The sequence below is a fragment of the Cheilinus undulatus genome, linkage group 13 (genome assembly GCF_018320785.1).
Source record: "Cheilinus undulatus linkage group 13, ASM1832078v1, whole genome shotgun sequence".
Classification (NCBI taxonomy): Eukaryota; Metazoa; Chordata; class Actinopteri; order Labriformes; family Labridae; genus Cheilinus; species Cheilinus undulatus.
In genome coordinates this window covers 50,100,702-50,226,486 of record NC_054877.1, presented here as the reverse complement: position 1 = coordinate 50,226,486, position 125,785 = coordinate 50,100,702, and the positions used below count along the sequence as shown (strand labels likewise).

At 46.0% G+C, this 125,785-nt stretch overlaps 4 protein-coding genes across 4 annotated transcripts in view; 1 reads left to right on the top strand and 3 right to left on the bottom strand.

Annotated features, from left to right (window-relative positions):
• Positions 1–20,458: 20,458 nt before the first annotated feature.
• On the bottom strand, positions 20,459–78,587 carry slc4a2a (solute carrier family 4 member 2a). The gene is given in 21 exon segments (XM_041803659.1): positions 20,459–20,696; positions 21,116–21,289; positions 31,049–31,218; positions 31,298–31,551; positions 31,636–31,802; positions 33,648–33,719; positions 35,002–35,100; positions 35,329–35,523; positions 36,533–36,681; positions 37,057–37,260; positions 37,543–37,615; positions 40,506–40,687; positions 40,773–40,869; positions 48,821–48,968; positions 55,587–55,722; positions 62,174–62,354; positions 68,483–68,619; positions 76,491–76,615; positions 76,691–76,853; positions 77,859–78,073; positions 78,571–78,587. Coding segments are annotated over 21 exon segments (3,039 nt in total). The 3' UTR covers positions 20,459–20,615.
• Positions 78,588–87,476: 8,889 nt separating this feature from the next.
• Positions 87,477–89,429, bottom strand: LOC121520286 (tetratricopeptide repeat protein 19, mitochondrial-like). Its single transcript, XM_041803658.1, has 4 exons — positions 89,255–89,429; positions 88,979–89,142; positions 87,725–87,887; positions 87,477–87,641 (listed from the first exon to the last, which is right to left on the bottom strand). Exons 1-4 carry the CDS (start codon positions 89,427–89,429, stop codon positions 87,496–87,498), a joined length of 648 nt encoding a protein of 215 aa, XP_041659592.1. The 3' UTR covers positions 87,477–87,495.
• Positions 89,430–123,209: 33,780 nt separating this feature from the next.
• LOC121520285 (gastrula zinc finger protein XlCGF7.1-like) lies at positions 123,210–124,254 on the bottom strand. Its single transcript, XM_041803656.1, has 2 exons — positions 124,207–124,254; positions 123,210–124,004 (listed from the first exon to the last, which is right to left on the bottom strand). Exons 1-2 carry the CDS (start codon positions 124,252–124,254, stop codon positions 123,210–123,212), a joined length of 843 nt encoding a protein of 280 aa, XP_041659590.1.
• Positions 124,255–124,300: 46 nt separating this feature from the next.
• The window catches only part of LOC121520284 (dynein heavy chain 17, axonemal-like), a 19,680-nt gene continuing 18,195 nt past the window's right edge, over positions 124,301–125,785 (top strand). Inside the window, exons 1-2 of the mRNA XM_041803655.1 lie at positions 124,301–124,336; positions 124,449–124,504. Coding sequence (XP_041659589.1) covers positions 124,301–124,336; positions 124,449–124,504 — 92 coding nt within the window. The remainder of the gene's footprint in view (positions 124,337–124,448; positions 124,505–125,785) is intronic.

The window sequence follows — 125,785 nt, the reverse complement described above, 5'->3', positions numbered from 1 at the left end:
AGCTTGATCCTGTGTTGTTGCTAGCGTCTTTGCTAACATTAGCGACATTAGCTACCACAGCTTGATCCTGTGTTGTTGTTAGCGTCTTTGCTAACATTAGCGACATTAGCTACCACAGCTTGATCCTGTGTTGTTGTTAGCGTCTTTGCTAACATTAGCGACATTAGCTACCACAGCTTGATCCTGTGTTGTTGTTAGTGTCTTTGCTAACATTAGCGACATTAGCTACCACAGCTTGATCCTGTGTTGTTGTGAGCGTCTTTGCTAACATTAGCGAAATTAGCTACCACAGCTTGATCCTGTGTTGTTGCTAGCGTCTTTGCTAACATTAGCGACATTAGCTACCACAGCTTGATCCTGTGTTGTTGTGAGCGTCTTTGCTAACATTAGCGACATTAGCTACCACAGCTTGATCCTGTGTTGTCAAACTTTGCTAACATTAGCGAAATTAGCTACCACAGCTTGATCCTGTGTTGTTGCTAGCGTCTTTGCTAACATTAGCGACATTAGCTACCACAGCTTGATCCTGTGTTGTTGTGAGCGTCTTTGCTAACATTAGCGACATTAGCTACCACAGCTTGATCCTGTGTTGTTGTTAGCGTCTTTGCTAACATTAGCGACATTAGCTACCACAGCTTGATCCTGTGTTGTTGTTAGCGTCTTTGCTAACATTAGCGACATTAGCTACCACAGCTTGATCCTGTGTTGTTGTTAGCGTCTTTGCTAACATTAGCGACATTAGCTACCACAGCTTGATCCTGTGTTGTTGTTAGCGTCTTTGCTAACATTAGCGACATTAGCTACCACAGCTTGATCCTGTGTTGTTGCTAGCGTCCTTTGCTAACATTAGCGACATTAGCTACCACAGCTTGATCCTGTGTTGTTGTGGCCTTTGCTAACATTAGCGACATTAGCTACCACAGCTTGATCCTGTGTTGTTGTGAGCGTCTTTGCTAACATTAGCGACATTAGCTACCACAGCTTGATCCTGTGTTGTTGTGAGCGTCTTTGCTAACATCAGCGACATTAGCTACCACAGCTTGATCCTGTGTTGTTGTGAGCGTCTTTGCTAACATTAGCGACATTAGCTACCACAGCTTGATCCTGTGTTGTTGCTAGCGTCTTTGCTAACATTAGCGACATTAGCTACCACAGCTTGATCCTGTGTTGTTGTGAGCGTCTTTGCTAACATTAGCGACATTAGCTACCACAGCTTGATCCTGTGTTGTTGTTAGCGTCTTTGCTAACATTAGCGACATTAGCTACCACAGCTTGATCCTGTGTTGTTGTTAGTGTCTTTGCTAACATTAGCGACATTAGCTACCACAGCTTGATCCTGTGTTGTTGTTAGCGTCTTTGCTAACATTAGCAACATTAGCTACCACAGCTTGATCCTGTGTTGTTGCTAGCGTCTTTGCTAACATTAGCGACATTAGCTACCACAGCTTGATCCTGTGTTGTTGTTAGCGTCTTTGCTAACATTAGCGACATTAGCTACCACAGCTTGATCCTGTGTTGTTGTGAGCGTCTTTGCTAACATCAGCGACATTAGCTACCACAGCTTGATCCTGTGTTGTTGGACCTGTCCTTTGCTAACATTAGCGACATTAGCTACCACAGCTTGATCCTGTGTTGTTGTGGACCTGTCTTTGCTAACATTAGCTGACATTAGCTACCACAGCTTGATCCTGTGTTGTTGTGAGCGTCTTTGCTAACATTAGCGACATTAGCTACCACAGCTTGATCCTGTGTTGTTGTGAGCGTCTTTGCTAACATTAGCGACATTAGCTACCACAGCTTGATCCTGTGTTGTTGTGAGCGTCTTTGCTAACATTAGCGACATTAGCTACCACAGCTTGATCCTGTGTTGTTGTGAGCGTCTTTGCTAACATTAGCGACATTAGCTACCACAGCTTGATCCTGTGTTGTTGTGAGGCGTCTTTGCTCACATTAGCGACATTAGCTACCACAGCTTGATCCTGTGTTGTTGTGAGCGTCTTTGCTAACATTAGCGACATTAGCTACCACAGCTTGATCCTGTGTTGTTGTTAGCGTCTTTGCTAACATTAGCGACATTAGCTACCACAGCTTGATCCTGTGTTGTTGTTAGCGTCTTTGCTAACATTAGCGACATTAGCTACCACAGCTTGATCCTGTGTTGTTGTTAGCGTCTTTGCTAACATTAGCGACATTAGCTACCACAGCTTGATCCTGTGTTGTTGTTAGTGTCTTTGCTAACATTAGCGACATTAGCTACCACAGCTTGATCCTGTGTTGTTGTTAGCGTCTTTGCTAACATTAGCAACATTAGCTACCACAGCTTGATCCTGTGTTGTTGCTAGCGTCTTTGCTAACATTAGCGACATTAGCTACCACAGCTTGATCCTGTGTTGTTGTTAGCGTCTTTGCTAACATTAGCGACATTAGCTACCACAGCTTGATCCTGTGTTGTTGTGAGCGTCTTTGCTAACATCAGCGACATTAGCTACCACAGCTTGATCCTGTGTTGTTGTAGCGTCTTTGCTAACATTAGCGACATTAGCTACCACAGCTTGATCCTGTGTTGTTGTGAGCGTCTTTGCTAACATTAGCGACATTAGCTACCACAGCTTGATCCTGTGTTGTTGTTAGCGTCTTTGCTAACATTAGCGACATTAGCTACCACAGCTTGATCCTGTGTTGTTGTTAGCGTCTTTGCTAACATTAGCGACATTAGCTACCACAGCTTGATCCTGTGTTGTTGTGAGCGTCTTTGCTAACATTAGCGACATTAGCTACCACAGCTTGATCCTGTGTTGTTGTGAGCGTCTTTGCTAACATTAGCGACATTAGCTACCACAGCTTGATCCTGTGTTGTTGTGAGCGTCTTTGCTAACATTAGCGACATTAGCTACCACAGCTTGATCCTGTGTTGTTGTGAGCGTCTTTGCTAACATTAGCGACATTAGCTACCACAGCTTGATCCTGTGTTGTTGTGAGCGTCTTTGCTAACATTAGCGACATTAGCTACCACAGCTTGATCCTGTGTTGTTGTGAGCGTCTTTGCTAACATCAGCGACATTAGCTACCACAGCTTGATCCTGTGTTGTTGTGAGCGTCTTTGCTAACATTAGCGACATTAGCTACCACAGCTTGATCCTGTGTTGTTGTGAGCGTCTTTGCTAACATTAGCGACATTAGCTACCACAGCTTGATCCTGTGTTGTTGTTAGCGTCTTTGCTAACATTAGCGACATTAGCTACCACAGCTTGATCCTGTGTTGTTGTGAGCGTCTTTGCTAACATTAGCGACATTAGCTACCACAGCTTGATCCTGTGTTGTTGTGAGCGTCTTTGCTAACATTAGCGACATTAGCTACCACAGCTTGATCCTGTGTTGTTGTGAGCGTCTTTGCTAACATTAGCGACATTAGCTACCACAGCTTGATCCTGTGTTGTTAGTGTATAAACATGATAAACATGATTTATAGTTTTTATACTGTATTATTGTGTCCAAGAAAAGCAGGTTTATGGCCACACGAGGGAGAAATGCTGTTAAAGAGACCCAGCAAGCTTCTCAGTCCTGGACTCCTCTTGACTCTGGTCTCAGTCCTAGTATCCTCTAAGTCTCTGGTCTCAGTCCTAGTATCCTCTAGTCTCTGGTCTAAGTCCTTGAGTCCTCTAGTTTCTGGTCTCAGTCCTTGAGTCCTCTAGTCTCTGGTCTCAGTCCTAGTATCCTCTAGTCTCTGGTCTCAGTCCTTGAGTCCTCTAGTTTCTGGTCTCAGTCCTTGAGTCCTCTAGTCTCTGGTCTCAATCCTTGAGTCCTCTAGTTTCTGGTCTCAGTCCTTGAGGCCTCTAGTCTCTGGTCTCAGTCCTAGTATCCTCTAGTCTCTGGTCTCAGTCCTTGAGTCCTCTAAGTCTCTGGTCTCAGTCCTTGAGTCCTCTAGTTTCTGGTCTCAGTCCTTGAGTCCTCTAGTCTCTGGTCTCAGTCCTAGTATCCTCTAGTTTCTGGTCTCAGTCCTTGAGTCCTCTAGTCTCTGGTCTCAGTCCTTGAGTCCTCTAGTCTCTGGTCTCAGTCCTAGTATCCTCTAGTCTCTGGTCTCAGTCCTTGAGTCCTCTAGTCTCTGGTCTCAGTCCTAGTATCCTCTAGTCTCTGGTCTCAGTCCTTGAGTCCTCTAGTCTCTGGTCTCAGTCCTAGACTACTCATCAGACTCACCTCCACCACATTTCCACAGATGGCCTTCCTTCGCTCCACCAGGTACCACATCTCCCCCTGGTGGTCCACCTGCTGGTGGCAGTGTGGGTCAATCAGGTGAGCAGAAGAGGCATTCAGGCCTCGTTCCTCCAGCTGCCTCTCCTGGATGATCAGCTTCAGGTGGTCCTGACCACAGACCAGCTCCGGCTCCAGAACACCACCTGAGAGGTCACAAAGCACAGGACAGGAGCTGATCTAAGAGGTCAAAACATGCACTCACAACTGATCCATCCATCATCCATACATCCAACCATCCATCCATCCATCATCCATCCATCCAGCTATCCATCCAATCATCCATCCATCATCCATCATCCATCCATCCATCCATCCATCATCCATCCATCCATCCATCCATCATCCATCCAATCATCCATCCATCATCCATCATCCATCCATCCATCCATCCATCATCCATCCATCCATCCATCCATCATCCATCCATCCAGCTATCCATCCAATCATCCATCCATCATCCATCATCCATCCATCCATCATCCATCCATCCAGCTATCCATCCAATCATCCATCCATCATCCATCATCCATCCATCCAGCTATCCATCCAATCATCCATCCATCATCCATCATCCATCCATCCATCCATCCATCATCCATCCAATCATCCATCCATCATCCATCATCTATCCAGCTATCCATCCAATCATCCATCCATCCAGCTATCCATCCAATCATCCATCCATCCAGCTATCAATTCAATCATCCATCCATCATCCATCCATCCAATCATCCATCCATCCAGCTATCAATCCAATCATCCATCCATCCAGCTATCAATCCAATCATCCATCCATCCATCATCCATCCATCCATCCAATCATCCATCCATCCAGCTATCCATCCAATCATCCATCCATCCAGCTATCAATTCAATCATCCATCCAATCATCCATCCATCATCCATCCATCCATCCATCCATCCATCCAATCATCCATCCATCCAGCTATCCATCCAATCATCCATCCATCCAGCTATCAATTCAATCATCCATCCACCCATCCATCCATCCATCCATCCAATCATCCATCCATCCAGCTATCAATCCAATCATCCATCCATCCAGCTATCAATCCATCCATCCATCCAATCATCCATCCATCCAGCTATCCATCCAATCATCCATCCATCCAGCTATCAATTCAATCATCCATCCAATCATCCATCCATCATCCATCCATCCATCCATCCAATCATCCATCCATCCAGCTATCCATCCAATCATCCATCCATCCAGCTATCAATCCATCCATCCATCCAATCATCCATCCATCCAGCTATCCATCCAATCATCCATCCATCCAGCTATCAATTCAATCATCCATCCAATCATCCATCCATCATCCATCCATCCATCCATCCAATCATCCATCCATCCAGCTATCAATCCAATCATCCATCCATCCAGCTATCAATCCAATCATCCATCCATCCATCATCCATCCATCCATCCATCATCCATCCATCCAGCTATCCATCCAATCATCCATCCATCATCCATCATCCATCCATATATCCGTTCTTCTTCATCATATTTGTAGTGGGTCATGGTGGCTGCAGGTGATCAGGATTCATCCTGATCAGATGTCTGAACCTCCTCAACAGTGCTTAGATGTGAAGCAGCAGCAGCTCTTTCTTGAGCTTCATCCAGATGTCTGAACTCCTCATCCCGTCTCTAAGGCTGATCTCAGACACCCTCCTGAGGAATCTCATTCAAACTGTTTGAACCCATATCTCATTCTTTTGGTCATTTCCCAGAGTTCATGACCATAGCTGAGGGTTGGAGCAAAAAATCGACTATTAAATTGAGAGCTTTGCCTTCCAGTTTAGCTCCCACTTCACCACAATGGTACAGTACAGTTCTGCAGTTCGGCCAATGTGGCACCAATCAAACCGTCATTCTCCTACTCTATTCTACCCTCACTTGTGAACCCAGAGATACTTGAGGCAAAGACTCACTCCCCAACCAGAGAGCGCAATCCACCAGCACAGGACCATGGCCTCAGATTTAGAGATGCTGACCCTCATCCCAGTGCCTGCTGGAGGTCCCAGCTGAAGGAGACAACAGAACCTCATCATCTGAAAACAGCAGAGATGAAATTCTGAGGTTACGAAGCCAAAAACCCTCCACCCCTCAAGTGTGCCTCAACATCCTGTCCATGACAGTCACATACAGCATCATGGTAAGAGGCAACCCTGAAAGGAACATGTCTGACTTAGTGCCAAGGATGTGGACTCAACTCTCACTTTGGTTGTATCAGGTCCCGATGGCTTACTGTGGTGGCCCCGGGACCCCTTATTCCCAAAGTACCCCCACATTACCCCCATGGGACACAATGACAAGCCAACTCCAAGTCCACAAAACACATGTGGACTGGATAGGCAAATTCCCACGCTCCCTCAAGAAGTCCTGCAAGGGTAAAGAGCTGGTCCACTGTCCCATGACCAGGACAGAATCCGCATTGTTCCTCCTGAATCTGAGGTTCAACACTCGCCCCGGGCCTCCTTTCCAGCACCTTAGAGTAAACTTTGCCAGGAAGGCTGAGTAGTGTGATACTGGGGCACACCCTCTGGCCCCACTTTTTAAAAATGGGAACCACCACCCTAGTCTGCCACTCGATCCCTGTTCCAGCCCTCACTGGGTCATGAGTTTTGGTGGTGACTGAAAGAATGAGAGTGTGGATACAAGAAATGAGGCCCTGTTCACACGGAAACGAAGACGCTATACTGCCGTTTTGTTTTGGAAAAGTTTTCCGTAAAGACGGAATCGTTTCAGGAAATATCCGCGTAAAAACGAAACCCCTGAAAACGAATGAAAACGATGTAGTGCTTATGCCAAGCCAGTAAGTAGCGCTGTAAACCTGCCCGGAAATGCACCAAAAGACAGAAGAAGAGCACGGGGCATGCGTATAAAGGTTTTGTGCCGTACACATTTCAACAATCTGTGAAGAAGACACCACAACAGGAAGATGGTGCGAAATTTCACTGCCTGTGAGAGAGAGCCATGACAAGCTCAGTAGCTTCTGCAGCACCAACACAACCATGTAATCAGCCGTTATTGTTTTGGCCAGACCCGCGCAGGCGCGTTAAGAGAGCTACAGGGCGTAGCGTAGCGTGTGACGTAATCGTTTCAAGAAATATGCGGATACGCATCCACGCGGAGATGAAACGGCAGTCGTATACGGATTTATGCATTCTGGGACCCGGTTTCAAAAAGTATCGTTTACAGTCACCCGAACGCTGTTTCCGTGTGGATGAAACGCCGATCCGACAAAAAACTTTTGCGTATACACCTGAATTCGTTTCCGTGTGAACGGGGCCTCAGATTCTTCAGAGGGGCGTCTGGGATCAGCCTTAGAGATAAGGAGAGGAGCTAGGAAGCATCACCAGGCAGAGGGAAGTCTGTGTGGACCCTCTGAAGCAGCTACAGCTCAGTGCTGATGAAGCAGAAGACGATGGATGCAGGGCCTTCACTCTGACAATCACGACATCCAAAAATCTCAGACGGACCAGTTCTTAGAAGACTGTGACTCCTGTCACTCCTGAGCTTTACAACCAGAACCAAGAAAACTAGGAAAAAGGAGGGGTTTAAAATGATGGGAAATTGTAGAGAAGAGTGGCAAACAGTAGCCAAAAATGGGTTAAATGTGGCAAAAAGTGTCAAAAATGGGTCACAAGTAGTAATAAGAAGTGGCAAAAATCCCCCCACAAAAGCAGCAAAATGGTTTAAGTTGTCAAAAGAAGTGACAAAAATGGGTAGAAGAATTGGTGAACTTGGTTAAAATAGCATGAATAGTAGTTTCAACCCAATAATGGCTGCCATGTTTTTCAGCTCTTAGTGAGGTAACTGTTAGCCAGGATGCTAGCACCAATGCTACTGATCCAACACACACACACACACTGATATCATCAATAAATCCCAACTGGGGAGGTCCCAGTCTCTGGGTTTTTCAGGGGTCCAGATCTGTGGGCAGACCTGGTTACAGTACTATAAAGTTGTAGTAATAACGTATGGTATGAATTCCCACGGCACATTTTGGGTGTATTCACACCTGGCTCATCTGGGGCAGTTGTCCCGAAACAGTGAGCGCCCAAAAAAAGTCTGGTTCGTTTGGACATATGTGAACTCGCAGCACTCGCACTCAGATACGGAACAAAACAACACATTTCTGGGCCGGCTGTCATCATTTAACCAGAAAGTATGTTATAAATCATTTCTATCGACTGCGACGGCCCATTGGTGGATTTTCTTGAAGGATATTGGGCTAATCCAATGAAATCTCAGCCCTCCTCGGCCCGCCCCTCCCCTCCCCTCCCCCTTGACCAAGGTTATCAAATTTTGTTGTTTGAGCTGAACAGAGTTGGAGAGGGCGCACACACACTCCAGCCTCAGTCACAAACATCCACCAACAACCCTGCAGCTTTAAAGCAGCAAAAGGCTCCGTTCACGTCAGTAACATGAACCAGCATTAAGAGACCAGAACAGGCATCCATGACAGGGGCCTTCATCCAAATGCATTAAATGAACCCTGCAGCTGAAAAAACACACTCTTTAGATGTCTTCATAATAAACAGTCTCATTGTTGTTATGGTTGAGGGTGAAGGCATCAATGAGTTCTGCTTGGTCCAGGTCTGGGTTCTGTCTGAGTTTAGTACCAGCAGTACCAGGGTGCTGGTAGTCTCCATGCTGTTCCAACTTACTCCTTAAACGAAGCAGACATGAGGCCCTGCGATCACAGCTCAGTGATGGGACAGGAAGGGTCAGAGGTATGGTAGGAGTTTAAATAAGTCTGCAGAGGCATCCAGAGGTTTCTGCCTTGTACAGCCAAACTTCTCCTGAGTGGGACTAAAACAGCTGAGCTCAGCATGACAGAAGTTTTCCCTACGCAATACTCCGTCAGCCGCAAATGCAGACATCGTATCTCGCTTTAGTGAGCGACTCAGTTCAATATCCGACTGATTTAATCCCTCATTATCACAGTCTGTAATGTCAAACTAATATCAACTACTTTTATTTAATTTTATGTCAATGTGGTCTGGGTCACTGAAGTTAAACGGGACATGGTCTACAAATCCTGTGTCGTATTTCACTCCAGGGCTGGTCAAATGGTAAAAATTCCCCTCATAACGATAAAAACTGTTATTTATAATTGAACATTTAATCCTAATCCAGACACAGGCATGAGACATAAGGCGTGAGAGGTCGCAGGTCGGCATGTTTAGTTTTGGTGCAGTGCAAAATGCATCCAAATTACGCACGGAGACGCCCCAGTTCACGACGCCGGCAGGGGGCGTCAGGGGGATTCAGAGAGAGCGGACATCCAGGAGAACGACTGCAGGGCTCAGACCTGTGTTTAAAGTCATGGTTTCACTCCACAGGGGAGAGTCAGCATCTCTGGAAACAACGCAGTGGGATGAACCCCCCCCCTCTCTCTGGACTCTGATCCCAGGTGAACTAGGGCTCAGATCAGGTTTTGTGAACAGGTTTTTAAATCCATCAACAGTCGTGTTGAATGAATATTTCATGAATGTTCCAATTTTGTAAATTCATCATCGGTGGATTCTTAAAAATGTTAAAACTGTCACATGTTACAAGGTCAGCATATTTTTGCCTGACCGGTTTATTCTCCTTCTAAAGTAGCTAATTAACCCTTTAGTGTGCAAACACTCATTAACAGTATCTGCATCTAATATTGGACCACGTCTTCTTATGAACATTGCAGCAGCGTGTACATCAGTTGGTGGTTGTATTGATGTTGATAAAAAAATGTGCGGCCCACAGGACGTCCCATTGGAGCAAATCTGGCCCCTACCCTAAATGAGTTTGAGACCCCTGGAGTTTTGTGCACAACTTCATCCTTGCTGGTTTGGAGGTGGTCACCCTAGAGTGTGTGTGTGTGTGTGTGTGTGTGTGTGTGTGTGTGTGTGTGTGTAAGAGAGAGAGAGAGAGAGAGAGAAATGTGCAGTTTGATGAATGTGTAGAACATTTACAGAGGGGGACCCTTTATACTCCTGTGTGGATTAATATAACAAGTTTATTTTTTCTTGCATGTGTGTGTGTGTGTGTGTGTGTGTGTGTGTGTGTCTATGTAGAATATAAATTTATTTACATGTATTCGATTTGTCTTTCTCCACACATATCAGCAAAAGTAGAGATGACCCACCGATGCAGCCAAACCTTAAATTGTTCCCAAGGACCTTGATGGGGGACAGAAGGAGGAGCTTGGAGGCGGCCTGGTACCACATCTACCCCTGGCTTGAGTATTCAAAAAACTCACACTCTGCGTATTGTTTCCACATGCAGATACTTCAGGCCTCCTAATAGCCCAGATACCGTCTTTGACTCACCATCAGGTTTCAAAAACTGGAAGAAAGCAACCTGTAAAGTGGGAGGTTGCAATGCATGCAAGATCTGAGAGGCACAAACAAGCTCTGGTTGCCTGGAGGGACCATCAGAAAGCTGCAGCAGCTACTGCAACACTGCTGAACGTCTTAAACGAGGAACACGACAGATCAGAGAAAACAGGGAATACATAAAAAAAATATTGTAGAAAAATGTAACTAACATTCAATAAAGCTTAACTGCAACTGGAATACTTTTACTAGTACTGTGTATTATTTTATTATTATTTAGACCTAATTTTTGGACTGTTTGAACACTTCTCAGTCTCCTTTGTCAGGGTTGAATGTGTCCCTCTGACAACACCCTTGGCCCCAGCCCCCCCCCCCCAGTAAAACTGGTCTAGAACCACCACTGATATAGAGTAAACCCAATAGTGGTTCTATTAATTCAAAGTTTATCTACTCCTGCATGCACCACCACGCCACTGTCCATGAACGCCAGCTTCAGAAGACTTCTGAGCCACCCAGGCCTTGAAGGCTTCCCTTGCATTCACACAGCGTCCTAATGAGAGGCCGAAGTCCACCACTGATCTGTAGTGTGGCTGTTTTGATACCAGGTTTACTCAGCAACCCCAGACCCTCAGAAATGGTCTTTATTAGTACTGTCAGTGACTGGTGCACAGGTCAAATAAAACATCCCAACATGCCGACATGCTCTGACATTATCAAAGTCCCCAGGGCCAAACCCAGTCAAGACTCCATCTAGAGTCTCATAAACAGAAGTGTACCTCTGACTGCTTTTTGGTGCATAAGCACAGTAATCATTTCATGCTAACCCTAACCCTAACCCTAACCCATGCTAACCCTAACCCTAACCCTGACCCACTAACCCACTAACCCTAACCCTGACCCACTAACCCTAACCCTCTGCTGACAAACTCTGGACAAGGGGCAGATGACCTCTGCAGGTTTGTGTCCTCAGATAAATTCAGGTGGGTTAGGGTCAGGGTTAGAGTTAGTGGGTCAGGGTTAGGGTTAGTGGGTCAGGGTTAGGGTTAGGGTTAGTGGGTCATGGTCAGGGTTAGTGGGTCAGGGTTAGGGTTAGTGGGTAAGGATTAGGGTTAGCGGGTCAGGGTTAGTGGATCAGGGTTAGGGTTAGTGGGTCAGGATCAGGATTAGGGTCAGGGTTGGGCACTCCTCCACTGGCTCTGTTTCCCCAACCAGAAATGTCTCATTTGATGTTTGATGGCTTTAAAGCATTAATCAGGACCACCATCACTGGTCTAACCAGACTCCCTAGATTCTACCAGTCTGATAGTCTGTGGTTCTCTGATCATGTTTTCACTGATGTGCTCTTTGTTTCCCACGCTGACGAAATCGGCAGGGGTTCTGTATCTTTTTTTGTTTCTTTGTTTGTAAGATAACCCAAGAACAGAAAGTCGGATCGTCACCAAACTTTCAGGGACTATTGGGACAGTGACAGGGAAGAATCGATTAGATTTCGGTGATGATCCGCACACCCGTTCGGTTTTTCTTGGACTTCGTAATTTTGAATACCATAGTAATCAGTGGGAGCGTGAGTTCCTCTTGCGTGGGTCCTCTTACCTGAACAAATGACACCAGCATCTTCATGGTGGCCGCAGTTATGAGTACCAAACCCGTTATGTCCACACTGGGATAATGCAGACTCACTGCCGGTGCAGGCGACATCATCCATCCAGATCTGACCGGTACCCTGTCCAAAGTAGGCTGACATGGGTGCTAGTTGGGCGGGTCCACAGCCTGCCTGTCTGCAGACCACCTGGGCGTCGTTCAAGTCCCAGCCATCATCGCACACGGTTCCCCACTGGCGGTTATGGAAGATCTCCACTCTGCCAGAGCATGAGGTGTTTCCATTCACCAGCCTCACAGTCACCTTCACAGCTGAGGATGAAGACAGCATGAGAACAAACACTCCAATCAACATTTCACTGTCCCTGTTCAAAAATGTTAAATCTGTTAAAAATGGTCTGTAAAAATACCGTCCAGTCCAACATGAACTCTGTAAATATGTCAGACTGAGAAGAATATGAGGAGCAGGTGATGAAGATATTGAACAAAGGCTATCAGAGAGAGAGATTGAGAAAGGTCCGCTTCCTGTCACCGTCGCTCTAATGTCTCTTACCTGAGCATACAACACCAGCATCTTCACCGTGGCCGCAGTTATGAGTACCAAACCCGTTATGTCCACACTGGGATATTGCAGACTCACTGCCGGTGCAGGCAACATCATCCATCCAGATCTGACCGGTACCCTGTCCAAAGTAGGCTGATGAGGGGGCGAGTTGGGCGGATCCACAGCCCGCCTGTCTGCAGACCACCTGGGCGTCGTTCAAGTCCCAGCCATCATCACACACGGTTCCCCACTGGTTGTTATGGAAGATCTCCACTCTGCCAGAGCATGGGGCATCACCATTCACCAGCCTCACAGTAGACCTGGGACCTAACCAGAGACCAAGAACCAGATCAGTGAAAGAGCCTTCTAGGGTTTTATTGAAGAGAACTCTGACACACATGTGAACAGGTGGAGTCCTACGTCACGGTCACTCACCTGGTTCACATCTCCAGGTGATCTGGTCTTCACTCACACAGCTCTCACCTTCAGCACAGGTACCACAGACCACAGTGTTGGAATCTGAGGAGGATCACAAAACAGTCCAGAGTCTGGTTTTACCAAAAAGACCATACAGGAACACCAAAGCATCAGAGACCTAGTGAACTGAGCACAACAGACTGGTCCTCCTGGATCTGGATCTGATCCAGGTTCATTTTGAGTGTGTTTCTGATCCAGGTTCCTGGTCATCCTACATCCCTTCTGTCCCCCTTTAAACCTCCCTATGAGGACCAGGTCTTACCTGAGCTGTAAACCTCCCTATGAGGACCAGGTCTTACCTGAGCTGTAAACCTCCCTATGAGGACCAGGTCTTACCTGAGCTGTAAACCTCCCTATGAGGACCAGGTCTTACCTGAGCTGTAACCCTCCCTATGAGGACCAGGTCTTACCTGAGCTGTAAACCTCCCTATGAGGACCAGGTCTTACCTGAGCTGTAACCCTCCCTATGAGGACCAGGTCTTACCTGAGCAGTACGCCATCTGACACATGTTGGGGCTGACCAGTTTGTAGACATAGTAGTTTCCTGGGCAGGCCTTCACATGGATGGGGTTGGACTGAAACCGGCAGCAGCCTCCGTCCCAGCTCCCACAGACCTGGGCTGGGACGATGCCCTCGGTAATGATGGGGTGGGGGGTCCGCAGCCACAGGGGGGCATCGGTCCCACACATGTTCTTCTCAATGCACCTCTCTGGCATCTGGACACTGGAGTTCCCGATGAACAGGCGGTACCAGCCCTGCCAGGCTGCTCGACTGTCGCAGAAGGTAGACCCTGGGCTCGCCCTGAAGTCTGTGGCACGCCAGGTGTCCCGTAAAGGTGTGTAGTGCTGACACGGGTCGGCGCACCGAGACGTGCCGTTAACCTGCAGGCAGTCTTGGCCGATCGGGCACCGTGTGCCGCCACAGCCAAAGGCCACGGAGCGGGGTCTGGGTTTCGGAGAGGTGCCACTTTTGGGATGGGCAGTCAGCAGGCAGTTAAAGGATCCTGGGGTGTTTACACACACCTGTCCAGGAGCACACGGAGGGCGGGGCAAAGAGCACTCATTGATGTCCACACAGCCCTGCAGCGGCGCCCAGCGGTACCCTCGGTCACAGCACTCTTGGCTGCAGGTGGTTCTGTTGTAGCAGGTGAGACCGTCTCCCACCACACCGTCCTCGCAGTGGCAGGACACGCCCACACTCTCAACACTGTTGTCATGGAGGGAGTCGTGGCATCGAGCCAGCCTATCACAGGCCTCGCAGCTGGTGGCCACAGACCCTAAAGAGAAGAGATCTGATCACTGATCTGGTCACCAGGTATTAAAGAAACTCTTAAAAGCACAACAACGAAGGGTTAAAACAGATGATAACCTCAGATAGCTGCCAAGGCGGAGCTAAGGCGTTAAGGCGTCTGACTCTAAAACCAGTACTCACCTGAGGACTCACCTGAGCTCTGAACTGATCCAGATGCCAGGAGGAGCAGCAGAGGCAGACAGAGGAACTGCTCAAACATTTTCAGTCACCAAACTGTGAAATAATGAGAGAAGAAAAACAGGTCAACTCACCTGAGTCACACAATACAACATTTATACTCTGCTGTAAATTTAGAACTCACAGACCTATAGACCATCACTGACATGACGAGCAGTAGAACAACCTGAATCAATGTGGGCCTAAATACTTAGAGCGCCCCCTGTTGACTGGCTGTCCTACACCCCACTTCCTCCAGGTTAACAGACAGAATAACGGTCAAAGTGAAAACAGAGTGTTTGTGTGTTTAACACTGTATCACAGTGTCCATTATGAGTCTGTTTAAAGTTTAAATGTGGCTCATGGACCTGCTGTCCACCGTCTGACCACAGCAGAGATCTGGTTTGTCAGAAACTGATCGGATCAATCCTGATGAGGAGGTGAACACTGATGCCGACACTGATGTTGAACTTTCACTGATACACCGATCGCCCCCAGCTAATGGCACGGCTAACGCCACTGAAGCTAAGACCATGGGGTAGTGATGTGAAAAATGACCTCTCTGACTGGACTCTTCCTCTGAGCCTGGTGTGGGTGCTGTCTGCAGGAACCTAAATCTGTCATCCTGAGCTGTGATCAGTTCCTAACGCCCTGTTTTGGTCGCTTAATGTGAAAAATGAAACTGCTACACACAGGCTGGGTGGGCCAGAAGGGCCAGGAGGGTCAGGAGGGCCAGGAGGGTCAGGAGGGCCAGGAGGGCCAGGAGGGTCAGGAGGGTCAGGAGGGCCGGGTGGGCCAGGAGGGCCAGGAGGGCCAGGAGGGCCAGGAGGGCCAGGAGGGCCAGGAGGGCCAGGAGGGCCGGGTGGGCCAGGAGGGCCAGGAGGGTCAGGAGGGCCAGGAGGGCCGGGTGGGCCAGGAGGGCAAGGAGGGCTGGGTGGGCCAGGAGGGTGGGTGGGCCAGGAGGGCCAGTAGGGCCAGTAGGGCCAGGAGGGTCAGGAGGGTCAGGAGGGCTGGGTGGGCCAGGAGGGCCAGGAGGGTTAGGAGGGCTGGGTGGGCCAGGAGGGCCAGGAGGGTCAGGAGGGCTGGGTGGGCCAGGAGGGCCAGGAGGGTCAGGAGGGCTGGGTGGGCCAGGAGGGTCAGGAGGGCTGGGTGGGCCAGGAGGGCCAGGAGGGTCAGGAGGGCCAGGAGGGCCAGGAGGGCCAGGAGGGCCAGTGTACAGTGGTATTAAACAGGCTGCACTTGTGAGAGATGGACACAGCGAGCGCTCTCTCTCTCTCTCTCTCTCTCCTTCTCTGCTCTTGGTTGGGAGGGGGAATGGCCGGACGCTCCGTCTGACTGGAAACACAGCTGCTGGCTGTACCAGATCTCCGGTTAATCCCTCCACAGTCAGGGTGATACCTAGAGCTGGTCTAATCATCAGAAAGCTTTAGAAGCTGTTGTGGTCAAATGTTACTAAAAGCTCACAGCCCGGTGTAAATGCTCCAGGTGGAGATGGCACAGGTAAGCTAGTAGAGCTCGATGTGTGCCATACAAACTGTGAAAACTACAGTCCAGGTTTAGGAATCTGGTTTTATAGCCTGTAGACAGACTGCTACAGCTCTTTGCTTAGAGCAGCTGTGTTACAAGAATTAAGAGTGAATGATCGCCAAAGTAAGAACCAAAGTATTGCTCTGTAGTGAGTTCTACTGGTTCTCCTCTGACCGTAGAAATGTTCTTCCAACATGGAGGCCAAGCAGACTGAAGAACCACCATGACTCTTCAAACCAGCTCTCTGTGAGCGCTCTGTAACAGAAGCTGCCCCTGTTTCAGCGTCACACCTGTTTCCTGCTTCTGTGGAACTGCTGGTTGTAAAACAAATGATGATAATAGACAACAGCGGACTTTGGTCCGCACAGATTTGGAGCTTTAAAGATATAAATAAATAAAGACTGATTACCTCCGCCAAGGAGGTCATGTGATCGGGTCCGTTTGTTTGTTTGTTCGTTAATTTGTTAGCAACGTAACTCAAAAAGTTATTGACGGATTTTGATGAAATTTTCAGGAAATGTCAGAAATGGCATAAGGAAGAACTGATTAGATTTTGGGACTGATCCAGATCACCGTCTGGATCCAGGAATGTTTTAAAGGATTCTGTACTATTGGGAGATAGGGCTAATGGTCGAGGTCTGCGCTGTTACCACTTTACACCAGGAGATGGCGGACATGAGTAACTTCAATCCCAGCAGCATTGTGGGTGTGTTTCTGTTCAAAGTTTTGGAGTTCAAAGAGTTTGAAAGACGCACGCCCGGTCGAGGAGACGAGTCGGAGCGTAACAGAAAGAAAGACAGCGAACTGTAGTGAGAATACTCACAATGCTGGGAGGAATAGAGAAATATTCACCCTCTGACATGACTTCCAGTCGTCCGGTGAGACCATGGGAGAGACTGTCAGTGCATCTGTTGGCACCGGCAGGCAATGCTTCCACCATGACAGTCCTCCCGTAGCGAAGCCGATACTATACCTCACCATGTTTCCACCCCACTGGGGAGGGAGTATTCGGCGAATTCCGTGGTGGGGGCACATGGGGATGGATCCAGGAACTTTTCTAAAGGATTCTTCACTATTGGGAATTAGGGCTAATGGTGGAGATCCGCGCTCTCCGAGTGCTTTTCTAGTTTCTTGATTGGATGATTCAGTATAAAACAAGCATGGTGAGCCGTTGTTTAAATGTCAATTAGTTGCCTAATGTTACAGAGACCAATAGATATCAGGACTGTGGTGTCTGACCTTGGTGTTACCTTCAGTTTAATTTTCCCTTCTGATAAAACAGGATGACTGAACATTAGAAACAACTTTCAGATATTCAGCTAAAGCAGAAACATGTTCCTGAATCCTGGACCAGCTCGTCTCCACCGACTACTCTGACACAAAGATGAACTTTGTTCAAACACTGATCTCATGGATTAAGTGGAACCCTGAGGCGATTCTGAATAGTGAGGTTATAAATAAAAACCTACCTCAGTGCTGTAGCTCTGTACTGGTCTCCAGTCTTCAGTGAGTCTCAGCTCCTCAGGACCGATGCTTTATCCGCCAGTTATCTTCATCAGTTTCAACTGTTGTCATAAACCAATAAATTAATCATTACTGCATCACACAGCTAAAACCAAGGACAGAGAGGGGTTTGACTTTTCTTGTTCCATGTCTGACTGTGGGAAGGTTCGACTGCTTTTATGAATGTTTTAGTGACCTAACGTTTATAGAAGCAATGTCACTGCTTGAAAAGCCGAAAATGTACAATTTCTCCTCCATGAAAGGCACAGATTTCGTTATCAAATTAGGCTTGGGTGTGGAGATCCATGACCCAGAAAGCTGCTTTTATGGGGAACAAAGGTTTCACTGGTCTGAGTGTTACAGAATAACTGAATATAAGAGTGTATATGGGCCAGGTCATGTTAGACAGTCTAGACCCTCAGGGAGAACGTCTTCAAATCCAGAAGCTCAGTCAGAGGCGGTCCTTCTGGAACCAGGCCCCGTCAGGTTAGACACAATGGGGGTCATGATCCCTGTAGGTTAGACATGATGGGGGGTCATGATCCCTGCAGACTAGACATGATGGGGGTCATGTTCCCTGCAGGTTAGACCTGATGGGGGGGTCATGATCCCTGCAGGTTAGACATGATGGGGGGGTCATGATCCCTGCAGGTTAGACCTGATGGGGGGTCATGATCCCTGCAGGGTAGACCTGATGGGGGGTCAAGATCCCTGCAGGGTAGACCTGATGGGGGGTCATGATCCCTGCAGGTTAGACATGTTTGGGGGGGTCATGGTCCCTGCAGGTTAAACCTGATGGGGGGTCATGATCCCTTTAGGTCAGACATGATGGGGGCTCATGATCCGTGCAGGTCAGACATGATGGGGAGTCAGCATCCCTGCAGGTTAGACCTGAACGGGGGTCATGATCCCTGCAGGTTAGACATGATGGGGGTCATGATCCTTGCAGGTTAGACATGATGGGGGTCATGATCCTTGCAGGTTAGACATGATGGTGGGTCATGATCCCTGCAGGTTAGACATTAAGGGGGGTCATGATCCCTGCAGGGTAGACCTGATGGGGGGTCATGATCCCTGCAGGGTAGACCTGATGGGGGGTCACGATCCCTGTGGGTACAACATGATGGGGGTTCATGATCCCTGCAGGTTAGACATGATGGGGGGTCATGATCCCTGCAGGTTAGACATGTTTGGGGGGGTCATGGTCCCTGCAGGTTAAACTTGATGGGGGGTCGTGATCCCTTTAGGTCAGACATGATGGGGGGTCATGATCCCTGCAGGTTAGATATGATGGGGAGTCAGCATCCCTGCAGGTTAGACCTGAACGGGGGTCATGATCCCTGCAGACTAGACATGATGGGGGTCATGATCCTTGCAGGTAAGACATGATGGGGGTCATGATCCTTGCAGGTTAGACATGATGGGGGTCATGATCCTTGCAGGTTAGACATGATGGGGGTCATGATCCCTGCAGGTTAGACATGATGGGGGTCATGATCCTTGCAGGTTAGACATGATGGGGGTCATGATCCTGGCAGGTGAGACATGATGGGGGTCATGATCCTTGCAGGTTAGACATGATGGGGGTCATGATCCTTGCAGGTTAGACATGATGGGGGGTCATGATCCTTGCAGGTTAGACATGATGGGGGTCATGATCCTTGCAGGTTAGACATGATGGGGGTCATGATCCCTGCAGGTTAGACATGATGGGGGTCATGATCCTTGCAGGTTAGACATGATGGGGGGTCATGATCCCTGCAGGTTAGACATGATGGGGGTCATGATCCCTGCAGGTTAGACATGATGGGGGTCATGATCCTGGCAGGTGAGACATGATGGGGGTCATGATCCTTGCAGGTTAGACATGATGGGGGTCATGATCCTTGCAGGTTAGACATGATGGGGGTCATGATCCTGGCAGGTTAGACATGATGGTGGGTCATGATCCTTGCAGGTTAGATCTGATGGGGGTCATGATCCTTGCAGACTAGACATGATGGGGGGTCATGATCCCTGCAGGTTAGACATGATGGGGGGTCATGATCGCTGCAGGTTAGACATGATGGGGGGTCATGATCCCTGCAGGTCAGACATGATGGGGGTCATGTTCCCTGCAGGTTAAACCTGATGGGGGGTCATGATCCCTGCAGGTTAGACATGATGGGGGGTCATGATCGCTGCAGGTGAGACATGATGGGGGGTCATGATCGCTGCAGGTTAGACATGATGGGGGGTCATGATCCCTGTGTCAGGTCAGGAATAGCAAATGTTCCTGCTTTCCTGTAACTACATGGAAGACCTGCGGCAGGGAGAGAGGCAGCAGAAATCCAGAGCCGAGCAGCGCAGGCATCAGGATGACTGTGCTGAAGTCAGGATAAAGGAGGAGCTGGGGTGGAGGAGGGAGCAGAGGGAGCAGCACAGAGTGTCCAGGCTAGAACAGTTGAATGTGGCAGCATGAGTGTGATTGGCCCATAGATTAGAGAGAATCAGCTGATGACACTTACATGGCAACACTTGACCCTGTGGCCTGACTGAACTTACACTGAGTATTTCATTGATATTGTAGTCTACCCTCAGTTTAACCACACTGAGAACTGGACTCACCATTCTAACCCAGTAAACACAGGAGAGCCAACATCTCAAAGATAATCTTTATTGATAGAAATGTTCAGAGAGGATCAGCAGCAGGACGATATTCTCAGTTAGATTTTTAAACCTATTAGAGACAAGCAGGAAAAATCAGAGTATAGACTTTAATCAGCAGCTTCATCAGGGTCAGAAATAAACATTCAGATTTATAAAAATATGATTTCAGAGGTCATGCTACAGGAAACACATCTGATATGCTAATGATGGAGCTGGATCAGCCAATTACAGGGATGGAGACAGGTCACACGGGCATCTGCAGCTGTGAGTACTCGTCCTGCCCCTCCTTCTCATCCAGGTGAGGCTCTGCATCGTCAGCATCTAGCTGTGGGGTCAGAGGTCAGAGGTCAGCCCTCAGCTCCATGTCATAACAACACATTCCTACTCAACGATGAGCTTCCTGTCAACCACGGTCCCTGCAGACACTGACAGCCATTTTATTTATGAAAACAGTCTCAGACCGGTCTAGAGCCGGTCTGGGATCTTCATCTGGACTGGCCTGGTTGTGCAGTTACATGTCAAGACCTGACAAGACCTGATAGTGAACTAAATCATCATTATCATCTTTAAAGGATGACAGTCCCCTCTGATAGTCTCTCCTGTTTTCTCTACCAGCGTTTGAACATCCCTGTCTGCTTCACGTGTCTGTCTTGAAGGAAACGTCACAGAGCAATCACAAAGAGCGTCTAAAGGAATCTTCTTGATTCTGATTGGTCAGTGGGGTTAAAGTGGGTCTGGACTCACACTCTGCATCTCTCTCCAGCTGAATATCCGGGGCAGAACCAGCATCCTCACAGGGATGGTCAGCAGCAGCATGAAGGGGAACGCCAGCGCCGCTGCTGTCGCCATGACAACCCAGAGGAGGGACAGACAGACCAGCTGGACGACAGTGAACAGGTGCATCCTCAGCGTCCTCACCTGGAACAGAGCAGGTAGAGGCTGTTAGGGTGATGATGATGCTGAGAGTAACAGAAATAAACACTAAACAACCTCAGCTCATTTAGAACCTGACGGCAGCAACACTCTTCAAAAGCACAGGGCAGGTCAACCAGGCTGGAAAAGTAAGAGACACTAAGGAACCACAGCTGGAGGAACATTTTACTAATAATTACATTTGACTACGAAGAAATCATCCAGAAATCATCGTCTGTCAACACAGTTGGCCGTGCCATCGACCAATGACAGTTAAAGCTGGATCATGAGAGAAAAAGCCATATGTGAACAGGATCCAGAAACACCGTGGTGGTCTTCTCTGGACCAAAGTTCATTAAACTGTTCTGTGTTCAGAGGAAACATGGAAAACTGTTCTGTGGTCAGAGGAAACATGGAAAACTGTTCTGTGGTCAGAGGAAACATGGAAAACTGTTCTGTGGTCAGAGGAAACATGGAAAACTGTTCTGTGGTCAGAGGAAACATGGAAAACTGTTCTGTGGTCAGAGGAAACATGGAAAACTGTTCTGTGGTCAGAAGAACATGGAAAACTGTTCTGTGGTCAGAGGAGACATGGAAAACTGTTCTGCAATCAGAGGAAGGGAAAACTGTTCTGTGGCCAGAGGAGACATGGAAAACTGTTCTGTGGTCAGAAGAACATGGAAAACTGTTCTGTGGTCAGAGGAAACATGGAAAACTGTTCTGTGGTCAGAGGAGACATGGAAAACTGTTCTGTGGTCAGAGGAAACATGGAAAACTGTTCTGTGGTCAGAGGAGACATGCAAAACTGTTCTGTGGTCAGAGGAGACATGGAAAACTGTTCTGTGGTCAGAGGAGACATGGAAAACTGTTCTGTGGACAGAGGAAAGATGGAAAACTGTTCTGTGGTCAGAGGAGACAAGGAAAGCTGTTCTGTGGTCAGAGGAGACATGGAAAACTGTTCTGTGGTCAGAGGAGACATGGAAAACTGTTCTGTGGACAGAGGAAAGATGGAAAACTGTTCTGTGGTCAGAGGAGACATGGAAAACTGTTCTGTGGTCAGAGGAGACATGGAAAACTGTTCTGCAATCAGAGGAAGGGAAAACTGTTCTGTGGCCAGAGGAGACATGGAAAACTGTTCTGTGGTCAGAAGAACATGGAAAACTGTTCTGTGGTCAGAGGAGACATGGAAAACTGTTCTGTGGTCAGAAGAACATGGAAAACTGTTCTGTGGTCAGAGGAGACATGCAAAACTGTTCTGTGGTCAGAGGAGACATGGAAAACTGTTCTGTGGTCAGAGGAGACATGGAAAACTGTTCTGTGGACAGAGGAGACATGGAAAACTGTTCTGTGGTCAGAGGAGACAAGGAAAGCTGTTCTGTGGTCAGAGGAGACATGGAAAACTGTTCTGTGGTCAGAAGAACATGGAAAACTGTTCTGTGGTCAGAGGAGACATGGAAAACTGTTCTGCAATCAGAGGAAGGGAAAACTGTTCTGTGGCCAGAGGAGACATGGAAAACTGTTCTGTGGTCAGAGGAGACATGGAAAACTGTTCTGTGGTCAGAAGAACATGGAAAACTGTTCTGTGGTCAGAGGAGACATGCAAAACTGTTCTGTGGTCAGAGGAGACATGGAAAACTGTTCTGTGGTCAGAAGAACATGGAAAACTGTTCTGTGGTCAGAGGAGACATGGAAAACTGTTCTGTGGTCAGAAGAACATGGAAAACTGTTCTGTGGTCAGAGGAGACATGGAAGACTGTTCTGTGGTCAGAGGAGACATGGAAAACTGTTTTGTAGTCAGAGGAAACATGGAAAACTGTTCTGTGGTCAGAGGAGACATGGAAGACTGTTCTGTGGTCAGAGGAGACATGGAAAACTGTTTTGTAGTCAGAGGAAACATGGAAAACTGTTCTGTGGTCAGAGGAGACATGGAAGACTGTTCTGTGGTCAGAGGAGACATGGAAAACTGTTTTGTAGTCAGAGGAAACATGGAAAACTGTTCTGTGGACAGAGGAAACATGGAAAACTGTTCTGTGGTCAGAGGAGACATGGAAAACTGTTCTGCAATCAGAGGAAGGGAAAACTGTTCTGTGGTCAGAGGAGACATGGAAGACTGTTCTGTGGTCAGAGGAAACATGGAAAACTGTTCTGTGGTCAGAGGAGACATGGAAAACTGTTCTGCAATCAGAGGAAGGGAAAACTGTTCTGTGGTCAGAGGAGACATGGAAAACTGTTCTGTGGTCAGAGGAGACATGGAAAACTGTTCTGTAGTCAGAGGAAAGATGGAAAACTGTTCTGTGGACAGAGGAAAGATGGAAAACTGTTCTGTGGTCAGAGGAAACATGGAAAACTGTTCTGTGGTTAGAGGAGACATGGCAAACTGTTCTGCGGCCAGAGGAAACATGGAAAACTGTTCTGTGGTCAGAGGAGACATGGAAAACTGTTCTGTGGTCAGAGGAAGGGAAAACTGTTCTGTGGCCAGAGGAGACATGGAAAACTGTTCTGTGGTCAGAGGAAGGGAAAACTGTTCTGTGGTCAGAGGAGACATGGAAAACTGTTCTGTGGTCAGAGGAGACATGGAAAAGTGTTTTGTATTCAGAGGAAACATGGAAAACTGTTCTGTGGACAGAGGAAAGATGGAAAACTGTTCTGTGGTCAGAGGAAACATGGAAAACTGTTCTGTGGACAGAGGAAAGATGGAAAACTGTTCTGTGGTCAGAGGAGACATGGAAAACTGATCTGTGGTCAGAGGAAGGGAAAACTGTTCTGTGGTCAGAGGAGACATGGCAAACTGATCTGTGGTCAGAGGAAGGGAAAACTGTTCTGTGGCCAGAGGAGACATGGAAAACTGTTCTGTGGTCAGAGGAGACATGGAAAACTGTTCTGTGAACAGAGGAAAGATGGAAAACTGTTCTGTGGTCAGAGGAGACATGGCAAACTGTTCTGTGGTCAGAGGAAGGGAAAACTGTTCTGTGGTCAGAGGAGACATGGCAAACTGTTCTGTGGTCAGAGGAAGGGAAAACTGTTCTGTGGTCAGAGGAGACATGGAAAACTGATCTGCAATCAGAGGAAGGGAAAACTGTTCTGTGGTCAGAGGAGACATGGAAAACTGTTCTGTGGTCAGAGGAGACATGGAAAACTGTTCTGTGGTCAGAGGAGACATGGAAAACTGTTCTGCGGTCAGAGGAAGGGAAAACTGTTCTGTGGTCAGAGGAGACATGGAAAACTGTTCTGCGGTCAGAGAAAGGGAAAACTGTTCTGTGGTCAGAGGAGACATGGAAAACTGTTCTAAGGTCAGAGAAAGGGAAAACTGTTCTGTGGTCAGAGGAGACATGGAAAACTGTTCTGCGGTCAGAGGAAGGGAAAACTGTTCTGTTGTCAGAGGAAGGGAAAACTGTTCTGTGGTCAGAGGAAGGAAAAACTGTTCTGTGGTCAGAGGAAGGGAAAACTGTTCTGTGGTCAGAGGAGACATGGATAACTGTTCTGCCGTCAGAGGAGACATGGAAAACTGTTCTGCGGTCAGAGGAAGGGAAAACTGTTCTGTTGTCAGAGGAAGGAAAAACTGTTCTGTGGTCAGAGGAGACATGGATAACTGTTCTGCCGTCAGAGGAGACATGGAAAACTGTTCTGTTGTCAGAGGAAGGGAAAACTGTTCTGTTGTCAGAGGAAGGAAAAACTGTTCTGTGGTCAGAGGAAGGGAAAACTGTTCTGTTGTCAGAGGAAGGGAAAACTGTTCTGTTGTCAGAGGAAGGAAAAACTGTTCTGTGGTCAGAGGAAACATGGAAAACTGTTCTCTGGTCAGAGGAGACATGGATAACTGTTCTGCCGTCAGAGGAGACATGGAAAACTGTTCTGCGGTCAGAGGAAGGGAAAACTGTTCTGTTGTCAGAGGAAGGGAAAACTGTTCTGTTGTCAGAGGAAGGGAAAACTGTTCTGTTGTCAGAGGAAGGGAAAACTGTTCTGTGGTCAGAGGAAGGAAAAACTGTTCTGTGGTCAGAGGAAGGGAAAACTGTTCTGTTGTCAGAGGAAGGGAAAACTGTTCTGTGGTCAGAGGAAGGAAAAACTGTTCTGTGGTCAGAGGAAGGGAAAACTGTTCTGTGGTCAGGGGAAACATGGAAAACTGTTCTCTGGTCAGAGGAGACATGGATAACTGTTCTGCCGTCAGAGGAGACATGGAAAACTGTTCTGCGGTCAGAGGAAGGGAAAACTGTTCTGTTGTCAGAGGAAGGGAAAACTGTTCTGTGGTCAGAAGAAGGAAAAACTGTTCTGTGGTCAGAGGAAGGGAAAACTGTTCTGTGGTCAGAGGAAACATGGAAAACTGTTCTCTGGTCAGAGGAGACATGGATAACTGTTCTGCCGTCAGAGGAGACATGGAAAACTGTTCTGCGGTCAGAGGAAGGGAAAACTGTTCTGTTGTCAGAGGAAGGGAAAACTGTTCTGTTGTCAGAGGAAGGGAAAACTGTTCTGTGGTCAGAGGAAGGAAAAACTGTTCTGTGGTCAGAGGAAGGGAAAACTGTTCTGTGGTCAGAGGAAACATTGAAAACTGTTCTCTGGTCAGAGGAGACATGGAAAACTGTTCTGTGGTCAGAGGAGACATGGATAACTGTTCTGCCGTCAGAGGAGACATGGAAAACTGTTCTGTTGTCAGAGGAAGGGAAAACTGTTCTGTTGTCAGAGGAAGGAAAAACTGTTCTGTGGTCAGAGGAAGGGAAAACTGTTCTGTTGTCAGAGGAAGGGAAAACTGTTCTGTTGTCAGAGGAAGGAAAAACTGTTCTGTGGTCAGAGGAAACATGGAAAACTGTTCTCTGGTCAGAGGAGACATGGATAACTGTTCTGCCGTCAGAGGAGACATGGAAAACTGTTCTGTTGTCAGAGGAAGGGAAAACTGTTCTGTTGTCAGAGGAAGGGAAAACTGTTCTGTTGTCAGAGGAAGGGAAAACTGTTCTGTTGTCAGAGGAAGGGAAAACTGTTCTGTGGTCAGAGGAAGGAAAAACTGTTCTGTGGTCAGAGGAAGGGAAAACTGTTCTGTTGTCAGAGGAAGGGAAAACTGTTCTGTGGTCAGAGGAAGGAAAAACTGTTCTGTGGTCAGAGGAAGGGAAAACTGTTCTGTGGTCAGGGGAAACATGGAAAACTGTTCTCTGGTCAGAGGAGACATGGATAACTGTTCTGCCGTCAGAGGAGACATGGAAAACTGTTCTGCGGTCAGAGGAAGGGAAAACTGTTCTGTTGTCAGAGGAAGGGAAAACTGTTCTGTGGTCAGAAGAAGGAAAAACTGTTCTGTGGTCAGAGGAAGGGAAAACTGTTCTGTGGTCAGAGGAAACATTGAAAACTGTTCTCTGGTCAGAGGAGACATGGATAACTGTTCTGCCGTCAGAGGAGACATGGAAAACTGTTCTGCGGTCAGAGGAAGGGAAAACTGTTCTGTTGTCAGAGGAAGGGAAAACTGTTCTGTTGTCAGAGGAAGGGAAAACTGTTCTGTGGTCAGAGGAAGGGAAAACTGTTCTGTGGTCAGAGGAGACATGGAAAACTGTTGTGTGGTCAGAGGAGACATGGAAACTGTTCTGTGGTCAGAGGAAACATGGAAAACTGTTCTGTGGTCAGAGGAGACATGGAAAACTGTTCTGTGGTCAGAGGAGACATGGAAAACTGTTCTGTGGTCAGAGGAGACATGGAAAACTGTTCTGTGGTCAGAGGAGACATGGAAAACTGTTGTGTGGTCAGAGGAGACATGGAAACTGTTCTGTGGTCAGAGGAAACATGGAAAACTGTTCTGTGGTCAGAGGAGACATGGAAAACTGTTCTGTGGTCAGAGGAGACATGGAAAACTGTTCTGTGGTCAGAGGAGACATGGAAAACTGTTGTGTGGTCAGAGGAGACATGGAAAACTGTTGTGTGGTCAGAGGAGACATGGAAACTGTTCTGTGGTCAGAGGAAACCACAGACGCAGTGTCCTGTGGACTAAAGAGGATCTGGAGCATCCAGCTTGTTCTCCTGGCTCAGGTCTAAAACCTGTATCTCTGATGGTATGGGGTTGCATTAGTTCCTATGGCGTGGGCAGCTCTAACATCTGGAAAGGAACTATCAATGCTGAAAAGTAGAGAGAGCTTTTAGAGACACATGTGCTCCCATCCAGACAACGTCTCTGTCAGGGAAGGTCTTCAAAGGCTTACAAAGAAGACCCAGGACTGATGAGCAGCTAGAATCCTACATCAGACAAGAATGGGACATCTCCTCACCTCCCAGATATTTACAGACTGTTGTTAAAGAAGAGGAGATGCTACACAAACATGGTCCTGTCCCTACGTTTCTGAGATGTGTTTCTGCCATCAAAATCAATGTGAGCTCATATTTTCATGGAATGTTAAAATGTCTCAGTTTAAAGTCTGAATGTTGTTCCTGTTCTGTTGGTAATAAAATACAGCTGGATGGGGAATGACAGTCACTGACAGCTGTTTATATTTACAATTAAAACAGCGACCCAAGGTCTATGGAATTATGAGAAAATCCATTTAACTCTAGTCTGACCCTAGTCTGACCCTAATCTGACCCTAGTCTGACCCTAGTCTGACCCTAGTCTGACTCTAGTCTGACCCTGGTCTGACTCTTGACTGACCATAGTCTGACTCTAACCTGACTCTAGCCTGATTCTAGTCTGACTCTAGTCTGACTCTAGTCGGACTCTAGTCTGACCCCAGTCTGACTCTAATCTGACCATAGTATGACTCTAGTCTGACTCTTGTCTGACCCAAGTCTGACTCTAGTCTGACTCTAGTCTGACCCTAGTCTGACTCTAGTCTGACCCTAGCCTGACTATAGTCTGACCCTAGTCTGACCCTAGTCGGACAACAGTCTGACCCTAGTCTGAATCTAGTCTGACCCTAGTCTGAGTCTAGTCTGACTCTAATCTGACCATGGTCTGACTCTTGTCTGACCCTAATCTGACCCTAGTCTGACTCTTGTCTGACCCTAGTCTGACCCTATTCTGACTCTAGTCGTACTCTAATCTGACTCTAGTCTGACCCTAGCCTGACTATAGTCTGACCCTAGTCTGACCCTAGTCGGACAACAGTCTGACCCTAGTCTGAATCTAGTCTGACCCTAGTCTGAGTCTAGTCTGACTCTACTCTGACCCTAGTCTGACCCTAGCCTGGCTCTAGTCTGACTCTAGTCCGAACCTAGTCTGACCCTTCTTGACCCTAGTCTGACTCTAGTCTGACCCTAGTCTGGCTCTTGTCTGACCCTAGTCTGACCATAGTTTGACTCTAGTCTGATCCCAGTCAGACCCTAGTCTGACTCTAGTCTTACTGTAGCCTGACTCAAGTCAGACCCTAGCTTGACCCTAGTCTGACTTTAGTCTGACCCTAGTCTGACTCTACTCTGACTCTAGTCTGACCCTAGTCTGGCTCTAGTCTGACTCTAGTCTGAGCCTAGTCTGACTCTTGTCTGACCCTAGTCTGACCCTTGTCTGACTTTAATCTGACCCCAGTCTGACTCTAGTCTTACTTTACTCTGACTCTAGTCTGACCCTAGTCTGGCTCTAGTCTGACCCTAGCCTGACTCTAGTCTGACCCTAGCCTGACACTAGTCTGACCCTAGTCTGACTCTAGTCTGACCCTAGTCTTACTGTAGTCTGACTCAAGTCAGACCCTAGCTTGACTCTAGTCTGACCCTAGTCTGGCTCTAGTCTGACCCTAGTCTGACTCTACTCTGACTCTAGTCTGACCCTAGTCTGACCCCAGTCTGTCCCTAATCTGACCCTAGTCTGACTCTAGTCTGACCCTAGTCTGACTCTTGTCTGACCCTAGTCTGACCCTTGTCTGACTTTAATCTGACCCCAGTCTGACTCTAGTCTTACTCTAGTCTGACCATAGTCTGACTCTTGTCTGACGCTAGCCTGTCCCTAATATGACCCTAGTCTGACCCCAGTCTGTCCCTAATCTGACCCTAGTCTGACTCTAGTCTGACCCTAGTCTGACTCTTGTCTGACCCTAGTCTGACCCTTGTCTGACTTTAATCTGACCCCAGTCTGACTCTAGTCTTACTCTAGTCTGACCCTAGTCTGACCCTAGTCTGACCCTTGTCTGACTTTAGTCTGACCCTAATCTGACTCTAGTCTGACTCTAGTCTGACTTTAGTCTGACCCTAGTCGGACTCTAGTCTGAGTCTAGTCTTACTCTAGTCTTACTTTACTCTGACTCTAGTCTGACCCTAGTCTGGCTCTAGTCTGACCCTAGCCTGACTCTAGTCTGACCCTAGCCTGACACTAGTCTGACCCTAGTCTGACTCTAGTCTGACCCTAGTCTTACTGTAGTCTGACTCAAGTCAGACCCTAGCTTGACTCTAGTCTGACTCTACTCTGACTCTAGTCTGACCCTAGTCTGGCTCTAGTCTGACCCTAGCCTGACTCTAGTCTGACCCTAGCCTGACTCTAGTCTGACCCTAGTCTTACTGTAGTCTGACTCAAGTCAGACCCTAGCTTGACTCTAGTCTGACTCTACTCTGACTCTAGTCTGACTCTGGTCTGACCCTAGTCTGACTCTTGTCTGACCCTAGTCTGACCCTTATCTGACTTTAATCTGACCCCAGTCTGACTCTAGTCTTACTCTAGTCTGACCCTAGTCTGACCCTTGTCTGACTTTAGTCTGACCCTAATCTGACTCTAGTCTGACTCTAGTCTGACTTTAGTCTGACCCTAGTCGGACTCTAGTCTGAGTCTAGTCTTACTCTAGTCTTACTTTACTCTGACTCTAGTCTGACCCTAGTCTGGCTCTAGTCTGACCCTAGCCTGACTCTAGTCTGACCCTAGTCTGACCCCAGTCTGTCCCTAATCTGACCCTAGCCTGACTCTAATCTGACCCTAGTCTGACTCTAGTCTGACCCTAGTCTGACCCTTGTCTGACTTTAATCTGACCCCAGTCTGACTCTAGTCTTACTTTACTCTGACTCTAGTCTGACCCTAGCCTGACTCTAGTCTGACCCTAGCCTGACACTAGTCTGACCCTAGTCTGACTCTAGTCTGACCCTAGTCTTACTGTAGTCTGACTCAAGTCAGACCCTAGCTTGACTCTAGTCTGACCCTAGTCTGGCTCTAGTCTGACCCTAGTCTTACTCTACTCTGACTCTAGTCTGACTCAAGTCAGACCCTAGCTTGACTCTAGTCTGACCCTAGTCTGGCTCTAGTCTGACCCTAGTCTGACTCTACTCTGACTCTAGTCTGACCCTGGTCTGGCTCTAGTCTGACTCTAGTCTGAGCCTAGTCTGACTCTTGTCTGACCCTAGTCTGACCCTTGTCTGACTTTAATCTGACCCCAGTCTGACTCTAGTCTTACTCTAGTCTGACCCTAGTCTGACCCTTGTCTGACTTTAGTCTGACTTTAGTCTGACCCCAGTCGGACTCTAGTCTGAGTCTAGTCTGACTCTAGTCTTACTTTACTCTGGCTCTAGTCTGACCCTAGCCTGACTCTAGTCTGACTGTATTCTGACCCTAGCCTTACTCTAGTCTGACCCTAGCCTGACTCTAGTCTGACCCTTGTCTGACTTTAGTCTGACTTTAGTCTGACCCCAGTCTGACTCTAGTCTTACTTTACTCTGACTCTAGTCTGACCCCAGTCTGACTCTAGTCTTACTTTACTCTGACTCTAGTCTGACCCTAGTCTGACTCTAGTCTGACTCTTGTCTTACTCCAGTCTGACCCCAGTCGGACTCTAGTCTGACTCTAGTCTGACTCCAGCTAGCACCCCCTGAGGTCAGAGGTGTTCGTGGGCTGACCTTGCGGACGTAGTCCTGGTCTGGATGGTACTTCGGGGGCATCAGCAGCAGGATCAGTCTGTCAGTGAGCTGGATCCCATTCAGAGACATCACACCCATGTAGAGGAAGATCCCGAACAGAACCGCCAGTGGGATCTGGCGGAGCACGTCCCCAATGACGATGGACAGACCTGAAAGGACACAGAGCGATGAGACGGAGCGCTGACATCCAGAGGAGGGGCTTAAAGAGGTCTACGGCGACATTCATACCCACTAAAACCGCCACCACGAAGCCCGTCACCCTCTGCTCCTTCACCTCCTCAATGCGGGGCTTGTCTCCAGGGGCGACGGCTTTACTCATGACAGTGAGGGCATTGGTGTGGGTGACGGAGCGAACCGTGGCGGCCGATAACCACGGTAACCCGAACAGGGCCGAGAGTCCACCCACCACCACGATGATGAGTAGGTCCACGTGGAAACCGGTCCCTTTCACCAGCATCCTCTCCTTCTTACTGACGATCAGCCTGGCAGGGGGCAGGAAATGATGCTGAGGTTATCCCGCCAAAATAAAAGAATGAAACCACTGCTGAAAGAGACCAGAACAGTACGCTGTGATCTGAGACTCCATAAAGATCAGGATGAAGACCAGGATGGCAGGAAGGATGCTGGCACCCATCATCCAGACAGGGAACTGTCCGTCTGAGCCCAGAGGAGAGATCAGCCAGCCACGCTTCTCTGGGCTGGACACTGAGAATCCACTGGGCACGCTCAGTTTCTGAACACCAATAAAGAGAGGGTGGAGTCAGAGATGTGGTTAAATGATCCTAGTACAGCCTGAAAACAGGGACAAACCTGACCTGGGTGTAGGTGTGGTTAAACCTGACCTGGGTGTAGGTGTAGTTAAACCTGACCTGGGTGTAGGTGTAGTTAAACCTGACCTGGGTGTAGGTGTAGTTAAACCTGACCTGGGAGTAGGTGTAGTTAAACCTGACCTGGGTGTAGGTGTGGTTAAACCTGACCTGGGTGTAGGTGTAGTTAAACCTGACCTGGGTGTAGGTGTGGTTAAACCTGACCTGGGTGTAGGTGTAGTTAAACCTGACCTGGGTGTAGATGTGGTTAAACCTGACCTGGGTGTAGGTGTAGTTAAACCTGACCTGGGAGTAGGTGTAGTTAAACCTGACCTGGGAGTAGGTGTGGTTAAACCTGACCTGGGAGTAGGTGTGGTTAAACCTGACCTGGGTGTAGGTGTAGTTAAATCTGACCTGGGAGTAGGTGTGGTTAAACCTGACCTGGGTGTAGGTGTAGTTAAACCTGGGTATAGGTGTGGTTAACCCTGGGTGTAGGTGTGGTTAAACCTCGATGTAGATGTGGTTAAAGGTGACCTGGGAGTACGTGTGGTTAAACCTGACCTGGGTGTAGGTGTGGTTGAACCTGGGTGTAGGCGTGGTCAAAGCTGACCTGGGTGTAGGTGTGGTTAAACCTGACCTTTGTGTGGGCGTGGTTAAACCTGGGTATAGGTGTGGTTAACCCTGGTTGTAGGTGTGGTTAAACCTGGGTGTACATATGGTTAATCCTGACCTGGGTGTAGGTGTGGTTAAACCTGACCTGGGTGTAGGTGTGGTTAAACCTGACCTGGGTGTAGGTGTGGTTAAACCTGACCTGGGAGTAGGTGTGGTTAAACCTGACCTGGGAGTAGGTGTGGTTAAACCTGACCTGGGTGTAGGTGTAGTTAAACCTGACCTGGGTGTAGGTGTGGTTAAACCTGACCTGGGTGTAGATGTGGTTAAACCTGACCTGGGTGTAGGTGTAGTTAAACCTGACCTGGGTGTACGTGTGGTTAAACCTGACCTGGGTGTAGGTGTAGTTAAACCTGACCTGGGTGTAGGTGTGGTTAAACCTGACCTGGGAGTAGGTGTGGTTAAACCTGACCTGGGAGTAGGTGTGGTTAAACCTGACCTGGGTGTAGGTGTAGTTAAACCTGGGTATAGGTGTGGTTAACCCTGGGTGTAGGTGTGGTTAAACCTCGATGTAGGTGTGGTTAAACCTGACCTGGGTGTAGGTGTAGTTAAACCTGACCTGGGTGTAGGTGTGGTTGAACCTGGGTGTAGGCGTGGTCAAAGCTGACCTGGGTGTAGGTGTGGTTAAACCTGACCTTTGTGTGGGCGTGGTTAAACCTGGGTATAGGTGTGGTTAACCCTGGGTGTAGGTGTGGTTAAACCTCGATTTAGATGTGGTTAAAGGTGACCTGGGTGTAGGTGTGGTTAAACCTCGATGTAGATGTGGTTAAAGGTGACCTGGGTGTAGGTGTGGTTAACCCTGGGTGTAGGTGTGGTTAAACCTCGATGTAGATGTGGTTAAAGGTGACCTGGGTTTAGGTGTGGTTAAAGCTGACCTGGGAGTAGGTGTGGTTAAACCTGACCTGGGCGTAGGTGTGGTTAAACCTCGGTGTAGATGTGGTTAAAGCTGACCTGGGAGTAGGTGTGGTTAATCCTGACCTGGGTGTAGGTGTGGTTGAACCTGGGTGTAGGCGTGGTCAAAGCTGACCTGGTTGTAGGTGTGGTTAAACCTCGATGTAGGTGTGGTTAAACCTGACCTGGGTGTAGGTGTAGTTAAACCTGACCTGGGTGTAGGTGTCCTCTACACTATAGTCCACCAGAACCATGATCAAGATCGTGTATGGAACCCCAAAGTGTGGTTAAACCTGACCTGGGTGGTTAAACCTGACCTGCAGATCACTAATAGGTCAGTTATCAACACATGGATGGATGGATGGATGGATGGATGGATGTTTGACATTTGCTGGATGGATGGATGGATGGATGGATGCTGGATGGATGGATGTTGGATGTTGAATGGATGTTGGATGTATGCTGGATGGATGGATGTTGGATGAATGAATATATAGATGGATGGTTGGATGGATGGATGCTGAATAGATGCTAGATGGATGGATGGATGGATGGATGGATGGATGGATGTTTGACATTTGCTGGATGGATGGATGGATGGATGGATGCTGGATGGATGGATGTTGGATGTTGAATGGATGTTGGATGTATGCTGGATGGATGGATGTTGGATGAATGAATATATAGATGGATGGTTGGATGGATGGATGCTGAATAGATGCTAGATGGATGGATGTAGGATGAATGCTGGATAGATGGAAGATGGATGTTTGCTGGATGGATGAATGCATGGATGGATGTTGGATAGATGAATACATGAATGGATGGATGGACGGATGGTTGTATGGATGCTGAATGGATGCTGGACAGATGGATGGATGATGGATGTTGGATGGATATATGAATGCATGGATGGATGGATGGATGGACGGATGTTGGATAGATGCTGAATGGATGGATGTTGGTTGGATGGATGGATGGATGGATGGATGGATGGATGGATGTTGGATGGTTGTTTGATTTTTGCTGGATGGATGGATGTTGGATGGTTGTTTGATGTTTGCTGGATGGATGGATGTTGGATGGTTGCTGGATGGATGGATGGATGCATGGATGGACAGATGGATGTTTGATGGATGCTGGATGGATGGATGTTGGATGGTTGTTTGATGTTTGCTGGATGAATGGATGTTGGATGGATGTTGGATGGTTGTTTGATGTTTGCTGGATGGATGGATGTTGGATGGATGTTGGATGGTTGTTTGATGTTTGCTGGATGGATGGATGTTGGATGGTTGTTTGATGTTTGCTGGATGGATGGATGTTGGATGGTTGCTGGATGGATGGATGGATGCATGGATGGACAGATGGATGTTAGATGGATGTTTGATGGATGCTGGATGGTTGTTTGATGTTTGCTGGATGGATGGATGTTAGATGGATGTTTGATGGATGGATGTGTTGATGGATGCTGGATGAAAGAACTGTTCTTAGAACTTCAGGTAGAAACTGTTCTTGAAAAGAACTGATGAAGTACCAGCCATGAGAACTCCAGCAGAGCGATACCTTCCCAGAATTCCTTGCTTCTGTTGTGAAGTTGCATTTAGATGAATATATGGTGTTGTTTCCATGGAAACAATTTTTAAGGGGATGCTCCTGAAAGATCTGGGAAAAAAAAAATCAAATTTTAGGTTCTTGCTGAGTTAGAACCAGAGAAACAGAAACAGAACCAGAACCAGCCTTAGAACCAGATCCCTCCATCCTGTACTATGGCACTGAGACAGGGGAACCGGTCTGGTAGACAGGAGACGGGGGAACACAGAACACTGAGGTACTTTGTTTCTAACACTGTTCCAGACATGCACGTCACTGACCTTTGACCTCTGACCTCACCTTGACTAGTTTGGCGAAGGTCTCGTAGATGAAGATGAGTGAGATGAGGAAGGAGAAGATCTCCTGAGTGAAGCGGGAAACAAAGCGAACCAAGATGCTCCCCTCCAGGGCCACAGTCAGGACCACGATGAGGACCAGCCAGAGACCGATCCAGAGCCGACCAGTCAGGTAGTCGATCTCGCTGGCTTTACAGAACTACACACAACACGGAACACAAGTCATGTGATCTGGTCATGTGATCTGGTCATGTGATCTGGTCATGTGATCTGTCATGTTTAAAGGAGAGCAGCTTTAAAGAGGAGAACCATGGATGTCTCACAGCTTTAAAAAGGAGAACCATGGATGTCTCACAGCTTTAAAGAGGAGAACCATGGATGTCTCACAGCTTTAAAAAGGAGAACCATGGATGTCTCACAGCTTTAAAAAGGAGAACCATGGATGTCTCACAGCTTTAAAAAGGAGAACCATGGATGTCTCACAGCTTTAAAGAAGAGGAGAACCATGGATGTCTCACAGCTTTAAAAAGGAGAACCATGGATGTCTCACAGCTTTAAAAAGGAGAACCATGGATGTCTCACAGCTTTAAAAAGGAGAACCATGGATGTCTCACAGCTTTAAAAAGGAGAACCATGGATGTCTCACAGCTTTAAAAAGGAGAACCATGGATGTCTCACAGCTTTAAAAAGGAGAACCATGGATGTCTCACAGCTTTAAAGAGGAGAACCATGGATGTCTCACAGCTTTAAAGAAGAGGAGAACCATGGATGTCTCACAGCTTTAAAGAAGAGGAGAACCATGGATGTCTCACAGCTTTAAAAAGGAGAACCATGGATGTCTCACAGCTTTAAAGAGGAGAACCATGGATGTCTCACAGCTTTAAAAAGGAGAACCATGGATGTCTCACAGCTTTAAAAAGGAGAACCATGGATGTCTCACAGCTTTAAAAAGGAGAACCATGGATGTCTCACAGCTTTAAAGAGGAGAACCATGGATGTCTCACAGCTTTAAAGAAGAGGAGAACCATGGATGTCTCACAGCTTTAAAGAAGAGGAGAACCATGGATGTCTCACAGCTTTAAAGAAGAGGAGAACCATGGATGTCTCACAGCTTTAAAGAAGAGGAGAACCATGGATGTCTCACAGCTTTAAAAAGGAGAACCATGGATGTCTCACAGCTTTAAAAAGGAGAACCATGGATGTCTCACCGTGTAGAAGGCCTCCTCAAAGACCAGCAGCGGTCCGGAGAACCCGATGATCAGCAGAGGCTGAGCGCTCAGGACACTGAAGACGATTCCCTGCAGAGACGTGGCAACGATCAGCTCCGACACGCCGATCAGCCCGTCTGTTTTCTCACCTGTGTGAAAGGAAGTGGACCACAACTATAAACCTCTAAGGACAGAGATCCTGGTAGCCCTGGTCTGGGTCTCTCTGAGGGGGCTCACATGGACCTGAAGGGCCTTCTATCGTGTAAAGTTTCAGTAAAAATATCCTCAGGGATTATCAGGACAACCACAGTCTTCCTACCTGGAGAAGAGAGACCGGATTCTGTGTCAGGTGTAAACCTCATCCTGGTCTCTGACAACAGCAGACGACCTGGCGGTCCCTGATTCTACAGTCTGCTGCACCATGACGGAGCCTGATCTAAATAATCTCAGGGAGCCACAGCCTTAGGGTGACCCAGACTAGGACTAGGATCAGAACCAGGACTCTCAGGTCCACAGAGACCCACCCAGCAGTCCCCCAAAGGTGATGGCGGGAGACAGAGCGGCGAAGTAGATGAAGATGATGGCGGCCATGCACTGAGGGTTCAGAGCGTCCTTCAGGTCGCTGAGGTACTGAGGGTAGCGGCGAGTCACGTCTTTGATCAGACCGCCAAACAGACGACCAGACCGTTTCAGGGGCTCGTCGCCGTGTTTGGAGGGAACGAGGGAATCTGGAAAGTCAGAACGAGGCCGTGTTATTGATCGATTACTGGTTATTGATCTGACCAGATGATGTCATACATGTCCTCTAAACCAGTGGTTCTCAAACTTTTTTTGCCCAAGTCACACCAAAAAGCCAGCTGATGTCTCAAGGCACACCATATTCATGTCCTCGCAAAAACGTCTCTTTAGCATGTGTAGCAAGTAGCAACATGTCCCCGTCCTAACTGCATGCAATGTGAGCGAGTGCTACATCAGTTTGATTACAGAGTTTCTTTTTGTAGCATCCTGACACTCTGCTAGGGATGCACTGCAGCTCCCAGGTTTATCCCCAGTCACCCTGTTCCTGTTTTCTCTCTGTCGCTCCTACTAAGATGTAGTAACAAGGGAACAGGTTGCACAAAGGATGACAACACACCAGGAGTGTCCCACTAGAGGATATTATTAATTTTCTTCCACTTTTCTCACTCCTGAAACTTGTTAGCTTGATTTACAAAGAGAAGTGTGTTGCATGGATATTCTCCATACCCATTTATGAATGTTTATGGTCTGACTGGTGCAAACATGGAGACAAAACTATGTGGCTCACAGCTGTAAGAGGCACCATACCTCCGATTTTCACGAGATGTCGCATTTTTACATGTAAATTTACATTTGCATATTTAACAGATAGCAGATGGACAGAGAGCATGCAATGCTATATGACGCAATGAAACATGCAGTAAGGACATGGCTGACAGTCTCTTTAGTTGTTGCATAGTTGTAGTGCTCATGTAAAGTCAGACAAATTCTCAAGGCACACCTAGACTGTGTTCCAGCACAAAGACCAGGACTTAAGCCTCCAGATTAGAATCATGCTCATGGTTTATTATGTTTGTGGGATTATCAGGTTAATCCTCCAGATAAGAATCATGCTCATGGTTGATTATGTTTGTGGGATTATCAGGTTAATCCTCCAGATTAGTATCATGCTCATGGTTGATTATGTTTGTGGGATTATCAGGTTAATCCTCCAGATTAGTATCATGCTCATGGTTGATTATGTTTGTGGGATTATCAGGTTAATCCTCCAGATTAGTATCATGCTCATGGTTGATTATGTTTGTGGGATTATCAGGTTAATCCTCCAGATTAGTATCATGCTCATGGTTGATTATGTTTGTGGGATTATCAGGTTAATCCTCCAGATAAGAATCATGCTCATGGTTTATTATGTTTGTGGGATTATCAGGTTAATCCTCCAGATAAGAATCATGCTCATGGTTGATTATGTTTGTGGGATTATCAGGTTAATCCTCCAGATTAGTATCATGCTCATGGTTGATTATGTTTGTGGGATTATCAGGTTAATCCTCCAGATTAGTATCATGCTCATGGTTGATTATGTTTGTGGGATTATCAGGTTAATCCTCCAGATAAGAATCATGCTCATGGTTTATTATGTTTGTGGGATTATCAGGTTAATCCTCCAGATAAGAATCATGCTCATGGTTGATTATGTTTGTGGGATTATCAGGTTAATCCTCCAGATTAGTATCATGCTCATGGTTGATTATGTTTGTGGGATTATCAGGTTAATCCTCCAGATTAGTATCATGCTCATGGTTGATTATGTTTGTGGGATTATCAGGTTAATCCTCCAGATTAGTATCATGCTCATGGTTTATTATGTTTGTGGGATTATCAGGTTAATCCTCCAGATTAGTATCATGCTCATGGTTGATTATGTTTGTGGGATTATCAGGTTAATCTTCCAGATTAGTATCATGCTCATGGTTTATTATGTTTGTGGGATTATCAGGTTAATCCTCCAGATTAGTATCATGCTCATGGTTGATTATGTTTGTGGGATTATCAGGTTAATCCTCCAGATTAGTATCATGCTCATGGTTGATTATGTTTGTGGGATTATCAGGTTAATCCTCCAGATTAGTATCATGCTCATGGTTTATTATGTTTGTGGGATTATCAGGTTAATCCTCCAGATAAGAATCATGCTCATGGTATATTATGTTTGTGGGATTATCAGATTAATCCTCCAGATTAGTATCATGCTCATGGTTGATTATGTTTGTGGGATTATCAGGTTAATCCTCCAGATTAGTATCATGCTCATGGTTGATTATGTTTGTGGGATTATCAGGTTAATCCTCCAGATTAGTATCATGCTCATGGTTTATTATGTTTGTGGGATTATCAGGTTAATCCTCCAGATAAGAATCATGCTCATGGTTTATTATGTTTGTGGGATTATCAGGTTAATCCTCCAGATAAGAATCATGCTCATGGTTGATTATGTTTGTGGGATTATCAGGTTAATCCTCCAGATTAGTATCATGCTCATGGTTGATTATGTTTGTGGGATTATCAGGTTAATCCTCCAGATTAGTATCATGCTCATGGTTGATTATGTTTGTGGGATTATCAGGTTAATCCTCCAGATTAGTATCATGCTCATGGTTTATTATGTTTGTGAGATTATCAGGTTAATCCTCCAGACTAGCATCATGCTCATGGTTGATTATGTTTGTGGGATTATCAGGTTAATCCTCCAGATTAGTATCATGCTCGTGGTTTATTATGTTTGTGGGATTATCAGGTTAATCCTCCAGATAAGAATCATGCTCATGGTTGATTATGTTTGTGGGATTATCAGGTTAATCCTCCAGATTAGAATCATGCTCATGGTTTATTATGTTTGTGGGATTATCAGGTTAATCTTCCAGATTAGTATCATGCTCATGGTTTATTATGTTTGTGGGATTATCAGGTTAATCCTCCAGATTAGTATCATGCTCATGGTTGATTATGTTTGTTGGATTATCAGGTTAATCTTCCAGATTAGTATCATGCTCATGGTTTATTATGTTTGTGGGATTATCAGGTTAATCCTCCAGATTAGTATCATGCTCATGGTTGATTATGTTTGTGGGATTATCAGGTTAATCCTCCAGATTAGTATCATGCTCGTGGTTTATTATGTTTGTGGGATTATCAGGTTAATCCTCCAGATAAGAATCATGCTCATGGTTGATTATGTTTGTGGGATTATCAGGTTAATCCTCCAGATTAGTATCATGCTCATGGTTGATTATGTTTGTGGGATTATCAGGTTAATCCTCCAGATTAGTATCATGCTCATGGTTGATTATGGCACAGTTGCTGATTTCAACCAGCACAGTTTGATTTAAGAAGTGTGATTCATCATGGCGGGCCATCTCGTGGTCAGATCCAGGAGGATCAGGTAGAGACACACCTTGTCTGACATGAGTGTGGAGATGGAACGACCAATCTGGTGATAGTCGATGGCGGTGGGCGGGCCCAGGAGAAGGAAGAGGAACCTCACGGGAACAGGGACCTCCAGGACTGACTCGAGGGGAACAGCCTCCTGAAGGCGAACGAACGCCATGGAGGGCTGGTCCAGGAAGCCCACGCTGCCTGCAGACACAGCGAAGGGACGTAGTTAACCCACCGAGCCTCTCATATCTTGGCAGGAATGTCACCATGTGAGTGAAACACGTACCTACGAGGACGACCGTGGCCTCGGCTCGCTCTGGGATCTTCTCCATCAGCTTCTCTTCGTGTTTGGATCGGGAGTGACAGATGGGCGGGGCTTCTTTCTAGACAGACACAGAAGCTCTGCAAGCATCATACTGCGACTCTATGCTGATGAAACCATGCTATTCTCTCACTCACATTTCTGACATTTCTACAGGAACTACAGCGCCTATCCCTCACAAAGGGTCAAAGTTCATCAGAAACAACTTATATGGCTGGATGCTGTCCACACATGGACAATAGGCCCCGCCCCGTTTCTCTCAGGGAGGGTTAGGGTACCTAGCCTAGGTCCTACATGACACTGCCAAAGGTTCCTGTCCTGGCTCCTACATGACACTGCCAACAGTTCCTGTCCTGGTTCCTACATGACACTGCCAACAGTTCCTGTCCTGGTTCCTACATGACACTGCCAAAGGTTCCTGTCCTGGTTCCTACTTGACACTGCCAAAGGTTCCTGTCCTGGTTCCTACATGACACTGCCAAAGGTTCCTGTCCTGGTTCCTATATGACACTGCCAAAGATTCCTGTCCTAGCTCCTACATGACACTGCCAAAGGTTCCTGTCCTGGTTCCTATATCACACTGCCAAAGGTTCCTGTCCTGGTTCCTACATGACACTGCCAAAGGTTCCTGTCCTAGCTCCTACATGACACTGCCAAAGGTTCCTGTCCTAGCTCCTACTTCACACTGCCAAAGGTTCCTGTCCTGGTTCCTACATGACACTGCCAAAGGTTCCTGTCCTGGTTCCTACATGACACTGCCAAATGTTCCTGTCCTGGTTCCTACATGACACTGCCAAAGGTTCCTGTCCTGGTTCCTACTTGACACTGCCAAAGGTTCCTGTCCTGGTTCCTACATGACACTGCCAAAGGTTCCTGTCCTGGTTCCTACATGACACTGCCAAAGGTTCCTGTCCTGGCTCCTACATGACACTGCCAAAGGTTCCTGTCCTGGTTCCTACATGACACTGCCAAAGGTTCCTGTCCTGGTTCCTACATGACACTGCCAAAGGTTCCTGTCCTGGTTCCTACATGACACTGCCAAAGGTTCCTGTCCTGGTTCCTACATGACACTGCCAAAGGTTCCTGTCCTAGCTCCTACATGACACTGCCAAAGGTTCCTGTCCTGGTTCCTACATGACACAGCCAAATGTTCCTGTCCTGGTTCCTACACTGCCAAAGGTTCCTGTCCTGGTTCCTACGTGACACTGCCAAAGGTTCCTGTCCTAGTTCCTACATGACACTGCCAAAGGTTCCTGTCCTTGTTCCTACATGACACTGCCAAAGGTTCCTGTCCTGGTTCCTACATGACACAGCCAAATGTTCCTGTCCTGGTTCCTACATGACACTGCCAAAGGTTCCTGTCCTGGTTCCTACTTGACACTGCCAAAGGTTCCTGTCCTGGTTCCAACATGACACTGCCAACAGCTCTTGTCCTGGTTCCTCCATGACACTGCCACAGGTTCCTGTCCTAGTTCCTACATGACACTGCCAAAGGTTCCTGTCCTAGTTCCTACATGGCACTGCCAAAGGTTCCTGTCCTAGATCCTACATGACACTGCCAAAGGTTCCTGTCCTGTTTCCTTCATGGCACTGCCAAAGGTTCCTGTCCTAGTTCCTACATGGCACTGCCAAAGGTTCCTGTCCTGGTTCCTACATGGACACTGCCAAAGGTTCCTGTCCTCGCTCCTACATGACACTGCCAAAGGTTCCTGTCCTAATTCCTTCATGGCACTGCCAAAGGTTCCTGTCCTAATTCCTTCATGGACACTGCCAAAGGTTCCTGTCCTAGTTTCTTCATGACACTGCCAACAGTTCTTGTCCTGGTTCCTACTTGACACTGCCAAAGGTTCCTGTCCTAGTTCCTACATGACACTGCCAAATGTTCCTGTCCTAGCTCCTACATGACACTGCCAACAGTTCCTGTCCTAGCTCCTACATGACACTTCCAACAGTTCCTGTCCTAGCTCCTACATGACACTGCCAAAGGTTCCTGTCCTAGTTCCTATATCACACTGCCAAAGGTTCCTGTCCTAGTTCCTACATGACACTGCCAACAGTTCCTGTCCTAGCTCCTACATGACACTGCCAAAGGTTCCTGTCCTAGTTCCTATATCACACTGCCAAAGGTTCCTGTCCTGGTTCCTACATGACACAGCCAAATGTTCCTGTCCTGGTTCCTACATGACACTGCCAAAGGTTCCTGTCCTGGTTCCTACTTGACACTGCCAAAGGTTCCTGTCCTGGTTCCTACATGACACTGCCAAAGGGTCCTGTCCTGGTTCCTATATGACACTGCCAAAGGTTCCTGTCCTGGCTCCTACATGACACTGCCAAAGGTTCCTGTCCTGGTTCCTACTTGACACTGCCAAAGGTTCCTGTCCTGGTTCCTACGTGACACTGCCAAAGGTTCCTGTCCTAGTTCCTACATGACACTGCCAAAGGTTCCTGTCCTTGTTCCTACATGACACTGCCAAAGGTTCCTGTCCTGGTTCCTACATGACACAGCCAAATGTTCCTGTCCTGGTTCCTACATGACACTGCCAAAGGTTCCTGTCCTGGTTCCTACTTGACACTGCCAAAGGTTCCTGTCCTGGTTCCTACATGACACTGCCAAAGGGTCCTGTCCTGGTTCCTACATGACACTGCCAAAGGTTCCTGTCCTAGTTCCTACATGACACTGCCAAAGGTTCCTGTCCTGGTTCCTACATGACACAGCCAAATGTTCCTGTCCTGGTTCCTACATGACACTGCCAAAGGTTCCTGTCCTGGTTCCTACTTGACACTGCCAAAGGTTCCTGTCCTAGTTCCTACATTACACTGCCAAAGGTTCCTGTCCTGGCTCCTACATGACACTGCCAAAGGTTCCTGTCCTGGCTCCTACATGACACTGCCAACAGTTCCTGTCCTGGTTCCTACATGACACTGCCAAATGTTCCTGTCCTGGGTCCTACATGACACTGCCAAAGGTTCCTGTCCTGGTTCCAACATGACACTGCCAACAGCTCTTGTCCTGGTTCCTACATGACACTGCCAAAGGTTCCTGTCCTAGTTCCTACATGACACTGCCAAAGGTTCCTGTCCTAGTTCCTACATGGCACTGCCAAAGGTTCCTGTCCTAGTTCCTACATGACACTGCCAAAGGTTCCTGTCCTAATTCCTTCATGGCACTGCCAAAGGTTCCTGTCCTAGTTCCTACATGGCACTGCCAAAGGTTCCTGTCCTAGTTCCTACATGGCACTGCCAAAGGTTCCTGTCCTAGTTCCTACATGACACTGCCAAAGGTTCCTGTCCTAATTCCTTCATGGCACTGCCAAAGGTTCCTGTCCTAATTCCTTCATGGCACTGCCAAAGGTTCCTGTCCTAGTTTCTTCATGACACTGCCAACAGTTCTTGTCCTGGTTCCTACTTGACACTGCCAAAGGTTCCTGACCTAGTTCCTACATGACACTGCCAAATGTTCCTGTCCTAGCTCCTACATGACACTGCCAACAGTTCCTGTCCTAGCTCCTACATGACACTTCCAACAGTTCCTGTCCTAGCTCCTACATGACACTGCCAAAGGTTCCTGTCCTAGTTCCTATATCACACTGCCAAAGGTTCCTGTCCTAGTTCCTACATGACACTGCCAACAGTTCCTGTCCTAGCTCCTACATGACACTGCCAAAGGTTCCTGTCCTAGTTCCTATATCACACTGCCAAAGGTTCCTGTCCTGGTTCCTACATGACACAGCCAAATGTTCCTGTCCTGGTTCCTACATGACACTGCCAAAGATTCCTGTCCTGGTTCCTACTTGACACTGCCAAAGGTTCCTGTCCTGGTTCCTACATGACACTGCCAAAGGGTCCTGTCCTAGTTCCTACATGGCACTGCCAAAGGTTCCTGTCCTAGTTCCTACATGACACCGCCAAAGGTTCCTGTCCTAATTCCCTCATGGCACTGCCAAAGGTTCCTGTCCTAGCTCCTACATGACACTGCCAAAGGTTCCTGTCCTAGTTCCTACTTGACACTGCCAAAGGTTCCTGTCCTAGTTCCTACATGGCACTGCCAAAGGTTCCTGTCCTAGTTCCTACATGACACTGCCAAAGGTTCCTGTCCTAATTTCTTCATGGCACTGCCAAAGGTTCCTGTCCTAGTTCCTACATGGCACTGCCAAAGGTTCCTGTCCTAGTTCCTACATGGCACTGCCAAAGGTTCCTGTCCTAGTTCCTACATGACACTGCCAAAGGTTCCTGTCCTAATTCCTTCATGGCACTGCCAAAGGTTCCTGTCCTAATTCCTTCATGGCACTGCCAAAGGTTCCTGTCCTAGTTTCTTCATGGCACTTCCCACAGCTCCTGTCCTAGTTTCTTCATGACACTGCCAACAGTTCTTGTCCTGGTTCCTACTTGACACTGCCAAAGGTTCCTGACCTAGTTCCTACATGACACTGCCAACAGTTCCTGTCCTAGCTCCTACATGACACTGCCAACAGTTCCTGTCCTAGCTCCTACATGACACTTCCAACAGTTCCTGTCCTAGCTCCTACATGACACTGCCAAAGGTTCCTGTCCTAGTTCCTATATCACACTGCCAAAGGTTCCTGTCCTAGTTTCTTCATGGCACTTCCCACAGCTCCTGTCCTAGTTTCTTCATGACACTGCCAACAGTTCTTGTCCTGGTTCCTACTTGACACTGCCAAAGGTTCCTGACCTAGTTCCTACATGACACTGCCAACAGTTCCTGTCCTAGCTCCTACATGACACTGCCAACAGTTCCTGTCCTAGCTCCTACATGACACTTCCAACAGTTCCTGTCCTAGCTCCTACATGACACTGCCAAAGGTTCCTGTCCTAGTTCCTATATCACACTGCCAAAGGTTCCTGTCCTAGCTCTTACATGACACTGCCAACAGTTCCTGTCCTAGTTCCTACATTACACTGCCAAAGGTTCCTGTCCAGGTTCCTACATGACACCGCCAAAGGTTCCTGTCCTAATTCCTTCATGGCACTGCCAAAGGTTCCTGTCCTAGCTCCTACATGACACTGCCAAAGGTTCCTGTCCTAGTTCCTACTTGACACTGCCAAAGGTTCCTGTCCTAGTTCCTACATGGCACTGCCAAAGGTTCCTGTCCTAGTTCCTACATGACACTGCCAAAGGTTCCTGTCCTAATTTCTTCATGGTACTGCCAAAGGTTCCTGTCCTAGTTCCTACATGGCACTGCCAAAGGTTCCTGTCCTAGTTCCTACATGGCACTGCCAAAGGTTCCTGTCCTAGTTCCTACATGACACTGCCAAAGGTTCCTGTCCTAATTCCTTCATGGCACTGCCAAAGGTTCCTGTCCTAATTCCTTCATGGCACTGCCAAAGGTTCCTGTCCTAGTTTCTTCATGACACTGCCAACAGTTCTTGTCCTGGTTCCTACTTGACACTGCCAAAGGTTCCTGACCTAGTTCCTACATGACACTGCCAACAGTTCCTGTCCTGGCTCCTACATGACACTGCCAACAGTTCCTGTCCTAGCTCCTACATGACACTTCCAACAGTTCCTGTCCTAGCTCCTACATGACACTGCCAAAGGTTCCTGTCCTAGTTCCTATATCACACTGCCAAAGGTTCCTGTCCTAGTTCCTATATCACACTGCCAAAGGTTCCTGTCCTAGCTCCTACATGACACTGCCAAAGGTTCCTGTCCTAGTTCCTATATCACACTGCCAAAGGTTCCTGTCCTAGTTCCTACTTGACACTGCCAAAGGTTCCTGTCCTGGTTCCTACATGACACTGCCAAAGGTTCCTGTCCTAGCTCCTACATGACACTGCCAAAGGTTCCTGTCCTAGTTCCTATATCACACTGCCAAAGGTTCCTGTCCTAGTTCCTACTTGACACTGCCAAAGGTTCCTGTCCTGGTTCCTATATGACACTGCCAAAGGGTCCTGTCCTGGTTCCTACATTACACTGCCAAGGTTCCTGTCCTGGCTCCTACATGACACTGCCAAAGGTTCCTGTCCTGGTTCCTACTTGACACTGCCAAAGGTTCCTGTCCTGGTTCCTACATGACACTGCCAAAGGTTCCTGTCCTAGCTCTTACATGACACTGCCAACAGTTCCTGTCCTAGTTCCTACATTACACTGCCAAAGGTTCCTGTCCAGGTTCCTACATGACACCGCCAAAGGTTCCTGTCCTAATTCCTTCATGACACTGCCAAAGGGTCCTGTCCTAGCTCCTACATGACACTGCCAAAGGTTCCTGTCCTAGTTCCTACTTGACACTGCCAAAGGTTCCTGTCCTAGTTCCTACATGGCACTGCCAAAGGTTCCTGTCCTAGTTCCAACATGACACTGCCAAAGGTTCCTGTCCTAATTCCTTCATGGCACTGCCAAAGGTTCCTGTCCTAGTTCCTACATGGCACTGCCAAAGGTTCCTGTCCTAGTTCCTACATGGCACTGCCAAAGGTTCCTGTCCTAGTTCCTACATGACACTGCCAAAGGTTCCTGTCCTAATTCCTTCATGGCACTGCCAAAGGTTCCTGTCCTAATTCCTTCATGGCACTGCCAAAGGTTCCTGTCCTAGTTTCTTCATGGCACTGCCAACAGTTCTTGTCCTGGTTCCTACTTGACACTGCCAAAGGTTCCTGTCCTAGTTCCTACATGACACTGCCAACAGTTCCTGTCCTAGCTCCTACATGACACTTCCAACAGTTCCTGTCCTAGCTCCTACATGACACTGCCAAAGGTTCCTGTCCTAGTTCCTATATCACACTGCCAAAGGTTCCTGTCCTAGCTCTTACATGACACTGCCAAAGGTTCCTGTCCTAGTTCCTACATGGCACTGCCAAAGGTTCCTGTCCTAGTTCCTACATGACACTGCCAAAGGTTCCTGTCCTAATTCCTTCATGGCACTGCCAAAGGTTCCTGTCCTAATTCCTTCATGGCACTGCCAAAGGTTCCTGTCCTAGTTTCTTCATGGCACTGCCAACAGTTCTTGTCCTGGTTCCTACTTGACACTGCCAAAGGTTCCTGTCCTAGTTCCTACATGACACTGCCAACAGTTCCTGTCCTAGCTCCTACATGACACTTCCAACAGTTCCTGTCCTAGCTCCTACATTACACTGCCAAGGTTCCTGTCCTGGCTCCTACATGACACTGCCAAAGGTTCCTGTCCTGGTTCCTACTTGACACTGCCAAAGGTTCCTGTCCTGGTTCCTACATGACACTGCCAAAGGTTCCTGTCCTCTGGAGTTCCTACATTACACTGCCAAAGGTTCCTGTCCAGGTTCCTACATGACACGCCAAAGGTTCCTGTCCTAATTCCTTCATGACACTGCGTCCTGTCCTAGCTCCTACATGACACTGCCAAAGGTTCCTGTCCTAGTTCCTACTTGACACTGCCAAAGGTTCCTGTCCTAGTTCCTACATGGCACTGCCAAAGGTTCCTGTCCTAGTTCCAACATGACACTGCCAAAGGTTCCTGTCCTAATTCCTTCATGGCACTGCCAAAGGTTCCTGTCCTAGTTCCTACATGGCACTGCCAAAGGTTCCTGTCCTAGTTCCTACATGGCACTGCCAAAGGTTCCTGTCCTAGTTCCTACATGACACTGCCAAAGGTTCCTGTCCTAATTCCTTCATGGCACTGCCAAAGGTTCCTGTCCTAATTCCTTCATGGCACTGCCAAAGGTTCCTGTCCTAGTTTCTTCATGGCACTGCCAACAGTTCTTGTCCTGGTTCCTACTTGACACTGCCAAAGGTTCCTGTCCTAGTTCCTACATGACACTGCCAACAGTTCCTGTCCTAGCTCCTACATGACACTTCCAACAGTTCCTGTCCTAGCTCCTACATGACACTGCCAAAGGTTCCTGTCCTAGTTCCTATATCACACTGCCAAAGGTTCCTGTCCTAGTTCCTACATGACACTGCCAAAGGTTTAAAGTCATAGACAGCTAACAGCAATAATGAATTCCATCAATAAACCATGAACATCGAAAGAGTAAACACCAACCAACAGGAGCTTCTCTGTAACTTCTCATGATTTAAGTACCTTGTTTTCATCGCTCTCAGCCTCTTTGTGATTGGTCACATTGATGGAGTGCTCTGATTGGCTGATGTGTCTCTCAATCAAGTTGGCCATGTTGGCTGCAGAGATGTTCTTGTTGAATAAACTGTGATCTTTCTCATCACTGGGATGGCTGATGGGAAAGAGACACACAAAACAGATCAGAGGATGGATGGATGATACGATATGATTGACAGCTGGATGACTGACAGCTGGATGATTGACAGCTGGATGATTGACAGCTGGATGATTGACAGCTGGGTGACTGACAGCTGGATGATTGACAGCTGGATGAGTGACAGCTGGATGATTGACAGCTGGATGATTGACAGCTGGGTGACTGACAGCTGGATGATTGACAGCTGGATGATTGACAGCTGGATGATTGACAGCTGGATAACTGACAGCTGGATTAGTGACAGCTGGATGATTGACAGCTGGATGATTGACAGCTGGATGACTGACAGCTGGATGACTGACAGCTGGATGATTGACAGCTGGATGTTTGACAGCTGGGTGATTGACAGCTGAATGATTGACAGCTGGATGATTGACAGCTGGATGATTGACAGCTTGATGACTGACAGCTGGATGATTGACAGCTGGATGACTGACAGCTGGATGACTGACAGCTGGGTGTTTGACAGCTGAATGATTGACAGCTGGATTACTGACAGCTGGATGACTGACAGCTGGATGATTGACAGCTGCATGATTGACAGCTGGATGATTGACAGCTGGATGACTGACAGCTGGATGAGTGACAGCTGGATGACAGCTGCATGATTGACAGCTGGATGACTGACAGCTGGATTAGTGACAGCTGGATGATTGACAGCTGGATGACTGACAGCTGAATGATTGACAGCTGGATGATTGACAGCTGGGTGATTGACAGCTGCATGATTGACAGCTGGATGATTGACAGCTGGATGACTGACAGCTGGATGATTGACAGCTGGATGATTGACAGCTGGATGATTGACAGCTGGATGACTGACAGCTGGATGATTGACAGCTGGATGATTGACAGCTGGATGATTGACAGCTGGATAACTGACAGCTGGATGACTGACAGCTGGATGATTGACAGCTGGATGATTGACAGCTGGATGATTGACAGCTGGATGACTGACAGCTGGATGATTGACAGCTGGATGACTGACAGCTGGATGACTGACAGCTGGATGACTGACAGCTGGATGACTGACAGCTGGATTAGTGACAGCTGGATGATTGACAGCTGGATGACTGACAGCTGGATTAGTGACAGCTGGATGATTGACAGCTGGATGACTGACAGCTGGATGACTGACAGCTGGATGACTGACAGCTGGATTAGTGACAGCTGGATGATTGACAGCTGGATGACTGACAGCTGGATGATTGACAGCTGGATGTTTGACAGCTGGGTGATTGACAGCTGAATGATTGACAGCTGGATGATTGACAGCTGGATTACTGACAGCTGGATGATTGACAGCTGGATGATTGACAGCTTGATGACTGACAGCTGGATGATTGACAGCTGGATGACTGACAGCTGGATGACTGACAGCTGGGTGTTTGACAGCTGAATGATTGACAGCTGGATTACTGACAGCTGGATGACTGACAGCTGGATGATTGACAGCTGCATGATTGACAGCTGGATGATTGACAGCTGGATGACTGACAGCTGGATGAGTGACAGCTGGATGACAGCTGCATGATTGACAGCTGGATGACTGACAGCTGGATTAGTGACAGCTGGATGATTGACAGCTGGATGACTGACAGCTGAATGATTGACAGCTGGATGATTGACAGCTGGGTGATTGACAGCTGCATGATTGACAGCTGGATGATTGACAGCTGGATGACTGACAGCTGGATGATTGACAGCTGGATGATTGACAGCTGGATGATTGACAGCTGGATAACTGACAGCTGGATGACTGACAGCTGGATGATTGACAGCTGGATGATTGACAGCTGGATGATTGACAGCTGGATAACTGACAGCTGGATGATTGACAGCTGGATTACTGACAGCTGGATGATTGACAGCTGGATGACTGACAGCTGGATGATTGACAGCTGCATGATTGACAGCTGGATGATTGACAGCTGGATGATTGACAGCTGGATGATTGACAGCTTGATGATTGACAGCTGGATGACTGACAGCTGGATGACTGACAGCTGGGTGTTTGACAGCTGAATGATTGACAGCTGGATTACTGACAGCTGGATGACTGACAGCTGGATGATTGACAGCTGCATGATTGACAGCTGGATGATTGACAGCTGGATGACTGACAGCTGGATGAGTGACAGCTGGATGACAGCTGCATGATTGACAGCTGGATGACTGACAGCTGGATTAGTGACAGCTGGATGATTGACAGCTGGATGATTGACAGCTGAATGATTGACAGCTGGATGATTGACAGCTGAATGATTGACAGCTGGATGATTGACAGCTGGGTGATTGACAGCTGCATGATTGACAGCTGGATGATTGACAGCTGGATGACTGACAGCTGGATGATTGACAGCTGGATGATTGACAGCTGGATGATTGACAGCTGGATGACTGACAGCTGGATGATTGACAGCTGGATGATTGACAGCTGGATGATTGACAGCTGGATAACTGACAGCTGGATGACTGACAGCTGGATGATTGACAGCTGGATGATTGACAGCTGGATGATTGACAGCTGGATGACTGACAGCTGGATGACTGACAGCTGGATGATTGACAGCTGGATGACTGACAGCTGGATGACTGACAGCTGGATGACTGACAGCTGGATTAGTGACAGCTGGATGATTGACAGCTGGATGACTGACAGCTGGATTAGTGACAGCTGGATGATTGACAGCTGGATGACTGACAGCTGGATGACTGACAGCTGGATGACTGACAGCTGGATTAGTGACAGCTGGATGATTGACAGCTGGATGACTGACAGCTGGATGATTGACAGCTGGATGTTTGACAGCTGGGTGATTGACAGCTGAATGATTGACAGCTGGATGATTGACAGCTGGATTACTGACAGCTGGATGATTGACAGCTGGATGATTGACAGCTTGATGACTGACAGCTGGATGATTGACAGCTGGATGACTGACAGCTGGATGATTGACAGCTGCATGATTGACAGCTGGATGATTGACAGCTGAATGATTGACAGCTGGATTACTGACAGCTGGATGACTGACAGCTGGATGATTGACAGCTGCATGATTGACAGCTGGATGATTGACAGCTGGATGACTGACAGCTGGATGAGTGACAGCTGGATGACAGCTGCATGATTGACAGCTGGATGACTGACAGCTGGATTAGTGACAGCTGGATGATTGACAGCTGGATGACTGACAGCTGGATGACTGACAGCTGGATGATTGACAGCTGGATGATTGACAGCTGCATGATTGACAGCTGGATGATTGACAGCTGGATGATTGACAGCTTGATGACTGACAGCTGGATGATTGACAGCTGGATGACTGACAGCTGGATGATTGACAGCTGGATGACTGACAGCTGGATGATTGACAGCTGGATGAGTGACAGCTGGATGACTGACAGCTGAATGATTGACAGCTGGATGACTGACAGCTGGATGATTGACAGCTGGATGAGTGACAGCTGGATGATTGACAGCTGGTTGATTGACAGCTGCATGATTGACAGCTGGATGACTGACAGCTGGATGACTGACAGCTGGATGAGTGACGGCTGGATGATTGACAGCTGGATGATTGACAGCTGCATGATTGACAGCTGGATTAGTGACAGCTGGATGATTGACAGCTGGATGACTGACAGCTGGATGACTGACAGCTGGATGATTGACAGCTGGTTGATTGACAGCTGCATGATTGACAGCTGGATGACTGACAGCTGGATGACTGACAGCTGGATGAGTGACGGCTGGATGATTGACAGCTGGATGATTGACAGCTGCATGATTGACAGCTGGATTAGTGACAGCTGGATGATTGACAGCTGGATGACTGACAGCTGGATGATTGACAGCTGGGTGATTGACAGCTGCATGATTGACAGCTGGATGATTTACAACTGGATGATTGACAGCTGGATGATTGACAGCTGGATAACTGACAGCTGGATGACTGACAGCTGGATGATTGACAGCTGGATAACTGACAGCTGGATGATTGACAGCTGAATGATTGACAGCTGGATTACTGACAGCTGGATGATTGACAGCTGAATGATTGACAGCTGGATTACTGACAGCTGGATGACTGACAGCTGAATGATTGACAGCTGGATTACTGACAGCTGAATGATTGACAGCTGAATGATTGACAGCTGGATTACTGACAGCTGGATGACTGACAGCTGAATGATTGACAGCTGGATGATTGACAGCTGGATGACTGACAGCTGGATGACTGACAGCTGAATGATTGACAGCTGGATGACTGACAGCTGCATGATTGACAGCTGGATGATTGACAGCTGGATGATTGACAGCTGGATGACTGACAGCTGGATGATTGACAGCTGGATGATTGACAGCTGCATGATTGACAGCTGAATGATTGACTGCTGGATGACTGACAGCTGGATTAGTGACAGCTGGATAACTGACAGCTGGATGACTGACAGCTGAATGATTGACAGCTGGATGATTGACAGCTGGGTGATTGACAGCTGCATGATTGACAGCTGGATGACTGACAGCTGGATGATTGACAGCTGGGTGATTGACAGCTGAATGATTGACAGCTGGATGACTGACAGCTGGATGATTGACAGCTGGATGATTGACAGCTGGATGACTGACAGCTGGATGATTGACAGCTGGATGATTGACAGCTGGATGACTGACAGCTGGATGATTGACAGCTGGATTACTGACAGCTGGATGATTGACAGCTGGATTACTGACAGCTGGATGATTGACAGCTGGATTACTGACAGCTGGATGATTGACAGCTGGATGAGTGACAGCTGGATAACTGACAGCTTGATGACTGACAGCTGAATGATTGACAGCTGGATGACTGACAGCTGGATGATTGACAGCTGGATAACTGACAGCTGGATGATTGACAGCTGGATGATTGACAGCTGGATGACTGACAGCTGGATGATTGACAGCTGGATGAGTGACAGCTGGATAACTGACAGCTGGATGATTGACACCTGGATGACTGACAGCTGGATGATTGACAGCTGGATGACTGACAGCTGGATGGTTGACAGCTAGATGATTGACAGCTCGATGACTGACAACTGGATGATTGAAGGCTGGGTGATTGACAGCTGGATGATTGACAGCTGGATGATTGACAGCTGGATGACTGACAGCTGGATAACTGACAGCTGGATGACTGACAGCTGGATGATTGACAGCTGGATGATTGACAGCTGGATGACTGACAGCTGGATGACTGACAGCTGGATGATTGACAGCTGGATGATTGAAGGCTGGGTGATTGACAGCTGGGTGATTGACAGCTGCATGAGTGAAAGCTGGATGATTGACAGCTGGATGATTGAAGGCTGGGTGATTGACAGCTGGGTGATTGACAGCTGCATGAGTTAAAGCTGGATGATTGACAGCTGGATGATTGACAGCTGGATGATTGAAGGCTGGGTGATAGAGAGCTGGATGAGTGACAGCTGGATGATTGAAGGCTGGGTGATTGACAGCTGGATGAGTGAAAGCTGGATGATTGACAGCTGGATGATTGACAGCTGGATGATTGACAGCTGGATGATTGAAGGCTGGGTGATTGACAGCTGGATGAGTGAAAGCTGGATGATTGACAGCTGGATGATTGACAGCTGGATGATTGACAGCTGGATGATTGAAGGCTGGGTGATTGACAGCTGGATGATTGACAGCTGGATGATTGACAGCTGGATTACTGACAGCTGGATGATTGACAGCTGGATGACTGACAGCTGGATGATTGACAGCTGGATTACTGACAGCTGGATGATTGACAGCTGGATTACTGACAGCTGGATGATTGACAGCTGGATTACTGACAGCTGGATGATTGACAGCTGGATGAGTGACAGCTGGATGACTGACAGCTGGATGAGTGACAGCTGGATAACTGACAGCTGGATGATTGACAGCTGGATGATTGACAGCTGGATGACTGACAGCTGGATGATTGACAGCTGGATGAGTGACAGCTGGATAACTGACAGCTGAATGATTGACACCTGGATGACTGACAGCTGGATGAGTGACGGCTGGATGATTGACAGCTGGATGATTGACAGCTGGATGACTGACAGCTGGATGATTGACAGCTGGATGAGTGACAGCTGGATGACTGACAGCTGAATGATTGACAGCTGGATGACTGACAGCTGGATGATTGACAGCTGCATGAGTTAAAGCTGGATGATTGACAGCTGGATGATTGACAGCTGGATGATTGAAGGCTGGGTGATAGAGAGCTGGATGAGTGACAGCTGGATGATTGAAGGCTGGGTGATTGACAGCTGGATGAGTGAAAGCTGGATGATTGACAGCTGGATGATTGACAGCTGGATGATTGACAGCTGGATGATTGAAGGCTGGGTGATTGACAGCTGGATGAGTGAAAGCTGGATGATTGACAGCTGGATGATTGACAGCTGGATGATTGACAGCTGGATGATTGAAGGCTGGGTGATTGACAGCTGGATGATTGACAGCTGGATGATTGAAGGCTGGGTGATAGACAGCTGGATGAGTGACAGCTGTCATGTACCTACCTGTGTCGTAGCAGCAGAGCTCGGAGGACGTTGGCGCGGTCTTCAGCTCTGATCTGGTCAGAGATCACCAGCTGTTCGACCACCTGCTGAGCGATCCCAGGGAGAGTTCTCTGCTTCAGGTCCAACAGCACCGCCCCTAAAATACAATGCCATGACATCATCACATACTGACATCATCACTACAACCACTGCCTGCATGAGCTCCCTCCAGAGGAGGTTTCTATGAATCTTTAAATGTGTTTGTTTTAGCACAATCATCAGACATGTTTATTTTTTTGTTTTTTACCAGGAAGGCCTCATTGACATTAAGAACTTTGTTTACTAAATTTCCTGGCCGAGACAGACAGCATGACGAATAAAAGCTTCACACATAAAAGACTGAACATAAAAACCCGACAAACACAGATCAACCAGGATAGAGCAGCACAGAGCAGGATACAGCAGCATAGAGCAGGATAGAGCAGGATAGAGCAGGATAGAGCAGCACAGAGCAGGATAGAGCAGCACAGAGCAGGATACAGCAGCATAGAGCAGCATAGAGCAGGATAGAGCAGCATAGAGCAGGATACAGCAGCACAGAGCAGGATACAGCAGCATAGAGCAGCATAGAGCAGCATAGAGCAGCATAGAGCAGGATAGAGCAGCATAGAGCAGGATAGAGCAGCATAGAGCAGCATAGAGCAGAATAGAGCAGGATAGAGCAGCATAGAGCAGCATAGAGCAGCATAGAGCAGGATAGAGCAGGATAGAGCAGCACAGAGCTGGATAGAGCAGGATAGAGCAGCACAGAGCAGGATAGAGCAGCACAGAGCAGGATAGAGCAGCAGAGAGCAGGATACAGCAGCATAGAGCAGCATAGAGCAGCATAGAGCTGCATAGAGCAGGATAGAGCAGCATAGAGCAGCATAGAGCAGGATAGAGCAGGATAGAGCAGCATAGAGCAGGATAGAGCAGCATAGAGCAGCATAGAGCAGAATAGAGCAGGATAGAACAGGATAGAGCAGCTTAGAGCAGCATAGAGCAGGATAGAACAGGATAGAGCAGCATAGAGCAGCATAGAGCAGCATAGAGCAGGATAGAGCAGCATAGAGCAGCATAGAGCAGCATAGAGCAGCACAGAGCAGGATAGAGCAGGATAGAGCAGCAGAGAGCAAGATGAGCAGGATAGAGCAGTACAGAGCAGGATGAGCGGGATACAGCAGCATAGAGCAGCATAGAGCAGCATAGAGCAGCATAGAGCAGCATAGAGCAGCATAGAGCAGCACAGAGCAGGATAGAGCAGGATAGAGCAGCAGAGAGCAAGATAGAGCAGGATAGAGCAGTACAGAGCAGGATAGAGCAGGATACAGCAGCATAGAGCAGCATAGAGCAGCATAGAGCAGCATAGAGCAGGATAGAGCAGCATAGAGCAGCATAGAGCAGGATAGAGCAAGATAGAGCAGCATAGAGCAGGATAGAGCAGCATAGAGCAGCATAGAGCAGAATACAGCAGGATAGAACAGGATAGAGCAGCTTAGAGCAGCAAAGAGCAGGATAGAACAGGATAGAGCAGCATAGAGCAGCATAGAGCAGCATAGAGCAGGATAGAGCAGCATAGAGCAGCATAGAGCAGCATAGAGCAGCACAGAGCAGGATAGAGCAGGATAGAGCAGCAGAGAGCAAGATAGAGCAGGATAGAGCAGTACAGAGCAGGATAGAGCAGGATACAGCAGCATAGAGCAGCATAGAGCAGCATAGAGCAGCATAGAGCAGCATAGAGCAGCATAGAGCAGGATAGAGCAGCATAGAGCAGGATAGAGCAGCATAGAGCAGCATAGAGCAGAATAGAGCAGGATAGAGCAGCATAGAGCAGCATAGAGCAGGATAGAGCAGGATAGAGCAGGATAGAGCAGCACAGAGCTGGATAGAGCAGGATAGAGCAGCACAGAGCAGGATAGAGCAGCAGAGAGCAGGATACAGCAGCATAGAGCAGCATAGAGCAGGATAGAGCAGCATAGAGCAGCATAGAGCAGGATAGAGCAAGATAGAGCAGCATAGAGCAGCTTAGAGCAGCATAGAGCAGCATAGAGCAGAATAGAGCAGGACAGAGCAGCATAGAGCAGCATAGAGCAGGATAGAACAGGATAGAGCAGCATAGAGCGGCGCATGGGGCGGCATAGAGCGGCATAGAGCAGGATAGAGCAGCATAGAGCGGCAAAGAGCAGGATAGAGCGGCAGCACAGAGCGGGATGAGGCAGGATAGAGCGGATGAGAGCAGCATAGAGCAGGATAGAGCAGCACAGAGCAGGATAGAGCAGCACAGAGCAGGATACAGCAGCATAGAGCAGCATAGAGCAGCATAGAGCAGCATAGAGCAGCATAGAGCAGGATAGAGCAGCATAGAGCAGGATACAGCAGCACAGAGCAGGATACAGCAGCATAGAGCAGCATAGAGCAGCAGAGAGCAGCATAGAGCAGGATAGAGCAGGATAGAGCAGCATAGAGCAGGATAGAGCAGCATAGAGCAGGATACAGCAGCACAGAGCAGGATACAGCAGCATAGAGCAGCATAGAGCAGCATAGAGCAGCATAGAGCAGGATAGAGCAGCATAGAGCAGCATAGAGCAGGATAGAGCAGCATAGAGCAGGATAGAGCAGCATAGAGCAGCATAGAGCAGAATAGAGCAGGATAGAGCAGCATAGAGCAGCATAGAGCAGCATAGAGCAGGATAGAGCAGGATAGAGCAGCACAGAGCTGGATAGAGCAGGATAGAGCAGCACAGAGCAGGATAGAGCAGCACAGAGCAGGATAGAGCAGCAGAGAGCAGGATACAGCAGCATAGAGCAGCATAGAGCAGCATAGAGCAGCATAGAGCAGGATAGAGCAGCATAGAGCAGCATAGAGCAGGATAGAGCAAGATAGAGCAGCATAGAGCAGGATAGAGCAGCATAGAGCAGCATAGAGCAGAATAGAGCAGGATAGAACAGGATAGAGCAGCTTAGAGCAGCATAGAGCAGGATAGAACAGGATAGAGCAGCATAGAGCAGCATAGAGCAGGATAGAGCAGCATAGAGCAGGATAGAGCAGCATAGAGCAGCATAGAGCAGGATAGAGCAGCACAGAGCAGGATAGAGCAGGATAGAGGAGGATAGAGAAGCATAGAGCAGCATAGAGCAGCATAGAGCAGGATAGAGCAGCAGAGAGCAAGATAGAGCAGGATAGAGCAGTACAGAGCAGGATAGAGCAGGATAGAGCAGGATAGAGCAGCACAGAGCAGGATACAGCAGCATAGAGCAGCATAGAGCAGGATAGAGCAGGATAGAGCAGCACAGAGCAGGATACAGCAGCATAGAGCAGCATAGAGCAGCATAGAGCAGCATAGAGCAGGATAGAGCAGCATAGAGCAGCATAGAGCAGGATAGAGCAGCATAGAGCAGCATAGAGCAGAATAGAGCAGGATAGAACAGGATAGATCAGCATAGAGCAGGATAGAGCAGCACAGAGCTCGATAGAGCAGGATAGAGCAGCACAGAGCAGGATAGAGCAGCAGAGAGCAGGATACAGCAGCATAGAGCAGCATAGAGCAGGATAGAGCAGCATAGAGCAGCATAGAGCAGGATAGAACAGGATAGAGCAGCAAAGAGCAGCATAGAGCAGAATAGAGCAGGACAGAGCAGCATAGAGCAGCATAGAGCAGGATAGAACAGGATAGAGCAGCATAGAGCAGCATAGAGCAGCATAGAGCAGCATAGAGCAGGATAGAGCAGCATAGAGCAGCATAGAGCAGGATAGAGCAGCACAGAGCAGGATAGAGCAGGATAGAGGAGGATAGAGCAGCATAGAGCAGCATAGAGCAGCATAGAGCAGGATAGAGCAGCAGAGAGCAAGATAGAGCAGGATAGAGCAGTAGAGAGCAGGATAGAGAAGGATAGAGCAGGATAGAGCAGCACAGAGCAGGATACAGCAGCATAGAGCAGCATAGAGCAGCATAGAGCAGGATAGAGCAGGATAGAGCAGCACAGAGCAGGATACAGCAGCATAGAGCAGCATAGAGCAGCATAGAGCAGGATAGAGCAGCACAGAGCAGGATAGAGCAGGATAGAGCAGCACAGAGCAGGATAGAGCAGGATAGAGCAGCATAGAGCAGGACAGAGCAGGATAGAGCAGCATAGAGGAGCATAGAGCAGGATAGAGCAGCATAGAGCAGGATAGAGCAGCATAGAGCAGCATAGAGCAGGATAGAGCAGGATAGAGCAGCATAGAGCAGGATTGAGCAGCACAGAGCAGGATAGAGCAGGATAGAGCAGCACAGACTAGGATAGAGCAGGATAGAGCAGGATAGAGCAGCATAGAGCAGGATAGAGCAGCATAAAGCAGGATAGAGGAGCATAGAGCAGCATAGAGCAGCATAGAGCAGGATAGAGCAGGATAGAGCAGCATAGAGCAGGATTGAGCAGCACAGAGCAGGATAGAGCAGGATAGAGCAGCACAGAGCAGGATACAGCAGGATACAGCAGCATAGAGCAGGATAGAGCAGCATAAAGCAGCATAGAGCAGCATAGAGCAGCATAGAGCAGGGCAGAGCAGGATAGAGCAGCATAGAGCAGGATAGAGCAGGATACAGCAGATTTGAGCAGGATAGACCAGGATAGAGCAGGATAGAGCAGAATAGAGCAGGACAGAGCAGAACAGAGCAGGATAGAGCAAGATACAGCAGGATAGAGCAGGATAGAGCAGCATTGACCAGGATAGAGCAGGACAGAGCAGAACAGAGCAGGATAGAGCAAGATACAGCAGGATAGAGCAGGATAGAGCACAATAGAGCAGGATAGAGCAGGATAGAGCAGGATTGGGCAGCATAGAGCAGGAAAGAGAAGCATAGAGCAGCTCAGAGCAGGATAGTGCTGCATAGAGCAGGATAGAGCAGCATAGAGCAGCATAGAGCAGGGCAGAGCAGGATAGAGCAGCATAGAGCAGTATAGAGCAAGAGAGAGCAGCATAGAGCAGGATAGAGCAGGATAGAGCAGGGTAGAGAAAGATAGAGCAGCATAGAGCAACATAGAGCAGGACAGAGCAGCATAGAGCAGGATAGAGCAGGATAGAGCAGGATAGAGCAGCATAGAGCAGCATAAAGCAGGATCGAGCAGCATAGAGCAGGATAGAGCAGGATAGAGCAGGATAGAGAAAGATAGAGCAGCATAGACCAATAAAGAGCAGCATAGAGCAGCATAGAGTCGGATAGAGCAGGATAGTGCACCATAGAGCAGCATCGAGCAACAAAAAGCAGGATACAGCAGCATAGAGCAGGATAGAGCAGGACAGAGCAGCATAGATCAGGATAAAGCAGGATAGAGCAAGAGAGAGTAGCATAGACCAATAAAGAGCATTATAGAGCAGCATAGACCAGGATAGAGCAGGGCAGAGCAGGATAGAGCAGGATGGAGCAGGATAGAGCAGCATAGAGCAGCATAGAGCAGGGCAGAGCAGGATAGAGCAGGATAGAGAAAGATAGAGCAGCATAGACCATTAAAGAGCAGCACAGAGCAGGATGGAGCAGGATAGAGCAGCATAGAGCAGGATAGAGCAGCATAGAGCAGGATAGAGCAGGATAGAGCAGGATAGAGAAAGATAGAGCAGCATAGACCATTAAAGAGCAGCATTGAGCAGGATGGAGCAGGATAGAGCAGCATACAGCAGCATAGAGCAGGGCAGAGCAGGATACAGCAGCATAGAGCAGCATAGAGCAAGAGAGAGCAGCATAGAGCAGGATAGAGCAGGATAGAGAAAGATAGAGCAGCATAGACCATTAAAGAGCAGCATAGAGCAGCATAGAGCAGGATAGAGCAGCATAGAGCAGCATAGAGCAGGATAGTGCACCATAGAGCAGCATCGAGCAACAAAAAGCAGGATAGAGCAGCATAGAGCAGGATAGAGTAGGATAGAGCAGGATAGAGCAGGACAGAGCAGCATAGATCAGGATAAAGCAGGATAGAGCAAGATAGAGCAGGATAGAGCAAGAGAGAGCTGCATAGACTAATAAAGAGCATTATAGAGCAGCATAGACCAGGATAGAGCAGGATAGAGCAGGATAGAGCAGCATAGAGCGGCAAAGAGCAGGATAGAGCAGGATAGAGCAGCATAGAGCAGGATAGAGCAGCATAGACCAGGATAGAGCAGGCTAGAGCAGCATTGAGCAGGATGGAGCAGGATAGAGCAGCATACAGCAGCATAGAGCAGGGCAGAGCAGGATAGAGCAGCATAGAGCAGGATAGAGCAGGATAGAGCAGCATAGAGCAGGATAGAGCAGGATAGAGCAGGATAGAGCAGGATACCTGGTCAGTTTAAAATACAGGTGTTCTCACCAAAACGCTGGTCTGATACAGGATCAGAGGGTAACCTCGGGCTGTTCAGGGATAAATTAGTGGGACAGAGAGGATTGATTCATCCCTGATTTATCCTCATCTGAGTGCTGACATGGGTCAGGTCAGGGGTAGAGGGTGGGCACTGGGGGGTTGAGGGTTGATTTAAGGGAATGTAGGGAATACCTAAAGCATTGTAATACGCTGTGACAGTGAAGCTCTGCAGGGCCAGCAGAGAGCCAGCTTACCGTGGGAGATGGTTTTTCGGAGCTCAAGCAGGGAGCGGAAGGACAGCGAGGGAACATGAGGTCTCCCCCAGCGCTCCGTCTCCTCCTCTACCTCCTCCTCAAACTTGATCCATCGAGCCGTCTCCCTCCACTGCAGCTCCTGGTTCCTGTCGATCACCAGCTCGTTCAGCTCCACGAAAACCTGAAAACAGACCAGCAACGGCCTCCTGATGACATCACAGTATCTAATATTCATTTACATAAACACCTATATACAACCAGACCTCCTGATGACATCACAGTATCTAATATTCATTCTCAGATAAAGTATCTAAGACAAAATGTCATAAAACATTAAAATGATTAAAAATGAAGACAAAGAAAACAGTCAGAAATCAAAGTCTGCAGAGGACCTGTTCATGGAGTAGCAGGAGAGTAAAACACATCTGGAGGAATCTTCTGGATCAATGAAGACGAACCAGAATGAACATGTGATCAATAGATCAATAAAAAGGTAAAACACCTATTAACAACTTTAATCTAAATGAAGCAGCTAAAGGAAGCTACCGGCTAAACCAGGGTGAGACAGCCTCTACCTTTCTGTGTTGATTCTTCACGTCCAAACCGACCATCCTGACGATTGAACCCAACTGAGGTGGAGACACGCTCACCTGACAGATTATCCACCCTACCTGTCTACCTGTCTACCTGTCTGACACTACTGCCCAGACCCTACCTGTCTACCTGTCCCTCTCTAGGGGTCTACCTGTCCCTCCTGTCCCCCTCTTTCATTAAGTCCGTTTGTCACCTGTTCACAATAGAGCCAGGATTACGGCGCTCAGTGTGGCGGCTCGTCTTTCATCCCTCCTTTCAGCCTCTTTTTGGACCTTTCTTTTGTTGTCATGTTAGGAATCACATCAGGGACATCAGACCAGGAGCTCACCTGAACTCTGCCAACATCCAATCATCTGTGAGCTCACCCAGACTACAGGAGAACCTGATGATTCAGTGACAACAGTATTTCTACTAACCACTGAGAAGTGTCAGAAAGGGGACATTTAGCTCAGGTCAGTTATGGGAGCATATGCCGGATCAGAACTTCACAGTGTCAGCCTTGGTCCTGGGGAAACATTCCATCCTTGCCTTTATAGATGCTGTCCTCAAAGATGGTAAAACATTCCATCCTTGCCTTTATAGATGCTGTCCTCAAAGATGGTAAAACATTCCATCCTTGCCTTTATAGATGCTGTCCTTTAAGACAGCATCTATAAAGACTAAAAGGATCCTAAAGTTTCAAACATAAAGCCCTTTGGCAGGAAACGGCTACGCTGAAATGCCAGATGGGCTGGTATTCGTTGCATGAATATATTTGACATTCATCTAGCAAAGCTCCTTTAAGGGGCTGTCTCATGACATGGTGCAGCTCAACTGTCATGGTTTGACTCAGCTGGGACCACGTGTCCTCCACAGGGACTGTACTGTTAGTTAAAATCTATTTTGATTCTATTGTTATCTCTCCTGGCTCCGTGTTAACATTCCAAACACAAATGTTATTCCCTTCAAAGTCATTTAAGAAACACGTTTGATGATTTGCAACAACTGTCAGCTCAGGCCCTTTGGAGCGAGGCATCCCAGCTTAACCCACCCATGCCGAAACCCACCCATGCCGAAATACACCCATGTCTAAACCCACCCATGCCTAAACCCACCCATGCCGAAACCCACCCATGCCGAAATACACCCATGCCTAAACCCACCCATGCCTAAACCCACCCATGCCTAAACCCACCCATGTCTAAACCCACCCATGCCTGAACCCACCCATGCCGAAACACACCCATGTCTAAACCCACCCATGCCTAAACCCACCCATGCCTAAACCCACCCATGCCGAAACACACCCATGCCTAAACCCACCCATGTCTAAACCCACCCATGCCTAAACCCACCCATGCCTAAACCCACCCATACCGAAACCCACCCATGCCTAAACCCACCCATGCCGAAACACACCCATGTCTAAACCCACCCATGCCTAAACCCACCCATGCCTAAACCCACCCATGCCGAAATACACCCATGCCTAAACCCGCCCACGGCTTAAGCCCCCCATACCTAAACCCACCCATGCCAAACCCACCCATACCTAAACACATCCATACCTAAACATGCCCATGTCTAATCCAACCCATGTCTAAACCCACCCTTGTTTAAACCTACTCATGCCTTAACCCACCCATGCCTAAAGCCGCCCATACCTAAAACCACCCATACCTAAACCCGCCCATACCTAAATCCACCCATACCTAAACCTGCCCATACCTAAAACCACCCATACCTTAACCCGCCCATACCTAAACCCACCCATACCTAAACCCACCTACACCTAAACACACCCATACCTAAACCCGCCCATGTCTTATCCCACTCATGTCTAAACCCATCCATACCTAAACCCGCCCATGCCTAAACCCACCCATGCCTAAAACCACCAGATAAACCCACCCTTGTCTAAACCTACTCATGCCTTAACCCACCCATGCCTAAACCCGCCCATACCTAAATCCACCCATACCTAAACTCGCCCATACCTAAAACCACCCATACCTAAACCCGCCCATACCTAAATCCACCCATACCTAAACTCGTCCATACCTAAAACCACCCATACCTTAACCCGCCCATACCTAAACCCACCTACACCTAAACACACCCATACCTAAACCCGCCCATGTCTTATCCCACCCATGTCTAAACCCACCCATACCTAAACCCGCCCATGCCTAAACCCACCCATGCCTAAACCCACCAGATAAACCCACCCTTGTCTAAACCCACCCATGTGTAAACCCACCCATGCCTAAACCCGCCCATGTCTAAACCCGCCCATACCTAAACCCACCCATACCTAAACCCGCCCATGCATAAACCCACCCATGTCTAAACCCACCCTTGTCTAAACCTACTCATGCCTTAACCCACCCATGCCTAAAGCCGCCCATACCTAAAACCACCCATACCTAAACCCGCCCATACCTAAAACCACCCATACCTTAACCTGCCCATACCTAAACCCGCCCATATCTAAATCCACCCATACCTAAACTCGCCCATACCTAAAACCACCCATACCTAAACCCGCCCATACCTAAATCCACCCATACCTAAACTCGTCCATACCTAAAACCACCCATACCTTAACCCGCCCATACCTAAACCAACCTACACCTAAACACACCCATACCTAAACCCGCCCATGTCTTATCCCACCCATGTCTAAACCCACCCATACCTAAACCCGCCCATGCCTAAACCCACCCATGCCTAAACCCACCAGATAAACCCACCCTTGTCTAAACCCACCCATGTGTAAACCCACCCATGCCTAAACCCGCCCATGTCTAAACCCGCCCATACCTAAACCCACCCATACCTAAACCCGCCCATGCATAAACCCACCCATGTCTAAACCCACCCTTGTCTAAACCTACTCATGCCTTAACCCACCCATGCCTAAAGCCGCCCATACCTAAAACCACCCATACCTAAACCCGCCCATACCTAAATCCACCCATACCTAAACTCGTCCATACCTAAAACCACCCATACCTTAACCTGCCCATACCTAAACCCGCCCATACCTAAATCCACCCATACCTAAACTCGCCCATACCTAAAACCACCCATACCTAAACCCGCCCATACCTAAATCCACCCATACCTAAACTCGTCCATACCTAAAACCACCCATACCTTAACCTGCCCATACCTAAACCCACCTACACCTAAACACACCCATACCTAAACCCGCCCATGTCTTATCCCACCCATGTCTAAACCCACCCATACCTAAACCCGCCCATGCCTAAACCCACCCATGCCTAAACCCACCAGATAAACCCACCCTTGTCTAAACCCACCCATGTGTAAACCCACCCATGCCTAAACCCGCCCATGTCTAAACCCGCCCATACCTAAACCCACCCATACCTAAACCCGCCCATGCCTAAACCCACCCATGTCTAAACCCACCCATGCCTAAACCCGCCCATGTCTAAACCCGCCCATACCTAAACCCACCCATACCTAAACCCGCCCATACCTAAACCCACCCATACCTAAACCCGCCCATGCCTTAACCCACCCATGCCTAAAGCCGCCCATACCTAAAACCACCCATACCTAAACCCGCCCATACCTAAATCCACCCATACCTAAACCCGCCCATACCTAAATCCACCCATACCTAAACCCACCCATACCTAAAACCACCCATACCTTAACCCGCCCATACCTAAACCCACCCATACCTGAACCCACCTACACCTAAACACACCCATACCTAAACCCGCCCATGTCTTATCCCACCCATGTCTAAACCCATCCATACCTAAACCTACCCATGCCTAAACCCACCAGATAAACCAACCCTTGTCTAAACCCACCCATGTGTAAACCCACCCATGTCTAAACCCGCCCATGCCTAAACCCACCCATGTGTAAACCCACCCATGCATAAACCCACCCTTGTCTAAACCCACCAGATAAACCCACCCATGTCTAAACCCACCCATGTGTAAACCCACCCATGTCTAAACCCACCCATGCATAAACCCGCCCATACCTAAAACCACCCATACCTAAACCCGCCCATACCTAAATCCACCCATACCTAAACCCGCCCATACCTAAATCCACCCATACCTAAACCCACCCATACCTAAAACCACCCATACCTTAACCCGCCCATACCTAAACCCACCCATACCTGAACCCACCTACACCTAAACACACCCATACCTAAACCCGCCCATGTTTTATCCCACCCATGTCTAAACCCATCCATACCTAAACCTACCCATGCCTAAACCCACCAGATAAACCAACCCTTGTCTAAACCCACCCATGTGTAAACCCACCCATGTCTAAACCCGCCCATGCCTAAACCCACCCATGTGTAAACCCACCCATGCATAAACCCACCCTTGTCTAAACCCACCAGATAAACCAACCCTTGTCTAAACCCACCCATGTGTAAACCCACCCATGTCTAAACCCACCCATGTCTAAACCCACCCATGCATAAACCCACCCTTATCTAAACCCACCCTTGTCTAAACCCACCAGATAAACCCACCCATGTCTAAACCCACCCATGCATAAACCCACCCTTATCTAAACCCACCCATGTCTAAACCCACCAGATAAACCCACCCATGTGTAAACCCACCCATGCATAAACCCACCCTTGTCTAAACCCACCCATGCCTAAACCCACCAGATAAACCAACCCTTGTCTAAACCCACCCTTGTGTAAACCCACCCATGTCTAAACCCGCCCATGCCTAAACCCACCCATGTCTAAACCCACCCATGTGTAAACCCACCCATGTGTAAACCCACCCATGCATAAACCCACCCTTGTCTAAACCCACCAGATAAACCCACCCATGTCTAAACCCACCCATGCCTAAACCCACCCATGCCTAAACCCACCCATGTGTAAACCCACCCATGTGTAAACCCACCCATGTCTAAACCCACCCATGCCTAAACCCACCCATGTGTAAACCCACCCTTATCTAAACCCACCCTTGCCTAAACCCACCCATGTGTAAACCCACCCATGTCTAAACCCACCCATGCATAAACCCACCCTTATCTAAACCCACCCATGTCTAAACCCACCAGATAAACCCACCCATGTCTAAACCCACCCATGCATAAACCCACCCTTATCTAAACCCACCCATGTGTAAACCCACCCATGTCTAAACCCACCCATGCATAAACCCACCCTTATCTAAACCCACCCATGCCTAAACCCACCAGATAAACCCACCCTTGTCTAAACCCACCCATGTGTAAACCCAACCATGTATAAAACCACCCCTTCATAAACCCACCCTTATCTAAACCCACCCATGTCTAAACCCACCCATGCATAAACCCACCCTTATCTAAACCCACCCATGCCTAAACCCACCCATGTGTAAACCCACCCATGTGTAAACCCACCCATGTCTAAACCCACCCATGCCTAAACCCACCCATGTGTAAACCCCCCCTTATCTAAACCCACCCTTGCCTAAACCCACCCATGTGTAAACCCACCCATGTCTAAACCCACCCATGCATAAACCCACCCTTATCTAAACCCACCCATGCCTAAACCCACCAGATAAACCCACCCTTGTCTAAACCCACCCATGTGTAAACCCACCCATGTCTAAACCCACCCATGCATAAACCCACCCTTATCTAAACCCACCCATGTCTAAACCCGCCCACGCCTTAACACACCCATGCCTCATCCCAACTGCAGCTGACCTCATGAGGGGTGTGGTCTGGCTGCAGGTGCGTCGACACTCGGCTGCTCTGTTCTTTGTTGGCGTGGACGATCGGCCCTCTGGAGCTCCGCTTCAACAGGTGGCGCCGCACTGCTGGAACATCATCCAATCTGTGACCTAGGGGGCGGGGCGTACAGGTCAATGGTCAGATGTTTTTTTCTGTTTAGACTACAGTCCCTCACTCAAAGTCCTTAAACTCAACAACGTCAACCAGCAGCGTGGGCGACCCCCTGGGACGTGCCCTGATCCTGACCTCTCCAGCTCTACCCAGACTCTTCCTGCTGCTCAGCATTCATGTTCTCTGAAGAGCCGAGGCACAGACGTGAGTGACCACTGCAGGATAAGACCAACGTTCTGTCTGAATATTCCCATCAGACATGAGAGACGAAGCTCGTGGCAGTTAAAACCATACCAGTAAGATCTAATAAAATACATAAACCAACACAAATAATATATAATAATACATAAACCAACACAAATAATATATAATAATACATAAACCAACACAAATAATATATAATAATACCTAAAACAACACAAATAATATATAATAATACATAAACCAACACAAATAATATATAATAATACATAAACCAACACAAATAATATATAATAATACCTAAAACAACACAAATAATATATAATAATACATAAAACAACACAAATAATATATAATAATACCTAAAACAACACAAATAATATATAATAATACATAAAACAACACAAATAATATATAATAATACATAAACCAACACAAATAATATATAATAATACCTAAAACAACACAAATAATATATAATAATACATAAAACAACACAAATAATATATAATAATACATAAACCAACACAAATAATATATAATAATACCTAAAACAACACAAATAATATATAATAATACCTAAAACAACACAAATAATATATAATAATACATAAACCAACACAAATAATATATAATAATACATAAACCAACACAAATAATATATAATAATACCTAAAACAACACAAATAATATATAATAATACCTAAAACAACACAAATAATATATAATAATACCTAAAACAACACAAATAATATATAATAATACATAAAACAACACAAATAATATATAATAATACATAAACCAACACAAATAATATATAATAATACCTAAAACAACACAAATAATATATAATAATACATAAAACAACACAAATAATATATAATAATACATAAACCAACACAAATAATATATAATAATACCTAAAACAACACAAATAATATATAATAATACCTAAAACAACACAAATAATATATAATAATAAAACAACACAAATAATATATAATAATACATAAACCAACACAAATAATATATAATAATACCTAAAACAACACAAATAATATATAATAATACCTAAAACAACACAAATAATATATAATAATACCTAAAACAACACAAATAATATATAATAATACATAAACCAACACAAATAATATATAGAATAATACCTAAAACAACACAAATAATATATAATAATACATAAACCAACACAAATAATATATAATAATACATAAACCAACACAAATAATATATAATAATACCTAAAACAACACAAATAATATATAATAATACATAAACCAACACAAATAATATATAATAATACATAAACCAACACAAATAATATATAATAATACATAAACCAACACAAATAATATATAATAATACCTAAAACAACACAAATAATATATAATAATACCTAAAACAACACAAATAATATATAATAATACCTAAAACAACACAAATAATATATAATAATACCTAAAGCAACACAAATAATATATATTAATATATAAACCAACACAAATAATATATAATAATACCTAAAACAACACAAATAATATATAATAATACATAAACCAACACAAATAATATATAATAATACCTAAAGCAACACAAATAATATATATTAATATATAAACCAACACAAATAATATATAATAATACCTAAAGCAACACAAATAATATATATTAATATATAAACCAACACAAATAATATATAATAATACCTAAAGCAACACAAATAATATATATTAATATATAAACCAACACAAATAATATATAATAATACCTAAAACAACACAAATAATATATAATAATACATAAACCAACACAAATAATATATAATAATACCTAAAGCAACACAAATAATATATATTAATATATAAACCAACACACAATATGCTATGCTGCTGGTTCTGAACTGGACCTTTTACTTTTGTTTCACTGAGATAATAGACGTGGATGTTTGTGCAGGTTTAGGTCAAACTAGCAGTTTGTATGTAGGAACAGATTTTTAATATATAAAGTATGACTTTCTACCCTTTATATTTGGATGTTTTAACTCTGTCAGACACACTGAAACTTATTTTAGTGATAAAGATGAGTGTCTCGTTTCCAGCTATCTGGTGCTGGGGTTCAGTATAAAATCACATTTATTAATCAAATAGATTATTTTCACTAATTTTGTATTTTTCAGTCGTCTGAAGGTTATCTCTGATTGTCAGGATTTTAACATTAACTATAATAAACTAGATGTGTCAGTGTTGCACACAGATTAGCTGGTACAGCCATCATCTTATATGTAAATACAGTTGAAACCAGAAGTTTACATACACTATATAAAAAGGCACATAAACTTTTTTTCTCACCGTCTAACATTAAATCAGATTAAACTTTTCCTGTTTTTGGTCAGTTAGGATTACCAAAATTATTTCTATTTGCTAAATGCCAGAATAATGAGAAAAGGATTTTTTTAGACAATTTTTATGACTTTCTTCAAAGTCAGAAGTTTACATACACTAAGATTACTATGCCTTTAAACAATGTGGGAAAGCCCAGATGATGATGTCATGTCTTTGGAAGCCTCTGATAGGTTTATTGACAACATTTGATTTAATTAGAGGCACACCTGTGGATGTATTTTAAGGCACACCTGAAACACACTGCTTCTTTGTGTAACATCATGGGAAAATCAAAAGAAATCAGCCAAGATATCAGGAAGAGAATTGTGGACTTGCACAAGTCTGGTTCATCCTTGGGTGCAATTTCCAGATGCCTGAAGGTGCCACGTTCATCTGTTCAAACAATTATACCCAAGTATAAACACCATGGGAATGTCCAGCCATCATACCGCTCAGGAAGGAGACGGGTTCTGTGTCCCAGAGATGAACGTGCTTTGGTCCAAAAAGTGCATCTCAACCCAAGAACAAAAGCAAAAGACCTTGTGAAGATGCTGGCTGAAGCTGATAAGAGTGTGTCATTATCAACAGTCAAACGAGTCCTGTACCCACATGGGCTGAAAGGCCACTCTCCCAGGAAGAAGCCATTACTCCAAAAGAAACATAAAAAAGCCAGATTACAGTTTGCAAATGCACACAGGGACAAAGACCTTCATTTCTGGAGACATGTTCTGTGGTCTGACAAAACTAAAATTGAACTTTTTGGCCATAATGAGCATCGTTACATTTGGAGAAAAAAGGGGGAAGCTTGCAAGCCTGAGAACACCATCCCAACTGTGAAACATGGGGGTGGCAGCATCATGTTGTGGGGTTGTTTTGCTGCAGGAGGGACCTGTGCACTTCACAAAATAGATGGCATCATGAGGAAAGAACATTATGTGGAAATACTGAAGCAACATCTCAAGACATCAGCCAGGAAGTTAAAGCTTGGGCGCAAATGGGTTTTCCAAATGGACAATGACCCTAAGCATACTGCCAAACTGGTTACAAAGTGGCTTAAGGATAACAAAGTCAATGTTTTGGAGTGGCCATCACAAAGCCCTGATCTCAATCCCACTGAAAATTTATGGGCAGAGCTGAAAAGGCATGTGTGAGCAAGGCGGCCTACAAACTTGGCTCAGTTACACCAGTTCTGCCAGGAGGAATGGGACAAAATTCCTGCAAACTATTGTGAGAAGCTTGTGGAAGCGTATCCAAAACATTTGACCCAAGTCATACAGTTTAAAGGCAATGCTACCAAATACTAATGAAATGTATGGAAACTTCTGACTCTCAAGAAAATAATAAAAAAATGTCTAAAAAATGATCTCTGTCATTATTCTGGCATTTAGCAAATAGAATTAATTCTGGTAATCCTAACTGACCAAAAACAGGAAAAGTTTAATCTGATTTAATGTTAGACGGTGAGAAAAAAAAGTTTATGTGTCTTTTTATATAGTGTATGTAAACTTCTGGTTTCAACTGTACACGTATGAGTGTCAGTCTTACGTCCTGTCTCAGGGTCTACTACTGGAGCCACAGGAAGACCCACTCAGGGTCTAAGTGAGCCGGATCTGAGGACTGAGCTGGTCCAGATGACCCAGATCCATACAGACAGAGTTCCTATCACGTCTCCGTCCAGTCTCATGGGAACTTTGCGCTCCCTAACAAAGTTTCAGGCTTGGTTAACTCCAGAATCAAACCCAGTCAGACGGTTCAGGTTTCTGCACAGCTGAGGTCTACCTGAAGTTTCCCAGAATCCCTCAGTGTCATGGGATTAACCAACCAAGGAGAGGAGGATGAGATTCTCACAGCACAGATGTGATGACGGGCTAGGGTGTTATTGTAACGGTTCACCTGTGGCTCTGCTGTGTTTCTATAAAATCAGTCATAATCACACAGGGGGCCATGGAGCATGCTCAGTGCGTCCGTCTCTCATGTACATGGATTATTATTTCACACTGCCTGTTTCTGTAGGATGGTACATTAACATTGATTTCTGGATCATTTATACCTAAATATTTATGTTTTTATAAAAACATGTATTTTTATATATTTATACCTAAATATTTATCTTTTTATAAAAACATGTATTTTTATATATTTATAACTAAATATTTATCTTTTTATAAAAACATGTATTTTTATATATTTATAACTAAATATTTATCTTTTTATAAAAACATGTATTTTTATATATTTATACCTAAATATTTATGTTTTTATAAAAACATGTATTTTTATATATTTATAACTAAATATTTATGTTTTTATAAAAACATGTATTTTTATATTTTTATAACTAAATATTTATGTTTTTATAAAAACATGTATTTTTATATATTTATAACTAAATATTAATGTTTTTATAGAAAACATGTATTTTTATATATTTATACCTAAATATTTATGTTTTTATAAAAACATGTATTTTTATATATTTATAACTAAATATTTGTGTTTTTATAAAAACATGTATTTTTATATATTTATACCTAAATATTTATGTTTTATAAAAACATGTATTTTTATATATTTATACATAAATATATATGTTTTTATAGAAACATGTATTTTTATATATTTATACCTAAATACTTATGTTTTTATAAAAACATATATTTTTATATATTTATAACTAAATATTTATGTTTTTATAAAAATATTTATTTTAATATATATACACATAAATATCTATGTTTTAATAAAAACATATATTTTATATATATACATAAATATTTATGTTTTTATAAAAACATGTATTTTTATATATTTATACCTAAATATTTATGTTTTTATAAAAACATGTATTTTTATATATTTATAACTAAATATTTATGTTTTTATAAAAACATGTATTTTTATATATTTATAACTAAATATTTATGTATTTATAGAAAACATGTATTTTTATATATTTATACCTAAATATTTGTTTTATAAAAACATGTATTTTTATATATCTATAACTAAATATTTATGTTTTTATAAAAACATGTATTTTTATATATCTATAACTAAATATTTATGTTTTTATAAAAACATGTATTTTTATATATTTATACCTAAATATTTATGTTTTAATAAAAACATATATTTTATATTTATGCATAAATATTTATGTTTTTTTTAATATTTATTTTATATTTATGCATAAATATTTATGTTTTTATAAAAACATGTATTTTTATATATTTATAACTAAATATTTATGTTTTTATAAAAACATGTATTTTTATATTTTTATAACTAAATATTTATGTTTTTATAAAAACATGTATTTTTATATATTTATAACTAAATATTAATGTTTTTATAGAAAACATGTATTTTTATATATTTATACCTAAATATTTATGTTTTTATAAAAACATGTATTTTTATATATTTATAACTAAATATTTATGTTTTTATAAAAACATGTATTTTTATATATTTATACCTAAATATTTATGTTTTATAAAAACATGTATTTTTATATATTTATACCTAAATATTTATGTTTTTATAGAAACATGTATTTTTATATATTTATACCTAAATACTTATGTTTTTATAAAAACATATATTTTTATATATTTATAACTAAATATTTATGTTTTTATAAAAATATTTATTTTAATATATATACACATAAATATCTATGTTTTAATAAAAACATATATTTTATATATATACATAAATATTTATGTTTTTATAAAAACATGTATTTTTATATATTTATACCTAAATATTTATGTTTTTATAAAAACATGTATTTTTATATATTTATAACTAAATATTTATGTTTTTATAAAAACATGTATTTTTATATATTTATAACTAAATATTTATGTATTTATAGAAAACATGTATTTTTATATATTTATACCTAAATATTTGTTTTATAAAAACATGTATTTTTATATATCTATAACTAAATATTTATGTTTTTATAAAAACATGTATTTTTATATATCTATAACTAAATATTTATGTTTTTATAAAAACATGTATTTTTATATATTTATACCTAAATATTTATGTTTTAATAAAAACATATATTTTATATTTATGCATAAATATTTATGTTTTTTTAATATTTATTTTATATTTATGCATAAATATTTATGTTTTTATAAAAACATATATTTTATATTTATACATAAATATTTATGTTTTTATAAAAACATGTATATTTATATATTAATACATAAATATTTATGTTTTTGTAGAAACATGTATTTTTATATATTTATACATAAATATTTCTGTCTCAATAAAAACATGTATTTTTATATATTTATACATAAATATTTATGCTTTTATAAAAACATGTATTTTTATAAATTTATACATAAATATTTCTGTCTCAATAAAAACATGTATATATTTTTTTACAATTATATATATATATATATATATATATATATATATATATAATTTGTATTTCTAAAATAAAAACATGATTCCTGGTTAAATCCTGAGGATGTGGTGCAGAGAGCAGATACTCACAGAGATCAGTCAGTCTTTCCAACAACAAGCTGTTCAAATATTCAATCAGAGGAGAGAGACACTTCATGGTGACTGGACAGACCAGGACCAGGAGCAGACCCTGAGCCAGCAGAACCTTCACAGTCAGACCCAGACCCAGCAGTCTTATGTGCACGGTAACAATAGATAGAGGCTGTGGGCGCCGCGTGTAGGACGGCGGGATTGTGTTCAGGTCACATGATGAAGATCAGACGTTACAGAAGGATCTTTCATGTTTGGACAAATTCTTCTGGGTTTGGGACACAGAGTCTCAGTCTGGATCCTTTCTCTGAGTCTACCAGCACCAGTGTAGTCACTGTAGAGGGTTAGTATTTATGCAGACACTGATTTAAGATCCCAGATTTTATTTTATTTTATTCACTTTAGAGAAATCTGATCTCACTCTGACAGTAAAGAGGGATTTTGTGATTATTGTTTAAAAACTCAAACTTACATTGACCGTGATTAATTAATAAAATCAGTTTAGGGGTAAAAAACTCTCCTTTAATAGGAACTGATTACATGAATAGAACAGGAAGTTAAAGTCAGTTTGATCCAATGAGACATTTCAGGGCCAATATTCTTCGTACTGTCCCTTTAAATGCCATCTATGCAGTTATTATAATGATGTGATTATAATTATAACGTATGATGATGATTATAATTAGTAAACAGGAAGTGACCTCAGAGCAGTGTTAAACAGGATAATCGGGGGCACTGACTCTTGATCCCGTCCAGGTCCACTGACGTCAGAGTCTCCGCCTCCTCAGCATCATCAGTAGCCACACTGGTCACCATGCAGCCTGAGGAGAGGCCGTTGTGATTGGCCGAGGTGGTGAGGGGGTCGCTGCGTAGGGGGAGGAGTCAGAGGTTAAAGGTGAGGTCAGTCCCAGGTTTAAACGTACAGGATCCTGATTCTCACCTGGTGGGCGGGGTGGTCCGTCCCCTGGTCTCCTCCTCATTCTCCTGGTCTTCTTCTATGGTGGCGGATCCTGGCCGCTCCTCCTCATTGGTCCTCCTCCTCCTGATGTCAGCGGGGGGTTTGGTCAGAGGAAGGTGGACGTGGGGCGAGAAGTGGCGGTGGTCTGAGACGAGAATTTAAAATCTCAGGATGATCCCATCTATGCCGAAACATCAGACCATGGTGAATATTTATATGACTGACAGGGTTCAGGCCTACATCCCCATTTCCAAAAAAGCTGGGACGCTGTGTAAACGTAAATAAAAACAGAAGTCAATGACTGTCCTCTGTGGTTTCCTCTGACCACAGAACAGTTATCCTCTGACCACAGAACAGTTTTCCTCTGACCACAGAACAGTTATCCTCTGACCACAGAACAGTTTTACTCTGACCACAGAACAGTTATCCTCTGACCACAGAACAGTTATCCTCTGACCACAGAACAGTTATCCTCTGACCACAGAACAGTTTTACTCTGACCACAGAACAGTTTTACTCTGACCACAGAACAGTTATCCTCTGACCACAGAACAGTTATCCTCTGACCACAGAACAGTTATCCTCTGACCACAGAACAGTTATCCTCTGACCACAGAACAGTTATCCTCTGACCACAGAACAGTTATCCTCTGACCACAGAACAGTTTTCCTCTGACCACAGAACAGTTTTCCTCTGACCACAGAACAGTTATCCTCTGACCACAGAACAGTTATCCTCTGACCACAGAACAGTTATCCTCTGACCACAGAACAGTTTTCCTCTGACCACAGAACAGTTTTACTCTGACCACAGAACAGTTATCCTCTGACCACAGAACAGTTTTACTCTGACCACAGAACAGTTATCCTCTGACCACAGAACAGTTATCCTCTGACCACAGAACAGTTTTACTCTGACCACAGAACAGTTTTCCTCTGACCACAGAGCAGGTTTCCATGTTTCCTCAGTCCATGTTAAATGAGTTTTGGTCCAGAAAAGATGGTGGTGTTTCTGGATCCTGTTCACCTATGGCCTCCTCTCTCATCATTTATTGCTTTATTTTACATTTTACGCAGTGACCCAGCTTTTGTGGAATTGCAGATGTATTGTCACACAGAAACGGACCCTCAGTGACCTTCACTTCCTGACCTTCGTAGTCCTGCTCGTCACAGACTCTGTGTTTCTCTGGTGGACTTCGAGCTGAAGGACGGAGGATCTCCTGAAAACTCTGAACATCGAAGGCTTTGTTCAGGTCCTCCTCTTCTTCATCGCTATGGCAACAAGGAGGGGGCGGAGCCAGAGACTAGTTGAGAGATGACAAGTCATTAAACCCAGGACTCTGATATTTGGAGATATTTTCAAACCTGATATAATGAAGACAACAACATTCTTATGGGCATCCTCACAGCTGGACTGCTGTTATTATGAGCTCTGTCTACATGATGACATCACAATGACATCACAGTGACATCACAGTGATGTCACAGTGACATCACATGTAGATGAGGATGGTATTTGGACTCACAGCAGACAGACTGACGGTGTCACCGGGGCCCACAGAGTTCTGATGAAGACTCATGGCTCTGTCAGAGGTCAGAGGTCAGCAGGAGGTCAGATGATCAGGTGAGTCCTGCCGGAGGTGAACAGACCAGGTGATCAGAGATCAGGGTTCATGGATGGACAGAGATTAACTTTAAAGAAAAAGAGAACCGCCCCTTTCAGCAGGTGTATCAGCGTGTCAATGACCACATGAGGGAGAAAAGCTGTTAAAAAGGCACTGCTAACCTCTAAGCTAATGGCTAACTGGCCTCCATTCTTAGAGCACAGATACACCAACACTCTTTCCCTCAGGGCGACTGACCTTTGTTTGGAACACATGCCGACTATGACCTCCTGGTGGGCAAAAATGGAGGGAACCCGGCCCTAACATTCCATCCTCTGCCTTTGATGATGTCATCTTTTTACATTTAATATACATCAGCAATATGATGTCATCTAAACATTCCATCCTTGCCTCTAAAGCTTAGACAACATTCTAGTCCTGCCGTTAAAGAGGAGAACATCCAAGTTTATAAAAGTTTCCATACATGCATAAAGAAAAAGTTATGAAAGCTTACAAAACATTCCATCCTTGCTTTGAAGACTAACACAAATAATACTAATAATACTAAGTATATTAATGATAATAATAATACTATTAATAATAACAACAATAATAATAATATTAACAATAATACTAACAATAACAATAATAATAATAATACTATTAATAATAATAATAATAATAATAATAACAATATTAATATAATAATAATAATAATAATAATAATAATAATAATAGTAATAGTAATAATAATAATAATAATAATAATAATATAATAACAATAATAATAATAATAATAATAGTAATAATAATATTAATAATAAAAACAACAATACTAATAATATTAACATTAACAATAATAATTTTAGTAATAATAATTATAATAATAATGATATTATTAATAATAACAATATTATTAATAATATTATAATTATTATTATATTATTATAACAATATTAATAATAATAATAATCATAATAATAATTATTATTATGATTATTATTATTATTATTATGTGATATTTATAATAATAACGATATTATTATTAATAATTACTATAATAATAATAATAAGAAGAAGAAGAAGAAGAAGAAGAACAAGAAAAATAATAATAATAATAATAATAATAATAATAACATTAACAATAATAATTTTAGTAATAATAATTATAATAATAATGATATTATTAATAATAACAATATTATTAATAATATTATAATTATTATTATATTATTATAAAAATATTAATAATAATTATTATTATTATTAATATTATTATTATTATTATTATTGTGATATTTATAATAATAACGACATTATTATTAATAATTACTATAATAATAATAATAATAATAATAACAATATTAATAATAATAATAATAATAATAATAATAATAATAATAATAATAATAATAATAACATTAACAATAATAATTTTAGTAATAATAATTATAATAATAATGATATTATCAATAATAACAATATTATTAATAATATCATAATTATTATTATATTATTATAACAATATTAATAATAATAATAATAATAATAATAATGATGATAATTGTTCAATGGCAGTATGTCGTATAGTTGTTGTCAACAGTCGTCACCCATCAGAGACGTGGCTGTAGCACTCTAGGATTGTGGGTACTGTAGTATTTTAGTGAATAATTTCTTTTGTTGATAAAGAGGTGGATATCTGATGAACTTTAGTCTTCCAGGAGCAGAACCCGTAGTGTCAGTCTGGTTTCAGATGATTTTGACCTGATGGCTGATAATCAGATGTACTCTGAGAAAGAAACGCTAGTTTCTTCCTGCCCAGCTCTATAGACCGCCGTCTGGACATAGAGCCAGCAGGTGAGGGCGAGCGTGGTTAAACAGAGCTAAACTGTGGCGTGGACGGATCGCTGCACACACGGAGCCTGTGGAAACTTTTAATTCAGCATTTAAAAACTGTTGGAAAAACCCAATATTAGATAAAAACTCACATTCAAATGAGATTTAGACATGAATGCAGACATTCCAGAGAGAAAACCCTGCGTATTGATCCTTTAATTGATTGATCTGCTCTAAAAGAACAAAGGTAACCTGGGTCTGATTCAGAGAGAGCACAGAGAGAGAGAGAGAGGGAAACAGGAAGAGAGTTGGAGCCTACCTCAGCGTCCCCACAGCTCTGAAAGAGAGAAATTATAATGCAAAGACTGAAACCAACAGAGAGAGGGAGAACGGGGGAGAACGGGGGAGACAGAGGGGAGGACGGGGGGAGGACTGGGGGGGTGTAAGAAGAAAGAAAGGAGGAGGACAACAGCAGGAACCAGAGGAAGAAGAAAGAATGGAAGAAAGAACAGAGAGAAGGTCCAACTACGGCAACCTGATCAGCTGGAGGTCACCATGACAACTAAACTGTCAGTCAGCACATGTCCCGCCCCCTGGCTGTTCACACATACACAATCACTGGAGGCCGTCACACGGCAGGATGGAGGAGTTAAAGATGCAACGATCACCACACTGATGCCCGTTTCTATGACAACCAGGCCTGGCATCTAAAGAAGGAAATCCCAGCAAAGCCTCAAAACGTCCCAAAGACGTGTGTAAGCTCCACCCACTTCTACAAATGTTGACAACTTTGGTTCCTAATGTGTCCAGACAGAAAACAACTGTCTACCCTAGAACCAGAACCATGGTTCTCCATCACCAAACATTTCAGAGAGATGGTTTTAGACAGCAGTCTCAGTCTGGATCAACACGTGGGCTCAGATACAGTCAGGAGAACCTCAAACATCACTCTAGAGTCTGAGTGTTCCTGCCTGGTGGCTGTAGAGTCTGAGTGTTCCTGCCTGGTGGGTGTAGGGTCTGAGTGTTCCTGCCTGGTGGGTGTAGAGTCTGAGAGTTCCTGCCTGGTGGGTGTAGAGTCTGAGAGTTCCTGCCTGGTGGGTGTGGAGTCTGAGAGTTCCTGCCTGGTGGGTGTAGAGTCTGAGAGTTCCTGCCTGGTGGGTGTAGAGTCTGAGAGTTCCTACCTGGTGGGTGTAGAGTCTGAGAGTTCCTGCCTGGTGGGTGTAGAGTCTGAGTGTTCCTGCCTGGTGGGTGTAGAGTCTGAGTGTTCCTGCCTGGTGGCTGTAGAGTCTGAGTGTTCCTGCCTGGTGGCTGTAGAGTCTGAGAGTTCCTGCCTGGTGGGTGTAGAGTCTGAGAGTTCCTGCCTGGTGGGTGTAGAGTCTGAGAGTTCCTGCCTGGTGGGTGTAGAGTCTGAGTGTTCCTGCCTGGTGGGTGTAGAGTCTGAGTGTTCCTGCCTGGTGGGTGTAGAGTCTGAGAGTTCCTGCCTGGTGGGTGTAGAGTCTGAGTGTTCCTGCCTGGTGGGTGTAGAGTCTGAGTGTTCCTGCCTGGTGGGTGTAGAGTCTGAGAGTTCCTGCCTGGTGGGTGTAGAGTCTGAGAGTTCCTACCTGGTGGGTGAGGAGTCTGGGAGTTCCTGCCTGGTGGGTGTAGAGTCTGAGAGTTCCTGCCTGGTGGGTGTAGAGTCTGAGAGTTCCTGCCTGGTGGGTGTAGAGTCTGAGAGTTCCTGCCTGGTGGGTGTAGAGTCTGAGTGTTTCTGCCTTGTCGGTGATGGTCCAGTAGGAGCTCAAGTGCCTGCAGTTTCTTTTATACTGCCACACCTCCACCTGTGTCTGTGATGACGATGATGATGATGAAGATCTTCCAACAACAGTAATCATGTCCTCTGAGCTCAGCATCAATGTCTCTGTGTTTACATGTACACCACTCAGGACTTTAGCTGGGTTTCCTTTATTTGTGGTTCTCCGTTACAGAATCACAGCCAATCACAGGTGTAGGTGTGATGAAGACGATGTGCTGATGGTCAAAGTGAGCATCTGTGGTAGCAGGAAGACTCAACAGACCCGGAAACGTGTTCTTGTAGTCTATAGTTTTGGTCTGGTTAACCCCTTGTGAACTGTAGCCTCTGTAGTCTGTTCTGAGCTGACTTTAGAGTCTGAGAGTTCCTGCCTGGTGGCTGTAAAGTCTGAGTGTTTCTGCCTTGTCGGTGATGGTCTAGTTGGAAGCATATCCAAAAAGCATATCCTGCCTGGTGGGACCACACCAGCATATCCGGCCTGGTGGCACCACACCAGCATATCCGGCCTGGTGGCACCACACCAGCATATCCGGCCTGGTGGGACCACACCAGCATATCCGGCCTGGTGGGACCAAAACAGCATATCCGGCCTGGTGGCACCACACCAGCATATCCGGCCTGGTGGGACCAAAACAGGCAGGAACACTCAGTGTCATTGCTGTGGTCTCCTGGTCAGATGTTGTTCAAACACATTCCATCCCTGCCTTTAAAGATGATGTCATCAAAACTTATAGACATTCCATCCCTGCCTTTAAAGCTGATGTCATCAAAGCTTATCAACATTCCAGCTCTGCCTGAAAAGATGATGTCATCAAAGACATTCCATCCTTGCCTTGAAAGATGATGTCATCAAGCTTATAGACATTCCATCCCTGCCTTTAAAGATGATGTCATCAAAACTTATAGACATTCCATCCCTGCCTTTAAAGCTGATGTCATCAAAGCTTATCAACATTCCATCCCTGCCTTAAAAGATGATGTCATTAAAGACATTCCATCCTTGCATTTAATAATGATAATAATAATAATAATATCTTGAATTTATATAGCGCCTTTCAAGAAACCCAAGGATGCTTTACAGGAACTCATAGACATGGACAAACTATGTGAGGGGTAGGATGAGTGTGAGGCTGGTTTAGTGAAGACTGTAGGCTGTGGTGAACAGGTGGTGCTTGAGACGTTTTTTTGAAAATGTCCAGAGATGGAGCGCTACGGATGTCTGCAGGAAGAGTGTTCCAGAGGGTGGGGGCTGCAGCACTGAAGGCTCTGTCTCCACAGGTTCGGAGTTTGGTTTTGGGCATGGAAAGTAGGCCGGTGTCTGAAGACTGAAGGTTGTGGGATGGTGTGTATGGATGGAGGAGATCAGAAAGGTACTGGGGAGCCAGAGCATGGAGAGATTTGTATGTGAGGAGGGGGACTTTGTAGTTGATACGGGACTTGATAGGGAGCCAGTGGAGGTGGATGAGGGTCTGAGTGATGTGTTGCCAGGGTCTAGTGCGGGTGAGAACTCTAGCTGCAGAGTTTTGGACGTACTGAAGCCTGTCCAGGGTTTTGCTGGGAACTCCAGACAGGACTCCATTACAGTAGTCCAGGCGGGAGGTTATGAAAGCATGAATGAGTGTTTCAGCCACAGAATCAGGGAGTGATGGTCAGAGTCTGGAGATGTTCTTGAGATGATAGAAGGCAGATTTGATGACAGACTTTATGTGGGACTGGAAGGAGAGGGTGGAGTCCAGGATGATGCCTAGGTTTCGGACCTCGGAGGACGGACAGATGGAGGTCCCGTCCACATGGAGCATGAGATCTCCAACCTTCTGCAGCAGCGCTTTGGGGGCCACCACCATGAGCTCTGTTTTATTGCTGTTGAGTTTGAGTTGGTTAGAGGTCATCCAGGCTTTGATGTCGTGGAGGCAGTTTACCAGGGAGTGGGGAGGGAGCTGGGTGGATGGTTTGGTGCTGAGATAGAGTTGGGTGTCATCTGCATAAGAGTGAAAGCTGAGACCGTGTTTGTGAATAATCTGTCCAAGGGGAAGCATGTAGATGGTGAAAAGGAGAGGTCCAAGAACAGAGCCTTGAGGCACGCCCTGGTTAACTGGGGCGGGGGATGAGTGAGAGGTGCCGATGGTAACAAACTGTTTTCTTTGTGAGAGATACGAGTGAAACCAGGAGAGAGCTGTACCAGTGATGCCAAGATGGTGAGACAGGCGGTCAAGGAGGACGGTGTGGGATACTGTGTCGAAGGCAGCGGTTAGGTCAAGGAGGATGAGGAGGCTGATGTGTCCAGAATCTGCAGCTGTGAGGAGGTCGTTGGTTATTTAAAGATGATGTCATCAAAGCTTATAGACATTCTCTCCTTGCCTTTAAAGATGATGTAATCAAAGCTTATAGACATTCCAGCTCTGCCTTTAAAGATGATGTCATCAAGGCGTATAGACATTCCATCCTTGCCTTTAAAGATAATGTCATCAAAGCTTATAGACATTCCAGCTCTGCCTTTAAAGATGATGTCATCAAGGCGTATAGACATTCCATCCTTGCCTTTAAAGATGATGTCATCAAAGCTTATAGACATTCCAGCTCTGCCTTTAAAGATGATGTCATCAAGGCGTATAGACATTCCATCCTTGCCTTTAAAGATAATGTCATCAAAGCTTATAGACATTCCAGCTCTGCCTTTAAAGATGATGTCATCAAGGCATATAGACATTCCATCCTTGCCTTTAAAGATGATGTCATCAAAGCTTATAGACATTCCAGCTCTGCCTTTAAAGATGATGTCATCAAGGCATATAGACATTCCATCCTTGCCTTTAAAGTTGATGCCATAAAAGCTTATCAAAATTCCATCCTTGCCTTTAATGATGATGTCATCAAAGCTTATAGACATTCCATCTCTGCCTTTAAAGATGATGTCATCAAAGCTTATAGACATTCCATCTCTGCCTTTAAAGATGATGTCATCAAAGCTCATAGACATTCTCTCCTTGCCTTTAAAGATGATGTCATCAAAGACATCAACGACCCTAGAGATGGTTGTCGTGCGTTTAAATTCCTGTGGATTCATAGCCTGTCCATCACGTTTTATAATTCAGTCTTCCTCCTCGCTTTGATGCTCCCTTTGACCTTCATCATGTTGTCTTCCTCAGGTCTGTGACTTTATGACTTGACTGCTGCCATGTGATTGGCTGATCACATTTTTATGTCAGACAGCAGCTTAAAAGGTGTACCTAATAAAGTGGCTGGTGGGTGCGTATGTGTTTCCCAGTCTGCTGTTTGTGTGGTTAATCCAGTGTTTGTGTGTGTTTCTCTTTGTTTTGTCTGTGCTTTGTTTACTGTCATCATCAGGCTTTTATTCTGAAATGTTCAGTAAACACAACAGGAAGTTCACCTGCGTCAGTCTCTGTGGGAACCTGTGAGCCCAAACACTACAGGGCTGTCCTAGAGATAGACTGATGAAGGTTAATATGACCCAGTAAAGACCAACTGTAGACTAACCCAGTCCTGGAGGATTGTTGATCTAATGATTGATGATGATTGGTTCCTTTGGTGACCTCTGTTCTGATCACCAGTGAAGATGTGAGGGTCACCTGGTCAGGGCAGCTTTCAGAGTTTTCTGTCTCCTCCCTCAGAGACTGTTTCATTTCAGCATTCATTCATTCACTCATTCATTCATTCACTCATTCATTCATTCATTCACTCATTCATTCACTCATTCATTCAGTCCTTATCAGGCTCATTATTCAGGTCTATTCTGGATTCAGATCCATGTTGTATGTATGAACATAAAGACACTGGACTGTTGAGAGAGGAGTCTAAAGAGCCGAGAAGAACTGCAAAGACTAGAGAAGGACTTATCATTTAGACCCTGGTAGTTTTGGGTTTAATTGAATAATTGAGTTTAAAATAATGTTAGCATCCAGATAGAACCAGGGTGTTTGGAAAGGCTAGGTGTAGGCTGTTCTGGATCTTAGAGAATGGGGGTTGGGTGAAGGTCTAGGGCTACAGGGACCTTTTTACTAAGTGTTAAAAGAAATCTACTCAGAATCATTGATGGTTGTCTAACAGCAAAGAAAGAGTACCATAGTAAGAAGTTCTCTCAGAGGAAATGCTGTTATGATGCTTTTATTTCAGAGAGAACCTTCAGTCACATGGAGTCTGGTGTCTGGTAACATGGAGTCTGTTTACATAAAAGCCAGTGACAATCACAGGTGGCATATTAAGATCTTAAAGGGTCGTCCCATTTCACAGAGGGTGATTTCCACTCTACCCCATATAACTCTTATCTGACCTTAAGACCTTTACTTAAGACCTAAAGACCTTAACCCAAGACCTGAAGACCTTTAACCAGAGACCTGAAGACCTTAACCAGAGACCTTCCTAGCTTAAACCAAAGATTTTCTCTCCACGCCATATATCTCTTATCTGACCTGAAGACCTTAACCAGAGACCTAAAAACCTTCTCTTGAGACCCAAAGACCTTAACCAGAGACCTAAAGACCTTCACTGGAGACCTAAAGACTTTAACCAGCGACCTGAAGATCTTAACCAGAGACCTAAAGACCTTAACCAGAGACCTAAAGACCTTAACCAGAGACCTAAAGACCTTCTCTTGAGACCTAAAGATCTTAACCAGAGTCCTAAAGACCTTAACCAGAGACCTGAAGATCTTAACCAGAGACTTAAAGACTTTAACCAGCGACCTGAAGATCTTAACCAGAGACCTAAAGATCTTAACCAGAGACCTAAAGACCTTCTCTTGAGACCTGAAGACCTTAACCAGAGACCTTCCTAGCTTAGACCAAAGATTTTCCCTCCACGCCATATAACTCTTATCTGACCTGAAGACCTTAACCAGAGACCTAAAAACCTTCTCTTGAGACCTAAAGATCTTAACCAGAGACCTAAAAACCTTCTCTTGAGACCCAAAGACCTTAACCAGAGACCTAAAGATCTTAACCAGAGACTTAAAGACCTTCTCTTGAGACCTTAAGACCGTAACCAGCGACCTGACGACCTTAACCAGAGACCTAAAGACCTTCACTAGAGACCTAAAGATCTTAACCAGAAACCTAAAGACCTTCTCTTGAGACCTTAAGACCTTAACCAGAGACCTAAAGACCTTAACCAGAGACCTAAAGTCCTTAACCAGAGACCCAAAGACCTTAACCAGAGACCTAATGACCTTAACCAGAGACCTGAAGACCTCTACCAGAGACCTGAAGACCTCAACCAGAGACCTGAAGACCTTAACCAGAGACCTGAAGACCTTAATCAGAGACCTTCCTAACTTAAACCACAGATTTCCTCTCCACCCCATATAACTCTGATCTGGCAGCAGGGTGCTCAAACTCGAGGGTTTCGGGTGTACATTAAAATGAGGCGACAGTCCAGACAGACTTTTACTTTGAAAATCAAACAGGAAGTGTACAGTTCATGAGGTTTGACCGGAGAGTTGTCCTGTATGAGACTTCACGTTAAGAGTCCTTATGAGGATGGTTCCTTTGGCCTCTCACTGATTGGTAGACAGTTTTCATGGTCCAAGTCTGAGACCGCCACAGTCACTCCTGTGAAGCCTTCTCCTCCTTCCTCTTCTTCTTCACCTCCTTCAGTCCCTCCTCGATCATGTCCATGGCCTCCTGGTCTCCGGCCTCTCGGGCCAGACTCAGAGCCTCCCTGTAGCATCGCACTGAGTCCTCCAGCTGACCTGAACCAGGGAGAGAAAAGAGACTGGATCAGAATCTACTCCTCCCCCTGACCTCATCCAGGCAGCCTAGTCTGACCTCTGACCTTTGTGCAGCAGGATGCCCGCCATGTTCCCCAGCAGGACGTGTCGGTCTGGGTGTCCCACAGACCGGCTAAGGTTCACAGCCTGCTGGATCAGTGCCAGGGCTTCGTCATAGCAACCCTGAAGATCCAAGATGGTCGCAAGATCGCTCATCAGCACCAGAGTCTGACATAGACACATAGGAGACAACATGTAAAGAATTCACAGACAACCAGGGCAAGATATTAGATATGTCCCAGAGACCTGACCAGAGACCTAAAGACCGACACCAGGACCCTTAAGACCTAGACCAGAGACCTAATGAACTTTACTAGAGACCTAAAGACCTACACCAGGAACCTAAAGTCCTAAACCAGAGACCTAATGACCTTCACCAGGAACTTTAAGTCCTAAACCAGCGACCTAAAGACCTTCACTAGAGACCTAAAGACCTTAACCTAAGACCTAAAGACCTTCAGCAGAGAACTAAAGACCTTAACCTGAGACCTAAAGACCTTAACCTGAGAACTAAAGACCTTAACCTGAGACCTAAAGACATTCAGCAGACAACTAAAGACCTTCACTAGAGTACTAAAGATCTTAACCCGAGCCCTAAAAACCTTAACCTGAGACCTTGAGACCTTCAGCAGAGATCTAAAGACCTTAACATGAAACCTAAAGACCTAAACCAGAGGACTAAAGACCTTCGGCAGAGAACTAAAGACCTTCACTAGAGAACTCAAGACCTTAACCTGAGCCATAAAGACCTTAACATGAAACCTAAAGACATTCAGCAGAGAACTAAAGACTGTCAGCAGAGAACTAAAGACCTTAACCTGAGACCTAAAGACATTCAGCAGAGAACTAAAGACCTTGACTAGAGTACTAAAGATTTTAACCTGAGCCCTAAAAACCTTAACCTGAGACCTTGAGACCTTCAGCAGAGAACTAAAGACCTTCACCTGAGACCTAAAGACCTTCAGCAGAGATCTAAAGACCTTAACCTGAGTCCTAAAGACCTTCAGAAAAGAACTAAAGACCTTCACCTGAGAACTAAAGGCCCTCACTGGAGAGCTAAAGACCTTAACATGAAACCTAAAGACCTAAACCAGAGGACTAAAGGCCTTCACTAGGGACCTAAAGACCTTCACTAGAGACCTAAACACCTTAACCTGAGAACTGAGAACAACCAGTGTCTGATGCTGCCCCATGTGGCCCCAGTGTTTGATGTGGCCCCAGTGTCTCTAGCGTCCCCAGGGTGCCCAGCGTTGGCTAACCTGTGGGTGGGTTTCCCCTTGCTCCTGGCGGCAGATGTTCAGGGCGTTCTGGTAGTCCTGTTTGGCCAGGTTCAGGTGCATCGATGAGGCCCGGTATCGAGCTCTAGAGTCCAAACACAGACCGAGTAGGAGGCGTGTCTCCTTCCTCAGATCCTCCTGCTCCTCTAAGGACAACAATGACAACAACATCAACAACCTTCTCCGTCCTTGCCCCGTCCCTCAGGAAGTCCCTACACACGTCCAAGACTGCACAGACAAAGACATGAAAGGTCTCACCGGTCTGCTCCTCTGCAGGGACCTCCAGCTGTTTCTGCAGTTTGGCCTCCAGAGACTCCGTACAGAACCTGAACCCGTGTTCAGCCAGCTCCGTCCTCAAACACAAACACAGACACAGGAGCATGAGTCTGAGGTCAGAGGTCAGACCATGCTGCAACATCTGGGGCTGAAACATGAGGCCAAGGCAGGAGCAAAGAAACAGCAGGGCAACAGAAGTGTCTACTAGAGGCTACCTGGAGAGAGCCAGGGCAAGGGCCAGGGCAAGGGCCAGAGTCAGGGCCAGAGTCAGGGGCCAGAGCCAGGGGCCAGAGCCAGGGGCCAAAGTCAGGGCCAGAGTCAGGGCCAGAGTCAGGGGCCAGAGTCAGGGCCAGAGTCAGGGCCAGAGTCAGGGGCCAGAGCCAGGGGCCAGAGCCAGGGGCCAAAGTCAGGGCCAGAGTCAGGGCCAGAGTCAGGGGCCAGAGTCAGGGCCAGAGTCAGGGGCCAGAGCCAGGGGCCAGAGCCAGGGGCCAGAGTCAGGGCCAGAGTCAGGGCCAGAGTCAGGGGCCAGAGCCAGGGGCCAGAGCAAGGGCCAGAGTCAGGGCCAGAGTCAGGGGCCAGAGCCAGGGGCCAGAGCCAGGGGCCAGAGTCAGGGCCAGAGTCAGGGGCCAGAGTCAGGGGCCAGAGTCAGGGCCAGAGTCAGGGGCCAGAGCCAGGGGCCAGAGCCAGGGGCCAGAGTCAGGGCCAGAGTCAGGGGCCAGAGCCAGGGGCCAGAGCCAGGGGCCAGAGCCAGGGGCCAGAGTCAGGGCCAGAGTCAGGGGCCAGAGCCAGGGGCCAGAGCCAGGGGCCAGAGTCAGGGCCAGAGTCAGGGGCCAGAGCCAGGGGCCAGAGCCAGGGGCCAGAGCCAGGGGCCAGAGTCAGGGGCCAGAGTCAGGGCCAGAGTCAGGGCCAGAGTCAGGGGCCAGAGTCAGGGCCAGAGTCAGGGCCAGAGTCAGGGGCCAGAGTCAGGGGCCAGAGTCAGGGCCAGAGTCAGGGCCAGAGTCAGGGGCCAGAGTCAGGGCCAGAGTCAGGGCCAGAGTCAGGGGCCAGAGTCAGGGCCAGAGTCAGGGCCAGAGTCAGGGGCCAGAGTCAGGGCCAGAGTCAGGGGCCAGAGTCAGGGCCAGAGTCAGGGGCCAGAGTCAGGGCCAGAGTCAGGGCCAGAGTCAGGGCCAGAGTCAGGGCCAGAGTCAGGGGCCAGAGCCAGGGGCCAGAGCCAGGGGCCAGAGTCAGGGCCAGAGTCAGGGGCCAGAGTCAGGGCCAGAGTCAGGGCCAGAGTCAGGGGCCAGAGTCAGGGGCCAGAGCCAGGGCCAGAGTCAGGGGCCAGAGTCAGGGGCCAGAGTCAGGGCCAGAGTCAGGGCCAGAGTCAGGGGCCAGAGTCAGGGGCCAGAGTCAGGGCCAGAGTCAGGGCCAGAGTCAGGGGCCAGAGTCAGGGCCAGAGTCAGGGCCAGAGTCAGGGCCAGAGTCAGGGGCGAGAGTCAGGGGCCCGAGCCAGGGGCCCGAGCCAGGGGCCCCAGACAGGGCCAGAGTCAGGGGCCAGAGTCAGGGGCCAGAGTCAGGCCAGGGCCAGAGCCAGGGCCAGAGTCAGGGCCAGCGTCAGTGCCAGAGTCAGGGGCCAGAGTCAGGGCCAGAGTCAGGGGCCAGAGCCAGGGGCCAGAGCCAGGGGCCAGAGTCAGGGCCAGAGTCAGGGCCAGAGTCAGGGGCCAGAGCCAGGGGCCAGAGTCAGGGCCAGAGTCAGGGCCAGAGTCAGGGGCCAGAGCCAGGGGCCAGAGCCAGGGGCCAGAGCCAGGGGCCAGAGTCAGGGCCAGAGTCAGGGGCCAGAGTCAGGGGCCAGAGTCAGGGCCAGAGTCAGGGCCAGAGTCAGGGGCCAGAGTCAGGGGCCAGAGCCAGGGCCAGAGTCAGGGGCCAGAGTCAGGGGCCAGAGTCAGGGCCAGAGTCAGGGCCAGAGTCAGGGCCAGAGTCAGGAGCCAGAGTCAGCCAGAGTCAGGGCCAGCGTCAGGGGCCAGAGCAAGGGCCAGAGTCAGGGCCAGAGTCAGGGGCCAGAGTCAGGGGCCAGAGTCAGGGCCAGAGTCAGGGCCAGAGCCAGGGCCAGAGCCAGGGCAGAGCCAGGGGCCAGAGCCAGGGCCAGAGTCAGGGCCAGAGCCAGGGGCCAGAGTCAGGGCCAGAGCCAGGGCCAGAGCCAGGGGCCAGAGTCAGGGAGCCAGAGTCAGGGGCCAGAGTCAGGGCCCAGAGCCAGAGCCAGGGGCCAGAGTCAGGGCCAGAGTCAGGGCCAGAGCCAGGGCCAGAGTCAGGGCCAGAGTCAGGGCCAGAGTCAGGCCAGAGCCAGGGCCAGAGTCAGGGCCAGAGCCAGGGGCCAGAGTCAGGGCCAGAGTCAGGGCCAGAGCCAGGGCCAGAGTCAGGGCCAAGTCAGGGCCAGAGTCAGGGCCAGAGTCAGGGCCAGAGTCAGGAGCCAGCGTCAGGGGCCAGAGTCAGGGCCAGAGTCAGGGCCAGAGTCAGGGCCAGAGCCAGGGCCAGAGTCAGGGCCAGAGTCAGGGCCAGAGTCAGGGCCAGAGTCAGGGGCCAGAGCCAGAGCCAAAGTCAGGGCCAGAGTCAGGGCCAGAGTCAGGCCAGAGCCAGGGGCCAGAGTCAGGGCCAGAGTCAGGGCCAGAGTCAGGGGCCAGAGCCAGAGCAGGGCCAGGGGCCAGAGTCAGGGCCAGAGTCAGGGGCCAGAGTCAGGGCCAGAGTCAGGGGCCAGAGTCAGGGGCCAGAGTCAGGGCCAGAGTCAGGGCCAGAGTCAGGGGCCAGAGTCAGGGGCCAGAGTCAGGGCCAGAGTCAGGGGCCAGAGTCAGGGGCCAGAGCAAGGGCCAGAGTCAGGGCCAGAGTCAGGGGCCAGAGTCAGGGGCCAGAGCAAGGGCCAGAGTCAGGGCCAGAGTCAGGGGCCAGAGCCAGGGGCCAGAGCCAGGGGCCAGAGCCAGGGGCCAGAGCCAGGGGCCAGAGCCAGGGGCCAGAGTCAGGGGCCAGAGTCAGGGGCCAGAGCCAGGGGCCAGAGTCAGGGGCCAGAGCCAGGGGCCAGAGTCAGGGGCCAGAGCCAGGGGCCAGAGCCAGGGGCCACATATGACCCACTTTTATTTTACATTAAATATCTGTTTCAATGATTCAGAGTTAACAGAAGTCAGTCAGTGGACCCACAAAGACCTGATATCAGAGCTCTCTGACCCTCCTCTGATTCTAAGAGCAGGCCATCATCCTCTCTGTGGCTTCCTGACCCCGGTTCAGTATCCCTACAGGCTGGTAAGAATGAATGGAGCCAATGAGCCTCCAGCTAAGAGGTTAGCGGTGCCTCTTTAACAGTTTTTCCCCCTCATGTTGTCATAAACATTCTTTTAAAGGACACCCTGATGTAGACAATAAACCTAGTGGGGTACTGGTTAGACTGGGATGATAACTGGGGGGCCTAGACTGGCCTGAATGCAAAAGGCAAGGATGGAGAGTCAGGATGACATCATCAGGGGCCAGAGCCAGGGGCCATTTCAGTCATTTAGAGCCAGAGTTGTAGCCAGGTCAGGTAGCCAGCAGCCAGTGGCGTTAGCCTCCAGTGAACGTTGTTCCTTTAAGAGGACTCTGGTTCAAAGCAAGGCTATACAGAGTAACAGATGGGTCCAGGTTCATCCTTGAGAGTCAGAGAGTGAGGCCAGAGTCAGGGCCACAAACAATGTTGGCTCAAACCTTCCAAACTGTACAACAGAGCATTTTCTTTTTGACCAGAGTCAGGCCAGGGTTAGTGTCCAGACGTCAATGCAAGACCAGTCTGCTGCTAGGTACCTGAGGGCCAAGAGCTCAGCCAGAAATATCCAAAGGAAAGGATGGAATGTTGTAGAGTCCTTAGGAAAGGGGGCCAGAGCCAGGGCCTCAGGAAAGAGTCAGGGGAATGTTGTAGAATCCAAAGGAAAGGATGGAATGTTTAAGAATCCTTACAGGAAAGGATGGAATGTTTAAGAATCCAAAGAAAAGGATGGAATGTTTAAGAATCCAGGAGTCAGGGCCAAAGTAAATGATGGAATGTTTAAGAATACTTAAAGGCTAGCATTGTCTTTAAAGTAAATGATGGAATGTCAGGGCCAGAGTTAAAGGGCCAGCATTGTCAAAGGAAAGGAGGAATGTCAGAATACTTAAAGGGCCAGCATTGTCTTTAAAGTAAATGATGGAATGTTTAAGAATACTTAAAGGGCCAGAGCATTGGGGCCAGGAAAGGATGGAATGTTTAAGAATCCAAAGGAAAGGGGGAATGTTGTAGAATCCTCAAAGGAAAGGATGTAATGTTGCCAGCCAAAGGGAAAGGATGGAATGTTTAAGAATCAGACAGGAAAGGAGGAATGTTTAAGAATCCAAAGAAAGGATGGAGAGCCAGGGATGGAATGTCAAGGGAGCCAAAGAGCCAGCCAGAGTCTTTAAAGTAAATGATGACCCATGTTTTATTTTACATTAAATATCTGTTTCAATGATTCAGAGTTAACAGAAGTCAGTCAGTGGACCCACAAAGACCTGATATCAGAGCTCTCTGACCCTCCTCTGATTCTAAGAGCAGGCCATGTTTAAGAATCCTTAAAGGATGACATCTGTGGCTTTTAAGGCAAGAATGGAATATCCCTACAGGCTGGTTAAATGAATGGAGAATGAGAATCCTTAAAGGAAAGGATGGAATGCCTCTTTAAGAATCCCCCTCATGTTGTCATAAACATTCTTTTAAAGGACACCCTGATGTAGACAATAAAGGCCTAGTATTGGGGTACTTTAGAAAGGATGATAGTTAAGAATCCTCAAAGGATAGCATTGTCAAAGTAAAGAATGGAATGTTTAGGAACTTTAAGTGTGATGGGAATTTTGTATGTTTTGTATATTTTAAGGGCTATTTCAGTCATTTAGAGTTTGAGTTGTATGAGGTAGGTAGCAGCAGTAGTGGCGTTAGCCTCCAGTGAACGTTGTTCCTTTAAGAGGACTCTGGTTCAAAGCAAGGCTATACAGAGTAACAGATGGGTCCAGGTTCATCCTTGAATCCAGAGAGTTTTTGGTAAAAATGGGCCACAAACAATGTTGGCTCAAACCTTCAAACTGTACAACATTTTTAAAGCATTTTCTTTTTTGACCCGAAAGCCTCTGGGTTAGTGTCATTACGTTTCAATGCAAGAGCAAAAAAACAGTCTGCTGCTAGGTACCTGACAAGACTCCGCTTCAAAATTACTGAAATATCCCTTTAAAGGAAAGGATGGAATGTTGTAGAATCCTTAAAGGAAAGGGGGGAATGTTGTAGAATCCTCAAAGGAAAGGATGGAATGTTGTAGAATCCTTAAAGGAAAGGATGGAATGTTTAAGAATCCTTACAGGAAAGGATGGAATGTTTAAGAATCCTTAAAGAAAAGGATGGAATGTTTAAGAATCCTTAAAGGACAGCATTGTCTTTAAAGTAAATGATGGAATGTTTAAGAATACTTAAAGGCTAGCATTGTCTTTAAAGTAAATGATGGAATGTTTAAGAATACTTAAAGGCTAGCATTGTCTTTAAAGGAAAGGATGGAATGTTTAAGAATACTTAAAGGCTAGCATTGTCTTTAAAGTAAATGATGGAATGTTTAAGAATACTTAAAGGCTAGCATTGTCTTTAAAGGAAAGGATGGAATGTTTAAGAATCCTTAAAGGAAAGGGGGGAATGTTGTAGAATCCTCAAAGGAAAGGATGTAATGTTGTAGAATCCTTAAAGGAAAGGATGGAATGTTTAAGAATCCTTACAGGAAAGGATGGAATGTTTAAGAATCCTTAAAGAAAAGGATGGAATGTTTAAGAATCCTTAAAGAAAAGGATGGAATGTTTAAGAATCCTTAAAGGACAGCATTGTCTTTAAAGTAAATGATGGAATGTTTAAGAATACTTAAAGGCTAGCATTGTCTTTAAAGGAAAGGATGGAATGTTTAAGAATCCTTAAAGGATAACTTTATCTTTAAAGGAAAGGATGGAATGTTTAAGAATCCTTAAAGGATAACTTTATCTTTAAAGGAAAGGAGGGAATGTTTAAGAATCCTTAAAGGATGACATTGTCTTTTAAGGCAAGAATGGAATGTTTAAGAATCCTTAAAGGAAAGGGGAGAATGATTAAGAATCCTTAAAGGGAAAGGATGGAATGTTTAAGAATCCTTAAAGGATAGCATTGCCTTTAAAGGACAGGATGGGATGTTTAAGAATACTTAAAGGCTAGTATTGTCTTTAAAAGAAAGGATGGATAGTTAAGAATCCTCAAAAGGATAGCATTGTCTTTAAAGTAAAGAATGGAATGTTTAGGAATCCTTGAAGTGTGATGGGAATTTTGTATGTTTTGTATATTTTAACCTCTGATTTAGTTAGATTGTGGGTTTAGCTGTGCATCTGTCTTATTGACCAAGGAATGACCTGGTGAATCCTTCTGTTAACCCAACTGTAAATCATGATCACCACAGGGCAGTAAGTCATGAGCTGAGCAGCTATATGTTGTAAAAGGTCATAAAGACCACTTTTTGGGAAGTGACCATCTGTTTTATTGCACCCCAACTGAATTACCCTTCTGCTTAAGAAGTTCTTTGAAGGTGGTCAAAAGCTCATGTGTTTGGTCAACTGCTCAAAGGCATGCTTTAGACGATATATAAAGGGGGTCCTCCAGTTGCTCAGTGGGCAAGCCTCATACTGCTAACTGCCGTGTGGCTGTGTGGGTTTGCTCCCTCTGTACAGAGTGAATTAAATTCTTGATGCATGTATCTTACCAGTCTTGTTTTTTGACTCTCTATAGGTAATCGAGAAATTTCATTAACAGAAGGATGTCATGGTCTTCAAAGGAAAGAATGGAATATTTAAAAATCCTTAAAGGATGAAACTGTCTTTAAAGGAAAGGATTGGATGTTTAAGAATCCTTAAAGGATGACATTATCTTTTAAGGAAAGAAAGAAATGTTTAAGAATGCTTGAAAGGATGACATTGTCTTTAAAGGAAAGGATGGATGTTTAAGAATCTTTAAAAGATGGCATTCTCTTTTAAAGAAAGGATGGAATGTTTAAGAATCTTTAAAGGATGGCATTCTCTTTAAAGGAAAGGATAGAATGTTTAAGAATCCATAAAGGATGACATTATCTTTAAAGGAAAGAATGGAATATTTAAAAATCCTTAGAGGTTGACAATATCCTTAAAGGAAAGAATGGAATGTTTTAGAATCCTTAAAGGATGACACTATCTTAAAACGTAAGGATGGAATGTTTAAGAACCCTTAAAGGATGACATTATCCTTAAAGGAAAGGATGGAATGTTTTAAAACATTTAAGGATGACATTATCTTTAAAAGAAAGGATGGAATGTTTTAAAATATTTAAGGATGACATTATCTTTAAAAGAAAGGATGGAATGTTTTAAAATATTTAAGGATGACATTATCTTTAAAGGAAAGGATGGAATGTTTGTAGGTGTAGTCTCCTGGCTGTAGGTGGATGTAGGTAGTCTACCTGGCTGTAGGTGGATGTAGGTGTAGATATGGCCAGGATGGATGTAGGATGAGATGTAGTCTCCTGGCTGTAGGGATGGAATGTAGGTGTAGTCTTGGCTGTAAAGGATGGAATGTTTTAGGTACAGTCCCTGGCTGTAGGTGGATGTAGAGTGTAGTCTCCTGGCTGTAGGTGGATGTAAGGTGAGTAGTCCACCTGGCTGTAGGTGGATGTAGGTGTAGTCTCCTGGCTGTAGGTGGATGTAGTGTAGTCTCCTGGCTGTAGGTGGATTGAGGTGTAGAGTCAGGGCTGTAGGTGGATGTAGTGTCAGTCACCTGGCAGGTGTATGTGGGGAGTCAGGCCAGCATGAAGCCAGATGTAGGAAGAGTCTGCCTGACAACCAGAGGTGGAGGGCCAGAGTCAGGCCTGACTGGCTGTAGGTGGATGTAGGTGTAGTCTCACCTGGCTGTAGGTGGATGAGGCTGCCAGTCACCTGGCTGCAGGTGGATGTAGGTGTAGTCTCCCTGGCTGTAGGTGGATGTAGAGTCTACCTGAGCTGTAGGTGGATGTAGGTGTAGTCTCCTGGCTGTAGGTGGATGTAAGTGTAGTCTCCCTGGCTGTAGGTGGATGTAGGTGTAGTCTCCCTGGCTGTAGGTGGATGTAGGTGTAGTCTCCCTGGCTGTAGGTGGATGTAGGTGTAGTCTCCCTGGCTGTAGGTGGATGTAGGTGTAGTCTCCCTGGCTGTAGGTGGATGTAGGTGTAGTCTCCCTGGCTGTAGGTGGATGTAGGTGTAGTCTCCCTGGCTGTAGGTGGATGTAGGTGTAGTCTCCCTGGCTGTAGGTGGATGTAGGTGTAGTCTCCCTGGCTGTAGGTGGATGTAGGTGTAGTCTCCCTGGCTGTAGGTGGATGTAGGTGTAGTCTCCCTGGCTGTAGTTGGATGTAAGTGTAGTCTCCCTGGCTGTAGGTGGATGTAGGTGTAGTCTCCCTGGCTGTAGGTGGATGTAGGTGTAGTCTACCTGGCTGTAGGTGGATGTAGGTACAGTCTACCTGGCTGTAGGTGGATGTAGGTGTAGTCTACCTGGCTGTAGGTGGATGTAGGTACAGTCTACCTGGCTGTAGGTGGATGTAGGTGTAGTCTACCTGGCTGTAGGTGGATGTAGGTGTAGTCTACCTGGCTGTAGGTGGATGTAGGTACAGTCTACCTGGCTGTAGGTGGATGTAGGTGTAGTCTCCCTGGCTGTAGGTGGATGTAGGTACAGTCTACCTGGCTGTAGGTGGATGTAGGTGTAGTCTCCCTGGCTGTAGGTGGATGTAGGTGTAGTCTACCTGGCTGTAGGTGGATGTAGGTGTAGTCTCCCTGGCTGTAGTTGGATGTAGGTGTAGTCTCCCTGGCTGTAGGTGGATGTAGGTGTAGTCTACCTGGCTGTAGGTGGATGTAGGTGTAGTCTCCCTGGCTGTAGTTGGATGTAGGTGTAGTCTACCTGGCTGTAGGTGGATGTAGGTACAGTCTACCTGGCTGTAGGTGGATGTAGGTGTAGTCTCCCTGGCTGTAGGTGGATGTAGGTGTAGTCTCCCTGGCTGTAGGTGGATGTAGGTGTAGTCTACCTGGCTGTAGGTGGATGTAGGTGTAGTCTCCCTGGCTGTAGGTGGATGTAGGTGTAGTCTCCCTGGCTGTAGGTGGATGTAGGTGTAGTCTCCCTGGCTGTAGGTGGATGTAGGTGTAGTCTCCCTGGCTGTAGGTGGATGTAGGTGTAGTCTCCCTGGCTGTAGGTGGATGTAGGTGTAGTCTCCCTGGCTGTAGGTGGATGTAGGTGTAGTCTACCTGGCTGTAGGTGGATGTAGGTGAAGTCTACCTGGCTGTAGGTGGATGTAGGTGAAGTCTAACTGGCTGTAGGAGGCTGTAGGAACAGTCTACCTGGCTGTAGGTGGATGTAGGTGTAGTCTCCCTGGCTGTAGGTGGATGTAGGTGTAGTCTCCCTGGCTGTAGGTGGATGTAGGTGTAGTCTCCCTGGCTGTAGTTGGATGTAAGTGTAGTCTCCCTGGCTGTAGGTGGATGTAGGTGTAGTCTCCCTGGCTGTAGGTGGATGTAGGTGTAGTCTACCTGGCTGTAGGTGGATGTAGGTACAGTCTACCTGGCTGTAGGTGGATGTAGGTACAGTCTACCTGGCTGTAGGTGGATGTAGGTGTAGTCTACCTGGCTGTAGGTGGATGTAGGTGTAGTCTCCCTGGCTGTAGTTGGATGTAGGTGTAGTCTACCTGGCTGTAGGTGGATGTAGGTACAGTCTACCTGGCTGTAGGTGGATGTAGGTGTAGTCTCCCTGGCTGTAGGTGGATGTAGGTGTAGTCTACCTGGCTGTAGGTGGATGTAGGTGTAGTCTCCCTGGCTGTAGGTGGATGTAGGTGTAGTCTACCTGGCTGTAGGTGGATGTAGGTGTAGTCTACCTGGCTGTAGGTGGATGTAGGTGTAGTCTACCTGGCTGTAGGTGGATGTAGGTGTAGTCTACCTGGCTGTAGGTGGATGTAGGTACAGTCTACCTGGCTGTAGGTGGATGTAGGTGTAGTCTACCTGGCTGTAGGTGGATGTAGGTACAGTCTACCTGGCTGTAGGTGGATGTAGGTGTAGTCTCCTGGCTGTAGGTGGATGTAGGTGTAGTCGACCTGGCTGTAGGTGGATGTAGGTGTAGTCTCCCTGGCTGTAGTTGGATGTAGGTGTAGTCTACCTGGCTGTAGGTGGATGTAGGTACAGTCTACCTGGCTGTAGGTGGATGTAGGTGTAGTCTCCTGGCTGTAGGTGGATGTAGGTGTAGTCTCCTGGCTGTAGGTGGATGTAGGTGTAGTCTACCTGGCTGAAGGTGGATGTAGGTGTAGTCTCCTGGCTGTAGGTGGATGTAGGTGTAGTCTCCCTGGCTGTAGGTGGATGTAGGTGTAGTCTACCTGGCTGCAGGTGGATGTAGGTGTAGTCTACCTGGCTGTAGGTGGATGTAGGTGTAGTCTACCTGGCTGTAGGTGGATGTAGGTACAGTCTACCTGGCTGTAGGTGGATGTAGGTGTAGTCTCCCTGGCTGTAGGTGGATGTAGGTCCAGTCTACCTGGCTGTAGGTGGATGTAGGTGTAGTCTCCCTGGCTGTAGGTGGATGTAGGTACAGTCTACCTGGCTGTAGGTGGATGTAGGTGTAGTCTACCTGGCTGTAGGTGGATGTAGGTGTAGTCTACCTGGCTGTAGGTGGATGTAGGTGTAGTCTCCCTGGCTGTAGGTGGATGTAGGTGTAGTCTCCCTGGCTGTAGGTGGATGTAGGTGTAGTCTCCCTGGCTGTAGGTGGATGTAGGTGTTGTCTCGCTGGCTGTAGGGGGATGTAGGTGTAGTCTCCCTGGCTGTAGGTGGATGTAGGTGTAGTCTCCCTGGCTGTAGGTGGATGTAGGTGTAGTCTCCCTGGCTGTAGGTGGATGTAGGTGTAGTCTACCTGGCTGTAGGTGGATGTAGGTGTAGTCTCCCTGGCTGTAGGTGGATGTAGGTGTAGTCTACCTGGCTGTAGGTGGATGTAGGTGTAGTCTCCCTGGCTGTAGGTGGATGTAGGTGTAGTCTACCTGGCTGTAGGTGGATGTAGGTGTAGTCTCCCTGGCTGTAGATTGATGTAGGTACAGTCTACCTGGCTGTAGGTGGATGTAGGTGTAGTCTACCTGGTTGTAGGTGGATGTAGGTGTAGTCTCCCTGGCTGTAGGTGGATGTAGGTGTAGTCTCCCTGGCTGTAGGTGGATGTAGGTGTAGTCTCCCTGGCTGTAGGTGGATGTAGGTGTAGTCTACCTGGCTGTAGGTGGATGTAGGTGTAGTCTCCCTGGCTGTAGGTGGATGTAGGTGTAGTCTCCTGGCTGTAGGTTGGATGTAGGTGTAGTCTCCTGGCTGTAGGTGGATGTAGGTGTAGTCTCCTGGCTGTAGGTGGATGTAGGTGTAGTCTACCTGGCTGTAGGTGGAGGTTGGTGTATTCTCCCTGGATGTTGGTGGATGTAGGTGTAGTCTACCTGGCTGTAGGTGGATGTAGGTACAGTCTACCTGGCTGTAGGTGGATGTAGGTGTAGTCTACCTGGCTGTAGGTGGATGTAGGTGTAGTCTCCCTGGCTGTAGTTGGATGTAGGTGTAGTCTACCTGGCTGTAGGTGGATGTAGGTACAGTCTACCTGGCTGTAGGTGGATGTAGGTGTAGTCTACCTGGCTGTAGGTGGATGTAGGTGTAGTCTACCTGGCTGTAGGTGGATGTAGGTACAGTCTACCTGGCTGTAGGTGGATGTAGGTGTAGTCTCCCTGGCTGTAGGTGGATGTAGGTACAGTCTACCTGGCTGTAGGTGGATGTAGGTGTAGTCTCCCTGGCTGTAGGTGGATGTAGGTACAGTCTACCTGGCTGTAGGTGGATGTAGGTGTAGTCTCCCTGGCTGTAGGTGGATGTAGATACAGTCTCCCTGGCTGTAGGTGGATGTAGGTGTAGTCTCCTGGCTGTAGGTGGATGTAGGTGTAGTCTCCTGGCTGTAGGTGGATGTAGGTGTAGTCTCCTGGCTGTAGGTGGATGTAGGTGTAGTCTCCTGGCTGTAGGTGGATGTAGGTGTAGTCTCCTGGCTGTAGGTGGATGTAGGTGTAGTCTCCTGGCTGTAGGTGGATGTAGGTGTAGTCTCCTGGCTGTAGGTGGATGTAGGTGTAGTCTCCTGGCTGTAGGTGGATGTAGGTGTAGTCTCCTGGCTGTAGGTGGATGTAGGTGTAGTCTCCTGGCTGTAGTTGGATGTAAGTGTAGTCTCCCTGGCTGTAGGTGGATGTAGGTGTAGTCTCCCTGGCTGTAGGTGGATGTAGGTGTAGTCTACCTGGCTGTAGGTGGATGTAGGTACAGTCTACCTGGCTGTAGGTGGATGTAGGTGTAGTCTACCTGGCTGTAGGTGGATGTAGGTACAGTCTACCTGGCTGTAGGTGGATGTAGGTGTAGTCTACCTGGCTGTAGGTGGATGTAGGTGTAGTCTACCTGGCTGTAGGTGGATGTAGGTACAGTCTACCTGGCTGTAGGTGGATGTAGGTGTAGTCTCCCTGGCTGTAGGTGGATGTAGGTACAGTCTACCTGGCTGTAGGTGGATGTAGGTGTAGTCTCCCTGGCTGTAGGTGGATGTAGGTGTAGTCTACCTGGCTGTAGGTGGATGTAGGTGTAGTCTCCCTGGCTGTAGTTGGTGTAGTCTCCTGGCTGTTGTTGGATGTAGGTGTAGTCTACCTGGCTGTAGGTGGATGTAGGTGTAGTCTCCCTGGCTGTAGTTGGATGTAGGTGTAGTCTACCTGGCTGTAGGTGGATGTAGGTACAGTCTACCTGGCTGTAGGTGGATGTAGGTGTAGTCTCCCTGGCTGTAGGTGGATGTAGGTGTAGTCTACCTGGATGTAGGTGGATGTAGGTGTAGTCTACCTGGATGTAGGTGGATGTAGGTGTAGTCTCCTGGCTGTAGGTGGATGTAGGTGTAGTCTCCTGGCTGTAGGTGGATGTAGGTGTAGTCTCCTGGCTGTAGGTGGATGTAGGTGTAGTCTCCTGGCTGTAGGTGGATGTAGGTGTAGTCTCCTGGCTGTAGGTGGATGTAGGTGTAGTCTCCTGGCTGTAGGTGGATGTAGCTGGCTGTAGTTGGATGTAGGTGTAGTCTACCTGGCTGTAGTTGGATGTAAGTGTAGTCTACCTGGCTGTAGTTGTATGTAGGTGAAGTCTACCTGGCTGTAGGTGGATGTAGGTAGAGTCTACCTGGCTGTAGGTGGATGTAGGTGTAGTGTACCTGGGTGTTGTTGGTTGTAGGTGTAGTCTCCTGGCTGTAGGTGGATGTGGTGTGTAGTTGGATGTAGGTGTAGTTTCCCTGGCTGTAGGTGGATGTAGGTGTAGTCTCCCTGGCTGTAGGTGGATGTAGGTGTAGTCTACCTGGCTGTAGGTGGATGTAGGTACAGTCTACCTGGCTGTAGGTGGATGTAGGTACAGTCTACCTGGCTGTAGGTGGATGTAGGTGTAGTCTACCTGGCTGTAGGTGGATGTAGGTGTAGTCTCCCTGGCTGTAGTTGGATGTAGGTGTAGTCTACCTGGCTGTAGGTGGATGTAGGTACAGTCTACCTGGCTGTAGGTGGATGTAGGTGTAGTCTCCCTGGCTGTAGGTGGATGTAGGTGTAGTCTACCTGGCTGTAGGTGGATGTAGGTGTAGTCTCCCTGGCTGTAGGTGGATGTAGGTGTAGTCTACCTGGCTGTAGGTGGATGTAGGTGTAGTCTACCTGGCTGTAGGTGGATGTAGGTGTAGTCTACCTGGCTGTAGGTGGATGTAGGTGTAGTCTACCTGGCTGTAGGTGGATGTAGGTACAGTCTACCTGGCTGTAGGTGGATGTAGGTGTAGTCTCCCTGGCTGTAGGTGGATGTAGGTACAGTCTACCTGGCTGTAGGTGGATGTAGGTGTAGTCTCCCTGGCTGTAGGTGGATGTAGGTGTAGTCTACCTGGCTGTAGGTGGATGTAGGTGTAGTCTCCCTGGCTGTAGTTGGATGTAGGTGTAGTCTACCTGGCTGTAGGTGGATGTAGGTACAGTCTACCTGGCTGTAGGTGGATGTAGGTGTAGTCTCCCTGGCTGTAGGTGGATGTAGGTGTAGTCTCCCTGGCTGTAGGTGGATGTAGGTGTAGTCTACCTGGCTGTAGGTGGATGTAGGTGTAGTCTCCCTGGCTGTAGGTGGATGTAGGTGTAGTCTCCCTGGCTGTAGGTGGATGTAGGTGTAGTCTACCTGGCTGTAGGTGGATGTAGGTGTAGTCTACCTGGCTGTAGGTGGATGTAGGTGTAGTCTACCTGGCTGTAGGTGGATGTAGGTACAGTCTACCTGGCTGTAGGTGGATGTAGGTGTAGTCTCCCTGGCTGTAGGTGGATGTAGGTACAGTCTACCTGGCTGTAGGTGGATGTAAGTGTAGTCTCCCTGGCTGTAGGTGGATGTAGGTACAGTCTACCTGGCTGTAGGTGGATGTAGGTGTAGTCTACCTGGCTGTAGGTGGATGTAGGTGTAGTCTACCTGGCTGTAGGTGGATGTAGGTGTAGTCTCCCTGGCTGTAGGTGGATGTAGGTGTAGTCTCCCTGGCTGTAGGTGGATGTAGGTGTAGTCTCCCTGGCTGTAGGTGGATGTAGGTGTAGTCTCCCTGGCTGTAGGTGGATGTAGGTGTAGTCTCCTGGCTGTAGGTGGATGTAGGTGTAGTCTCCTGGCTGTAGGTGGATGTAGGTGTAGTCTCCTGGCTGTAGGTGGATGTAGGTGTAGTCTACCTGGCTGTAGGTGGATGTAGGTGTAGTCTCCTGGCTGTAGGTGGATGTAGGTGTAGTCTACCTGGCTGTAGGTGGATGTAGGTGTAGTCTCCTGGCTGTAGGTGGATGTAGGTGTAGTCTCCTGGCTGTAGGTGGATGTAGGTGTAGTCTCCTGGCTGTAGGTGGATGTAGGTGTACAGTCTCCTGGCTGTAGGTGGATGTAGGTGTAGTCTACCTGGCTGTAGGTGGATGTAGGTGTAGTCTCCTGGCTGTAGGTGGATGTAGGTGTAGTCTCCTGGCTGTAGGTGGATGTAGGTGTAGTCTCCTGGCTGTAGGTGGATGTAGGTGTAGTCTCCCTGGCTGTAGGTGGATGTAGGTGTAGTCTCCCTGGCTGTAGGTGGATGTAGGTGTAGTCTCCCTGGCTGTAGTTGGATGTAAGTGTAGTCTCCCTGGCTGTAGGTGGATGTAGGTGTAGTCTCCCTGGCTGTAGGTGGATGTAGGTGTAGTCTACCTGGCTGTAGGTGGATGTAGGTGTAGTCTCCCTGGCTGTAGGTGGATGTAGGTGTAGTCTCCCTGGCTGTAGGTGGATGTAGGTACAGTCTACCTGGCTGTAGGTGGATGTAGGTGTAGTCTACCTGGCTGTAGGTGGATGTAGGTGTAGTCTCCCTGGCTGTAGTTGGATGTAGGTGTAGTCTACCTGGCTGTAGGTGGATGTAGGTACAGTCTACCTGGCTGTAGGTGGATGTAGGTGTAGTCTACCTGGCTGTAGGTGGATGTAGGTGTAGTCTACCTGGCTGTAGGTGGATGTAGGTACAGTCTACCTGGCTGTAGGTGGATGTAGGTGTAGTCTCCCTGGCTGTAGGTGGATGTAGGTACAGTCTACCTGGCTGTAGGTGGATGTAGGTGTAGTCTCCCTGGCTGTAGGTGGATGTAGGTACAGTCTACCTGGCTGTAGGTGGATGTAGGTGTAGTCTCCCTGGCTGTAGGTGGATGTAGATACAGTCTCCCTGGCTGTAGGTGGATGTAGGTGTAGTCTCCCTGGCTGTAGGTGGATGTAGGTGTAGTCTCCCTGGGTGTAGGAGGATGTAGGTGTAGTCTCCTGGCTGTAGGTGGATGTAGGTGTAGTCTCCCTGGCTGTAGGTGGATGTAGGTGTAGTCTCCCTGGCTGTAGGTGGATGTAGGTGTAGTCTCCCTGGCTGTAGGTGGATGTAGGTGTAGTCTCCCTGGCTGTAGGTGGATGTAGGTGTAGTCTCCCTGGCTGTAGGTGGATGTAGGTGTAGTCTACCTGGCTGTAGGTGGATGTAGGTACAGTCTACCTGGCTGTAGGTGGATGTAGGTGTAGTCTCCCTGGCTGTAGGTGGATGTAGGTGTAGTCTACCTGGCTGTAGGTGGATGTAGGTACAGTCTACCTGGCTGTAGGTGGATGTAGGTACAGTCTACCTGGCTGTAGGTGGATGTAGGTGTAGTCTCCCTGGCTGTAGGTGGATGTAGGTGTAGTCTACCTGGCTGTAGGTGGATGTAGGTGTAGTCTCCCTGGCTGTAGGTGGATGTAGGTGTAGTCTACCTGGCTGTAGGTGGATGTAGGTGTAGTCTACCTGGCTGTAGGTGGATGTAGGTACAGTCTACCTGGCTGTAGGTGGATGTAGGTGTAGTCTCCCTGGCTGTAGGTGGATGTAGGTACAGTCTACCTGGCTGTAGGTGGATGTAGGTGTAGTCTCCTGGCTGTAGGTGGATGTAGGTGTAGTCTCCTGGCTGTAGGTGGATGTAGGTGTAGTCTCCTGGCTGTAGGTGGATGTAGTGTAGTCTCCTGGCTGTAGGTGGATGTAGGTACAGTCTACCTGGCTGTAGGTGGATGTAAATGTAGGTGGATGTAGGTGGATGTAGGAACAATGATGGATGTAGGTGGATTACCTGGCTGTAGGTGGATGTAAGTGTAGTCTCCCTGGCTGTAGGTGGATGTAGGTGTAGTCTCCCTGGCTGTAGGTGGATGTAGGTGTAGTCTCCCTGGCTGTAGGTGGATGTAGGTGTAGTCTCCCTGGCTGTAGGTGGATGTAGGTGTAGTCTCCCTGGCTGTAGGTGGATGTAGGTGTAGTCTACCTGGCTGTAGGTGGATGTAGGTGTAGTCTCCCTGGCTGTAGGTGGATGTAGGTGTAGTCTCCCTGGCTGTAGGTGGATGTAGGTGTAGTCTCCCTGGCTGTAGGTGGATGTAGGTGTAGTCTCCCTGGCTGTAGGTGGATGTAGGTGTAGTCTCCCTGGCTGTAGTTGGATGTAAGTGTAGTCTCCCTGGCTGTAGGTGGATGTAGGTGTAGTCTACCTGGCTGTAGGTGGATGTAGGTGTAGTCTACCTGGCTGTAGGTGGATGTAGGTACAGTCTACCTGGCTGTAGGTGGATGTAGGTGTAGTCTACCTGGCTGTAGGTGGATGTAGGTGTAGTCTCCCTGGCTGTAGGTGGATGTAGGTGTAGTCTCCCTGGCTGTAGGTGGATGTAGGTGTAGTCTACCTGGCTGTAGGTGGATGTAGGTACAGTCTACCTGGCTGTAGGTGGATGTAGGTGTAGTCTCCCTGGCTGTAGGTGGCTGTAGGTACAGTCTACCTGGCTGTAGGTGGATGTAGGTGTAGTCTCCCTGGCTGTAGGTGGATGTAGGTGTAGTCTCCCTGGCTGTAGGTGGATGTAGGTGTAGTCTACCTGGCTGTAGGTGGATGTAGGTGTAGTCTACCTGGCTGTAGGTGGATGTAGGTACAGTCTACCTGGCTGTAGGTGGATGTAGGTGTAGTCTCCCTGGCTGTAGGTGGATGTAGGTGTAGTCTCCCTGGCTGTAGGTGGATGTAGGTGTAGTCTACCTGGCTGTAGGTGGATGTAGGTACAGTCTACCTGGCTGTAGGTGGATGTAGGTACAGTCTACCTGGCTGTAGGTGGATGTAGGTGTAGTCTCCCTGGCTGTAGGTGGATGTAGGTGTAGTCTACCTGGCTGTAGGTGGATGTAGGTGTAGTCTCCCTGGCTGTAGGTGGATGTAGGTGTAGTCTACCTGGCTGTAGGTGGATGTAGGTGTAGTCTACCTGGCTGTAGGTGGATGTAGGTACAGTCTACCTGGCTGTAGGAGGATGTAGGTCTAGTCTCCTGGCTGTAGGTGGATGTAGGTACAGTCTACCTGGCTGTAGGTGGATGTAGGTGTAGTCTCCCTCGCTGTAGCTGGATGTAGGTGTAGTCTCCTGGCTGTAGGTGGATGTAGGTGTAGTCTCCTGGCTGTAGGTGGATGTAAGGTGTAGTCTCCTGGCTGTAGGTGGATGTAGGTACAGTCTACCTGGCTGTAGGTTGGATGTAGGTGTAGTCTCCCCTGGCTGTAGTTGGATGTAGGTGTCAGGTCTACCTGGCTGTAGGAACAATGACAGACCATTACCTGGCTGTAGGTGGATGTAAGTGTAGTCTCCCTGGCTGTAGGTGGATGTAGGTGTAGTCTCCCTGGCTGTAGGTGGATGTAGGTGTAGTCTCCCTGGCTGTAGGTGGATGTAGGTGTAGTCTCCCTGGCTGTAGGTGGATGTAGGTGTAGTCTCCCTGGCTGTAGGTGGATGTAGGTGTAGTCTCCCTGGCTGTAGGTGGATGTAGGTGTAGTCTCCCTGGCTGTAGGTGGATGTAGGTGTAGTCTCCCTGGCTGTAGGTGGATGTAGGTGTAGTCTCCCTGGCTGTAGGTGGATGTAGGTGTAGTCTCCCTGGCTGTAGGTGGATGTAGGTGTAGTCTCCCTGGCTGTAGTTGGATGTAAGTGTAGTCTCCCTGGCTGTAGGTGGATGTAGGTGTAGTCTCCCTGGCTGTAGGTGGATGTAGGTGTAGTCTCCCTGGCTGTAGGTGGATGTAGGTGTAGTCTCCCTGGCTGTAGGTGGATGTAGGTGTAGTCTACCTGGCTGTAGGTGGATGTAGGTACAGTCTACCTGGCTGTAGGTGGATGTAGGTGTAGTCTCCCTGGCTGTAGGTGGATGTAGGTGTAGTCTCCCTGGCTGTAGGTGGATGTAGGTACAGTCTACCTGGCTGTAGGTGGATGTAGGTGTAGTCTCCCTGGCTGTAGGTGGATGTAGGTGTAGTCTACCTGGCTGTAGGTGGATGTAGGTGTAGTCTCCCTGGCTGTAGGTGGATGTAGGTGTAGTCTACCTGGCTGTAGGTGGATGTAGGTGTAGTCTCCCTGGCTGTAGGTGGATGTAGGTGTAGTCTCCCTGGCTGTAGGTGGATGTAGGTACAGTCTACCTGGCTGTAGGTGGATGTAGGTGTAGTCTCCCTGGCTGTAGGTGGATGTAGGTGTAGTCTCCCTGGCTGTAGGTGGATGTAGGTGTAGTCTACCTGGCTGTAGGTGGATGTAGGTACAGTCTACCTGGCTGTAGGTGGATGTAGGTGTAGTCTCCCTGGCTGTAGGTGGATGTAGGTGTAGTCTCCCTGGCTGTAGGTGGATGTAGGTGTAGTCTCCCTGGCTGTAGGTGGATGTAGGTGTAGTCTCCCTGGCTGTAGGTGGATGTAGGTGTAGTCTCCCTGGCTGTAGGTGGATGTAGGTGTAGTCTCCCTGGCTGTAGGTGGATGTAGGTGTAGTCTCCCTGGCTGTAGGTGGATGTAGGTGTAGTCTCCCTGGCTGTAGTTGGATGTAAGTGTAGTCTCCCTGGCTGTAGGTGGATGTAGGTGTAGTCTCCCTGGCTGTAGGTGGATGTAGGTGTAGTCTACCTGGCTGTAGGTGGATGTAGGTACAGTCTACCTGGCTGTAGGTGGATGTAGGTGTAGTCTACCTGGCTGTAGGTGGATGTAGGTACAGTCTACCTGGCTGTAGGTGGATGTAGGTGTAGTCTACCTGGCTGTAGGTGGATGTAGGTAGTCTCCTGGCTGTAGGTGGATGTAGGTGTAGTCTACCTGGCTGTAGGTGGATGTAGGTACAGTCTACCTGGCTGTAGGTGGATGTAGGTGTAGTCTACCTGGCTGTAGGTGGATGTAGGTGTAGTCTACCTGGCTGTAGGTGGATGTAGGTGTAGTCTCCCTGGCTGTAGGTGGATGTAGGTGTAGTCTACCTGGCTGTAGGTGGATGTAGGTGTAGTCTACCTGGCTGTAGGTGGATGTAGGTGTAGTCTACCTGGCTGTAGGTGGATGTAGGTGTAGTCTACCTGGCTGTAGGTGGATGTAGGTACAGTCTACCTGGCTGTAGGTGGATGTAGGTGTAGTCTACCTGGCTGTAGGTGGATGTAGGTGTAGTCTACCTGGCTGTAGGTGGATGTAGGTGTAGTCTCCCTGGCTGTAGGTGGATGTAGGTGTAGTCTACCTGGCTGTAGGTGGATGTAGGTGTAGTCTCCCTGGCTGTAGGTGGATGTAGGTGTAGTCTACCTGGCTGTAGGTGGATGTAGGTGTAGTCTCCCTGGCTGTAGGTGGATGTAGGTGTAGTCTCCCTGGCTGTAGGTGGATGTAGGTGTCGTCTACCTGGGTGTAGGTGGATGTAGGTGTAGTCTACCTGGCTGTAGGTGGATGTAGGTGTAGTCTCCCTGGCTGTAGGTGGATGTAGGTGTAGTCTCCCTGGCTGTAGGTGGATGTAGGTACAGTCTACCTGGCTGTAGGTGGATGTAGGTGTAGTCTACCTGGCTGTAGGTGGATGTAGGTACAGTCTACCTGGCTGTAGGTGGATGTAGGTGTAGTCTACCTGGCTGTAGGTGGATGTAGGTGTAGTCTCCCTGGCTGTAGGTGGATGTAGGTACAGTCTCCCTGGCTGTAGGTGGATGTAGGTGTAGTCTCCTGGCTGTAGGTGGATGTAGGTGTAGTCTACCTGGCTGTAGGTGGATGTAGGTGTAGTCTCCTGGCTGTAGGTGGATGTAGGTGTAGTCTCCTGGCTGTAGGTGGATGTAGGTGTAGTCTCCTGGCTGTAGGTGGCTTTATTAACACTGATAATACCACCTATAATAACACTGATAATACCGCCTGTAGTAACACTAATTATACCGCCCATATTAACACTGATAATACCGCCTGTAGTAATACTGATAATACCACCAATATTAACACTGATAATACCGCCTGTAGTAACACTGATAATACCACCTTTATTACCACTGATAATACCGCCTGTAGTAACACTGATAATACCACCTATATTCACACTGATAATACCGCCTGTAGTAACACTAATTATACCGCCTATATTAACACTGATAATACCGCCTGTAGTAATACTGATAATACCACCTATATTAACACTGATAATACTGCCTGTAGTAATACTGATAATACCACCTATATTAACACTGATAATACCGCCTGTAGTAACACTGATAATACCACCTATATTCACACTGATAATACCGCCTGTAGTAACACTAATTATACCGCCTATATTAACACTGATAATACCACCTATAATAACACTGATAATACTGCCTGTAGTAACACTAATTATACCGCCTATATTAACACTGATAATACCACCTATAATAACACTGATAATACTGCCTGTAGTAACACTAATTATACCGCCTATATTAACACTGATAATACCGCCTGTAGTAATACTGATAATACCACCTATATTAACACTGATAATACCGCCTGTCGTAACACTGATAATACCACCTATATCAACACTGATAATACCGCCTGTAGTAACACTGATAATACCACCTATATTAACACTGATAATACCGCCTGTAGTAACACTAATTATACTTCATTTATTAACACTGATAATACCACCTATAATAACACTGATAATACTGCCTGTAGTAACACTTATTATACCACCTATATTAACACTGCTAATACCGCCTGTAGTAACACTACTTATACCGCCTTTATTAACACTGATAATACCACCTATAATAACACTGATAATACCGCCTGTAGTAACACTAATTATACCGCCTATATTAACACTGATAATACCGCCTGTAGTAATACTGATAATACCACCTATATTAACACTGATAATACCGCCTGTAGTAACACTGATAATACCACCTATATTAACACTGATAATACCGCCTGTAGTAACACTGATAATACCACCTATATTCACACTGATAATACCGCCTGTAGTAACACTAATTATACCGCCTATATTAACACTGATAATACCACCTGTAGTAATACTGATAATACCACCTATATTAACACTGATAATACCGCCTGTAGTAACACTGATAACACCACCTATATTAACACTGATAATACCACCTATATCAACACTGATAATACCACCTGTAGTAATACTGATAATACCACCTATATTAACACTGATATACCACCTATATTAACACTGATAATACCACCTATAATAACACTGATAATACTGCCTGTAGTAACACTAATTATACCGCCTATATTAACACTGATAATACCACCTATAATAACACTGATAATACTGCCTGTAGTAACACTAATTATACCGCCTATATTAACACTGATAATACCGCCTGTAGTAATACTGATAATACCACCTATATTAACACTGATAATACCGCCTGTCGTAACACTGATAATACCACCTATATCAACACTGATAATACCGCCTGTAGTAACACTGATAATACCACCTATATTAACACTGATAATACCGCCTGTAGTAACACTAATTATACTGCCTTTATTAACACTGATAATACCACCTATAATAACACTGATAATACTGCCTGTAGTAACACTAATTATACCACCTATATTAACACTGATAATACCGCCTGTAGTAACACTAATTATACCGCCTATATTAACACTGATAATACCAACTATAATAACACTGATAATACTGCCTGTAGTAACACTAATTATACCGCCTATATTAACACTGATAATACCGCCTGTAGTAATACTGATAATACCACCTATATTTACACTGATAATACTGCCTGTAGTAACACTAATTATACCGCCTATATTAACACTGATAATACCGCCTGTAGTAATACTGATAATACCACCTATATTAACACTGATAATACCGCCTGTAGTAACACTAATTATACCGCCTATATTAACACTGATAATACCGCCTGTAGTAACACTGATAATACCGCCTGTAGTAACACTGATAATACCGCCTGTAGTAACACTGATAATACCACCTATATTAACACTGATAATACCGCCTGTAGTAACACTGATAATATCACCTATATTAACACTGATAATACCACCTGTAGTAACACTGATAATACCACCTATATTCACACTGATAATACCACCTATATTCACACTGATAATACCACCTATATTCACACTGATAATACCACCTGTAGTAACACTGATAATATCACCTATATTAACACTGATAATACCGCCTGTAGTAACACTGATAATACCACCTATATTAACACTGATTATACCGCCTGTAGTAACACTGATAATAATGCCCGTAGTGACACTAATAATAACGCCTATATTAACACTGATAACACCGCCTGTAGTAACACTGATAATACCGCCTATATTCACACTGATAATACCACCTATATTCACACTGATAATACCACCTATATTCACACTGATAATACCACCTATATTCATACTGATAATACCGCCTGTAGTAACACTGATAACACCACCTATATTAACACTGATAATACCACCTATATCAACACTGATAATATTGCCTGTAGTAACACTAATTATACCGCCTATATTAACACTGATAATACTGCCTGTAGTAACACTAATTATACCGCCTATATTAACACTGATAACACCGCCTGTAGTAACACTGATAATACCGCCTATATTCACACTGATAATACCACCTATATTCACACTGATAATACCGCCTATATTAACACTGATCATACCACCTATATTAACACTGATTATACCGCCTGTAGTAATACTGATAATACCACCTATATTAACACTGATAATACCGCCTGTAGTAACACTGATAATACCACCTATATTAACACTGATAATACCAACTATATTAACACTGATAATACCACCTATATTAACACTGATAATACCGCCTGTAGTAACACTAATTATACCGCCTATATTAACACTGATAATACCAACTATAATAACACTGATAATACCACCTATATTAACACTGATAATACCGCCTGTAGTAACACTGATAATACCGCCTATATTAACACTGATAATACCAACTATAATAACACTGATAATACCGCCTGTAGTAACACTGATTATACCACCTTTATTAACACTGATAATACTGCCTGTAGTAACACTAATTATACCGCCTATATTAACACTGATAATACCGCCTGTAGTAATACTGATAATACCACCTATATTAACACTGATAATACCGCCTATATTAACACTGATAATACCACCTATATTCACACTGATAATACCACCTATATTCACACTGATAATACCACCTATATTAACACTGATAATAACGCCTATATTAACACTGATAATACCACCTATATTAACACTGATAATACCGCCTCCACTAACAGTGGTACGAAGGCTGATATTAACACTGTCTCAGTGGTAATGTGGCGGTACCTTGGCCTTCTTCAGCAGCAGGATCATCTCGTCCTCCTTCCTCTGAGCTTCATCTCTCTGATCTTCCTCAGAGCGGCCGAACAAGGAGAACGCTACCAGCACATAAAAAGACTTCTTTAATGGGGTTTCACTGGTATTTTTGTGATTTATTGGCAGAGGTTGGTGATCTGACTGTACCGATTGCTGCCCACAGCACTCCTCCTCCTCCTCCTCCTCTTTCCCCATGAGCATTCTGGAGTCTTCTACAGAAGGGGTGACACTGCTTCCCTTTTTCCGTGCAGGCTGAGCGGTGTCCCTCTGCAGCCTGTGATGTCACACAGCAGCGGCTCTGCTGTCTGAAAAAACAATGACAGGAAACAAAAAAAAACTAAAATGACAGCAGAGAGTCAGTGTTTAATAACAAGCCTTCATTACAAAACACTCTCTAGCACCAGCAGGGGGTGCCATTTTACATTACAGGGCAAAGAGATGTGACCTCTGACCGGCTGGATCAACTCAGTTCAGTATGGTTCAAAATATATAAGTGCTGGTTCAGCAGATGATCTGATGAATGTGCTGGTTCAGCAGATGATCTGGTGAATGTGCCGATTCAGCAGATGATCTGGTGAATGTGCCGATTCAGCAGATGATCTGGTGAATGTGCCGATTCAGCAGATGATCTGGTGAATGTGCCGATTCAGCAGATGATCTGGTGAATGTGCCGATTCAGCAGATGATCTGGTGAATGTGCCGATTCAGCAGATCATCTGCTGAACGTGCCGATTCAGCAGATGATCTGGTGAACGTGCCGATTCAGCAGATGATCTGGTGAATGTGCCGATTCAGCAGATGATCTGGTGAATGTGCTGAGTCATCATTACTCCAAAATTAAATATTTCTCTATGAACAAAAACATCAGATCGTCCTCATCTGTCCTCCTCTGTTCCTTGTTCTGATCACTGATCAATAATCTATGAAGTCTTATAAACATATTTTCACAAACGACCTCTAAGGACCTCCATCACTTCCTGGCGACCCTCTGGGGGGCCGTGACCCTTCCTGTGAACCACCCGTCTCCCTGCGCGTGTCTGTGTGTGTGTCAGTGATCGATCATCAGTGTGATCATTAAACCAGATCAGACGCTATCAATAAAGTGATCAGCAGATGTTTAATCCTCCCTCTCCCTCTCTTCCGGTATCACGGGCTCACCTTGGTGCTGATATTTGTCTCACGTGCCCTCCGGAACAGCTGAGCCTGGTCAGAATCCTGCAGAGGGTCGCACGGTGAACACCGGAGGCCGCCATCTTTAATGTTTACATAAGGAGCGGAAGTGACGACAGATCAGTGTAAGCCTTCAGAATAAAAGCCGCGGGATCAACCATGCTTTATTTAGAACAGCTGGAGATTTACAGGTAAAGCACGAACATGTTTAATGTTTTCTCACTTTGTCCTCTGAGTTCAATCAGCTCACAAACATGAGAAAAATGTCCTTTTAATATTTTCTTTTATATAAAACTGTTTGTGTTGCATCGATCACGGATTTAGGATGTTTTTGATCTATTTAAAGAGAGTCACAGTAAAATTACTCAGAATAATGATGTTAAATTATTCAAATAAAAATCCATTTACAGCAGGAAAGCCTCTACCTGAAGTTACATATGGCTAAAACATTTTTGTCATAAAGACTTTACTACTAATAATTATAATACGCCTATCAAACATTCAATCATTTCCTTAAAGCAGGGATGTCAAACTTAACCACAGGTCTAACCCAGTGGGGTAAAAATGTTACCACAAACTGTCGACCCTATTTTCACAGGTAATAAATTAAGGGTGAGAAAAACTGATGATAAATGATTTAGAGATTTTTTAAAAAGTCAAAATGATAAGCTTAAAGGCTCAAAATCTGTGATAAAAAGACAAAATGTTCGTGAAAAAGATCAGAACACAAAATCAAAAGTTAAAATAATGTTTTCAAAAGTAAAATATATGAGATCGAAAGTAAAACTCATGAGTTTAAAGGTCAAAATATGAGATAAAATACAAAATCATGAGTTTAAAAGGTCAAAATATAACTTAACATTTAAGATTGTGTATCAAAGAAATCAAAATAGAAGGGGAAATTCTAAATTGAGTTTAAAAAGTCAAAATATGAGATTTAAATCAAAGCTAAGAATTTAAAAAGGTAAAATATGAGATTAAATTTGAAATCATGATCTTGAAATTTAAAACTGGAACCTAAAAGTTCACAATTTGAGATAAAAAGTCAAAATGCTAAGTTGAAGTCGAATTTTCAGATGCAAATTGAAAATATTAAAACACAAATTAATTTCTCTCCCCTATTCCTGCCTTTCTATCTCATTATTTCTACTCTTAACTTTTTCACATTTTTTGACTTAAAGATTATTTTAAATCTTCAAGGTTAGATTTACATTTCTAGAGGAAATCTGCAGACCTCAAACCTGCGGGCCAGTTCTGATAAAAATATGATATGATCCAGCGGCCCGGGTGAAACTGCACCATGGGCCACATTTAGCCCCCGGGCCTTGAGTTTGACACCCCTGCCTTAAAGGGCAGGGGTGTCAAACTGAAGGTGTGGTCTTCATTTAAAGCCAATAAAACATTCCTTCCTTCTTTGAATAATGATTTTATGTTGAATCTTTAACACTTTTCCTTCATGCCTTTAATGATCTCATCCTTCAAAGCTCAAAAACATTCCAATCTTGCCTTTGTTGATGATGTCATCCTTTAAAGCTTTAAAATATTCCATCCTTGCCTTTAATGATTTCATCATTTAAAGCTTTAAAACATTCCATCCTTGCCTTAATGATTTCATCATTTAAAGCTTTAAAACATTCCATCCTTGCCTTTAATGATGTCATCCTTTAAAGCTTTAAAACATTCCATCTTTGTCGTTGATGTCATCCTTTAAATATTTAGAAAATATCCATCCTTGTTTTTAATAATGTTATCCTTTAAAGCTTAAAAACCATCCCATCCTTGCCTTTAATAATGTCATCCTTTAAATTTTTAAAAACATTCCACACTTGCCTTTAATAATGTCATCTTTTAAATTAAAAAAAAACATTCCATCCTTGCTTTTAATGATGACATCCTTTAAAGCTTACAAACATCCCATCCTTTCCTTTAATAATGACATCCTTTAAAGCTTATAAACATTCCATCTTTGCCTTTAATAATGTCATCCTTTAAATTAAAAAAAAACATTCCATCCTTGCTTTTAATGATGACATCCTTTAAAGCTTACAAACATCCCATCCTTTCCTTTAATAATGACATCCTTTAAAGCTTATAAACATTCCATCTTTGTCTTTAATAATGTCATCCTTTAAATTAAAAAAAACAATCCATCCTTGCTTTTAATGATGTCATCCTTTAAGGCTCAAAAAAACATTCCACACTTGCCTTTTCCATGCATGCCAGTCTGTCTTGTCCTCTTTAACTGTGAAGCCATGCTGTTGTAACTTGTCTAAAATGTGTGTTGTCATATTCTTTCTGAAATGATTAAGACAACCAATGAACAGCTAACCTGGTCTCAAGTTGTTGGAACATGTTGCAGGGATCAGATCCAACTCTCTGTTGTTGAGCAGTGATGCCTGCAAACGAGTTCTAGAGTCCTAGAGTTCTGAAGTCGTAGAGATCTAGAGTCCTAGAACTCTAAAGTCATAGAGATCTAGAGTCCTAGAGTTCTAAAGTCGTAGAGATTTAGAGTCCTAGAGTTCTAGATTTCAAGAGTCCTAGAGTCCTAGAGTTCGGGAGTCCTACAGTTCTGAAGTCGTAGAGATCTAGAGTCCTAGAACTCTAAAGTCATAGAGATCTAGAGTCCTAGAGTTCTAAAGTCGTAGGGATTTAGAGTCCTAGAGTTCTAGATTTCAAGAGTCCTAGAGTCCTAGAGTTCTAGAGTCCTAGAGTTCTGAAGTCGTAGAGATCTAGAGTCCTAGAACTCTAAAGTCATAGAGATCTAGAGTCCTAGAGTTCTAAAGTCGTAGGGATTTAGAGTCCTAGAGTTCTAGATTTCAAGAGTCCTAGAGTCCTAGAGTTCTAGAGTCCTAGAGTTCTGAAGTCGTAGAGATTTAGAGTCCTAGAGTTCTAGATTTCAAGAGTCCTAGAGTCCTAGAGTTCTAGAGTCCTAGAGTTCTAAAGTCGTAGGGATTTAGAGTCCTAGAGTTCTAGATTTCAAGAGTCCTAGAGTCCTAGAGTTCTAGAGTCCTAGAGTTCTAAAGTCGTAGAGATTTAGAGTCCTAGAGTTCTAGATTTCAAGAGTCCTAGAGTCCTAGAGTTCTAGAGTCCTAGAGTTCTGAAGTCGTAGAGATCTAGAGTCCTAGAACTCTAAAGTCATAGAGATCTAGAGTCCTAGAGTTCTAAAGTCGTAGGGATTTAGAGTCCTAGAGTTCTAGATTTCAAGAGTCCTGGACCTAGAGTTCTAGAGTCCTAGAGTTCTGAAGTCGTAGAGATCTAGAGTCCTAGAACTCTAAAGTCATAGAGATCTAGAGTCCTAGAGCTCTAAAGTCGTAGGGATTTAGAGTCCTAGAGTTCTAGATTTCAAGAGTCCTAGAGTCCTAGAGTTCTAGAGTCCTAGAGTTCAAGAGTCCTAGAGTTCTACAGTCCTAGAGTTCAATAGTCGTAGAGTTCTTGAGTCCTAGAGTCCTAGAGTTCAAGAGTCCTAGAGTTCAAAAGTTGTAGAGTTGTAGTCCTAGAGTTCAAGAGTTGTAGAGTTCTAGAGTCCTAGAGTTCAATAGTCGTAGAGTTCTAGAGTCCTAGAGTTCTCAATTCATAGGGATCTAGAGTCGTAGAGTTCTAGAGTCCTAAAGTTCTAGAGTCCTAGAGTCGTAGAGATCTAGAGTCCTAGACTTCTAGAGACCTGAAGTTCTAGAGCCCTAGAGTTCTAGAGTCCGAGAGTCCTAAAGTTCTAGAGTCCAAGAGCTCTAGAGTCTTAGAGTCCTAAAGTTCTAGAGTCGTAAAGTTCTAGAGTCCTAGAGTTCAAGAGTTGTAGAGTTCTAGATTCCTAGAGTTCTAGAGTCATTAAGTTTGAGAGTCCTAGAGTTCAAGAGTTGTAGAGTTCTAGAGTCCTAGAGTTCAAGAGTCCTAGAGTCGTGGAGCTCTAGAGTCCGAGAGCTCTAGAGTCTTAGAGTTATAAAGTTCTTGAGTCCTAGAGTCACAAAGTCCTAGAGATCTAGAGTCCTAGAGTCCTAAAGTTCTAGAGTCCTAAAGTTCTAGAGTCCAAGCGCTCTACTCAAAAGTCGTAAAGTTCTTGAGTCCGAGAGTTCTGGAGTCGTAAAGTTCTAGAGTGCTAGAGTTCCAGAGCCCTAGAGTTCTAGAGTCGTAAAGTCCTAGAGATCTAGAAACCTAGAGTTCTAGAGTCCTAGAGTTCTAGAGGCCTAGAGTTCTAGAGGCCTATAGTTCTAGAGGCCTATAGTTCTACAGTCCTTGAGTTCTAGAGCTCTAGAGTTCTAGAGTCCTAGAGTTCAAGAGTCATAGAGTTCTAGAGTCCTAGAGTTCAAGAGTCATAGAGTTCCAGAGTCCTAGAGTTCAAGAGTCATAGAGTTCTAGAGTCCTAGAGTTCAAGAGTTGTAAAGTTCTTGAGTCTTAGAGTTCTAGAGTCGTTAAGTTTGAGAGTCCTAGAGTTCAAGAGTTGTAGAGTTCTTGATTCCTAGTGTTCAAGAGTTGTAGAGTTCTAGTTTCCTTGAGTTCAAGAGTCGTAAAGTTCTAGAGTCCTAGAGTTCAAAAGTCATAGAGTTCTAGAGTCCTGGAGTTCTAGAGTCCGAGAGCTCTAGAGTCTTAGAGTCAAAGTTCTTGAGTCCTAGAGTTCTAGAGTCCTAATGTCCTAGAGGCCTAGAGTTCTAGAGGCCTAGAGTTCTACAGTCCTTGAGTTCTCAATCCTAGAGTTCAAGAGTCATAGAGTTCCAGAGTCCTAGAGTTCAAGAGTCGTAGAGTTCTAGAGTCGTAGAGTTCAAGAGACATGGAGTTCTAGAGTCCTAGATTTCAAGAGTCGTAGAATTCTAGAGTCCTAGATTTCAAGAGTCCTAAAGCTCTAGAGTCCTAAAGTTCTAGAGTCCTAGAGTCATAGAGATCTTGAGTCGTAGAGTTCTGGAGTCGTACAGTTCTAAAAGTTGTAGAGTTCGAGTTTAGTGTTCAAGAGTTCAAGAGTTCTAAAGACCTAAGGTTCGAGAGTCCTAGAGTTCTACAGTCCTTGAGTGCTAGAAACCTAGAGTTCTGGAGTCCTAGAGATCTAGAGTCATAGAGTTCTAGAGTCTTAAAGTTCAGGAGTCCTAGATTCCTAGCGTTCTAGAGTCCTGGAGTTCTAGAGACCTTGTGTTCTAGAGTCCTAGAGTTCCATAGACGTTAAGTTCTACAGTCCTAGAGTTCTACAGTCCTAGAGTTCTACAGTCCTAGAGTCCTAGAGTTCTAGAGTCCTAGTGTTCTACAATTCTAGAGTTCTAGAGCCCTGGAGTTATAGAGTTCAAGAGTCCTAGCGTTCTAGAGTCCTAGAGTTCTAGAGTCCTAGAGTTCTAGAGTCCTAGAGTTCTACAGTCCTAGAGTTCTACAGTTCTAGAGTCCTAGAGTCCTAGAGTTCTAGAGTCCTAGAGTTCTAGAGACGTAGAGTTCTAGAGTTCTAGAGTCCTAGAGTCCTAGAGTTCTAGAGTCCTAGAGTTCTAGAGACGTAGAGTTCTAGAGTTCTAGAGTCCTAGAGTTCTAGAGTCCTAGAGTTCTCGTTTCGTAGGGATCCAGAGTCTTGGAGTTCTAGAGTCCTAGAGTCGTAAAGAACTAGAGTCGTAGAGTTCTAGAGTCGTAGAATTTTAAGTCGTAAAGTTCTAGAGTCCTGGAGTTCTACAGTCCTAGAGTTCTACAGTCATAAAGTTCTTGAGTCCTAGAGTCATTAAGTTCTAGAGTCCTAGAGATCTAGAGTCCTATAGTTCTACAGTTCTGGAGTTCTAGAGTTCAAGAGTCCTAGAGTTTGAGAGTCCTAGCGTTCTAGAGTCCTGGAGTTCTAGAGACCTTGTGTTCTAGAGTCCTAGAGTTCCATAGACGTTAAGTTCTACAGTCCTAGAGTTCTACAGTCCTAGAGTTCTACAGTCCTAGAGTTCTAGAGTTCTACAGTCCTAGAGTTCTTCAGTTCTAGAGTTCTAGAGTCCTAGAGTTCTAGAGTCCTAGTGTTCTACAATTCTAGAGTTCTAGAGCCCTGGAGTTATAGAGTTCAAGAGTCCTAGCGTTCTAGAGTCCTAGAGTTCTAGAGACCTAGAGTTCTAGAGTCCTAGAGTTCTAGAGTCCTAGAGTTCTACAGTCCTAGAGTTCTACAGTTCTAGAGTCCTAGAGTCCTAGAGTCCTAGAGTTCTAGAGACGTAGAGTTCTAGAGTTCTAGAGTCCTAGAGTCCTAGAGTTCTAGAGTCCTAGAGTTCTAGAGACGTAGAGTTCTAGAGTTCTAGAGTCCTAGAGTTCTCGTTTCGTAGGGATCCAGAGTCTTGGAGTTCTAGAGTCCTAGAGTCGTAAAGAACTAGAGTCATAGAGTTCTAGAGTCGTAGAATTTTAAGTCGTAAAGTTCTAGAGTCCTGGAGTTCTACAGTCCTAGAGTTCTACAGTCCTAAAGTTCTAGAGTCCTAGAGTTCAAGAGTTGTAGAGCTCTAGAGTCCTAAAGTTCTATAGTCCAAGAGCTCTAGAGTCCTAGAGTCATAAAGTTCTTGAGTCCTAGAGTCATTAAGTTCTAGAGTCCTAGAGATCTAGAGTCCTATAGTTCTACAGTTCTGGAGTTCTAGAGTTCAAGAGTCCTAGAGTTTGAGAGTCCTAGCGTTCTAGAGTCATAGAGTTCTAGAGTCTTAAAGTTCAGGAGTCCTAGAGTCCTAGAGTTGTGAAGTCCTAGGGATCTAGAGTCGTAGAGTTCTAGAGTTCTACAGTCCTAGAGTCTTAGAGTTCTAGAGTCCTAGAGTTCTAGAGTCCTAGAGTTCAAGAGTCGTAGAGTTCTGAGTCCTAGAGTCCAAGGGTTCTAGAGTCCTAGAGTTCAAGAGTCGTACAGTTCTATAGTCCTAGAGTTCAAGAGTTGTAGAGTTCTAGAGTCCTAGAGTTCTACAGTCCTAGAGTCTTAGAGTTCTAGAGTCCTAGAGTTCTAGAGTCCTAGAGTTCAAGAGTCATAGAGTTCTGAGTCCTAGAGTTCTAGAGACGTAGAGTTCTAGAGTTCTAGAGTCCTAGAGTCCTAGAGTTCTAGAGTCCTAGAGTTCTTCAGTTCTAGAGTTCTAGAGTCCTACAGTTCTATAATCCTAGAGTTCTACAATTCTAGAGTTCTAGAGTCCTGGAGTTATAGAGTTCAAGAGTCCTAGCGTTCTAGAGTCCTAGAGTTCTAGAGACCTAGAGTTCTAGAGTTCTACAGTCCTAGAGTTCTAGAGTCCTAGAGTTCTTCAGTCCTAGAGTTCTACAGTTCTAGAGTCCTAGAGTCCTAGAGTTCTAGAGTCCTAGAGTCCTAGAGTTCTTCAGTTCTAGAGTTCTAGAGTCCTACAGTTCTATAATCCTAGAGTTCTACAATTCTAGAGTTCTAGAGTCTTAAAGTTCTAGAGTTCTAGAGCTGCATAGAGGGTGAAGCCTGGGGCTGGTTTAACCACCATTCTGTTGATCCTGATGAAGATTAACTGATCGTAATGATGATGAACTGATGATGAAGATGAATTGATGATGATGAAGTGATGATGAAGATGATGAAGATGCACCGGAGCAGCCCTCAGACAGAGGAAGACGGTGAAGATGAAGATGAAGATGCACCGCTGCAGCCCTCAGACAGAGGAAGACGGTGAAGATGAAGATGAAGATGCACCGCTGCAGCCCTCAGACAGAGGAAGACGGTGAAGATGAAGATGAAGATGCACCGCTGCAGCCCTCAGACAGAGGAAGACGGTGAAGATGAAGATGAAGATGCACCGCTGCAGCCCTCAGACAGAGGAAGACGGTGAAGATGAAGATGAAGATGCAACGCTGCAGCCCTCAGACAGAGGAAGACGGTGAAGATGAAGATGAAGATGCAACGCTGCAGCCCTCAGACAGAGGAAGACGGTGAAGAACAGAGCAGAGCTGGGTGCTAAATGTTCCTTTAATGTGTTTTTGTCTTTACATGATCTGAGCACACATAAAAATCATTTTTGGTTTCTCTGTAGGTGTTACAGCTCAGTGTTTGTTCGTTACATTCAGGAAATCATCTCAGCTTCTATCAAAGAAAGTTTTTGCTTCAAAAAGGAAAAAGGGATCCTCACTGATCTGGTTTATCAGACCCACAGGCAGCTCAGTTCAGCTCAAACAAACCATCACTGTTAAAGAAACAGCAGCTTTTGGTTCAAGGGATGAAAACAAATGTGACAGAAACTGAAAGAGCTGAGAAAAACATGAACAAAGACAGCCTAGCTCTGGTCTCTCTGCCTGTTTTTAGTCCATCTAAGTGTCTCTGACTCTCTGGCCACGTCTACACCTCTCATTAACATCCATACTGGCCATTCAGATACTAAGTGTCTCTACTACGATGACGTTGGTATCAGATTACCCAGCATGGATGTTGATGCTCAGTGTGACCACGCCCACTAAGGTGGCGTTGGTATCAGATTACCCAGCATGGATGTTGATGCTCAGTGTGACCACGCCCACTAAGGTGGCGTTGGTATCAGATTACCCAGCATGGAAGTTGATGCCACCATGATCTGCTCTCTAAAGTTTAGTAGTTTTTGGTTCTGGTTTCAGGATCTCTGCTAGTGTTGTCTGTGCGGCATTCACTGGGCCGGTCGATGGTCAATGAACCTCTTCAGGTGCAGACGCAGCACTGCTTTGGTTTTAAAAGTCTTCCCGCAGTCACAGACGTGCGGCCGCTCGCCCGTGTGGTCCAGCTGGTGGACTCTCAGCATGGTGCTGGTGAAGAAGAACTCTCCACAGGTGAAGCAGTAGTGGCTCTTCTCCCCGGTGTGTTTGGTCCTCTGGTGGTTCAGGACCAGCCTGATGTCGGTGAAGCTCTTCCCACACTGCCAGTCACTGGTTGAACGGTGTGGCCTGTGGATCCTCAGGTGAGCTTCCAGGAGTTGTTCTTGGTAGAGAAGGCCTTTATTGCAGTAGGAGCACTGGTAGTGCTTCTCCTTGGTGTGGCTTAGACGGTGCATCTTCAGGTAGTGAGCGATGGTGAAACTCTTCCCGCAGTCGTTGCAGGTGAACGGCTTCTCGCCCACGTGGAACAGCGTGATGTGGGAGCGCAGGTGGGAGGACTGTGTGAACCTCTTCCCGCAGGTGGTGCAGAGGAACGGCCTCTCCCCGGTGTGGGTCACCATATGGGCCTTGAGGTGGGGCGACTGGGTGAACCTCTTGCCGCACTCGAGGCACTTGTAGGGTTTGAGTCCGGTGTGGGTGCGGTTGTGCAGCTTCAGACCCTGCAGACTGGAGAAACTTTTGCCGCACTCAGAGCAGTGGTAGTCCCGCAGGTCGTCATGGGTCCTCTGGTGGGTGCGCAGGCCGCCCAGCAGCTTGAAGCCTTTGCCACAGGTGGGGCATTTATGTGGTTTGGAGTCTGGGTCCTCCACCTGGTGCACCTTGTCAGGTGTTAGTCTGGGTTGCTAGATCTAGGTCTTGTCTGCAGATGAGTCAGGTGTTAGTCTGGTTTAGATCGGGTCCTCCATCTCTGATACCTGTCAGTCAGGTGTTAGTCTGGTTTAGATCTAGGGTCCTCCATCATCTTCCTGTCAGTCAGGTGTTAGTCTGGTAGATCTTCTCCATCTCTGATACCTGCAGGTGATGGGACAGCTCATCCTGGTTTAGATCTAGGGCCTCCATCTCTGAAGAAGCACTTGAAGGGCTTGGTCCCAGAGTGTGTGCGGTGATGGGTCTTCAGGTCCCTCTTCAGGGCAAACGTCCGGTCAGTTAGTCTGGTTTATAGATTTAAGGTCCTCCATCGCTGGTGGATCCTGCTGGTGGAGGACCAGACTCTGGTTTAGATCTAGGGTCCTCCATCTCTGATACACTGTCAGTCAGGTGTTAGTCTGGGTGTGGCCTTGGTCCTCCATCAGGTGAGCCTGTCAGTCAGGTGAGACTTCTTGTAGAACCCTTTATTGCACTGAAAGCAGTAGACCATCTTCAGTCAGGTGTTAGTCTGGTTTACTGCCGGGTCCTCCATCTCTGATCCCTGTCAGTCAGGTGTTAGACATCAGCCTTTATAAGGACTTTAAGGTCATCCATCTCTGATACCTGTCAGTCAGGTGTTAGTCTGGTTTAGATTTACAGGTCCTCCATCTCTGATACCTGTCAGTCAGGTGTTACAGTCTGGTTTAGATTGGTCCTCCATCTGATACAACTGTCAGTCAGGTGTTAGTCTGGTTTACAGATTTAAGGTCCTCCATCTCTGATACCTGTCAGTCTGGCTCCATCTTGATGTCTGGATCTCAGATTTAAGGTCCTCCATCTCTGAGAAACTGTCAGTCAGGTGTTAGTCTGGTTTAGATCTAGGGTCCTCCATCTCTGATACCTGTCAGTCAGGTGTTAGTCTGGTTTAGATCTAGGGTCCTCCATCTCTGATACCTGTCAGTCAGGTGTTAGTCTGGTTTAGATCTAGGGTCCTCCATCTCTGATACCTGTCAGTCAGGTGTTAGTCTGGTTTAGATCTAGGGTCCTCCATCTCTGATACCTGTCAGTCAGGTGTTAGTCTGGTTTAGATCTAGGGTCCTCCATCTCTGATACCTGTCAGTCAGGTGTTAGTCTGGTTTAGATTTAAGGTCCTCCATCTCTGATACCTGTCAGTCAGGTGTTAGTCTGGTTTAGATTTAAGGTCCTCCATCTCTGATACCTGTCAGTCAGGTGTTAGTCTGGTTTACAGATTTAAGGTCCTCCATCTCTGATACCTGTCAGTCAGGTGTTAGTCTGGTTTAGATTTAAGGTCCTCCATCTCTGATACCTGTCAGTCAGGTGTTAGTCTGGTTTACAGATTTAAGGTCCTCCATCTCTGATACCTGTCAGTCAGGTGTTAGTCTGGTTTACAGATTTAAGGTCCTCCATCTCTGATACCTGTCAGTCAGGTGTTAGTCTGGTTTAGATCCAGGGTCCTCCATCTCTGATACCTGTCAGTCAGGTGTTAGTCTGGTTTAGAGATTTAAGGTCCTCCATCTCTGATACCTGTCAGTCAGGTGTTAGTCTGGTTTAGATCTATGGTCCTCCATCTCTGATACCTGTCAGTCAGGTGTTAGTCTGGTTTACAGATTTAAGGTCCTCCATCTCTGATACCTGTCAGTCAGGTGTTAGTCTGGTTTACAGATTTAAGGTCCTCCATCTCTGATACCTGTCAGTCAGGTGTTAGTCTGGTTTACAGATTTAA

Coding starts and splice junctions, on each gene's coding strand:
- LOC121520286 (XM_041803658.1), bottom strand. CDS start 89,429: ATGTTTCAGCCCCAGATGTTGCAGCATGGTCTGACCTCTGACCTCAGA. Junction 89,143..89,254: donor CCCTGCAGAGGAGCAGACCG/GTGAGACCTTTC, acceptor TGTTGTCCTTAG/AGGAGCAGGAGGATCTGAGG. Junction 87,888..88,978: donor AAGGGGAAACCCACCCACAG/GTTAGCCAACGC, acceptor TGTCTATGTCAG/ACTCTGGTGCTGATGAGCGA.
- LOC121520285 (XM_041803656.1), bottom strand. CDS start 124,254: ATGGAGGCCCTAGATCTAAACCAGGATGAGCTGTCCCATCACCTGCAG. Junction 124,005..124,206: donor AGCTGTCCCATCACCTGCAG/GTATCAGAGATG, acceptor AAGGTGCACCAG/GTGGAGGACCCAGACTCCAA.